General features: G+C 32.4%; 8 protein-coding genes, 1 non-coding gene and 1 pseudogene across 21 annotated transcripts; 7 read left to right on the plus strand and 3 right to left on the minus strand.

Moving 5' to 3' along the window:
* Positions 1 to 1,422: 1,422 nt before the first annotated feature.
* On the plus strand, positions 1,423 to 8,359 carry LOC110631766 (calcineurin B-like protein 10). Of its 3 annotated transcripts, XM_058145827.1 has the most exons (9): positions 1,430 to 1,714; positions 1,830 to 1,995; positions 2,092 to 2,174; positions 2,779 to 2,838; positions 7,045 to 7,153; positions 7,242 to 7,294; positions 7,421 to 7,501; positions 7,633 to 7,745; positions 7,877 to 8,359. In XM_058145827.1, exons 1-9 carry the CDS (start codon positions 1,691 to 1,693, stop codon positions 7,929 to 7,931), a joined length of 744 nt encoding a protein of 247 aa, XP_058001810.1. In that variant the 5' UTR covers positions 1,430 to 1,690; the 3' UTR covers positions 7,932 to 8,359. The 3 variants fall into 3 exon arrangements, 1 of the variants encoding a protein (XP_058001810.1); XR_009148295.1 differs by lacking the exon at positions 7,045 to 7,153 and having other exon boundaries at positions 1,423 to 1,714; positions 7,190 to 7,294; positions 7,421 to 7,745; XR_009148296.1 differs by lacking the exon at positions 2,779 to 2,838 and having other exon boundaries at positions 1,425 to 1,714; positions 7,421 to 7,745.
* A 1,386-nt stretch (positions 8,360 to 9,745) lies between these two features.
* Positions 9,746 to 11,397, plus strand: LOC131179303 (uncharacterized). 2 transcript variants are annotated; one of them, XM_058145831.1, is made up of 3 exons: positions 9,746 to 9,993; positions 10,551 to 10,628; positions 10,817 to 11,397. In XM_058145831.1, exons 2-3 carry the CDS (start codon positions 10,603 to 10,605, stop codon positions 11,325 to 11,327), a joined length of 537 nt encoding a protein of 178 aa, XP_058001814.1. In that variant the 5' UTR covers positions 9,746 to 9,993; positions 10,551 to 10,602; the 3' UTR covers positions 11,328 to 11,397. The 2 variants fall into 2 exon arrangements, with proteins under 2 accessions (XP_058001814.1, XP_058001815.1); XM_058145832.1 differs by having other exon boundaries at positions 10,558 to 10,628; positions 10,817 to 10,938.
* Positions 11,398 to 23,223: 11,826 nt separating this feature from the next.
* On the plus strand, positions 23,224 to 23,331 carry LOC131179635 (small nucleolar RNA R71). The gene has a single exon (XR_009148525.1). It is a non-coding gene; the product is annotated as a small nucleolar RNA R71 (small nucleolar RNA).
* A 9,581-nt stretch (positions 23,332 to 32,912) lies between these two features.
* LOC131179302 (calcineurin B-like protein 10) lies at positions 32,913 to 40,619 on the plus strand. Of its 4 annotated transcripts, none has more exons than XR_009148299.1 (9): positions 32,913 to 33,128; positions 33,240 to 33,405; positions 33,502 to 33,584; positions 35,791 to 35,850; positions 39,317 to 39,425; positions 39,514 to 39,566; positions 39,693 to 39,773; positions 39,871 to 40,010; positions 40,142 to 40,185. XR_009148299.1 is itself a non-coding variant. In XM_058145828.1 (9 exons), the coding sequence occupies exons 1-9, from the start codon at positions 33,105 to 33,107 to the stop codon at positions 40,194 to 40,196; spliced, it is 744 nt and encodes a 247-aa protein (XP_058001811.1). In that variant the 5' UTR covers positions 32,924 to 33,104; the 3' UTR covers positions 40,197 to 40,619. The 4 variants fall into 4 exon arrangements, 3 of the variants coding, with proteins under 3 accessions (XP_058001813.1, XP_058001812.1, XP_058001811.1); XM_058145828.1 differs by having other exon boundaries at positions 32,924 to 33,128; positions 39,898 to 40,010; positions 40,142 to 40,619; XM_058145830.1 differs by lacking the exon at positions 40,142 to 40,185 and having other exon boundaries at positions 39,871 to 40,046.
* A 2,355-nt stretch (positions 40,620 to 42,974) lies between these two features.
* On the plus strand, positions 42,975 to 45,285 carry LOC110631767 (uncharacterized; annotated as a pseudogene).
* A 6,962-nt stretch (positions 45,286 to 52,247) lies between these two features.
* On the plus strand, positions 52,248 to 67,325 carry LOC110631764 (calcineurin B-like protein 10). 3 transcript variants are annotated; one of them, XM_058145833.1, is made up of 8 exons: positions 52,251 to 52,526; positions 52,639 to 52,983; positions 62,498 to 62,557; positions 66,007 to 66,115; positions 66,204 to 66,256; positions 66,383 to 66,463; positions 66,598 to 66,710; positions 66,842 to 67,325. In XM_058145833.1, exons 1-8 carry the CDS (start codon positions 52,503 to 52,505, stop codon positions 66,894 to 66,896), a joined length of 840 nt encoding a protein of 279 aa, XP_058001816.1. In that variant the 5' UTR covers positions 52,251 to 52,502; the 3' UTR covers positions 66,897 to 67,325. The 3 variants fall into 3 exon arrangements, with proteins under 3 accessions (XP_058001817.1, XP_058001816.1, XP_058001818.1); XM_058145834.1 differs by lacking the exon at positions 62,498 to 62,557 and having other exon boundaries at positions 52,248 to 52,526; XM_058145835.1 differs by lacking the exon at positions 66,842 to 67,325 and having other exon boundaries at positions 66,571 to 66,711.
* Positions 67,326 to 68,642: 1,317 nt separating this feature from the next.
* LOC110631778 (uncharacterized) lies at positions 68,643 to 79,100 on the plus strand. 4 transcript variants are annotated; one of them, XR_009148301.1, is made up of 6 exons: positions 68,643 to 68,844; positions 69,402 to 70,175; positions 70,256 to 70,344; positions 70,518 to 70,605; positions 77,171 to 78,006; positions 78,630 to 79,100. XR_009148301.1 is itself a non-coding variant. In XM_058145838.1 (5 exons), exons 2-4 carry the CDS (start codon positions 70,309 to 70,311, stop codon positions 77,539 to 77,541), a joined length of 495 nt encoding a protein of 164 aa, XP_058001821.1. In that variant the 5' UTR covers positions 68,643 to 70,175; positions 70,256 to 70,308; the 3' UTR covers positions 77,542 to 78,006; positions 78,630 to 79,100. The 4 variants fall into 4 exon arrangements, 2 of the variants coding, with proteins under 2 accessions (XP_058001821.1, XP_058001820.1); XR_009148302.1 differs by having other exon boundaries at positions 69,409 to 70,175; XM_058145838.1 differs by having other exon boundaries at positions 68,643 to 70,175.
* LOC110631777 (protein REVERSION-TO-ETHYLENE SENSITIVITY1-like) lies at positions 71,265 to 95,671 on the minus strand. Its single transcript, XM_058145836.1, has 3 exons — positions 95,451 to 95,671; positions 93,790 to 94,165; positions 71,265 to 71,753 (listed from the first exon to the last, which is right to left on the minus strand). The coding sequence occupies exons 2-3, from the start codon at positions 94,096 to 94,098 to the stop codon at positions 71,331 to 71,333; spliced, it is 732 nt and encodes a 243-aa protein (XP_058001819.1). The 5' UTR covers positions 94,099 to 94,165; positions 95,451 to 95,671; the 3' UTR covers positions 71,265 to 71,330.
* A 9,661-nt stretch (positions 95,672 to 105,332) lies between these two features.
* Positions 105,333 to 113,957, minus strand: LOC110631760 (serine/threonine-protein kinase EDR1). The gene is made up of 14 exons (XM_021779708.2): positions 113,379 to 113,957; positions 111,179 to 111,622; positions 110,846 to 110,949; positions 109,888 to 110,303; positions 109,208 to 109,807; positions 108,192 to 108,232; positions 107,736 to 107,804; positions 107,471 to 107,571; positions 106,810 to 106,888; positions 106,616 to 106,714; positions 106,392 to 106,460; positions 106,242 to 106,291; positions 105,970 to 106,146; positions 105,333 to 105,897 (listed from the first exon to the last, which is right to left on the minus strand). The coding sequence occupies exons 1-14, from the start codon at positions 113,778 to 113,780 to the stop codon at positions 105,816 to 105,818; spliced, it is 2,733 nt and encodes a 910-aa protein (XP_021635400.2). The 5' UTR covers positions 113,781 to 113,957; the 3' UTR covers positions 105,333 to 105,815.
* A 14,233-nt stretch (positions 113,958 to 128,190) lies between these two features.
* On the minus strand, positions 128,191 to 135,815 carry LOC110631751 (glycine dehydrogenase (decarboxylating), mitochondrial). 2 transcript variants are annotated; one of them, XM_021779699.2, is made up of 15 exons: positions 133,986 to 135,815; positions 133,502 to 133,747; positions 133,345 to 133,422; positions 133,171 to 133,271; positions 132,898 to 133,093; positions 132,641 to 132,766; positions 131,885 to 132,070; positions 131,658 to 131,771; positions 130,477 to 130,629; positions 129,951 to 130,139; positions 129,558 to 129,635; positions 129,350 to 129,475; positions 129,150 to 129,248; positions 128,876 to 128,993; positions 128,191 to 128,480 (listed from the first exon to the last, which is right to left on the minus strand). In XM_021779699.2, exons 1-15 carry the CDS (start codon positions 135,264 to 135,266, stop codon positions 128,386 to 128,388), a joined length of 3,186 nt encoding a protein of 1,061 aa, XP_021635391.2. In that variant the 5' UTR covers positions 135,267 to 135,815; the 3' UTR covers positions 128,191 to 128,385. The 2 variants fall into 2 exon arrangements, with proteins under 2 accessions (XP_021635391.2, XP_058001822.1); XM_058145839.1 differs by having other exon boundaries at positions 128,191 to 128,993.
* Positions 135,816 to 144,179: the final 8,364 nt, after the last annotated feature.

Consider the following 144,179-nt stretch of genomic DNA (forward strand, 5'->3'; position numbering starts at 1 on the left):
TTGAAAAACTCAATTTGCCAGTTCCAGTATTTTCTGATGGCTAAGTTTCTAAGTTAGAATAATCTGACATAGTGTGCAAAAGTGCTAGGAAATTCAAGGGGTAACTTCAGCCACAAACTCTTTAAGGCAGTACTAATGGAATTCATGTCAAAGTGAAAAAAGGTATCAGCCATCTCATATAATAGATGAACAGAAGGCTAATCAGCCAAAAATAACAGTTCAATCTAATGGTTCTAATGACAGAACTATTGCTCCTACCCAAATTTTTAATAACACAGATCCAGTAACTTATTTGAGAGTTTATGCTACATCAATGATCATTGATAGTAATTTATAAAGTGAATGTACAAACTCCAAGTTTAAAAATCTATTGATAATGATTTTGAAATCATAGTCCTTATATAAAACTCCACATCAACATATCTTCACTTTCGAAATCACCGTGTCCAAAGTGAATAAAGTCTTTTTCTTTACATGAAATATCTTAGTTGTGTGTGAATTATTTTTTTTATTATAAAAAATAATTAAAAATATTATTTTAGTATCACATCAATGAAAATTGACAACATCAAATAAAATATTGTGATTTGCTAACAGATTATTAACATAAAGTATCGTTTTGTCACAAAATAAATATCAAACTCTAAAATAAAAATTTAGTGAAATTACAGATTATTTTTTATAATTTCCTCATTATCTTATGTTTCACGTCAGCAACTTTCTTTTCTACATTAGCACATTTAGATGAAGAGGAGATAGATAATCATCGTTTCTTAACGGTGCAAGACTTCAAGCATCACTTTGTCACAAAATAAATTACAAACTCTAAAATAAAAAATGAACGAAACTATATGATATTTTTCTTGTAATTTCCTCAAATAAAAATATGCTCTTACTTGGCCCGCAATAACTGATGAAACCTAGCTGTCCATCCGAAACAAGAGCCAAGCCTTATATTTGCTTACCAACTCATGCCCCTGGCTTGAAGCACGCGGCTTGATCCCTTCACTTTTTAATCCCCCTTTCTAATGCTCTGATTAAACCCACGACACCGGAGATTTAATGCAACATCATTCAAGGTCCAAGCTCTATCACATGCAGCACTAGCACTTGCCATTTCTTTTGATTTTCTCCTTATCTAACGAACTAACACATGCAAAAGCTTTTATTTCCATGATGTTACACGTGAAATTGAAGGCAAAAGCATAGTCTACAATTTAAAAGAACATGGGTGAAGAGAAAAAATTCCACAAGGGTTAAAGAAAAAAAAATATAATAATAAAGTAAGGAAATTTTATTTATTAAAATTATTAATAACTTATTAAGATTAATAAAAATTAATTAATAACATAAATCACAATAAAATTTAATAGAGTAATCCTAATTAATTGGTAGTGAGACACAATGAATAAAATTTCTCCATGAACGAGACATCACCTCGTATTATTATTATTTTTTCCCCCTCCTATCATTAATTCACTTGGCATAGATAGCTAAGAGCTATCGTCTTAGATTCCTCCTCCTCTTCACCTACAATTTTCCTAGTACTCGATCTTGCTACGTCAAATCCCCCAAGCTTCACGCAATCCCCCAAGCTTCACGCAACCTCAACTTCTTAAGCTTCTTTCACCTTGGCTTGCTTCTTAAACCCAACCCATTCGCCATTCATGAATGGTCAATTGCAGGCTGCATGGATTCCCCCAAAAATTCCTCTGTACATTCTCTCTCTCTCTCTCTCTTTTTTTTTTTTTAATTTTTTATTTATAGTGTTTTTGCCTTTATGCTTTATTGTTTATCGCATATTTTGTGGTGATTTTTGGACTGGGCAGAGCTCTTTGAATATTGGAGAGCGAATTTGCGCTGCGCTTTTGCCATTCGCAGCCATAATTGAGGTTTTGATTTTCGCTGTCACCAATTGCTTCGAGTTACGCCATCAGATTAAGAGAACTACTTACCGCTTGAGTGATATAGCTCGCCTTGCCAATGAATCTCCATGTAACTTTCTCTTTCTTAACATTTTTTTTTCTTTCCTTTTTTCTTTTGGTGTTGAAATGTTCAATTTTGTGGTGCTGTTAATGGATTCGTTTGCAGTTACCGTTAATGAAGTGGAGGCATTGTATGAGCTCTATAAGAAGTTGAGTTGTTCCATAATCGACGATGGGTTGATTCATAAGGTTTTTTTTTTTTTTTTTTTCCTTTTTTTCATTTTTAATTTAAAAATTGCACGTAATTTCAATTAATTGGGTATCCTTTATTTTAACTGGCTGCTCCAGTTTCAATGTTGTTTTGATTTATGCTGATCTGGGAAAGAAAGTTGATTTTGATCTGGATTAGGCAAATGACACAGAAAATCCTGAGACTCAATTATCTAAGCCAGCAATTTTTGCTAATTGTCAAACTAATTTGTGGTATTTGACTTTTCATTACATGCCTGTATTGGGCGGTAAAAAATGGTTATTTGATTGTTGGGTGAAGGGCTTGCTGCTTGTATCCATAACTTACCTATGAAATGTAGGTATAGTTAATGCACTAAAATTTCTTAACAAAAAGGAAATATTTTCTCAACTCGCCAGCTGAAGCACTATTGCTGTTGGTAAGTTAAAAAGCTGATTTGACGCTGCTATTTAAGAAAGCAACCCAGCACCTGTTATTGCAATTCTTAGTTGACAATTTGTGTATGCAAACTGTGATATTTGTTGCATGCTTCAAACTATTATTCTTGGTTTGTCCTGTGATTGTGACGGTTAAACTAATTTAATCTTGTTTACCACCTTGTAGGAAGAACTTCAATTAGCACTGTTTCAAACTTCTTATGGCGAGAATCTCTTCCTGGACAGGGTAATGAATGGACTTGTGTGTCATGTTCCCGAACAAATATTGCAAACCATCGCTTCAATTGATTTCTCGATGGGATCACAACATGATGGAAATGGCAGTCTATTGTACTAGCATTTGTTAAATTATGATTGTGTATGTTAGGATAGAAAACCTAACTGGCAGTTGCAGAAAAGAATTAGAGTAGAAAAGAAGAAAGAAAGGGAAGAGAAGAGAGAGAACAGAGGGAAGAGATGATGAATACAGGAGTTTTACAGCCCCTTTATACCCAATTTCCTGGCAGAACTCTAACTAATTTTCCCTCCATTCTCCAGCTGCTTTTTGTTGACTTTCTACCTCTACAACTAACTATATATGCCCTTTTCCCTATACTTTCTCCTGCCATACGTGGCACTACCTCCTCCATGAGAACATTCCTCTCCCCACTAATGTGTAAATTCTGGAAATTGAGCTTGAATAGAGGCTCCGTCGTCCCAGGCTGCATCTTCTAGTGGCAGATAAGTCCGCTGATTGAGATCTTGAGTAACCTTCTGGTTATTCCTGAGAATTGTTCTTGACTGCAACCTGAATATAGCTTCTGTTGTTCCAAGTTTCAGGTGTTTACTCTTTTTTCAGCTGAAAATACGAACTCTTAATTGACAAAGAGTTTTTTTTTTTTTTTTTTGAGAAGTTAATTGACAAAGAGTTACTTTTCTTCCTTTTTCTTCTCAAAATTTCCCATTCTTGTTCCTTAAAGATTACAATACCATTTGATTTCTTAACTTTCTTCCTTTTCCTCCTTGACATTTCCCATTCATCTTCCAAGAGAAGTTTTGTAGGGAAGGAAAGGACTTGGAAGTTGTTGCAAAATGTCTGAAAAGAGTTGGTGACTAGTGTGGAGAAAGTATAAGGCTTCCTGTTACAGCTAGTGAGCTGCTCTTGTTGCCTTGCAGTCTCAAAAGCATGAACAATGGCTGCTGGTCTCATCACCCTCACTGTTAGTCTAACATCATCCTTTAGACCCCCTATGAAATATGACTTGCTCAACTGAGGCTTTACTCTCTCCATCTGGATTTTAAAGTCCGCTAAATTGTCTTGGTACTCCTCTACCGTACCTTCTTGTCTCATTCTCATAAATTCTTCTAGAATAGCTTCTAGCCCTAAATCTCCTAATCTCTTACACAGGGATCCTCAAATTCTTCCCACACAATTGTCTTCTCTATTCTATTCCAGTTGTTAAACCAAGAATCTGTCCTATCAACCAAACACAAAGTTATAATTCCTACCATTTTCTCCTTAGGAACTCCACAAACTTCAAAGTACTTGGCACACTTCCCAATCCGCACCCTAGGATCACTTCCATCATATGTATTTAACTCAATTTTAGGGAGAACTTTATCAATGCTACCGATTCATTCACAGATCCAAAGCTCCCTTGCTCCTTATGTTGAGAAGGCAAGATCTCCACCAGTCTAGGCAAGATCCCCTTGTCATTTGCCCCATTTTCCTGCTGCAATCCAGAGGAAATTTCTTTTCCAAGATCCCCTTTAATCCCTAAAATAAGAGACTTAAATTCTACCATGGAATTTTCCATGGAGTTTATAGAATTCTTGTCTCTTGGACCTCTTTTTAAAACCCTTCCACATCTTTCCAGATTCCAATTTGCAGATTCTTGAAGTCAACCTTAAGCATCTACATCTCCTTCCTTGGGCTGCGAGTTTCCAGCTAGAAAGATCTTAGTTGTTCTTCCACTTTTGCCAATTTGACTGCCTTTTGGATCACCACCACTGAACTTGCCATGATTACAACCCAGGAGAACCAAATTGTAAAAGTAACCCACCCCCATACAAGCTCTGATACCAAATGTTAGGATAGTGTGAAATTTTCTAACCCAAAGAGTATTGGCGATTGTCGTCAAGATTTTGTTGAGCTTGGGGTTAGCTCCACCAAAATGGCTTAAGCCAATTTGGCTTAGCTCCCCCCTTGCTTATATTCTCTTTTAATTTCTTGTAGTTTTCTAACGTGGAACTCCTATAGATAAAAATGCTAACTGATAGTTGCAGAAAAGAATTAGAAGAGAAAAGAAGAGAAAGAACGGGTAGAGGTAAATGAGTAGGCCAATGCTAGAGTTTGTGAAGAGTGATATGTGCTTACTTGGAGTTGGACCCACCATTGCTAAAAGATTAGATCTAATTCATTAGTTTAGTTAGCTTTCACCCTTATAAGCCCATTGAATATGTTGTAACTTTTAGATGTGGGATTGTAAATCTTAACACTCTCCTTTTAAGTGGCAACTGGGACATTTTGGTTCACACTTGAAACTTGAAATTCTCTTCTTGAAACCTTAGACTTTAATGTAGCGTTAACATCTGAAAACTTTGAACTTGAAACTTGATTTTAATTTGAATCAATTTGCAGATTCTTGAAGTCAACCTTAAGCATCTACATCTCCTTCCTTGTGCTGCGAGTTTCCAGCTAGAAAGATCTTAGTTGTTCTTCCACTTTTGCCAATTTGACTGCCTTTTGGATCACCACTACTGAACTTGCCATGATTACAACCCAGGAGAACCAAATTGTAAAAGTAACCCACCCCCATACAAGCTCTGATACCAAATGTTAGGATAGTGTGAAATTTTCTAACCCGAAGAGTATTGGCGATTGTCGTCAAGATTTTGTTGAGCTTGGGGTTGGCTCCACCAAAATGGCTTAAGCCAATTTGGCTTAGCTCCCCCTTGCTTATATTCTCTTTTAATTTCTTGTAGTTTTCTAATGTGGAACTCCAATAGATAAAAATGCTAACTGATAGTTGCAGAAAAGAATTAGAAGAGAAAAGAAGAATAGAAAAGAGAGAGAACGGGTAGAGGTAAATGAGTAGGCCAATGCTAGAGTTTGTGAAGAATGAGATGTGCTTACTTGGGGTTGGACCAATCATTGCCAAAATATTAGATCTAATCGATTAGCTTAGTTAGCTTTCACCTTTATAAGCCCATTGAATATGTTGTAACTTTTAGATGTAGGATTGTAAATCTTAACACTCCCCTTTAAGTGGCAACTGGGACATTTTGGTTCACACTTGAAACTTGAAATTCTCTTCTTGAAACCTTGGACTTTAATGTAGCGTTAACATCTAGAAACTTTGAACTTGAAACTTGATTTTAATTTGAATTGAATTGGGTTTGACCTGCTCTGATACCATATTATTAAATTGATATTGAATTGAATGGACAGAGGTGAATGAGTGGGCTGAGGCTACAGTCTGTAAAGACTGAAATTGACTTACTTGAACTTGGATCAACCATTGCTAAAAATTTAAATCTAACCAATTAGTTTAGTTAGCCTTCACTCTTATAAACCCATTGAACCTTGTGACTTTTGGATGTGGGATTGGAACTCTTACAAAGAATTTAGAGAGAGAATAGAAGGATCATTGATTAAGATCTTAGAATGATGAATACAGGAGCTCTACAGCCCTTTAATACCCAATTTCCTGCCAGAACTATAGCTAATTTTCCCTCCACTCTCCAACTACCTTTTTCTACATCTACAACTAGCTATCTATTCCCTTTTTCCTATACTTTCTCCCACTATACGTGACAATGCAGTACAAGTCTTGGTTTCAAATTTTGTGAGAGAGAAATGAAGTGCACATTTGATTTTGATGGAGCTGTAGGACTATAACTGGCTAAATCCTATTCTGAAATTTAACAGAAATTTAAAGAGTGTGAGCCCATTAATGGAAACAATATTTGTTGCTTAGGAATTAATTAGATCACAATGGTTCAACTGTACCTTTTCTTAAATAAATTTTAGACCATTAGCAAACCACATTCGCCAAAAATTGCATGTAGCACATATTGGAGATAAAATGAGAGAGGGTCATTTAAGATGGTTTGGTCATATACAATGCAAAGAATTAAATACCCCAGTGCGGAAGTGTAATAAACTAGTAAGAGGAGTGAGAGGGGAAGGAGTGAGAAGGGGAAGAGAGAAGCCTAAGATGACTTGGAGGAAGTAGTATCAAAGGATTTACAAATTTTAGATATTAATGTGGGTCTGATATCTAACAGAGCTGAATGGCAAAAAAGAATCCATATAGCTAATCCCAACTAGTTGGGGACTAAGGCTTAGTTGTTTTTGTAGCAAACCATGTGGTGGGATTCCGAACATTAGATCACTGCTTTTTCCTATTATTGCTTCTAATTTGTTTGTTGTTTTTTCTTCTCTTTAAAGGTTTTTGATCTTTTTGATGAAAAGAAAAATGGTGTGATTGAGTTTGACGAATTTGTCCATGCCCTCAGTGTTTTCCATCCCTGTGCCCCTTTGGAAGAAAAAATAGATTGTAAGGGCTCACTGACAATCTTTTTGTTTTGTACAGCTAAAATTCAATTATGGTCATGTTTCATCTCTGTGCTTTTTATATTCTGCAGTTGCATTTAGGCTGTATGATTTGAGACAAACTGGATTTATTGAGCAAGAAGAAGTGAGTACACTATTCATTTTTGTTTATAAGCAATCGTTGCCAGAAACTAATCAGCAAAGCTAGTTTATGTTCTCAAAGTTTACAAATACCAAGGGTTTTAACTAGCTGGCCTTCTAATGGTTTCAGGTTAGGCAAATGGTGATTGCCATTCTGATGGAATCTGATGTTAATTTGCCGGAAGAACTTCTTGACGGTATCATAGAAAAGGCAAGAATTAGTAAAAGATTTCTTCTTCTTCTTCTTTTTATTTTATTTTATTTTTATTTTTATTTTTATTTATTTTACTTCTCCCATCTTCTTGGGCACTCAAGCTCATAATACCTTGAATCTTCATTAAGACATTTGTTGAAGTGGATGCTGATAAGGATGGTAAAATCAGTAAAGATGAATGGAAAGCTTTTGTGATAAAACATCCATCTCTACTGAAGAATATGACTCTTCCTTATTTGAAGTAAGTGACTTTGTAAATTCTTAATTTTATCCTACTTCCCTTCAATGCTGCCAATTTCACCCCTGAATTCATCTGCACCCTGTTCATTTACTTGAAATATAAAATCCACCGTTGACATAATTATCCTCCAGGGACATAACCACTGCATTTCCAAGTTTTATTTTTAACACTGAGGTTGAAGATTGAATCCGAAACTTTTCGTAGCATTTCCCAAACAAGGTGTTTGGAGGATTCAGTTGCACACAGAACTGCTTTGTGCAATAAATCATGTTGTTTTGCTTGAAACATGCATTCAACTGGGAGAGAGGGAAGTCATTGTCTTTGCAAAGCAAGACCATAGTGGTGGAAGCGGCAGCAGCAGCAGCAGCATGACAAAATCATTCTGATCAATCTCTGCCAATCATAGGCTATGGGATTTCATTTTTTATGGTCTAATCTAACGCCTGTGCTGTACAGTTTTTGGAATGAAACTGTTCAGTTATTACCCCAAATTTGGCATTTATTAATGTTAAATATGCCCTCCATTTGTCTTCCCCTCGTACTCAATGTTTTGTTTATAGTGGCGTATGTTTTGTGATGATATTTTAATCGAAACGCATCTAAATTTTTATTCACAGGTTTATCTAATGTCTCTTATTTAATTGAATATCTGTTGCCTAATGATTGCTTCATTCATTTACCCAAATGTCTCTTATTTAATTGAAAATTTGTTGACCAATGTTTAACAATACATGTGTATTACTTAAATTTTATTTTATATATATTAAAACTTCATAAATATTAATTTAATGAAGGAAAAATCGCCAAAAAAAAAACTCTAATTTTCGGTAATTTTTACAATATGTTTTTTTTAACAATTTCACCACAACCATTGGCACCCAATTTAATGATATTCTATCGTCAAAATCAATTGTTAAACTTAACATCAACACAACGTCATACTATAATATCTGATAACTACTAATCTTATCTCTAATTTAAAATTGATTATGCTCTTTTAGCTCATTCTTTCATGAACATGAACAAGTAGAAGAAGAATGTACTAAAGGAGCACAATTAATTTTGAGTTAGAAATTCTGTGTTTTTTTTTTTTTTTCAATTTAGGGATTATCATGATAACTTAGAAAAATGATTACTGGTTAATCATGCTTATTACACATGATAATGTGGTGTTACTGTTAAGTTTAATAATTGATTTTGAAGATACAGTGAAATTAAATCAGACCTTAAATATTATGGTAAAATTATTAAAAAAAAAAAAAAGATAGAGTAAAATTATAAAAATAGTGAAGGTTTAAATTTTTTTTTTGGCGATTTATCCTTTAATGAATAATAAACTTAGAATTACGTATCTCATCTCTCCTAAACTCAGAATCAGACCTTGAAAGTTGAAACTACAACGAATTAATAGCCAGTAAACTTTGTTCCTAAAGAATCTAAAGTAGAAAATGGCCAAAAAGTGTGATTTTCTGTATATGTTCTCTGGGGTTGTGCGTAACTTCATTTGGCAAACAAGCGCTAGAGTGGACAAGCCATTTCCCCCGATTAACATTTACATTTGCAAAAATAGGTTACAAGAATGTTATTCCCCACTTAGGTTTAGGCTCAGTTTGTTTCGTTGAAGATAGTTTATAAATAAAAAATAATTTTAATAGAAATATATTTTTTAAAACTATTTTTTATTATTTAATTATAATATTAAATTAATAATATATATTTACTGTCATACATCATTTTAATTTATTTTACAAAATAAATCTTAAGGAGTAAATCAATTCTCTTCGTTAATTAAGGTTTAAATATTCTAACATATGAATCTCACAATTTTTTAATACACCAAACTTCATGAACGTTTTCAATATCTAATTTTTTTCCTTTCAAAAAAAAAAAAAAAAAAAAAAAAAAAATATATATATATATATATATATATATATATATATATATATATATATATATATATATATATATATATTCACTCTCTTGGATGCACTGCACCTAAAAATGCCGTTAACAGGAAAGGCCCGCTGAAGAATTCCCATATAAATCCCTCCATTCTCTCTCTCGCTCTCTCCTCTTTCGCTTTGTGTGTAAAACCCAGAACCAGCAATGGTGCACAAGCCAAGCAGAGCTTTGGTGTTGTACGGCGATGGGTTGGCCCACTTCGTCTATTCATCTCATGCCTATATCCACTCTCTAGCATCCAAAGCTGCCTGCGGCTTCTTGAGCCTCCCCAGTGCCCCTCCTTCAGGTTTCACTCACTCTTATCCATCTTCATTGCTCCTCGTTTATTCCTTTAACTCATTCTTCAATTCACCAAAAGAATTTCCCCAATCTTATGATCTTTACATGTATATGTATATATTAGTATGGTAGGCGTAACGGGTACTAGCTTCACCATTTTAGGTGATGATTACTGCTCACAGCTGGGTAGAGTATTTTAATATGATATTGTTTGATTTTGAAGTCTTCTGTTCTTGAGTTGGGTTGCTTGTATTGTTGGTTAGTAAATTAAGCTTCTATGGATTTTTATTAATTTTCCAATTGTGTTGGTGAGATGAAATGCATGTTCAATTTCCATTACATTTTTTTGGTGTATATTTCGCATCATCCAACCTTTTCATTGGGTTCAATTATGAACATATGGGTTGCTGTACATAATCCAATGCTTTATTTATTATTCAAAAGCTGTGTTTATTCTGTTGAATTTGAACTAGTATCGTGGCTTGATGTAATTGATGCTTGCTCTGAATCTTTAAAGTTTGCTATCTCTCATGTTTCTGGTTATTTGGACTTAATTGGATTTAGATTGCAGAAAGCGAGGATGAGAGGATAGTCAGGGAGATTACAAATCTGCTGTATGCATATGAAGCTTGTCAAGACATGGTAGGATGTCTAAATATTTTTTGAAATAAGAGAGGGCCATTTGTTGATAACTTTTACTGATAGTTATCGTTCTTGATTTTGTTAAGAGTGTTGAGAAGAGTACATTGATACCAACTGTGTATCAGAGGTACTGGCTGTCTCAATTTTTTTTTTCTAGTCAATTAGCATACTTCATAATCTCACTTCAGGTTCATGGGAACGAAGGCTGCTATTATCACAAATAGTCCTTGCTTGAAACCTTTTGGCAGAAAACTTGGCTTCACTGTGTTGCAATTCAGTGATTTAAATGGAAATGATGGTTCACTTTCTGGAACATCAGTTGATTGTGTGACCTCTGAGTTACTGAAGTTGCTTGGATTTCAAGAGGGTGGGACTATGGAGACGAGTCAATTTGATTTTGTACTTGTGCACATTGGGGCTGGTGAAAGAGTGAATAGTGAGAGAGGCAGTGATGTTATAAGTGATGCAGAATATGTAAATGCTCTGGTAGGTGGTGTAATGAACACAGCACAACCTAGTTCAGAAATTAGTTCCCGCCTGCACTTGTCTCTTGTAATGAGCTATGGAAATGCCAGAGAGATCGGTACCAATTTATTAGTTCTGGCTTCTAAATGTGAAATGAACTCTGACCTTTCGATGCTTGCCCCTCGTCAAAGTTACACAATGAAAGGAGAAAAGCCACGGACTGATGTTAGGTAAGATAGATAACAAAAATATAGTGGATTATCATACTACTTTCCAATTTTTTTGGATACATCTAACTTGTGAACAACAGGCACCATTCTCCAATGCTAATTGCTTAGTGGCAGTATGCTGTGACCCGCATGGATGCGGCAGACATTTTCTTTTAAAGATTTTAAAGAGGTACAATTTTGATTATCAGATCTTATGGAAAGCTCTTCTGCATCAATTTAGACCTTTTGTCTTAGTTGAATGCTAATTAAACTCTGCGATCAAATGTCTCAGCATATTACTTACAGGGTTCCAGTGACTTTAGATTGTTGTAACCATTATGCTTTACTTTTCTTTTCTGCAGCACGGTGGAAAATGGCATGATACCAGCTGACAGATTTATGCATGAGGTCGCATTCAAGCTTTGGAAGGCCCCCAAATATGGAGCATAGGTACGGTTTCCTTTAAAGTTTAGTAATAAGGTATAATGTTGGCAATCCAACTTCTTAATGTAAGTAGGAAATGTTAACCAGAGAGGGGGATCTTGCTTGAATTTTATGAGCTTCTGTAATCCCTTTATGGCATCATTCTTTATTTTGGGCAAGTATCTATGCACTCCTGTACACCCAAAAGAGAAGGATCCAAGCAGCCAACTAATGCTAGTGGGCATTTTGCAGTTCTCATTTCAAAAGTCTGTTAGGGCTTCTGATGTTTCCGTGGAGTACAGAATATGCATATTTTGGTTTGAAACATGGCAAGTGTAAATCTTTTAAGCAAGCTAAATTGTGCCTGGCTTGGATTCTTTTGGAGGCAAGACTGAGCAATGAGAAGATTAGACCAGTTAAGTTCTGATAGCAACAAGCATAGCATCAAAAGAGTCCAGCAAAATCATTCTCCTAAAATCAAAGTGCTCGACCAAAGCAAATTGGCCAAACTAAGCAAGTAATAACAGATGGGTTAAAATTCTTAAATCTTAATTGCTGATCAAATTCTATAATCTCAGAATTCACACACCATTCAGAAAATGTGGAAGAGAAATATGTTGACATAGAATTTAAAAAAAAAATGGAAATTATAAAAAATTACCTTGTGGTTTTGCTCATTTTAATTTTAGGGCTGTGATTTATTTTGTAACAAAGTAATATCCTGAGGTTTTGTGCTATTAGCAAACCAAGTGAATTAGTTAACTTCCAGAAATAATCAGAATCTAAGGTCCTTCACTTTTGGAATATCATGAAAAAGTTTATGTATATTTTCTTTGAAAAACTCAATTTGCTAGTTCTAGTATTTTATGATAGCCAAGTCTCTAGTTTAGAAGAATCTGACACAATATGCAAAAGTGTTAGGAAGTACCGAGGCAACTTCAACCACAAAGTTTTCAATGCAATGCTAATGGAAGTCATGTCAAAGTGAAGAAAGGTATTAGCTAGGAAAAGGTGGCTAATCAGTTAATAGTACCAGTTTAATCTAGTCGCTCCAATGGTAGAATTATTGCTCTTATCTAAATTCTTAATAAAACTAATCCTGTAACACACTCAGAAATTTATGCTACATCAACGATCTTTGATAGTGATTTTAAAAGTGAAGGTGCAAACTCCAAGTTTAGAAATTTGTTGATAGTGATTCTAAAAGTCAGGATTTTTATGTAGAATTCTATATCAGCATAGCTTCATTTTGAAATCATCGTCTCCAAAAGTAAATAAGGTCTCTTTTTTATATGAAATATTTTGTCCGTGTGAATTAATTTTTTTTTTTATTATTAAAAATAATTAAAAATATTTTTTTATTGTCACATCTATGAAAATTGACAATATTAGACAATACTTTATTGTTTGCTATGACTTTGTCGTAAATTAAATTTCAAACCCTAAAATAAAAAATTAACAAAATAATATGATATTTTTTTTATGATTTTCTCATTATCTTATATTTTATATCAGCAACTTTATCTTCCATATTAATACCTTTAGATGGAGAGAATACAGTAAGTTGTCGTTTATTAATAGTACGAAACTTCAGGTACACTTTATCACTGAGTGAATCATAGAAGCGAAAATTAAATATAGGTGAAACTTTTTTTTTTTAATTTCTCCAAATAAAAATATGCTATTACAATTTTAGCCCATCAGTAACTGATGAAACCTCGCTGTCCATTCGAAACAAGGGCCAAGCCTTATATTTGCTTACCAACTCACGCCCCAGGCGTGGAGCACACTGCCTGATCCCTTCACTTTTTGATTCTCCTCTCTAATGCTCCGATTAAACCCACGACACCGGAGATTTAGTTGCAACATCATTCAAGTTCCAAGCTCTATCACATGCAGCACTAGCACTTATCATTTCTTTTGATTTTCTCCTTAGTCTCACACGCTAACACATGCAAAAACTTTTATTTCCACGATTTACACGTGTAATTGAAGACAAAAGCATAGTCTACAATTTAGAAGAACATGGGTAAAGAAAAAATTGCACAAGGGTTAAAGAAAAAAAAAATTAAAGTAAGGAAATTTTATTAAAATTATTAATAATTTATTAAAATTAATAAAAATTAATTAATAACATAAATCACTATAACATTTAATAGAGTACTCCTAATATTATTAAAATATTTTAAAAAATCTTATTAATATTTGATGTGATTTTCATCTATTAATCACAAGAGTTTTTTTTTTATTTTTGCATATTTACATTTTTTATTATTAATTAAAACTATTATTTTTTAAATGGCATGAAGTTTAAATTTTAATGGGTTTTTAAGCCTATTAAATAAAAGAGTTCAAATTTTAATGAATATAGAACTTAAAATCAAAGGCAGAATCAGAAAATTTTTGTTAAAGGACAATATATAAATAAAATTAATTTAAAAATAGTTGATTACATTCATTGTTCTTATTTCTTGAAAGGTTCAATGTTAATTCAAAAATTATATAATAATGTTTAAGTTAGAAAAAAAAAATTAGAGTGCCAATAATATAAAATTTATTGAATATATAATAAATAAATGATTCTAATATTTCAGGTTACTTATGTGATGATAAAACAATATAAATTATTTTAAGTAGCCAATAAAAAATAAAAGAAATAAAATTTTCAGTAATATATATATCAAGAAAAATTATTATTTAATCTCTATATTTTAATGAAATTAACTATTCGGTCCCTATATTTTAAAAAATATACTATTTAGTTAATGTAAAAACTTCTGTTAAATTATTTAGTCCCTTCGTCAAATTTTTCGTTAGTCAATATTAGTTAACCTATTATTTAGTCCATGTATTTTAGTGAAACTAATTAGTTAGTACCTATATTTTGAAAAAATACATTAATTAGTCAATGTAATTTGATTCTATTAACTATTTAGTTTCATAATTATTTTTTATGCCTAAACTACCCTAATTTTCTCATCCTTATTTCTTTCTTATAATTTCTTATTTCTCTCTCCATATTTTTTTTCCTCTATATCCACACATTTCTCCCCCTTATTCTCTCTTTATTTTCATCTGTCAATAAAAATAATGTAAGTTGTCTATATAAAAAAGTTAATTATATTTTTAAATTTTCTAAATAATTAAGAAAAATTATTTTTAAGTAGAGAACATATAAAAATGATCTCTAAAAAATTGGATTTTTTTTTTAAAAAAGATGTAAATTAAAATTTAGTCTCCACATACCAAAATTTCTATTTTTATCTAAGAATATATTTTTTAAAATATATGAACTAACTAATTAGTTTCAATAAAATAGAAGGATAAAATAGTAGTATTTTTCAAAATACAGGGATCAAACTAATTAGTTTCTTTAAAATAAAGAGACTAAATAGTATTATGAAAGTATGGGTAACGGAAAATTTGACGAATGGACTAAATAGTTTAACGAAAATTTTTATAGGGACTAAATAGTATATTTTTTAAAATATAAAAACCAAATAATTAGTTTTGTTAAAATACAATGACTAAATAGTAATTCTCCTAAATTTCAAAAGGGTTGGAGGGGCCATGCTATTTATTTATTTATTTATTTTTGATAGTGAAAAAAATGACATGATTGTCAAAAAGAATTTAGTATATATGAAAATCATTTTTGTAATATTATATTAATATTTTGTAATAATTATACCTTATGAAATAGAATAATTACTTTGTACAAAGTGATACCCTGGCATTTCATACCGTTAGCAGACGATAACTTTCTATCTTCAAACTATTACCATGTGATTTTGCTTATTTTCACTTTAAGGTTTATAGTTTATTTTGTGACAAAGTGGTACTATGAGATTTTGCACTGTTAGCAAATCAAGTGAATTATTTAACTATCAGAAACAACCGGAATTTGAGATCTTTCACTTTGGGAATATAATGGAAAAGTTTATGTATATTCTTTTTGAAAAACTCAATTTGTCAGTTCCAATATTTTATGATGGCTAAGTTTCTAAGTCAAAATAATCTAACATGGGGTGCAAAAGTGCTAGGAAATTCAAGGGGTAACTAATGTGTCCCAATCGCAAGTGCACGGGTCGTTCAAGTAGTACAGAAAAAGATATCATTCCCACGAGGAGTTGTGTTAATGATTGAATTTTTTATGTAAAATAAAGTATGTTAAAATTGTATTTTAATCAGATTTTATAAAAGAAATTTAGGAATTTGAAGCATAAGGTATGAAAATGCAAAACTAAATTCAAACAATGACTAATTTAATAATTCGCAAAATAAAGAAATTGATAATATTAATAATGAAAATTAATAAAATGAGATTAAACTAAACACTCAAAAGTAAAATTCCAAGCAATAATTGATAAAAGATGATTCTGGAGTTAAGGGTTCATATTTAAGTCATTTTGGGATTTTCCCTAGCTAGCCCAATCCACGAAATTTATGGGTTTAAAGGAGATTAATTCTAAAATCCTTTGAAAACTCTTTCGAGTGAGACAAAGAGTGCCTTAATTAACTTAATCCTACTTTCGTAGAGTTAAAATTAACTAAGATCCATTAGGTTCTTTAATCAATCTATTAAAACCCTCTTAACCCTTAGTCTATTTCTAGATCTAAGTCAATTAAGTCTAATTTCTTGATTAACTATCACTTGGTTTTCTCCTTTCGGTGCTTCAACCAAGGATTAAGAACATAACTTAATGGGGCCCTTCATTAAGCATGTGAATAAGTACACAAGAAATGGATTAAACCTCATAAATTTCATTAAATTGGGACTAACCCAGTTCAAATCCATAAAAAAAAACTAAAATATTACATCCCTTACTCCATAATCAAAGAAAACTACTCACAATCCATGTTTAACACAAGAAATTCTAAGTTAATATGGAAATAAATATTTAATCTAAGCTAAGAACTAAGAAACCCAATACAAGAAAGGTAGAAAATATGCAAGAAAGGAAAGAAAACTCGAAATCTGTCTGGAAATGGAGGGGGTGACGTTTTTGCTCCCCTTTTTGACTCTTCAGCTGCTGCTCCTTCTCTTTTGTTTTTCCTCCCCTTCTAAAATGGGATAAGGGCCTATTTATATCTTTTTTTTTTTCTGACAAGGAGCCCTAAAATGGTGTGTTTGAGGTGTGTTTTTATGAGGGAATCTTCTGCCAGCTCATTATGAAGACTTTATGGAACTGCATAAGTGGACTGCATAAGTTATGCAGTCCCTTATTCAGTTTTCGGCTGGTTCCTGGGCTTTCTGTGCGAAGCTGCATGAGCAGGGTGCAAGACTGCATAAGTTATGCAGTTTTCCGTGAGGTCGCATAGGCAAGGCACGAATCTGCATAAGTTATGTGGTAACTTATGCAGATTTCGGCAGGTTTGGGACCTTGTTTCTTCTCCTTGTGCAGAACTGCACAACTTATGCGGCAAGTTATGCGCAATTTGGCCAATACATACTTCAACTTTGAAACTTGTTTTTGACATCTTTGGCTGTAGAAATCACTCCTCAATGGTAAAATTTCTTTTTTAGTCCCTCAAAAACACCATTTTTCCTACAAAACAAAGTAAAATTACAAATTAATCCAAAATTGGCAATTATGAAAAACTATCTAAATAACTAATGAAATTAGCTAAAAGTGACTAATAATCAAATAAAATGGTTATGAAATTAAACCTAAATGACTATGCAAAATGTATATATCAAATACCCCCAAACTCAAGTTTTTACTTGTCCTCAAGCAAACTTTAAAATATAATGCAATTTTTAGGGGTGCCTTGTCCAAAGAGCTATGAAAATCACTTATTAAAGTAACTTAACATACCTTTAGCCATACCAACAATCCATATACCCATCCTTTAAGATGCAAAGAATCTAATGCTTATCCAAGCTTTCACCGCTTAGCCATCAAGTCAATTATCATCCAAAATTCCCAAACCAACCAATCAAAAGAGAGAGTCATGCTCAAAAAGAATTCTAGAACAATCAATAGCCAAAGTGTCTCTATATAGAATGATGGAATTGAATGAATGAATGGATAATTTCCAATCCCATAGGCAAATTCTCTACTCCTATCTCCACTAATGTAGCAAGTACTATCAAGAGATCAAAGGTCTTTTTAGGAATGTAATGGGGCTATGGGGTTTAAAATGAGGCTAAGAAGAAAAAGGATAAAAAGGATTCAAAGCATGAGAATATTTTCAATCTTGGAAACATAAGGTACACCCTTTTTTTTTTTTTCTTTTTCTTCTTTTTTTTTATATAAGGAGGAGAGAAATACACAATGAGAATTTTCAAGTGCTAGCATATTTTACAAAATACATAAAATGGAGGGACACTTTGATACTTTAAGCTTGCATCTTGTATTTTCTCTTGATGATTGTCCCTAAAAATGCCACCCCCAAACTCATTTCCTTTAATTACTTTGGGTGGATTTCTTTCAATTTGAATGACAATAATGAAAAGCATGTATACTAGTATTTTTACATCATGATAAACAATTCTTCTCCTTTTTATTATTTTTTTTCTCCTTTTTTTTTGTTTTGTTTTTTTTTTATAGTGTACCTAATATTATAAATAATTATTCTCATGAAAAGGGTTGGAGTGTTTGGTTCATTAGCTAGGTAGCAATAAGGATTTCAAGAAAAATTAGGAATATAAAGGCTCAAAGGGGTTTGCAAGGGTTAATTTTAATTAGAAAAAAAAAGCCAAAGGTTTAAAATGAAAAGGTTTAAATCAAAGAATGCCTAATCATCTCTCTTTTCAAGTACAAGCTGGTCTTTCGCCTCGAAAGGTTTAGAAAATTTATTCTAGGATTGGTGAGACATCACTTGACTACTTTTTATCCTATAGCTCTCTCTAAACACTCCCATCTCCAAATGACTAGTTGGGTGGCTTTTTGGCTAAGAAGATATAGGCAAGGGATAAACACTTCAAAACTTTGCACCTCTTAGGAAACTTTCAATCCACAAACCCAACTAAAGGTAAGTCAAATCACTCTCATAAGCAACTTTTCATTACTCAAGGGATTTGGCAAAAGATTTTATTTCATGATGCATGATTCCTAAAAATGAGCAATGCATTAACTAAATGGAGGAAATCTATTTGTGTGCAATGTGTACAATTTCTAAGTAATGTATAATGTGTGTGTAAATGTGTTATGTATATATATGTATGGATGTATATGTAAAATATTTACAATATATATGTAAATGGAATGGGATGAGATGTTTCTATACTCAATATGTGAAAAATATAGCAAAAATCAAAATAAAATCAAAATGCACACCCCCAAACTCAAAATTGGACATTATCCTCAATGTCTAAAGCAGTGCAGCATCAAAACTCAAAGCAAAGGGGAATAACCAGGAATAGTTAAATTTAAGAGCAAAAAGAAAGAGTTACCTGGTATAGAGCAGTGTTTTAGTATCTAAAATGTGAATTCAAGAGATGATGGTGATGCATAAGAAAGCTGCACAAGTTATGCAGAATAAATGCTGTACAAAACAGGTGCATAAGGAGAGTGCATAAGCTGTGCAATATGGCATGAGTTGCATAAGGGACTGCACAGGCTATGCAGAACATTTACAGAAGAAGTTTCACAGCCTGTGCAGTTTATTGAAAAGCTGCAGCATAATGATATATCAAGGAAAAATGTGCAAACACCAGCAGAGGTATGTAAATATATACAGTGTATAAGCAGGCTGCACAAGTTATGCAGCATACAAAATCTTGAAATGAGTTGCATAAATAACTGCACAAGTTGTGCAGTGGACTAAAAACTACAGCAGAATTATATAATAGAAAAAATGAAAAGAGTTGTGGGTCAAGAAGGAATGTACACTAGTATGCAAAATTGGAGCACACAATCGTAAAGCAACAGTGAAAAGCCAAAGCTACCATCCATTCAATTTGTTCAGCAAACTAAATCAAAGCAAGTTAAATTTGTTCCAGCAACTATAAAAATGTAAACACTGTATATAAAGGGAAACTACTAGAAGCTAAACAAGAATAGATCAAGAATCAATCTATTTTTATGGCTTTGCCCTTGTCTAAAGGGTCTGTTACTGAACTGAATGGGGGTGCTGCTGTTGAGGTGGTGGCTGGGATAGAGGTGATGGTGCACAAGTTATGCAGGTCCTTATGCAAGTTTCGGCAAAAATGAAATAACAGGAAGTTAAGCAATGCGAAACTACATAAGTTATGCACTAAGTTGTGCAGGTTTCGGTAGAAATAAGGGGTCTGAAAAATTGGTTATGCAAAAGTGCATAACTTATGCACTCCCTTATGCAGATTTTGGCAGAAAATGGAAGTGTGAAAAATTGGTCATGCAAAAGTGCATGACTTATGCACTACCTTATGCAAGTTTCGGCAGAAAATGGAATCCCAGAAAATGTGGTTATGCAAAAGTGCATAACTTATGCACTCCCTTATGCAGATTTCGGCAGAAATGAAAATGCAGGATTTGAAGTTATGCAAGAGTGCATAAGTTATGCACACACTTATGCAAGTTTCGGTAGAGATGAAAAATGGCAAAAATGTAGCAGTGCAGAATTGCATAAGTTATGCACATCCTTATGCAGATTTCAGCAGAGATGAAAATTGGCAAAAATTTGGTTATGCAAGATTGCATAAGTTATGCAAAGGCTTATACAGGTTTCAGCAGAGATGAAAAATGGCAAAAATTGTGGTCTGAAAGCTGCATAAATTATGCAGTTACTTATGCACATTTCAACAAGATTGAGATTACAATTGAAAATGATTTGCAAGTTTGAAAAATACAGTAGAATGAAGAAATATAATTCTATGAAGCATAAATCATGAGAAATTATCACAAAAAACACATCAATATATACAAAATCCATCATAATTATATCATACAAGCTTGTAGAAGTAAGTTCTGTATAAGAGGCATTTGTGAATTATGCCATTTCAACTCAAACTCTGCAAATTAACATTTAGCATATTAAAACTCAATAAAAATCTGCATAAAGTTGCATTTATCCACAATAGAAAATGGACTCTCCAAGTTATGCCAAGAAAATGCAGCATGTGCACATTGAATCACACAACCCACATAAGCTCAAAACTACAAAAATGACCCACTTACCATCATATTAACATGATAAGCACAAATACTTAAAAGTTACACACCCAACCTCAACAAAGAAACAAATGCCATGTGCTGCAGACCCCTCTTTGCTGAAAATTTCATTTCTCTGCATAAACAAAAAACCAGACCTGCACAGGTTATGCAATGAAAATAAACCAATCTTGGGAGAGTTAATGGGTGAAATATCATATTAAGAGTTACTCCCCAGCAGTGCAACAACCTTCATCCATTGAAATACATCTACAAAGGACAAGATTTAACAATGTCAAAAATTGAATTTGGGGAGATTTAAGATAAAAATAAAAGTAATGCAAATAAAAGTAAATCAACAAAAGCAAAATAAAAGAACTTGGGGTGCCTCCCAAGAGCGCTAATTTATGGTCCTTAGCTTGACCCTTTTCATGCTTCATGGTAGCTGGAATTGGAATTTATTGCCTCTATTGCCAATAGGTGCTTCAATGAATCTATACTTCATTTTCTTTCCATCACATGAGAAGATCCTTGTTGGTTTGTCTAAAAATCCAACCATTTCTTTCTTGACGACCTTTGGTGCATCTTTTTCTTTGAGAGATGGTTGCTTGACCTCACTTTTCTCCACTTGCTCAAGTTGAAAGATTGGTGCCATATGACAAGGTGGATTACTCTTCAAATATTGTGCAAATGCAGCCTCTTTTCGATTTTCATCATTGATAGTCCCTTCATGGGCAAGACAACTTTCAAGAGAAGCCTTTGGATAGCTCTTTTGCTAACTCATCATCTATATCAATTCTCAAACAAGAGTCTACATCTTCATGTTGCTTATTCTTGTCATTGCCAATATTGAAGACTAACTGATCCTCTCCGACTCTAAGAGTAAGCTTTTCACCTTTCATGTCAATCAAAGCACCAGCTGTAGCCAGGAAAGGCCTCCCCAAAATGATTGGCCTATAAGAATCCTCTTCCATGTCCAAAATGACAAAGTCAACTGGGATGTAAAATTTTCCAACCTTCAGTGGTATATTTTCCAAAATCCCTTCTGGATACTTAATTGATCTGTCTGCCAACTGAAGAGAAATGTGGGTTGGCTTAAGATCTCCCATGTTAAGCTTCTCATAGATGGAGAGGGTCATAAGGCTTACACTAGCCCCTAAATCACATAAAGCTTTTATAGAACATGATTCCCCAATGTGGCATGGAATTGAAAAACTCCCTGGATCCTTGAGCTTTAGAGGAAGTTTCCTTTGGAGGATAGCACTGCATTCCTCAGTTAAGGCTACAGTCTCATAATCTTCAAGTCTCCTCTTATTTGAGAGAATTTCTTTTAGAAACTTAGCATAAGAAGGCATTTGGGAAAGAGCATCGATAAAAGGCACATTTATATATAACTTCTTCAAAACCTCTAAGAACTTCTGAAATTGCTTATCAAGCTTGGCTTTTTGAAATCTTTGTGGAAAGGGAAGCTGTAGCTTGTAAGGCTCTGGAGGTATATATTTCTCTTCTTTCTCTCTAACCTCCTCTTTACCTTTTCTTGCACTCCTTTTTTCACTCTTTTGTTTTTCATCTCTCTCAACATCTTTCTCATTTTCTTTCTTCTCAACTTTTTCACTCTTCTCAGTATGCACTATTTTACCGCTCCTCAGTGTGATGGCATGACATTGCTCCCTTGGATTTTCTGTTTGACTAGGAAGTTTCCCCATAAATTTGGTACTTGATGAGCATGCTTATTGTGCAATTTGATTTTCCAGCATCCTATTGTGTGTTTGCATTTGTTCCAGCCTTGCTTTCATCTCTCTCATCTCTTCATCATGCTTAGTTTGGTTAGCAAGAATTTGTTGTAATAAAGCTTCTCTGGTAAAACTTTATTCTTGCTGTTTTGGTAGAGGTGCAGGATTTGCATTCTTTTGCTGAAAACTAGGTGGTGGTTGCCTAGGTTGTTGGTATTGATGCCCTTGTTGTTGTGGTGGAAAGTTCTGAGTTGAAGCTTGATTTTGCTGATTCCCCCATGAAAAATTGGGATGATTCCTCCAAGCATATGAAGGATAATCTACTCCACAGCTCATTGTTCATTCTGCATAAGCAACTTGTTGAGAACTTCCAGAGCATGATGATGAACTGACTAGCATACTTAAATCCTCCATTTTTTTAGCAAGGACATTAGTGAGTGCATCAAATTTGGCATTGATCATGTTGAATGGATCAAGCTCATACATTCCAGCAACTTGCCTTTTTTGAGTTGGAGTTGACCCTCTTGGACTACTCCATAGATGACTGTTCTTTGCTATTTTCTCTAACAACTCATAAGCTTCATCTTCATGCTTAATGATGAATTCCCCTCCAGTTTGAGCTTCAATGATTCCTCTGATAGCAGGAGTGACATTTGTGTAAAAATTCTAGTTTATCATTCATTTAGGAATGGCATGATGTGGACATTGTCTCTCCAACTCCTTCCATCTCATCCATGACTCATAAAGAGTCTCACCTTCTCTTAGTCTAAAAGCAATTATTTGATTCCTCAACTCTTGAGTTTTTCCAGGTGGAAAGTATTGGGCAAGAAATGCATCAGTGAGCTGCTTCCAATTTGTAATTGAGTTGTGAGGTAAAGAATCAAGCCAATCCAATGCTCTATCTTTCAAAGAGAATGGAAACAATTTTAGCCTTGCTGCATCATCAGACACTCCTGGTTGCTTTTGCATGTCACAGATCATAACAAACTTCTTAAGATGAGTATGAGGATTTTTCTGAAGGATGACCTTCGAATTGAGAATTCTGAATCATTTGTAATACTCCAAAATCCATCTTATAACTATTTGCATCAATTCTTGGTCTTGCTATACTCTCTCTTAAGTCATCAAAATGAGGAAATGCATGATCCATCATACTTCCCTTAGGCACATTAGCATTTACAACTTTTTCACCATGAGCTGAATTTTCATTGTTTCGATCATTTTCAGCATTATCACCATCGATTCCAACTCTTTCTTCAGCCATTTCTTGTTCAATTTCAGCTGCTCTCAATGCTTCTTTTCTTCTTCAAGTTTCTTTCTTGTTGGCTCTACAAAACTTCTCAATTTCAGGATTAAATAATAAGGATGTGTCACTTATGCTTCTTGCTCTTCTCATAAAAGATTAAGAGTACCTAAAAAAGAACAAATAAACACAAAATGAAAAAATAACAAAGATAAAACTATAAACAACTAAAATAATCAAGAATTCAATCTTAAACTAATAACTCCCCAGCAACGGCGCCAAAAACTTGATGTGTCCCAACCGCAAGTGCACGGGTCGTTCAAGTAGTATAGAAAAAGATATCGTTCCCACGAAGAGTTGTGTTAATGATTGAATTTTTGATGTAAAATAAAGTATGTTAAAATTGTATTTTAATCAGATTTTATAAAAGAAATTTAGGAATTTGAAGCATAAGGTATGAAAATGCAAAACTAAATTCAAACAATGACTAATTTAATAATTCGCAAAATAAAGAAATTGATAATATTAATAATGAAAATTAATAAATGAGATTAAACTAAACACTCAAAAGTAAAATTCCAAGCAATAATTGATAAAAGACGATTCTGGAGTTAAGGGTTCATATTTAAGTCATTTTGGGATTTTTCCTAGCTAGCCCAATCTACGAAATTTATGGGTTTAAAGGAGATTAATTCTAAAATCCTTTGAAAAATCTTTCGAGTGAGACAAAGAGTGTCTTAATTAACTTAATCCTTCTTTCGTGGAGTTAAAATTAACTAAGATCCATTAGGTTCTTTAATCAATCTATTAAAACCCTCTTAACCCTTAGTCTATTTCTAGATCTAAGTTAATTAAGTCCAATTTCTTGATTAACTATCACTTGGTTTTCTCCTTTCGGTGCTTCAACCAAGGATTAAGAACATAACTTAATGGGGCCCTTCATTAAGCATGTGAATAAGCACACAAGAAATGGATTAAACCTCATAAATTTTATTAAATTGGGACTAACCCAGTTCAAATCCACAAAAAAAAAACTAAAATATTATATCCCTTACTCCAGAATCAAAGAAAACTACTCACAATCCATGTTTAACACAAGAAATTCTAAGTTAATATGGAAATAAATCTTTAATCTAAGCTAAGAACTAAGAAACCTAATACAAGAAAGGTAGGAAATATGCAAGAAAGGAAAGAAAACTCGAAATATGTCTGGAAATGGAGGGGGTGACATTTTTGCTCCCCTTTTTGACTCTTCAGCTGCTACTCCTCTTTTGTTTTTCCTCCCCTTCTAAAATGGGATAAAGGCCTATTTATATCTTTTTTTTCTGACAAGGAGCCCTAAAATGGTGTGTTTGAGGTGTGTTTTTATGAGGGAATCTTCTGCCAGCTCATTATGAAGACTTTATGGAACTGCATAAGTGGACTACATAAGTTATGCAGTCCCTTATGCAGTTTTCGGCTGGTTCCTGGGCTCTCTGTGCAAAGCTGCATGAACAGGGTGCGAAGCTGCAGGCAGGTTTGGGACCTTGTTTCTTCTCCTTGTGCAGAACTGCACAACTTATGCGGCAAGTTATGCGCAATTTGGCCAATGCATACTTCAACTTTGAAACTTGTTTTTGACATCTTTGGCTGTAGAAATCACTCCTCAATGGCAAAATTTCTTTTTTAGTCCCTCAAAAACATCATTTTTCCTACAAAACAAAGTAAAATTACAAATTAATCCAAAATTGGCAATTATGAAAAACTATGTAAATAACTAATGAAATTAGCTAAAAGTGACTAATAATCAAATAAAATGGTTATGAAATTAAACCTAAATGATTATGCAAAATGTATGTATCAGTAACTTCAACCACAAGCTCTTTAAGGCAGTACTAATAGAATTCATGTCAAACTGAAGAAAAGTATCAGCCACCTCATATAATAGAGGAACAGAAGGCTAATCAGCAAAAAATATCAGTTCAATTTAATCGTTCTAATAGCAGAACTGTTGCTCCTACCCAAATTCTTAATAATACAAATCCAGTAACTTACTTGAGAGTTTATGCTACATCAGTGATCCTTGATAGTAATTTTGAAAGTGAAGGTACAAACTCTGTGTTTAAAAATCTATTGATAGTGATTTTGAAATCATGGTCTTTATATACAACTACATATCAACATACTTTCACTTTCGAAATCACTGTGTCCAAAGTGAATAAAGTCTTTTTCTTTACATGAAATATCTTAGTTGTGTGTAAATTATTTTTTCTTTTTTTATTATAAAAAATAATTAAAAATATTATTTTTGTATCACATCAGCGAAAATTGACAACATCAGATAAAATATTATGGTTTGCTAACAGATTATTAACACAAGGTACCGTTTTATCACAAAATAAATCTCAGACCCTAAAGTAAAAATTTAGTGAAATTACAGATTACTTTTTGTAATTTCCTCATTATCTTATATTTCACGTCAGCAACTTTCTTTTCCACATTAGCACATTTAGATGAAGAGGAGACAGATAATCGTCTTTCCTTGACGGTGTAAGACTTCAAGCATCACTTTGTCACAAAGTAAATTACAAACTCTAAAGTGAAAAATGAGTTAAACTATATGATATTTTTCTCGTAATTTCCTCAAATAAAAATATGCTCTTACTTGGCCCGCAATAACTGATGAAACCTCGCTGTCCATCCGAAACAAGAGCCAAGCCTTATATTTGCTTACCAACTCATGCCCCTGGCTTGAAGCACGCGGCTTGATCCCTTCACTTTTTAATCCCCCTTTCTAATGCTCTGATTAAACCCACGACACCGGAGATTTAATGCAACATCATTCAAGGTCCAAGCTCTATCACATGCAGCACTAGCACTTGCCATTTCTTTTGATTTTCTCCTTATCAAACATACTAACACATGCAAAAGCTTTTATTTCCATGATGTTACACGTGAAATTTAAGGCAAAAGATAGTCTACAATTTAAAAGAACATGGGTGAAGAGAAAAAATTCCACAAGGGTTAAACAAAAAAAAAATATAATAATAAAGTAAGGAAATTTTATTTATTAAAATTATTAATAACTTATTAAGATTAATAAAAATTAATTAATAACATAAATCACAATAAAATTTAATAGAGTAATCCTAATATCATTAAAATATTTTATAATATTTGATGTGATTTTCAACTATTTGATGTTGCCTGTAATTCTTGGATTGGTGAATGAATTCTAGAAAGCCTACAAATAGAAAGAGGTGAATGAATTGCGTACCTTGACAGGTGTTAAAGGTCTTATTTATAGGGCAAAAGTCAATGTCTTTCTGTAATACTCGAAATCTTATCAATTTACATCCAGTTATTCTTTTCTATATATTACGGAAACGCAACATACTATTCAGTGATATTCTTGATAGAAATAAAACATATTGCAATAGTATGTATTCAATTTCTAAAATTACCTTATTTATCTCAACCCAATCCAAATTCGACATATAATCTTTTCCAACTCATTTTGGGTCTTGTCCCAACTCCTTATATTTTATCTAAACTCCTTATGTTGGGTTACTTCTAGTGACGAATCTGGATCCAATTCAGACTTAAAGGATCCGAGCTTTTTAAGGATTAATTCAAATTTTGAGACGTGCTATATCATTATTAATCATAAAAGTTTTTTAATTTTACATATTTACATCTTCTATCATCAATTAAAATTATTATTATTTAAATAATATTAAGAGCTTAAGTTTTAATGGGTTTTTATACCTATTAAATAAAAGAGTTCAAATTTCAATAACAATTGGATTTAAGATAAGTTGGAATCAGAAAATTTTTCTTAAAGGGCAATGTTATAAATAAAATCAATTTAAAAATTGTTAATTACACATATTATTTTTATATTTTGAGATGTTAAATGTTATATATTTAAAAATTATATAATTATGTTAAAGCTAGAAAAAAAAATTAGAGTGTCAATACTATAAAATTTATTGAATATATAATAATAAATAAATGATGCTAACATTTTACGTCACCTATATGATGATAAATATCATCTATATAATGATAATTATGTCTATGAAAATTTTAGAGGTATTGGAGGGGCCATGGTATTTGTTTTTTTGATAGAGGACAAAAATACATGATTGTCAAAAAGAATTTGCCTATGTACTGAAATCATTTTCTATTTTTCTCATCATTTCTCCTATATATTTTCTATCTTTTCCTTCTTTTGTTCTCCTTTTTGGATGGCCACGGTGTGTGTTTTCATTGATGATAACTCATTCTCTTTTATTATTTTCTGCTAATTTTTGTTTATATCTTTTTTCATTTGAAGTGATCTCTAGGTATATCGCTTCTAATCTATTATTTATTGATATATTTTAAATGAATAAATCTTTAGATTTATTATTATTGATATATTTTAAGTGTATAAATATTCTATTAATAGTGTTTTATTGTTTTTTTCCGATTATTTCTCTTTATTTAGGGATTTTCATGTGAATTTGTTAGTAAATTATATTATTTTTAGATGGATACTTTATGTGGTACAAATCCTTCATTCAATAAGAAACCTAAATTTAAAAATTATCTAATAAAACTTATAAAAAAATAAAAAAATCAAAAAGGGAAATGTACAATCTGCTTATTAACTAATTTATATGCTTTATTAACACTATTAAATTTTTTATATTTTTTATATAAATTATTAACTTCATTTATACCAAAAAAAAATGTTGAGTTGTCCTCTATGTTCTATTCTCAATTAATAGAATATCATTCCTTTGTTCAATAATTTCCAAGATTTGTATTTTTTTTTTTGTATGGACTGAGCTTTCGGGTTCCCACATCGATTGTAGATGTGTATGTACGTGGATTCATAAGCATTGCCAAAACTCCTTTCAGTCAATAACTACTTGAGAGTGAGTATTAATACAGTAAATCTTATATTTTCATCGGGCCAATTCGTTATCATCCTTATAATTATATATGTTAATAAAAAAAATCAAATATATTAAGGATGATAAATTGATGGTAACTGTTAATATAGTGAACAGAAAATCAGATACAAACTATGGAAATTATATGACTATTTAAAAATACTTAAATATATACATATATATAGAGAGGTTCTACTGGACTCAATTAATTAATTAACCAATAGTAGAGGTATGAAAATTTCTTAGAAAACATTTTTTGGATTTATTAGTATTTGAAGTGCTTACAAAATAAATGAAAAAAAAAATATTTTTCAAATTAAAAAGAATTAAATCATTTTTAAGAAAAATAATTTTATTTTTTTTAAAGGAGTAAATCATGGTAGTCAAATAAAAAGTATATGATTATAGTAATATATAAATTTTTTTACAAATTTTTAATAAATAAAGTTTAAATTAATCAATAAATAACTATTTAAATAAATTAAAATATTACTCATTTATTAAAAAAATTAAATTTATGACCAAATAGTTGAAATATATATAACTAATAAATTGAGTTAGAGTGCATTAATATTATATGCGCTTTTAGAATAGTAATATTTGTATTTTTTTTAATTTAAAGTAAACAAAATAAAAAAAAATTTAAACACTACTGACTCACAATAATAATTTTTTTTAACGTTTATTTTGGAGAAATTAATTAATAAGAATATATTAAAAATAATTATATAATATTATAATATATTGCATATATTAATAAATTTTTGAAATTTGAGAGGGGCACGGCCCCTAGGCTCTAATAAGGCTCTGCATTTAATTTTTTTTTATTTTAATAATTTTATTAAAATATAAATATTTATACATATATAATATAATTATATATTATTAAATTTAATATTATAAAAATATTTTTATATTTTTAATAAAATAATTTTTGTGAAAAATATTTTTCATGTATAAATTATTTTTTCCGAAATAAATAGAGTATAATCTCAATTTATTTTTTATAAAATAATTTATTTATCAAAGAACATTTTCTAAAAAATAACTCTTTTTTATTATTTATTTGTAATATTAAAAATACAAGAAAATATTTTTTTTTTAACTACCTCATTATTGAATATGAAAAACAATATGTAAAAATGATAAGTTATGATGAACACCTTGATTTAGGTTTGATTTGCTGAATTTGAATGCCAAGGCTATGAGTTTTTTTTTTAATTAAAATTTATAAATAAATTTTAAATTTAAAAATATTAAATTACCATTTTATTTTTAAAATTATTTTTTTATATTATTTCTTATATAAATGATTAATTTTATTTATATAAAAAAGTAAATTATAACTTAGTCTTTGAAATTTAACAAAACCTATAATTTAGTTCCTGTATTTTCAAAATCAAGTACTTTAGTCTTTGATATTTAATAACACTTACAACTTAGTTATTACCGTTAGAATTTCAATTAGGTTACCACTAATTTTAGCAAAAATAATTAAAATATCCATAACTGTATTTTCAATCTGAAAATAATTTAGTTCATAATATTTTATTTTATTGGCTATTTAATTTATGAGATTTGGTTAAACCTATAAATGAATCTCTGTAGTTTTAAAACCAGGCAATTTAGTTATTTACGTTTTAATAAACCTATAAGTTAGTATCTAATATTAGAATTAAGATTAATTCTTTAGGAAAAATATCAAATTTAACTCTATTTTCAATCTAAAAATAATTTAATCCTTGAAATTTTATTTTAATAATAATTTATATTCATATTAATATATTTTTCTTTTTATATATATAATAATATAATATAATATATGAAAATATTATATATATATATATATCATTAAAATAATAATGATATAAATAGAATTTTATAAAATTATAAACGTTTATTTATAAATAATAATAATATTTAATAATTAATTTATAAAATATATGAATAATTTTATAATTAATTAAAAATTTTAAAGATCGTAAGGTAATTAATTTATATTTTAATAATTTAAATTTAAATTTTTTTAATTTAACAAGATGAACATTTTAAAAACATAGGAACTAAATTATTAATAAAATAAAATTTTAAGTATTAAATTATTAAAAAAATAAAATTTTAAAAATAAAATTATTTTTAATCTAAAAATAAAATAAAAATATTTTAATAATCTTTATTAAAATTAACAGCAACTTAACAGATTATTAATAATAGAAATTAAATCATAAATTTTATTAAATTTTAAAAATTAAATTATTAAATTTTAAAAATTAAATTATTTAATTTTAAAAATTAAATTATTTAATTTTAAAAATATAAAAATTAAATCATATATTTTGTTAAATTTTAAAATTTAGATTGTGAATTAAAAAAAATATTATGTGAATTTACATCTAACTTTCTTTTTTCAATTAATTGAATATTGAATAAAAGGTTCAATTGTCTCAAAAAATTAGCATTTTTCTTGGAATTCGTAAACATTCATTCCCTAGTGCCAGAATCAATAACAACATTTTGGTGGCTGTCTACCTTTCATCCGCTTTCAATGTCAGGTGTCATGTCCAGTGGAATCCACGCGCGAGCCGTATCAGTTTACATTTTTTTAATAAATATAAAAATATATGTTATCATTTTATTAATTTTTAAATAATATTTATTAAAATTTTAGTAAATTAGTATCTTATAATTATATATGTTAATTAAAAAAATTTAAAATTTTGAAAAAATTAAATATTTTAAGAAAAATATTAAATTTTTTTTAAAAAATAAGTTATTTTTTATATTTTAAATTTTAATAATTTTATTAAAATATAAAAACACTTATACATATATAATATATACATATATCATTAATTAAACATTATAATTAAACAATAAAAAATATTTTTATAAAAAATATTTTTTTAAAATATATTTTCGTATATAAATTATTTTTTATAAAATAAATAAAATGTGAGAATATATTAAAAAATTTTGATTTTCTTTTAATTTATAATACTATATAAATATGTAGATTGTACAAAAAATTTTTTACTACTTTAATATTAAATATGAAAATAAAATATTTAAAAATGATAAATTATGATCACCGCTTTAATTTAGGTTTGATATGTTGAATTTGAATCTATGTTACTGAGTTTGTGTTTTTTTTTAATTAAAATTATAAGTAATTTTAATTTTAAAATATTAAATTAATATTTTATTATTAAAATTAAAATTTTAATTTTTTTTATTAAATTTGAATTATTTGAATTTATTAGAGCTTAAATGTAAAATTTTGAATTTATTTAAAAAAATAAATAGATTTATTTAAACTTTTTCAAAAAATTAAAAAATTTATTTGAATTTGGCTTAAAGTTCAATTACACTCTTGTTTTTATTAAAAAAGTTTAACTTCTTATCTTAGGTTTCATTTATTTCACAAAAAATATTTTTTTGAAAAATATTTTTTATATTTTCTAGTATTTAGGACACTAAAAAAAATTGATCAACGGAAAAGAAAAATTAAGTCATTTTTAAAGAAAATGACTTTCATTTTTTAAAACAAGAAGTCATTTTTCATTTTCTGAACTTTTGTAATCTTATTAAAATATGAACACATTTATACATATATAAAATAAATATATATCATTAATTTAATATTATAACTGAATAATAAAAAATATTTTCATATATAAAAATTATTTTTCATGACATAAACGGAGCCTTATTTTTATTTTTTTTTTCAATTGAGTTTAGAAATTATAATTTAAGCTAAATTTAGCTTAAAAATTAAGAAAATCAAAAAGTTAAATTTCTTAATTTTTTAGGTTAAATAAAAAAATAAAAAAATTTAATCTTAAAATTAAAAAAATAAATTTTTTAATTTTTTATTTAAATCAATAAATTAAAAAATTTAACTCATAAATATTAATTTTTAAATTAAATTAAATTTAAATCAATTTAAATAAAAAATAAAAATAAATTAAATTAAACTTTTCCAATGATAATGGTTAAATTGTATATTTTGTCATTTAATTTTATTCCATCAAAAGTTTTGACATTGCCAACTATAAAAAATTAATTTTTCTTAAAATATAAAATATTACGAGCCAATAATTAATTGGTAGTGAGACACAATGAGTAAAATTTCTCCATGAACGAGACATCACCTCGTATTATTATTATTTTTTTTCCCACCTCCTATCATTAATTCACTTGAAATAGATAGCTAAGAGCTATCGTCTTAAATTCCTCCTCATCTTCACCTACAATTTCCCTAGTACTAGATCTTGCTACGTCAATCAACCAACTAACGCAATCCCCCATGCTTCACGCAACCTCACCTTCTTAAGCTTCTTTCACCTTGGCTTGCTTCTTAAACCCAACCCATTCGCCATTCATGAATGGTCAATTGCAGGCTGCATGGATTCCCCCAAAAATTCCTCTGTATATTCTCTCTCTCTCTCTCTCTTTTTTTTTATTTTTTTTTTTATAGTGTTTTTGCCTTTATGCTTTATTGTTTATCGCATATTTTGTGGTGATTTTTGGACTGGGCAGAGCTCTTTGAATATTGGAGAGCGAATTTGCGCTGCGCTTTTGCCATTCGCAGCCATAATTGAGGTTTTGATTTTCGCTGTCACCAATTGCTTCGAGTTACGCCATCAGATTAAGAGAACTACTTACCGCTTGAGTGATATAGCTCGCCTTGCCAATGAATCTCCATGTAACTTTCTCTTTCTTAACATTTTTTTTTCTTTCCTTTTTCCTTTCGGTGTTGAATTGTTCAATTTTGAGGTTCTGTTAATGGATTCGTTTGCAGTTACCGTTAATGAATTGGAGGCATTGTATGAGCTCTATAAGAAGTTGAGTTGTTCCATAATTGACGATGGGTTGATTCACAAGGTTTTTTTTTTTTCTTTTTTTCATTTTTAATTTAAAAATAGCAACACACATCATATTATAATATCTGATTAACTACCGACTCTATCTCTAATTTAATATTGATTATGCTCCTTTAGCTCATTCTTTCATGAACATGAATGAAGAATGAACTAAAGGAGCACAATTAATTTTGGATTAGAAATCCTGTGTTTTTTTTTTCCAATTTATGAATTATTATGGTAATTTAGGAATATGATTAGTAGTTAATCATGCTTATTACACATGATGACGTGGTGTTATTGTTAAGTTTAATAACTGATTTTGAAGATATAGTAAAATTAAATCAGACCCCAAATATTAAGGTAAAATTATTAAAAAAAGAAAAGAATGAATTTGAAAATAATTACTAAAAATGGGTGAATTATGTTGAGTTGGACGAGGTGAGTGCGGGACGCTAACTATAATAGTGTTTTTAAAGTCTGAATGCTATTCAAAATAGCGTCTGCATCAAAAATTTGAAAGGAGAGCTAGACACTATTCAAAATAGCGTCCAGCTTTCCTTGAAATAATAAAAAATTAATTAAAAAAAAGGTTAAAGGTTGTACGCTACTATAAGTAGCGGTCAACATTTTTTTTTTAATTTTAATAATTTTATTTTATATTTTGAATAAAATATAAATATTATTTTCATAAATAAAATTATAATATGTAATATTATATATTATAATATTTTTATTATAAATATTATTTTTTAATTTAAAATTAAATTTAATAAAATTAAAAATTAAAATTAAAAAATAAATAATTAAAAAAATTTAAGAAAAGTTGGACGCTACTATAATTAGCGTCCAACTTTTTTTAAAATTTTTAATTATTTTATTTTATATTTTAAATAAATTAAAAATATCATTTTAATAAATAAAAGTATAATAATTAATATTATATATTATAATATTTTTAATTATTTTATTTTATATTTTGTAATAAAATAAAAAAATAAAAAATATTAAAAAATTATAATAAAAATATAAAATAAAATAATTAAAAAAATTAGACTATAAGTTACGTCCAATTTTTTTTAAATATTTTTAATTATTTATTTTTTAAATTTTAATTTTTTATTTTTATTAAATTTTAATTTAATTTTAAATTAAAAAGATAATATTTATAATAAAAATATTATAATACATAATATTAAATATTATGATTTTATTTATTTAAATAATATTTTTAATTTATTTAAAATATAAAATAAAATAATTAAAAATATTATAATATATAATATTAATTATTATAATTTTATCTATTAAAATAATATTTTTAATTTATTTAAAATATAAAATAAAATAATTAAAAATTTAAAGAAAAGTTGAACGCTATTTATAGTAGCGTCCAACTTTTCTTAAATTTTTTTAATTATTTATTTTTTAATTTTAATTTTTTATTTTTGAAATTTTAATTTAATTTTAAATTAAAAAATAATATTTATAATAAAAATATTATAATATATAATATTACATATTATAATTTTATTTATTAAAATAATATTTATATTTTATTTAAAATATAAAATAAAATTATTAAAAATTAAAAAAAAAATGTTGGACGCTACTTATAGTAACGTCCAACTTTTAAACTTTTTTTTAATTAATTTTTTATTATTTCAAGAAAAGTTGGACACTATTTTGAATAGCGGACCGTTCTCCTTTCAAATTTTTTATGCGGACACTATTTTGAATAGCGTCCGGACCTTAAAAACGCTATTATAGTTAGCGTCTCGCACTCGCCTCGTCCAGCTCAGCATAATTCACTACTTTTTGGTAATTATTTTCAAACTCATCCTTTTTTTGTATTATTGTATTTTTTATTACACATTTTTTGTCAAAAGCCCGGTAAAAAATGGTTATTTGATTGTTGGGTGAAGGGCTTGCTGCTTGCATCCATAACTTACCTATGAAATGTAGGTATAGTTAATGCACTAAAATTTCTTAACAAAAAGGAAATATTTTCTCAACTGGCCAGCTGAAGCACTATTGCTGTTGGTAAGTTAAAAAGCTGATTTGACACTGCTATTTAAGAAAGCAACCCAGCACCTGTTATTGCAATTCTTAGTTGACAATTTGTGTATGCAAACTGTGATATTTGTTGCATGCTTCAAACTATTATTCTTGGTTTGTCCTGTGATTGTGACAGTTAAACTAATTTAATCTTTTTTACCACCTTGTAGGAAGAACTTCAATTAGCACTGTTTCAAACTTCTTATGGCAAGAATCTCTTCCTGGACAGGGTAATGAATGGACTTGTGTGTCATGTTCCCGAACAAATATTGCAAACCATCGCTTCAATTGATTTCTTGATGGGATCACAACATGATGGAAATGGCAGTCTGTTGTACTAGCATTTGCTAAATTATGATTGTGTATGTTAGGATAGAAGACCTAACTGGCAGTTGCAGAAAAGAATTAGAGTAGAAAAGAAGAAAGAAAGGGAAGAGAAGAGAGAGAACAGAGGGAATAGATGATGAATACAGGAGTTTTTACAGCCCCTTTATACCCAATTTCCTGGCAGAACTCTAACTAATTTTCCCTCCATTCTCCAGCTGCTTTTTGTTGACTTTCTACCTCTACAACTAGCTATATATGCCCTTTTCCCTGTACTTTCTCCTGCCATACGTGGCAATACCCCCTCCATGAGAACATTCCTCTCCCCAATAATGTATAAATTCTGGAAATTGAGCTTGAATAAAGGCTCCGTCCTCCCAGGCTGCATCTTCTAGTGGCATTATGTCCGCTGATTGAGATCTTGAGTAACCTTCTGGTTATTCCTGAGAATTGTTCTTGACTGCAACCTGAATATAGCTTCTGTCGTTCCAAGTTTCAGGTGTTTACTCTTTTTCAGCTGAAAATACGAACTCTTAATTGACAAAGAGTTTTTTTTTTTTTGAGAAGTTAATTGACAAAGAGTTACTTTTCTTCCTTTTTCTTCTCAAAATTTCCCATTCTTGTTCCTTATAGATTACAATACCATTTGATTTCTTAACTTTCTTCCTTTTCCTCCTTGACATTTCCCATTCATCTTCCAAGAGAAGTTTTGTAGGGAAGGAAAGGACTTGAAGTTGTTGCAAAATGTCTGAAAAGAGTTGGTGTCTAGTGTGGAGAAAGTATAAGGCTTCCTGTTACAGCTAGTGAGCTGCTCTTGTAGCCTTGCAGTCTCAAAAGCATGAACAATGGCTGCTGGTCTCATCACCCTCACTGTTAGTCTAACATCATCCTTTAGACCCCCTATGAAATATGACTTGCTCAAGTGAGGCTTTACTCTCTCCATCTGGATTTTAAAGTCCGCTAAATTGTCTTGATACTCCTCTACCGTACCTTCTTGTCTCATTCTCATAAATTCTTCTAGAATAGTTTCTAGCCCTAAATCTCCAAATCTCTTACACAAGGATCCTCAAATTCTTCCCACACAATGGTCTTCTCTATTCTATTCCAGTTGTTAAACCAAGAATCTGTCCTATCAACCAAATACAAACTTATAATTCCTACCATTTTCTCCTTAGGAACTCCACAAACTTCAAAGTACTTGGCACACTTCCTAATCGCACCCTAGGATCACTTCCATCATATGTATTTAACTCAATTTTAGGGAGAACTTTATCAATGCTACCGATTCATTCACAGATCCAAAGCTCCCTTGCTCCTTATGTTGAGAAGGCAAGATCTCCACCAGTCTAGGCAAGATCCCCTTGTCATTTGCCCTATTTTCCTGCGGCAATCCAGAGGAAATTTCTTTTCCAAGATCCCCTTTAATCCCTAAAATAAGAGACTTAAGTTCTACTATGGAATTTTCCATGGAGTTTATAGAATTCTTGTCTCTTGGACCTCTTTTTAAAACCCTTCCACATCTTTCCAGATTCCAATTTGCAGATTCTTGAAGTCAACCTTAAGCATCTACATCTCCTTCCTTGTGCTGCGAGTTTCCAGCTAGAAAGATCTTAGTTGTTCTTCCACTTTTGCCAATTTGACTGCCTTTTGGATCACCACCACTGAACTCGCCATGATTACAACCCAGGAGAACCAAATTGTAAAAGTAACCCACCCCTATACAAGCTCTGATACCAAATGTTAGGATAGTGTGAAATTTTCTAACCCGAAGAGTATTGGCGATTGTCGTCAAGATTTTGTTGAGCTTGGGGTTGGCTCCACCAAAACGGCTTAAGCCAATTTGGCTTGGCTCTCCCCCCCCCCCCCCCCCCTCTTCTTATATTCTCTTTTAATTTCTTGTAGTTTTCTAATGTGGAACTCCAATAGATAAAAATGCTAACGGATAGTTGCAGAAAAGAATTAGAAGAGAAAAGAAGAATTTAGAAGAGAAGAGGAGAGAGAGAACGGGTAGAGTAGGCCAATGCTAGAGTTTGTGAAGAGTGAGATGTGCTTACTTGGGGTTGGACCAACCATTGCTAAAAGATTAGATCTAATCGTTTAGCTTAGTTAGCTTTCACCCTTATAAGCCCATTGAACATGTTGTAACTTTTAGATGTGGGATTGGAAATCTTAACACTCCCCTTTAGGCGGCAACTGGGACATTTTGGTTCACACTTGAAACTTGAAATCCTCTTCTTGAAACCTTGGACTTTAATGTAGCGTTAACATCTGGAAACTTTGAACTTGAAACTTGATTTGAATTTGAATTGAACTGGGTTTGACTTGCTCTGATACCTTATTATTAAATTGATATTGAATTGAATGGATAGAGGTAAATGAGTGGGCTGAGGCTACAGTCTGTAAAGAGTGAAATTGACTTACTTGAACTTAGATCAACCATTTTCTAAAAAGTTAGATCTAACCAATTAGTTTAGTTATCCTTCACTCTTATAAACACATTGAACCTTGTGACTTTTGGATGTGGGATTGGAACTCTTACAAAGAATTTAGAGAGAGAATAGAAGGATCATTGATTAAGATCTTAGAATGATGAACACAAGAGCTCTACAGCCCTTTAATACCCAATTTCCTGCCAGAACTGTAACTAATTTTCCCTCCACTCTCCAGCTACCTTTTTCTACATCTACAACTAGCTATCTATTCCCTTTTTCCTATACTTTCTCCCACTATACATGACAATGCAGTACAAGTCTTGGTTTCAAATTTTGTGAGAGAGAAATGAAGTGCACATTTGATTTTGATGGAGCTGTAGGACTATAACTGGCTAAATCCTATTCTGAAATTTAACAGAAATTTAAAGAGTGTGAGCCCATTAATGGAAACAATATTTGTTGCTTAGGAATTAGTTAGATCACAATGGTTCAACTGTACCTTTTCTTAAATAAATTTTAGACCATTAGCAAACCACATTCGCCAAAAATTGAATGTAGCACATATTGGAGATAAAATGAGAGAGGGTCATTTAAGATGGTTTGGTCATATACAACGCAAAGAATTAAATACCCCAGTGCGGAAGTGTTATAAGCTAGTAAGAGGAGTGAGAGGGGAAGGAGTGAGAAGGGGAAGAGGGAAGCTTAAGATGACTTGGAGGAAGTAGTATCAAAAGATTTACATATTTTAGATATTAATGTGGGTCTGATATCTAACAGAGCTGAGTGGCAAAAAAGGATCCATATAGCTAATCCCAACTAGTTGGGGACTAAGGCTTAGTTGTTGTTGTAGCAAACCATGTGGTGGGATTCCGAACATTAGATCACTGCTTTTTCCTATTATTGCTTCTAATTACTTTGTTGTTTTTTCTTCTCTTTAAAGGTTTTTGATCTTTTTGATGAAAATAAAAATGGTGTGATTGAGTTTGACGAATTTGTCCATGCCCTCAGTGTTTTCCATCCCTGTGCCCCTTTGGAAGAAAAAATAGATTGTAAGGGTTCACTGACAATCTTTTTGTTTTGTACAGCTAAAATTCAATTATGGTCATGTTTCATCTCTGTGCTTTTTATATTCTGCAGTTGCATTTAGGCTGTATGATTTGAGACAAACTGGATTTATTGAGCAAGAAGAAGTGAGTACACTATTCATTTTTGTTTATAAGCAATCGTTGCCAGAAACTAATCAGCAAAGCTAGTTTATGTTCTCAAAGTTTACAAATACCAAGGGTTTTAACTAGCTGGCCTTCTAATGGTTTCAGGTTAGGCAAATGGTGATTGCCATTCTGATGGAATCTGATGTTAATTTGCCGGAAGAACTTCTTGACGATATCATAGAAAAGGCAAGAATTAGTAAAAAATTTCTTCTTCTTCTTCTTTTTCTTTTATTTTATTTTATTTTTATTTATTTTACTTCTCCCATCTTCTTGGGCACTCAAGCTCATAATACCTTGAATCTTCATTAAGACATTTGTTGAAGTGGATGCTGATAAGGATGGTAAAATCAGTAAAGATGAATGGAAAGCTTTTGTGATAAAACATCCATCTCTACTGAAGAATATGACTCTTCCTTATTTGAAGTAAGTGACTTTGTAAATTCTTAATTTTATCCTACTTCCCTTCAATGCTGCCAATTTCACCCCTGAATTCATCTGCACCCTGTTCATTTACTTGAAATATAAAATCCACCGTTGACATAATTATCCTCCAGGGACATAACCACTGCATTTCCAAGTTTTACTTTTAACACTGAGGTTGAAGATTGAATCCGAAACTTTTCGTAGCATTTCCCAAACAAGGTGTTTGGAGGATTCAGTTGCACACAGAACTGCTTTGTATAGTAAATCATGTTGTTTTGCTTGAAACATGCATTCAACCTGGAGAGAGGGAAGTCATTGCCTTTGCAAAGCAAGACCATAGTGGTGGAAGCGGCAGCAGCAGCATGACAAAATCATTCTGATCAATCTCTGCCAATCATAGGCTATGGGATTTCATTTTTTATGGTCTAATCTAACGCCTGTGCTGTACAGTTTTTTGGAATGAAACTGTTTAGTTATTACCCCAAATTTGGCATTTATTAATGTTAAATATGCCCTCCATTTGTCTTCCCCTCGTACTCAATGTTTTGTTTATAGTGGCGTATGTTTTGTGATGATATTTTAATCAAAACGCATCTAAATTTTTATTCACAGGTTTATCTAATGTCTGTTATTTAATTGAATATCTGTTGCCTAATGATTGCTTCATTCATTTACCCAAATGTCTCTTATTTAATTGAAAATTTGTTGACCAATGTTTAACAATACATGTGTATTACTTAAATTTTATTTTATATATATTAAAACTTCATAAATATTAATTTAATGAAGGGAAAATCGCCAAAAAAAAAACTCTAATTTTCGGTAATTTTTACAATATTTTTTTTGGCACCCAATTTAATGATATTCTATTGTCAAAATCAATTGTTACACAACGCCATATTATAATATCTAATTAACTACTAATCTTATCTCTAATTTAAAATTGATTATGCTCCTTTAGCTCATTCTTTCATAAACATGAACAAGCAGAAGAAGAATGAACTAAAGGAGCACAATTAATTTTGGATTAGAAATCTTGTGTTTTTTTTTTCCAATTTATGAATTATTATGGTAATTTAGGAATATGATTAGTAGTTAATCATGCTTATTACACATGATGACGTGGTGTTACTGTTAAATTTAATAACTGATTTTGAAGATATAGTAAAATTAAATTAGACCCCAAATATTAAGGTAAAATTATTAAAAAAAAATAGAGTAAAATTATAAAAATAGTGAAGGTTTAAATTTTTTTTTGGCGATTTATCCTTTAATGAATAATAAACTTAGAATTACGTATCTCATCTCTCCTAAACTCAGAATCAGACCTTGAAAGTTGAAACTACAACGAATTAATATAAAGTAGAAAATGGCCAAAAAGTGTGATTTTCTGTATATGTTCTCTGGGGTTGTGCGTAACTTCATTTGGCAAACAAACGCTAGAGTGGACAAGCCATTTCCCCCGATTAACATGTACACTTAGGGGTGGCCACGGTTCAGGAACCGCCGATTACGGTTCCTGAACCGCCGATTACGGTTTCTGAACCGTCGGTTTAAGTTTAATGAAATCATGAACCTAAACCAAACCGCTAGGGGATGGTTTGGAAGACGGTTCCTGAACCGCCGGTTCCGGTTTGAACTCCGGTTTAAAACGGTTTGAAGGGCGGTTCGAAAAAAAACTGTTCAAGACAGTTTGAAGGACGGTTTGAAAGTGGTTTAGGGATAGTTTAAAGGTAGTTTAGACAAAAAAAATTAGAGAAAAATTTTATTGATTTAAAATTTAAGTTATATTTGTAAAAATATTTTAATTTTTCGTAGAAATCTTTCAATCAAAATAAAATAAGAAAAAAAAAGAAAGAAAATAATTTATCTTTAAGAAAAATTTAATAAATAAAGACTTGAACCTGATTAAAAAACTAGAGATGAAATTAATTTTTTTTAAAGAAATTAGCAAGAAGTGTATGAACTTAATTTTGCCTAAATATCCCTTTAGGATTTAGAGGAATAAAAATTTCTAGTTCTATTACTTGTCTTTTTTAAAAAATTATATAATAATTGATAATGAAAAAGTATAAAAGAGAAAAAAAAATTAAAATAGAGGGTATTGGAAATTTTATTGAGGATTTAAAGTAATAACAAAGTAATTGAGATAGTATTAAAAATTTCAGTAAGTATATAATATAATAAAGTAGGAAATTGAGAGAGTATTGGAAATTAAAATGAGTGTATAAAATAATTATTTAGAGAATTTGAGAAAAAATTAAAAAAATATTAAGAATTGAAGAAAATGCAGAGAATAATTGTGTAGAGAATTAATGATATATATAAATGAATAAGGAGTGAGGTAACATATTTATTGAATTTTTTTGTATTTAAATCGCCGGTTTAATCCGGTTTGAAATCGTCAGTTCAATCCCGTTCGGAATCATCGGTTCACGGTTCTTAAAAAATATGAACCTGAACCAAACCGCAGAAGGACGGTTTCGGTCCGGTTCGAAGTTGGTTCCGATTTTAACCAGTTTTAGTCCGATTTTGACCAAACTAGTTTCGGTTCGGTTCCGATTCAAAACCGGACCGTGGCCACCCCTATGTACACTTGCAAAAATAGGTTACAAGAATGTTATTCCCCACTTAGGTTTAGGCTCAGTTTGTTTCGTTGAAGATAATTTATAAATAAAAAATAATTTTAATGGAAATATATTTTTTAAAAATTTTTTTTATTATTTAATTATAATATTAAATTAATAATATATATTTATATCATACATCATTTTAATTTATTTTACAAAATAAATCTTAAGGAGTAAATCAATTCTCTTCGTTAATTAAGGTTTAAATATTCTAACATATGAATCTCACAATTTTTTAATACACCAAACTTCATGAACGTTTTTAATATCTAATTTTTTTTCCTTTCAAATATATATATATATATTCACTCTCTTAGATGCACTGCACCTAAAAATGCCGTTAACAGGAAAGGCCCGCTGAAGAATTCCCATATAAATCCCCCCATTATCTCTCTCGCTCTCTCCTCTTTCGCTTTGTGTGTAAAACCCAGAACCAGCAATGGTGCACAAGCCAAGCAGAGCTTTGGTGTTGTACGGCGATGGGTTGGCCCACTTCGTCTATTCATCTCATGCCTATATCCACTCTCTCGCATCCAAAGCTGCCTGCGGCTTCTTGAGCCTCCCCAGTGCCCCTCCTTCAGGTTTCACTCACTCTTATCCATCTTCATTGCTCCTCGTTTATTCCTTTAACTCATTCTTCAATTCACCAAATGAATTTCCCCAATCTTATGATCTTTACATGTATATGTATATATTAGTATGGTAGGCGTAACGGGTACTAGCTTCACCATTTTAGGTGATGATTACTACTCACAGCCTGGTAGAGTATTTTAATATGATATTGTTTGATTTTGAAGTCTTCTGTTCTTGAATTGGGTTGCTTGTATTGTTGGTTAGTAAATTAAGCTTCTATGGATTTTTATTAATTTTCCAATTGTGTTGGTGAGATGAAATGCATGTTCAATTTCCATTACATTTTTTTGGTGTATATTTCGCAGCATCCAACCTTTTCATTGGGTTCAATTATGAACATATGGGTTGCTGTACATAATCCAATGCTTTATTTATTATTCAAAAGCTGTGTTTATTCTGTTGAATTTGAACTAGTTTCGTGGCTTGATGTAATTGATGCTTGCACTGAATCTTTAAAGTTTGCTTTCTCTCATGTTTCTGGTTATTTGGACTTAATTGGATTTAGATTGCAGAAAGCGAGGATGAGAGGATAGTCACGGAGATTACAAATCTGCTGTATGCATATGAAGCTTGTCAAGACATTGTAGGATGTCTAAATATTTTTTGAAATAAGACAGGGCCATTTGTTGATAACTTTTACTGATAGTTATTGTTCTTGATTTTGTTAAGAGTGTTGAGAAGAGTACATTGATACCAAACTGTGTATCAGAGATACCGGCTGTCTCAATTTTTTTTTCTAGTCAATTAGCATACTTCATAATCTCACTTCAGGTTCATGGGAACGAAGGCTGCTATTATCACAAATATTCCTTGCTTGAAGCCTTTTGGCAGAAAACTTGGCTTCACTGTGTTGCAATTCAGTGATTTAAATAGAAATGATGGTTCACTTTCTGGAACATCAGTTGATTGTGTGACCTCTGAGTTACTGAAGTCGCTTGGATTTCAAGAGGGTGGGACTATACAGACAAGTCAATTTGATTTTGTACTTGTGCACATTGGGGCTGGTGAAAGAGTGAATAGTGAGAGAGGCAGTGATGTTATAATTGATGCAGAATATGTAAATGCTCTGGTAGGTGGTGTAATGAACACAGCACAACCTAGTTCAGAAATTAGTTCCCGCCTGCACTTGTCTCTTGTAATGAGCTATGGAAATGCCAGAGAGATCGGTACCAATTTATTAGTTCTGGCTTCTAAATGTGAAATGAACTCTGACCTTTCGATGCTTGCCCCTTGTCAAAGTTACACAATGAAAGGAGAAAAGCCACAGACTGATGTTAGGTAAGATAGATAACAAAAATATAGTGGATTATTATACTACTTTCCAATTTTTTTGGATACATCTATCTTGTGAACAACAGGCACCATTGTCCAATGCTAATTGGTTAGTGGCAGTATGCTGTGACCCGCATGGATGCGGCAGACATTTTCTTTTAAAGATTTTAAAGAGGTACAATTTTGATTATCAGATCTTATGGAAAGCTCTTCTGCAATCAATTTAGACCTTTTGTCTTAGTTGAATGCTAATTAAACTCTGCGATCAAATGTCTCAGCATATTACTTACAGGGTTCCAGTGACTTTAGATTGTTGTACCCATTATGCTTTACTTTTCTTTTCTGCAGCACGGTGGAAATGGCATGATACCAGCTGACAGATTTATGCATGAGGTCGCATTCAAGCTTTGGAAGGCCCCCAAATATGGAGCATAGGTACGGTTTCCTTTAAAGTTTAGTAATAAGGTATAATGTTGGCAATCCAACTTCTTAATGTAAGTAGGAAATGTTAACCAGAGATAGGGATCTTGCTTGAATTTTATGAGCTTCTGTAATCCCTTTATGGTATCATTCTTTATTTTGGGCAAGTATCTATGCACTCATGTACACCCAAAAGAGAAGGATCCAAGCAGCCAACTAATGCTAGTGGGCATTTTGCAGTTCTCATTTCAAAAGTCTGTTAGGGCTTCTGATGTTTTGGTTTGAAACATGGCAAGTGTAAATCTTTTAAGCAAGCTAAATTGTGCCTGGCTTGGATTCTTTTGGAGGCAAGACTGAGCAATGAGAAGATTAGACCAGTTAAGTTCTGATAGCAACAAGCTTAGCATCAAAAGAGTCCAGCAAAATCATTCTCCTAAAATCAAAGTGCTCGACCAAAGCAAATTGGCCAAACTAAGCAAGTAATAACAGATGGGTTAAAATTCTTAAATCTTAATTGCTGATCAAATTCTAGAATCTCAGAATTCACACACCACTCAGAAAATGTGGAAGAGAAATATGTTGACATAGAATTAAAAAAAAATGGAAATTATAAAAAATTACCTTGTGGTTTTGCTCATTTTAATTTTAGGACTGTGATTTATTTTGTGACAAAGTAATATCCTGAGGTTTTACGCTATTAGCAAACCAAGTGAATTAGTTAACTTCCAGAAATAGTCAAAATCTAAGATCCTTCACTTTTAAAATACCATGAAAAAGTTTATGTATATTTTTTTTTGAAAAACTCAATTTGCTAATTCCAGTATTTTATGATAGCCAAGTCTCTAGTTTAGAAGAATCTGACACAATATGCAAAAGTGTTAGGAAGTACCGAGGCAACTTCAACCACAAAGTTTTCAAGGCAGTGCTAATGGAAGCCATGTCAAAGTGAAGAAAGGTATTAGCTAGGAAAAGGTGGCTAATCAGTTAAGAGTACCAATTTAATCTAGTCGCTCCAAAGGTAGAATTATTGCTCTTATCTAAATTCTTAATAAAACTAATTCTGTAACACACCCAGAAATTTATGCTACATCAACGATCTTTGATAGTGATTTTAAAAGTGAAGGTGCAAACTCCAAGTTTAAAAATTTGTTGATAGTGATTCGAAAAGTCAGAATTTTTATGTAGAATTCTACATCAGCATAGCTTCATTTTGAAATCATCGTCTTCAAAGTAAATAAGGTCTCTTTTTTATATGAAATATTTTTTTCGTGTGAATTAATTTTTTTTTTTATTATTAAAAATATTTTTTTATTGTCACATCTATGAAAATTGACAATATTAGACAAAATTTTATTATTTGCTATGACTTTGTCGCAAATTAAATTTCAAACCCTAAAATAAAAAATTAACAAAATAATATGATATTTTTTTTATGATTTTCTCATTATCTTATATTTCACATGAGCAACTTTATCTTTCATATTAATACTTTTAGATGGAGAGAATACAGTAAGTTGTCATTTATTAATAGTACGAAACTTCAAGTACACTTTATCACTGAGCGAATCATAGACGCCAAAGTTAAATACAGGTGAAACTTTTTTTTTTTAAATTTCTCCAAATAAAAATATGCTATTACAATTTTAGCCCATCGGTAACTGATGAAACCTCGCCGTCCATTCGAAACAAGGGCCAAGCCTTATATTTGCTAACCAACTCACGCCCCTGGCGTGAAGAACACTGCCTGATCCCTTCACTTTTTGATTCTCCTCTCTAACGCTCCGATTAAATCCACGACACCGGAGATTTAGTGCAACATCATTCAAGGTCCAAGCTCTATCACATGCAGCACTACCACTTATCATTTCTTTTGATTTTCTCCTTAGTCACATGCAAAAACTTTTATTTCCACGACGTTACACGTGTAATTGAAGACAAAAGCATAGTCTACAATTTAGAAGAACATGGGTGAAGAAAAAATTGCACAAGGGTTTAAGAAAAAATAATAATGAAGTAAGGAAATTTTATTTAAATTATTAATAATTTATTAAAATTAATAAAAATTAATTAATAACATAAATCACTATAACATTTAACAGAGTACTCCTAATATCATTAAAATATTTTACAAAATCTTATTAATATTTGATGTGATTTTCATCTATTAATCACAAGAGTTTTTTTTTTAATTTTTGCATATTTACATTTTTTATTATTAATTAAAATATTATTTTTTAAATGGCATGAAGTTTAAATTTTAATGGGTTTTTAAGCCTATTAAATAAAAGAGTTCAAATTTTAATGAATATAGAACTTAAAATCAAAGGCAGAATCAGAAAATTTTTGTTAATGGACAATATATAAATAAAATTAATTTAAAAATAGTTGATTACATTCATTGTTCTTATTTCTTGAAAGGTTCAATGTTAATTCAAAAATTATATAATAATGTTTAAGTTAGAAAAAAAAAATTAGAGTGCCAATAATATAAAATTTATTGAGTATATAATAAATAAATGATTCTAATATTTCAGGTTACTTATGTGATGATAAAATAATATAAATTATTTTAAGTAGCCAATAAAAAATAAAAGAAATAAAATTTTCAATAATATATATATCAAGAAAAAATTATTATTTAATCTCTATATTTTAATGAAATTAACTATTCGGTCCCTATATTTTAAAAAAATATACTATTTAGTCAATGTAAAAACTTTTGTTAAATTATTTAGTCCCTTCGTCAAATTTTTCGTTAGTCAATATTGGTTAACCTATTATTTAGTCCAAGTATTTTAGTGAAACTAATTAGTTAGTACCTATATTTTGAAAAAATACATTAATTAGTCATTATAATTTGACTCTATTAACTATTTAGTTTCATAATTATTTTTTATCCCTAAACTACTCTAATTTTCTCATCCTTATTTATTTCTTATAATTTCTTATTTCTCTCTCCATATTTCTTTCCTCTATATCAACACCTTTCTCCCCCTTATTCTCTCTTTATTTTCATCTGTCAATAAAAATAATGTAAGTTGTCTATAAAAAAAAGTTAATTATATTTTTAAATTTTCTAAATAATTAAGAAAAATTATTTTTAAGTAGAGAAAATATAAAAAATGATCTCTAAAAAATTGGAATTTTTTTTAAAAAAAGATGCAAATTAAGATTTAGTCTTCACATAGCAAAATTTCTATTTTTATCTAAGAATATATTTTTTAAAATATATGAATCAACTAATTAGTTTCAATAAAATAGAATGACAAAATAATAGTATTTTTCAAAATATAGGGATTAAACTAATTAGTTTCTTAAAATAGAGAGACTAAATAGTATTGTGAAAGTATGGGTAACGGAGAATTTAACGAAGGGACTAAATAGTTTAATGAAAATTTTTATAAGAACTAAATAGTATATTTTTTAAAATATAAAGACCAAATAATAAATTTCATTAAAATACAATGACTAAATAGTAATTTTTCTAAATTTCAAAAGGGTTGGAGGGGTTATGCTATTTATTTATTTATTTATTTTATAGAGGAAAAAGTGACATGATTGTCAAAAAGAATTTAGGATATATGAAAATCATTTTTGTAATATTATATTAATATTTTGTAATAATTATACCTTATGAAATAGAATAATTACTTTGTACAAAGTGATGCCCTGGAATTTCATACTGTTAACAGACGATAACTTTTTATCTTCTTTTCATTAAAAGGTGCTAATGTGGAATAAAAAAAAAGTGAAAATTATAAAAATTACCATGTGGTTTCGCTCATTTTCACTTTAAGGTTTATATTTTATTTTGTGACAAAGTGGTACTATAAGGTTTTGCACTATTAGTAAATCAAGTGAATTATTTAACTCTTGAAAATAACCGGAATTTGAGATCTTTCACTTTCAGAATAAAATGGAAAAGTTTATGTATACTCTTTGAAAAACTCAATTTGCCAGTTCTAGTATTTTCTGATGACTAAGTTTCTAAGTTAGAATAATCTGACATAGTGTGCAAAAGTGCTAGGAAATTTAAGGGGTAACTTCAGCCACAAACTCTTTAAGGCAGTACTAATGGAATTCATGTCAAAGTGAAGAAAAATATCAGTCACCTCATATAATAAAGGAACAGAAGGCTAATCAGCCAAAAATACCAGTTCAATCTAATGGTTCTAATGACAGAACTATTGCTCCTACCCAAATTTTTAATAACACAGATCCAATAACTCATTTGAGAGTTTATGCTACATCAATGATCCTTGATAGTAATTTCTAAAGTGAATGTGCAAACTCCAAGTTTAAAAATCTATTGATAATGATTTTGAAATCATAGTCCTTATATAAAACTCCACATCAACATATCTTCACTTTCGAAATCACCGTGTCTAAAGTGAATAAAGTCTTTTTCTTTACATGAAATATCTTAGTTGTGTGTGAATTATTTTTTTATTATAAAAAATAATTAAAAATATTATTTTAGTATCACATCAATGAAAATTGACAACATCAAATAAAATATTATGATTTGCTGACAAATTGATAATATTAATAATGAAAATTAATAAAATGAGATTAAACTAAACACTCAAAAGTAAAATTCCAAGTAATAATTGATAAAAGACGATTCTGGAGTTAAGGATTCATATTTAAGTCATTTAGGGATTTTCCCTAGCTAGCCCAATCCATGAAATTTATGGGTTTAAAGGAGATTAATTCTAAAATCCTTTGAAAACTCTTTCGAGTGAGACAAAAAGTGTCTTAATTAACTTAATCCTACTTTCGTGGAGTTAAAATTAACTAAGACCCATTAGGTTCTTTAATCAATCTATTAAAACCCTCTTAACCCTTAGTCTATTCTTAGATCTAAGTTAATTAAGTCCAATTTCTTGATTAACTATCACTTGGTTTTCTCTTTTCAGTGCTTCAACCAAGGATTAAGAACATAACTTAATAGGGCCCTTCATTAAGCATGTGAATAAGCACACAAGAAATGGATTAAACCTTATAAATTTCATTAAATTGGGACTAATCCAGTTCAAATCCACAAAAATAACTAAAATATTACATCTCTTACTCCAGAATCAAAGAAACTTACTCACAATCCATGTTTAACACAAAAAATTCTAAGTTAGTATGGAAATAAATCTTTAATCTAAGCTAAGAACTAAGAAACCCAATACAAGAAAGGTAGGAAATATGCAAGAAAGGAAAGAAAACTCCAAATCTGTCTGAAAATGGAGGGGGTGACGTTTTTGCTCCCCTTTTTGACTCTTCAGTTGCTGCTCCTTCTCTTTTGTTTTTCCTCCCCTTCTAAAATGGGATAAGGGCCTATTTATGTCTTTTTTTTTTTCTGACAAGGAGCCCTAAAATGGTGTGTTTGAGGTGTGTTTTTATGAGGTAATCTTCTGCCAGCTCATTATGAAGATTTTATGGAACTGCATAAGTGGATTGCATAAGTTATGCAGTCCCTTATACAGTTTTCGGCTGGTTCTTGGGTTCTCTGTGCGAAACTGCATGAGCAGGGTGCAAGACTGCATAAGTTATGCAGTTTTCCGTGAGGTCGCATAAGCAAGGCACGAATCTGGATAAGTTATGCGGTAACTTATGCAGATTTTGGCAGGTTTGGGACCTTGTTTCTTCTCCTTGTGCAGAACTGCACAACTTATGGGGCAAGTTATGCGCAATTTGGCCAATGCATACTTCAACTTTGAAACTTGTTTTTGACATCTTTGGCTGTAGAAATCACTCCTCAATGGCAAAATTTCTTTTTTAGTCCCTCAAAAACACCATTTTTCCTACAAAACAAAGTAAAATTATAAATTAATCTAAAATTGGCAATTATGAAAAACTATCTAAATAACTAATGAAATTAGCTAAAAGTGACTAATAATCAAATAAAATGGTTATGAAATTAAACTTAAATGACTATGCAAAATGTATGTATCAATAACTTCATCCACAAGCTCTTTAAGGCAGTACTAATAGAATTCATGTCAAAATGAAGAAAAGTATCAGCCACCTCATATAATAGAGGAACAAAAGGCTAATAAGCAAAAAATACCGGTTCAATCTAATCATTCTAATGGCAGAACTGTTGCTCCTACCCAAATTCTTAATAATACAAATCCAGTAACTTGAGAGTTTATGCTACATCAGTAATCCTTGATAGTAATTTCGAAAGTGAAGGTATAAACTCTGTGTTTAAAAATCTATTGATAGTGATTTTGAAATCATGGTCTTTATATAAAACTCCATATCAACATATTTTCACTTTCGAAATCACTGTGTCCAAAGTGAATAAAGTCTTTTTCTTTACATGAAATATCTTAGTTGTGTGTAAATTATTTTTTCTTTTTTTATTATAAAAAATAATTAAAAATATTATTTTAGTATCACATCAGCGAAAATTGACAACATCAGATAAAATATTGTGGTTTGCTAACAGATTATTAACACAAGGTACCGTTTTATCACAAAATAAATCTCAGACCCTAAAGTAAAAATTTAGTGAAATTACAGATTACTTTTTGTAATTTCCTCATTATCTTATATTTCATGTCAGCAACTTTCTTTTCCACATTAGCACATTTAGATGAAGAGGAGACAGATAATCGTCTTTCCTTGACGGTGTAAGACTTCAAGCATTACTTTGTCACAAAGTAAATTACAAACTCTAAAGTGAAAAATGAGTTAAACTATATGATATTTTTCTCGTAATTTCCTCAAATAAAAATATGCTCTTACTTGGCCCGCAATAACTGATGAAACCTCGCTGTCCATCCGAAACAAGAGCCAAGCCTTATATTTGCTTACCAACTCATGCCCCTGGCTTGAAGCACGCGGCTTGATCCCTTCACTTTTTAATCCCCCTCTCTAATGCTCTGATTAAACCCACGACACCGGAGATTTAATGCAACATCATTCAAGGTCTAAGCTCTATCACATGCAGCACTAGCACTTGCCATTTCTTTTGATTTTCTCCTTATCTAACATACTAACACATGCAAAAGCTTTTTTTTTCCATGATGTTACACGTGAAATTGAAGGCAAAAGCATAGTCTACAATTTAAAAGAACATGGGTGAAGAGAAAAAATTCCACAAGGGTTAAAGAAAAAAAAAAAAATAATAAAGTAAGGAAATTATATTTATTAAAATTATTAATAACTTATGAAGATTAATAAAAATTAATTAATAACATAAATCACAATAAAATTTAATAGAGTAATCCTAATTAATCGGTAGTGAGACACAATGAATAAAATTTCTCCATGAAGGAGACATCACCTCGTATTATTATTATATTTTTCCCCCTCCTATCATTAATTCACTTGGCATAGATGGCTAAGAGCTATCGTCTTAGATTCCTCCTCCTCTTCACCTACAATTTTCCTAGTACTCGATCTTGCTACGTCAAATCTACCAACTAACGCAATCCCCCAAGATTCACGCAACCTCACCTTCTTAAGCTACTTTCACCTTGGCTTGCTTCTTAAACCCAACCCATTCGCTATTCATGAATGGTCAATTGCAGGCTGCATGGATTCCCCCAAAAATTCCTCTGTATATTCTCTCTCTCTCTTTTTTTTTTTATTTTTATTTTTTATTTATAGTGTTTTTGCCTTTATGCTTTATTGTTTATCGCATATTTTGTGGTGATTTTTGGACTGGGCAGAGCTCTTTGAATATTGGAGAGCGAATTTGCGCTGCGCTTTTGCCATTCGCAGCCATAATTGAGGTTTTGATTTTCGCTGTCACCAATTGCTTCGAGTTACGCCATCAGATTAAGAGAACTACTAACCGCTTGAGTGATATAGCTCGCCTTGCCAATGAGTCTCCATGTAACTTTCTCTTTCTTAACATTTTTCTTTCTTTCCTTTTTTCTTTTGGTGTTGAAATGTTCAATTTTGTGGTGCTGTTAATGGATTCGTTTGCATTTACCGTTAATGAAGTGGAGGCATTGTATGAGCTCTATAAGAAGTTGAGTTGTTCCATAATCGACGATGGGTTGATTCATAAGGTTTTTTTTTTTTTTCATTTTAATTTAAAAATTGCAGGTAATTTCCATTAATTGGGTATCCTTTATTTTAACTGGCTGCTGCAGTTTCAATGTTGTTTTGATTTATGCTGATCTGGGAAAGAAAGTTGATTTTGATCTGGATTAGGCAAATGACACAGAAAATCCTAAGACTCAATTATCTAAGCCAGCAATTTTTGCTAATTGTCAAACTAATTTGTGGTATTTGACTTTTCATTACATGCCTGTATTGGGCGGTAAAAAATGGTTATTTGATTGTTGGGTGAAGGGCTTGCTGCTTGTATCCATAACTTACCTATGAAATGTAGGGGAATTGACCGTACAGGGTCAATTTAAAAAATAATAAACCGAAACGGGGTAGAATTTGGGAAAATTACGGGAAAGGGGTGAGAAGGCCAAAAAACGTTAATAAAAATAGCGTCCTAACACGTCCCAAAGAAAAACGCTATTTTGAATAGCGTCCTGACGTAAAAACGCTATTCAAAATAGCGTTTTTACGTCAGGACGCTATTCAAAATAGCGTCCTCACAACAGCGCCGCCCGAACCAAGCCGAAGGACGTGAGGACGCTATTCAAAATAGCGTCCCCACGACAGCGCCCAACCGAAGCTACCCGAAGCATGGAAAACGCTAATATGATTAGCGTCCAAGACTCTCCGCCGGCAAAACGCTAATCATATTAGCGTCCTCAACCATGAAACCATGAAAAACGTCCTCAACCATGAAAAACGCTAATCATATTAGCGTCCCGAGACTGATTTTGTAAATATATTAAATTTATAATATTTTGATCGATCATTTAATTATAATTATTTATTATATTTTATAAAATATATTGATTGATTTTGTTTAAAGTTTATTTTATATTTTAGTAGTAGTAATATTTATTTAATATTATATATTTATGAAATTAATTTAATTTATATATTCTAAATAGAATATAATTGTACGGTTTAAAAAATATTTATATTCATAAAATTAATTTTATATATTTGTAAAAAAAAATTTATTAATCATAAAAATATATCTTAATTTATAGATTAAAAAATATAAATGTATAATATTTGAATATATTTGATTGATAAATTTAAAATTATGTTAGTTATAAAAATTAAAAGTTATTAAAGTATAACTAATATTAATTTTTATTCTTATTATAATTATGGATAATATATTTTCTTCATAGCAATTAATAAATGTAATTACTTAATTAGTTTTAATTACTTTATTATTTTCAAATTAATTAAAAATATATATATAAAATGTTTACTAACATGTCATACGAGCAATTGACTTAAAGCAAGATATAAATTAAGACAAGTATTCATAATTATTATACAAATAAAAATAAATATTTAAATTAGTCATGTGCCACAACCAGGTCTTCGAATATGTCGTCTCGGTCGAAGAACTCGATGTTGTCCCCCTTCTTGCTGCTCTTCTGGATCACCTTGTGCATCTTGGGGTTGGCCAGGTTGCCCTTGTTGTTGTCCTGATGATTCCCCCCCTGCAGTATAATGCATAGCACCTTGTTCATGGTGTCCAAATAGACCTGCACCAGATGGAATATGGCCTAAGGCACCAGACTGATATAGTGCATAGTATTGATCTGAACCATATCCGCCAAATTGACTCGAAGCATATTGTGATGGCCCAATGCTAGATGGTCTGCCAAATGGAGCAAATAAGCTACTCATTGGTGTATGTGGCTGCTGACTCTCAGTGAAGTCAAATGTGCTTCTGCTTTGCACATGAGAATGATATGTCATCCATGGTGTTGATGGGCCAGGTATTGATGGGGTAGGCATCCAACCAGTATAATGTGGGGGGATAGTTTCTGAATATGGTTGGAATACTGTGGATGGACTAGGATGAGACGGTGCAGGAGCTAAGGGAATAGGACCAGGCGCTGATGCCATGCAGAAAGGGTGAAATACGACAGGTGGGGGCATAACATTATCAGGTGGAGAGGATTGACGCATTTGATGTTGACGACGTCGAGGAGGACGTGATTGACGTCGTGCTGGTCTACGTGAGGGGCCAGGTTGGTTGATGGGTTGGTCCTCTTCCAATTCATCATTAAAAGTTGCTGCTTGAGGTGCAGACTGAGGAGGTGGCATTTGGCAAAGCCTACTTTCTTGTTCCAGAGCAATCATCATTTTTCTTAATGTACGCTTAACTTCTGCCACGTTTTGTGTTGATGGATTTTGTAATTTTATCAAACAATCCTCAATTGCGTCCTCCTGTAAAAATAAAAAATATATACATAACGTTACATTTTATGTTAAAAAATACAAAATTATTATTATAAGTATTTAATAATGAAAAAAATACATGTTGTTAATCATTACCACACAACCAATAGCAGCTCCACTTATTGAGATCCAACGTCTACCCGGCTCGCGGTACCACTCCATATATTCAGAATGATGGTGGAGTGGTTGTCCCATTTGTTGCCCTTGAACAATATATTGTTCTCGCCTATTCCAACGATGAATATATGTTGCATGGTGGTGTGCCCAATTACTCTCACTGAGTCGGAGAGTAATATCGTGCAACTCATCTGTTTGCATCGGTGGTGCTGGAATAGGCTGGGCCAAACCAAACTGCCTCATGACTCTGTCAGGTTGGTGCCATTCAATAATATGAAAGCAAATTAATGGCACCACTGTCTTCCAACTGGGACGACCTTGGATACACATGTCTGGCAGCTCATCAAATAATTCCTCACTATATGGTTCCCAAGTGATCTGCAAGTGAATATTAGCAAAACATGAAGTGATTATAAAGGTACGGAAAAATATAACATATTATTTTAAGTCATATTATTACATCTTCAGGTCGCATCCGGTCAAGGTTGTACCGAATTTGTGGCAGTACATGAGTTGTTACTTCAGTGATTTGTCGAGCTCTACTCCACCTGTTAGTTGATAAGAAAATTAAAAATATAATACAATAAAAGGCAATTTATTCATTGCTTAATGGATAAAAATATAAATTTAATGACATACCTAGCACCTAGAGGTGCATCATGAGGAGCTGATGGATCCCTTATTGATGGAGAGATTATTTTAAATCTCTCCCAAGCCCAGATCTGCAAAATGAATAGTGGTCCTGAAATCTCCTTTGTTTCAGTAACAGCAACACGGCATAGCTCACGATAAAGGAAGGCTAAGCAAGCTCCACCCCAACTGTATGTCCCAGCTTCCCTCAAGTCTTCTAGAAGGGGTAGAAACATCAAGTTGACACGTGAGTTTGTCTTGTCGGGAAATATCGAACTAATGAGTCGTAATATGAATACTCTTGCATGCCATAATACGGTTAAATCATCAGCTTGATGTGGAATATCTCCAAACTCATCAACTAGCCACGATAATTTGAGTGTATGTCCTAGGATCATTTACGGGGTGGTCTAGCTCCCAATAATGTCTCACAAACTTCTTGATCGGCCGTGACATTCGATTCTGAGACCCATGTCTTGGCAAGCGGAAATAATGCTGACATCCTGAAGAGTGATTGTGCACTCACCAATTGGCATCATAAACGTATGGGTTTCCAGTCGCCATCGCTCAACAAAAGCACTGATCAGGTGCCAATCAAGAGAAAAAAAACCCTAGTCTAGCAAAACTAATAAATCCAGAATCACGAAGATGAGGAACAATTCGGTCATCAATGTCAGTATGTAATATTAGCCCCTGCCTCCTGCATGTAACCACTTCATGCTCAACTGTACCATTCCAAATCCCTTGAGCGGTGTTGTGGTGAGTCGAAGAAGCTCTTTATCTATTGGACCAGGCACAATGTAATCTCTTCTTTCTTGTTGTGTAGTCATACCTATTTAGTATTACAAAATATACATTTTCAATGGATCTTTTGATAGGTAAAACAATGCACATATGTTTTATATAAATACACGAATGGTAACAAAAACATATAATGAAGGAATTAAATTATATAAATAAACATAGTCAATACATTACTTAAAAGTACAATATTGTTGAGTACATCATCAAAACATATAAATATACATGAAAAACACATATAAATATTACAACTAATTAGGTCACCCTGACTATTTGATTCACAGGACATGATCTAATTAGCTCATCATAAAGGTCTTTGTCCAATGTGTAGTTGATTTTAGGTAACATGGGCTTCAACAGAGTATGTTTGTTACTATCACGAATTTTTATACCACTTGACCGACACATTGTCCGCGTAGCGACCCAACTAGCATATTCTTTTGCGAATCCCTTAATTAGCAGTAAATATGATGGGGTACGATTAGCTTCTAATTTTTGCCATACGCGGTCAAGTATACCCTTGTCGTGGATATCTGACTAAAAGTGACCTTAAAGCCAAATATCTAGGTTTATCATTAATAGCTCTCCTTCCCATATGATTTGTTGAATGAGCCCGTTGACCCTTATCATATGCTTAACAATGCAGAGTAGGTCATTCCCTGTAGTTGAGGGTGTTACTTCCATTGGTAGATTAATCAAATTCTTAATTAGTCTATGTACCCTTGCTCTTTGTTGTTGATTGACAATCCTTTTTGGAGTGCGCATTATACGAGCCATTATATTATCTACGACATAAACAAAATGGAGCACAAATAAATATATGAGAATCACATGATAATGCAAACATTATGGGAGATAATGTACTTGATAATAATACATGTTACATTTACACATAAAATTAAAATATAAAAATAAATACATTCCGCAACAATTTATAATAATGATACATATTAACATAATTAACTTATGTTGTTCCTTCGCATGTGACAATTTTTTTTTGTGTGTCCTTGTACATGACATAACGAACAATGATTTACACTCCAATCCATTTCATTCTTCTTCCTTGACGAAATTGGTCGTCCTTTAGACCTTTTCTGGGTTGGGTCGTAGAAGAAGCTGGATAATTATCATTGGCCAATCATCAGGATGTCCAAGAGCATGAAACTGCCACTCATAGCACTTAAGTGTTTGCTCCAATGTGTAATAATTTGAAACGTATTGCTCATAATTAATTGACATTGCTTGGCATGCGGCAATCACATGAGAACATGGAATGCATATTTCTTCAAACTTCTTGCATGTGCATTGCCTTTCATCAAGTTTGACCACATGCTTCATTTCAGATCTTCCCTTCCAAACTTCAAATTCACCACAATCGCGGTTAAAGATTCGGACATTATATGAGCTTGCTTCATTTAAATTGTCAAGTAATATTTGACGACATGCTGGTGTAAATTTGAAGCCCATTTGCAGTTGCTCACGGAGGGTCGTGCGGCGTGTGTCAAAATAATCAACACCTTTGGAAAAATATTTTTCTACCATTGCGATTATGGGTAAAGCACGGATCCCTTTGAGTATTCCATTAACAGACTCAACAGTATTAGTTGTCATGGAGCCATAACGTTTCCCTCCATCATGAGAACGTGTCCATTTTTCCAAAGGTATCTTTGTAGCCCATTCAAATGTATCAGGATGCTCATTCTTGATTGTGTTCATGGCCTCATAAAAATTTTTTTTTTCCAATTGTTGTGCTGTAAAAATAAAAAAGCCATGTTATTTGTTGGATACACATGTCAACTTTATATTTAGATTACAGTAACAATAAATAGTCAACTTAGAAAACTAACCTGCCTTTCTGAGAGCTTCTTTCATATTAGTATTCTTAAACTTTGTGTTGTAATTGCTGATGATATGTCTTAAGCAGTATTGATGATGCCCATCAGGAGGCTGCCACCAATCTTGATTCATTGCCTTTTTTATGGCAATATGTCTATCTGATATAACACATATTCCATTACGATCTGTCACAAACACCCTCAAACAAGACATAAACCAATCCCAGTTCCTTGTATTTTCACTGTCGACTATTGCCCACGCAATTGGGAAAATATGGTTATTACCATCAAGTGTTGTTGCACAAAATAAACATCCTTTGTACTTTCCATATAAAAAAGTTGAGTCTATGAATATAACCGGTCGACAGTTCTTGAATCCTTCTATTGTTTGTTTATATGCCCAAAACATTCTATCGAAAACCCGATAAGCAGGATCTAATCTATTATTAACAAAAAAAGGATCATCTTCAATCAAGAACATACTTTCAGGGTTCTGTTTGCACAAAGCAAGCATATATTGTCGCAACCTTCCGTAAGATTCGTCCCAATCACCAAAGATCTTAATAATTGCATCGTGCCTAGCCTTCCAGGTCTTTCGATAACTTGGCATATATCCAATCTTATCCTTTATTTGATTATGCGCTCCTATCTTCACATTGGGTAGTTCACGTACAATGGAGAGAATGAAATCAGATATAAATTTGCTATCCAATTGCTTATGATCTTGTGACAGTGATGGATTATCACATGTATGTTGTCCATTATATCGCGTAATGTTCCATATATCACTTCCTGTCCCTCGTGAGGCACGCACTCTCCACTTACAATTGCTCGTTGTGTCTTTGCACCTGATGGCATATGTTCTACTCTTTGTCTCCTCATTACAAAACTCATGGTGCCTATCCTCTCTAGATGAGAATATCATTCCTAATTCAAACTCTTTTAATGGATCCCACATTGAACTACACTGTGGTGTTGACCATGGATCAACCGTTAGCAATGAAAAATCTATTTCACTATAAGGCGGAGGAGGACAAGCGGCATTATTGGGTTTGCAACATGAGTATTATAGTAAAAAGGCAAATCTACTACTAACTCATTATGATTACCACTATCCTCATTCATGTCCCAGTCATCACTATCAATCCATTCTTCATCAGACTCCGCATCATCCTCATCATCATCAGGACAATAATCATTGCTAGCAGATTCAAAATCATCCGTACACTTCAGTGCTTCAGTGTAACAATTATTTGATGGGCCCGCTTCATCAACAACATTTGCAGATGGTCGAAAAATTTCAATATATAATTCAATCGATGACATACCTCCAATTTCATCAATGTAATTAAACATAATATTCACATCGTCATCGTTTGTCAAACCCATGCAATCCCATTTAAATGAGCCATTTTTTTCAATGGGTTGTCTGAATAAGATTTTCGATATAAATTCATGTCCACCTTTAAGATTAATTCCACGGACAATTTTCATTCCTAAAGTACCAAAATCCATACGTTTACCAATAGTAATGACGGTTGATGAACCCCCATAATATTCATAGCCTTCATCATTCATAATGATTTCTCCATCCCAATATAAAGTAGCAAAACTTGGAATTGACATTTCTGATAAAATAAAAATCGTAACAACTATCAGCATAAACGGTGCAGTTGACAATATGTTTTACATTGTACATTACTAATTTTTCTATTTTTTAATTTTAATTAATAAAATAAATTAATATTTTATTTCTACTAATTATATTTTAATTAAATATGCAATGATTTGACATATTTTTATGTTACTCTTGTTTTAATTTTTAATCATATTTTAATAATATTAATTTTTTAAATAATTACATATTAATTGTTATATTGAGTTTAGCCAATTTATTTTTCTTATATTTTATTTCATACATAATATATAAATCATATAATTTTATAATTTATTTTTATTAATTACATTTTAATTAAAATGCTACTTATTAATTACATTGTAATTTTTTATATTACTAATTTTTCATTTTTTAATAATATTTTATATAAATTTATATTTTATTTTTATTACATCCTTTTCTATAATATATTATGAACACAATTTTCTATTAATAAAGAAATTATTTTCAACAACATTTTACATTACTAATTTTTCTATTCTTTTAATTTTAATTAATAAATTAAATTAATATTTTATTTCTAATAATTACATTTTAATTAAAATGCTACTTATTTTTTTTGGCAATTTTTTATATTACTAATTTCTCATTTTTATTAATATTTTATATAAATTTATATTTTATTTTTATTACATCATTTTCTATAATATATTATGAACTCAATTTTCTATTAATTTTTCCCTTTCTTCTATAGCTTTTACTAATTTTTAAAAACTTAAACTATTATTTTATTTTATACTAATATTCTCTGTTCAACTTATTAAACTATTATATTATGAGATACAAAAATTATATGACTTAATATAAAATTTATTTTGTAACATAATTTACATTTATAATTTTTATTTTCTCTTTCCTAACATTTTCTTACTACTACAAATTTATATTATTTTTTCTTTACCTTCTTTACTATTATACACTAAAAATATAATTTTTTGTATTATTTTTCCCAATAACTAATACTCATTTTATCAGTATTATGCTATTACTATATATATATCAACTTGCTCACAAACATACCAACATGCATGCATAAAAAAAATATATATATATATTATTTTCAGCATAATAATTACATTAACACTCAAGCATTGTATATATTGCATGTTAAAACTTGTAACGAAAATTTATTTCTTAAAGAATATTACATTTTTTTCACAATAATATACATTATTATCACCTAAGCATTTCATATATTATATGTTCAAAATTATTAAACAGTCAAAATACATACCTTAATATAATTTTTTTTCAAATTTCTGAAAAATCTTTCCTTGTGATCTACCACTGCCTGCACCTTACTCTTCTCCTTCTTGCTCCACCCGAGCTGCTCCACCAAAATGAGACACTGGAGGAGGGAATGAAGGAGCGAGGGAGACGATGGACGAGGAATGAACGAGAGCGAGGGGCTTGAGGGCGAAATGAAATCAGTAAATGAGAGCGCAGGGAGAGAGAGGCGAGGTAGAAATGGTGATCAGCATGCACACGGGACGCTAAAAAAAATAGCGTCCCACCTTCACCAAAATTCTGAACCCAGTTGGGCGGGCGAGGATCAGCATGGGACGCTAATAAAAATAGCGTCCCGCGTGCAGGAATATTCCCTGCGCAGATTGGACTTGTGGCAGGCCAGGCTTGGGTGGGAGGGGACTGCAGCAGGCTCGGGAGGACACGGGACGCTAATTATATTAGCGTCCGGAGCAGATGGGACGGCGTCTTTGCAGCTCATTCCGGACGCTAATATGATTAGCGTCCAAGCTTCAGCTCCATTCCGGGTGCCATTCATAATAGCGTCCCTTGTTCAGACGCTACTGTAGCCACTGCAACCCGCCCCCTCTTGGTAATTTTTGTTGGTGTTAGCCTATTCTGGTATTTTTCCATTATGAGTTGCCTTAGTACGGTCATTTGCCCTGAAATGTAGGTATAGTTAATGCACTAAAATTTCTTAACAAAAATGAAATATTTTCTCAACTGGCCAGCTGAAGCACTATTGCTGTTGTTAAGTTAAAAGGCTGATTTGACACTGCTATTTAAGAAAGCAACCCAGCACCTATTATTGCAATTCTTAGTTGACAATTTGTGTATGCAAACTGTGATATTTGTTGCATGCTTCAAACTATTATTCTTGGTTTGTCCTGTGATTGTGACAGTTAAACTAATTTAATCTTGTTTACCACCTTGTAGGAAGAACTTCAATTAGCACTGTTTCAAACTTCTTGTGGCGAGAATCTCTTCCTGGACAGGGTAATGAATGGACTTGTGTGTCATGTTCCCGAACAAATATTGCAAACCATCGCTTCAATTGATTTCTTGATGGGATCACAACATGATGGAAATGGCAGTCTATTGTACTAGCATCTGTTAAATTATGATTGTGTATGTTAGGATATAAAACCTAACTGGCAGTTGCAGAAAAGAATTAGAGTAGAAAAGAAGAAAGAAAGGGAAGAGAAGAGAGAGAACAGAGGGAATAGATGATGAATACAGGAGTTTTACAGCCCCTTTATACCCAATTTCCTGGCAGAACTCTAACTAATTTTCCCTCCATTCTCCAGCTGCTTTTTGTTGACTTTCTACCTCTACAACTAGCTATATATGCCCTTTTCCCTATACTTTCTCCTGCCATACGTGGCAATACCTCCTCCATGAGAACATTTCTCTCCCCAATAATGTGTAAATTCTGGAAATTGAGCTTGAATAAAGGCTCCGTCCTCCCAGGCTGCATCTTCTAGTGGCAGATAAGTCCGCTGATTGAGATCTTGAGTAACCTTCTGGTTATTCCTGAGAATTGTTCTTGACTGCAACCTGAATATAGCTTCTGTCGTTCCAAGTTTCAGGTGTTTACTCTTTTTTCAGCTGAAAATACGAACTCTTAATTGACAAAGAGTTTTTTTTTTTGAGAAGTTAATTGACAAAGAGTTACTTTTCTTCCTTTTTCTTCTCAAAATTTCCCATTCTTGTTCCTTAAAGATTACAATATCACTTGATTTCTTAACTTTCTTCCTTTTCCTCCTTGACATTTCCCATTCATCTTCCAAGAGAAGTTTTGTAGGGAAGGAAAGGACTTGAAGTTGTTGCAAAATGTCTGAAAAGAGTTGGTGACTAGTGTGGAGAAAGTATAAGGCTTCCTGTTACAGCTAGTGAGCTGCTCTTGTTGCCTTGCAGTCTCAAAAGCATGAACAATGGCTGCTGGTCTCATCACCCTCACTGTTAGTCTAACATCATCCTTTAGACCCCCTATGGAATATGACTTGCTCAACTGAGGCTTTACTCTCTCCATCTGGATTTTAAAGTCCGCTAAATTGTCTCGATACTCCTCTACCGTACCTTCTTGTCTCATTCTCATAAATTCTTCGAGAATAGCTTCTAGCCCTAAATCTCCAAATCTCTTACACAGGGATCCTCAAATTCTTCCCACACAATGGTCTTCTCTATTCTATTCCAGTTGTTAAACCAAGAATCTGTCCTATCAACCAAATACAAACTTATAATTCCTACCATTTTCTCCTTAGGAACTCCACAAACTTCAAAGTACTTGGCACACTTCCCAATCCGCACCCTAGGATCACTTCCATCATATGTATTTAACTCAATTTTAGGGAGAACTTTATCAATGCTACCGATTCATTCACAGCTCCAAAGCTCCCTTGCTCCTTATGTTGAGAAGGCAAGATCTCCACCAGTCTAGGCAAGATCCCCTTGTCATTTGCCCATTTTCCTGCTGCAATCCAGAGGAAATTTCTTTTCCAAGATCCCCTTTAATCCCTAAAATAAGAGACTTAAGTTCTACCATGGAATTTTCCATGGAGTTTATAGAATTCTTGTCTCTTGGACCTCTTTTTAAAACCCTTCCACATCTTTCCAGATTCCAATTTGCAGATTCTTGAAGTCAACCTTAAGCATCTACATCTCCTTCCTTGTGCTGCGAGTTTCCAGCTAGAAAGATCTTAGTTGTTCTTCCACTTTTGCCAATTTGACTGCCTTTTGGATCACCACCACTGAACTTGCCATGATTACAACCCAGGACAACCAAATTGTAAAAGTAACCCACCCCCATACAAGCTCTGATACCAAATGTTAGGATAGTGTGAAATTTTCTAACCCGAAGAGTATTGGCGATTGTCGTCAAGATTTTGTTGAGCTTGGGGTTGGCTCCACCAAAATGGCTTAAGCCAATTTGGCTTAGCTCCCCCCTTGCTTATATTCTCTTTTAATTTCTTGTAGTTTTCTAATGTGGAACTCCAAATAGATAAAAATGCTAACTTATAGTTGCAGAAAAGAATTAGAAGAGAAAAGAAGAATAGAGAAGAGAGAGAACGGGTAGAGGTAAATGAGTAGGCCAATGCTAGAGTTTGTGAAGAGTGAGATGTGCTTACTTGGGGTTGGACCAACCATTACTAAAAGATTAGATCTAATCAATTAGCTAAGTTAGCTTTCACCCTTATAAGCCCGTTGAATATGTTGTAACTTTTAGATGTGGGATTGTAAATCTTAACACTCCCCTTTAAGTGGCAACCGGGACATTTTGGTTCACACTTGAAACTTGAAATTCTCTTCTTGAAACCTTGGACTTTAATGTAGCGTTAACATCTAGAAACTTTGAACTTGAAACTTGATTTTAATTTGAATTGAACTGGGTTTGACCTGCTCTGATACCATATTATTAAATTGATATTGAATTGAATGGACATAGATGAATGAGTGGGTTGAGGCTACAGTTTGTAAAGATTGAAATTGACTTACTTAAACTTGGATCAACCATTGTTAAAATGTTGGATCTAATCAATTAGTTTAGTTAGCCTTCACTCTTATAAACCCATTGAACCTTGTGACTTTTGGGTGTGGGATTGGAACTCTTACAAAGAATTTAGAGAGAGAATAGAAGGATCATTGATTAAGATCTTAGAATGATGAATACAGGAGCTCTACTGCCCTTTAATACCCAATTTCCTGCCAGAACTGTAACTAATTTTCCTTCCGCTCTCCAGCTACCTTTTTCTACATCTACAACTAGCTATGTATTCCCTTTTTCCTATACTTTCTCCCACTATACGTGACAATGTAGTACAAGTCTTGGTTTCAAATTTTGTGAGAGAGAAATGAAGTGCACATTTGATTTTGATGGAGCTGTAGGACTATAACTGGCTAAATTCTATTCTGAAATTTAACAGAAATTTGAAGAGTGTGAGCCCATTAATGGAAACAATATTTGTTGCTTAGGAATTAATTAGATCACAATGGTTCAACTGTACCTTTTCTTAAATAAATTTTAGACTATTAGCAAACCACATTCGCCAAAAATTGCATGTAGCACATATTGGAGATAAAATGAGAGAGGGTCATTTAAGGTGGTTTAGTCATATACAACGCAAAGAATTAAATACCCCAGTGCGGAAGTGTAATAAACTAGTAAGAGGAGTGAGAGGGGAAGGTGTGAGAAGGGGAAGAGAGAAGCCTAAGATGACTTGGAGGAAGTAGTATCAAAGGATTTACAAATTTTAGATATTAATGTGGGTCTGATATCTAACAGAGCTGAATGGCAAAAAAGAATCCATATAGCTAATCCCAACTAGTTGGGGACTAAGGCTTAGTTGTTTTTGTAGCAAACCATGTGGTGGGATTCCGAACATTAGATCACTGCTTTTTCCTATTATTGCTTCTAATTACTTTGTTGTTTTTTCTTCTCTTTAAAGGTTTTTGATCTTTTTGATGAAAAGAAAAATGGTGTGATTGAGTTTGACGAATTTGTCCATGCCCTCAGTGTTTTCCATCCCTGTGCCCCTTTGGAAGAAAAAATAGATTGTAAGGGCTCACTGACAATCTTTTTGTTTTGTACAGCTAAAATTCAATTATGGTCATGTTTCATCTCTGTGCTTTTTATATTCTGCAGTTGCATTTAGGCTGTATGATTTGAGACAAACTGGATTTATTGAGCAAGAAGAAGTGAGTACACTATTCATTTTTGTTTATAAGCAATCGTTGCCAGAAACTAATCAGCAAAGCTAGTTTATGTTCTCAAAGTTTACAAATACCAAGGGTTTTAACTAGCTGGCCTTCTAATGGTTTCAGGTTAGGCAAATGGTGATTGCCATTCTGATGGAATCTGATGTTAATTTGCCGGAAGAACTTCTTGACGATATCATAGAAAAGGCAAGAATTAGTAAAAAATTTCTTCTTCTTCTTCTTCTTTTTATTTTATTTTATTTTTATTTTTATTTTTATTTATTTTACTTCTCCCATCTTCTTGGGCACTCAAGCTCATAATACCTTGAATCTTCATTAAGACATTTGTTGAAGTGGATGCTGATAAGGATGGTAAAATCAGTAAAGATGAATGGAAAGCTTTTGTGATAAAACATCCATCTGTACTGAAGAATATGAGTCTTCCTTATTTGAAGTAAGTGACTTTGTAAATTCTTAATTTTATCCTACTTCCCTTCAATGCTGCCAATTTCACCCCTGAATTCATCTGCACCCTGTTCATTTACTTGAAATATAAAATCCACCGTTGACATTATTATCCTCCAGGGACATAACCACTGCATTTCCAAGTTTTATTTTTAACACTGAGGTTGAAGATTGAATCCGAAACTTTTCGTAGCATTTCCCAAACAAGGTGTTTGGAGGATTCAGTTGCACACAGAACTGCTTTGCGCAATAAATCATGTTGTTTTGCTTGAAACATGCATTCAACTGGGAGAGAGGGAAGTCATTGTCTTTGCAAAGCAAGACCATAGTGGTGGAAGCAGCAGCAGCAGCAGCAGCATGACAAAATCATTCTGATCAATCTCTGCCAATCATAGGCTATGGGATTTCATTTTTTATGGTCTAATCTAACGCCTGTGCTGTACAGTTTTTTGGAATGAAACTGTTTAGTTATTACCCCAAATTTGGCATTTATTAATGTTAAATATGCCCTCCATTTGTCTTCCCCTCGTACTCAATGTTTTGTTTATAGTGGCGTATGTTTTGTGATGATATTTTAATCAAAACGCATCTAAATTTTTATTCACAGGTTTATCTAATGTCTGTTATTTAATTGAATATCTGTTGCCTAATGATTGCTTCATTCATTTACCCAAATGTCTCTTATTTAATTGAAAATTTGTTGACCAATGTTTAACAATACATGTGTACTACTTAAATTTTAATTTATATATATTAAAACTTCATAAATACTAATTTAATGAAGGGAAAATCGCCAAAAAAAAAAAACTCTTAACTTTTGGTCATTTTTATAATATTTTTTTTTTTAACAATTTCACCACAATCTTTAGCACCCAATTTAATGATATTCTATCGTCAAAATTAATTGTTAAACTTAATAGCAACACAACATCATATTATAATATCTGATTAACTACTGACTCTATCTCTAATTTAAAATTAATTCTGTTCCTTTAGCTCATTCTTTCGTGAACATGAACAAGCAGAAGAAGAATGAACTAAAGGAGCACAATTAATTTTGGGTTAGAAGTCCTTTGTTTTTTTTTTTTTCAATTTAGGAATTATTATGGTAACTTAGGAATATGATTAGTGGTTAATTATGCTTATTACACATGATGACGTGGTATTACTGTTAAGTTTAATAACTGATTTTGAAGGTATAGTAGAATTAAATCAGACCCGAATATTAAGAGAAAATTATTAAAAAAAAAAGATAGAGTAAAATTATAAAAATAGTGAAGGTTTAATTTTTTTTTTTTTGGCGATTTATCCTTTAATGAATAATAAACTTAGAATTACGTATCTCATCTCTCCTAAACTCAGAATCAGACCTTGAAAGTTGAAACTACAACGAATTAATAGCCAGTAAACTTTGTTCCTTAAGAATCTAAAGTAGAAAATGGCCAAAAAGTGTGATTTTCTGTATATGTTCTCTGGGGTTGTGCGTAACTTCATTTGGCAAACAAACGCTAGAGTGGACAAGCCATTTCCCCCCGATTAACATGTACACTTGCAAAAATAGGTTACAAGAATGTTATTCCCCACTAGGTTTAGGCTCAGTTTGTTCCGTTGAAATTAATTTATAAATAAAAAATAATTTTAATAAAAATATATTTTTAAGAAATATTTTTTATTATTTAATTATAATATTAAATTAATAACATATATTTATGTTATATATCATTTTAATTTATTTTGCAGAGTAAATCTTAAGGAGTAAATCAATTCTCTTCGTTAATTAAGGTTTAAATATTCTAACATATGTATCTCACAATTTTTTAATACACCAAACTTCATGAACGTTTTTAATATCTAATTTTTTTCCTTTCAATATATATATATATATATATATATATATATATATATATATATTCACTCTCTCCCCCCATTCTCTCTCTCGCTCTCTCCTCTTTCGCTTTGTGTGTAAAACCCAGAACCAGCAATGGTGCACAAGCCAAGCAGAGCTTTGGTGTTGTACGGCGATGGGTTGGCCTACTTCGTCCATTCATCTCATGCCCATATCCACTCTCTCGCATCCAAAGCTGCCTGCGGCTTCTTGAGCCTCCCCAGTGCCCCGCCCTCAGGTTTCACTCACTCTCATCCATCTTCATTGCTCCTCGTTTATTCCTTTAACTCATTCTTCAATTCACCAAATGAATTTCCCCAATCTTATGATCTTTACATGTATATGTATATATTAGTATGGTAGGCGTAATGGGTACTAGCTTCACCATTTTAGGTGATGATTACTACTCACAGCTTGGTAGAGTATTTTAATATGATATTGTTTGATTTTGAAGTCTTCTGTTCTTGAATTGGGTTGCTTGTATTGTTGGTTAGTAAATTAAGCTTCTATGGATTTTTATTAATTTTCCAATTGTGTTGGTGAGATGAAATGCATGTTCAATTTCCATTACATTTTTTTGGTGTATAATTCGCATCATCCAACCTTTTCATTGGGTTCAATTATGAACATATGGGTTGCTGTACATAATCCAATGCTTTATTTATTATTCAAAAGCTCTGTGTATTCTGTTGAATTTGAACTAGTATCGTGGCTTGATGTAATTGATGCTTGCACTGAAACTTTAAAGTTTGCTTTCTTTCATGTTTCTGGTTATTTGGACTTAATTGGATTTAGATTGCAGAAAGCGAGGATGAGAGGATAGTCAGGGAGATTACAAATCTGCTGTATGCATATGAAGCTTGTCAAGACATGGTAGGATGTCTAAATATTTTTTGAAATAAGACAGGGCCATTTGTTGATAACTTTTACTGATAGTTATTGTTCTTGATTTTGTTAAGAGTGTTGAGAAGAGTACATTGATACCAACTGTGTATCAGAGGTACTGGCTGTCTCAATTTTTTTTTTTCTAGTCAATTAGCATACTTCATAATCTCACTTCAGGTTCATGGGAACGAAGGCTGCTATTATCACAAATAGTCCTTGCTTGAAACCTTTTGGCAGAAAACTTGGCTTCACTGTGTTGCAATTCAGTGATTTAAATGGAAATGATAGTTCACTTTCTGGAACATCAGTTGATTGTGTGACCTCTGAGTTACTGAAGTTGCTTGGATTTCAAGAGGGTGGGACTATAGAGACGAGTCAATTTGATTTTGTACTTGTGCACATTGGGGCTGGTGAAAGAGTGAATAGTGAGAGAGGCAGTGATGTTATAAGTGATGCAGAATATGTAAATGCTTTGGTAGGTGGTGTAATGAACACAGCACAACCTAGTTCAGAAATTAGTTCCCGCCTGCACTTGTCTCTTGTAATGAGCTATGGAAATGTCAGAGAGATCGGTACCAATTTATTAGTTCTGGCTTCTAAATGTGAAATGAACTCTGACCTTTCGATGCTTGCCCCTTGTCAAAGTTACACAATGAAAGGAGAAAAGCCACGGACTGGTGTTAGGTAAGATAGATAACAAAAATATAGTGGATTATCATACTACTTTCCAATTTTTTTGGATACATCTAACTTGTGAACAACAGGCACCATTCTCCAATGCTAATTGCTCAGTGGCAGTATGCTGTGACCCGCATGGATGCGGCAGACATTTTCTTTTATAGATTTTAAAGAGGTACAATTTTGATTATCAGATATTATGGAAAGCTCTTCTCTAATAAATTTAGACCTTTTGTCTTAGTTGAATGCTAATTAAACTCTGCGATCAAATGTCTCAGCATATTACTTACAGGGTTCCAGTGACTTTAGATTGTTGTACCCATTATGCTTTACTTTTCTTTTCTGCAGCACGGTGGAAATGGCATGATACCAGCTGACAGATTTATGCATGAGGTCGCATTCAAGGTTTGGAAGGACCCCCGAATATGGAGCATAGGTACGGTTTCCTTTAAAGTTTAGTAATAAGTTATAATGTTGGCAATCCAACTTCTTAATGTAAGTAGGAAATGTTAACCAGAGATAGGGATCTTGCTTGAATTTTATGAGCTTCTGTAACCCCTTTATGGTATCATTCTTTATTTTGGGACACCCAAAAGAGAAGGATCCAAGCAGCCAACTAATGCTAGTGGGCATTTTGCAGTTCTCATTTCAAAAGTCTATTAGGGTTTTTAAGCAAGCTAAATAGTTCCTGGCTTGGATTCTTTTGGAAGCAAGACTGAGCAATGAGAAGATTAGACCAGTTAAGTTCTGATAGCAACAAGCTTAGCATCAAAAGAGTCCAGCAAAATCTTTCTCCTAAAATCAAAGTGCTCGACCAAAGCAAATTGGCCAAACTAAGCAAGTAATAACACAGATGGGTTAAAATTCTTAAATCTTAATTGCTGATCAAATTCTAGAATCTCAGAATTCACACACCATTCAGAAAATTCAGAAAAATAATGCTTCAAATCCATAGTAAACAACTGCTCAGTTTCATTTCTAAAACAACTCTATAATCAGTTCAGTTTCATGATGCTGGGTAAAGATTATCCCCCAGCATCAAACATCTGTTTCATGATCCTATCACTATGTATTAGGTATTACGGACGCTTCCAAAATGAGCGAGACTCTATGTTGATTTAACTTCTAGAAAACAAACCTATGACATTAGTTTCAAAAGTTCTAGAACTCTAACAGGTTTTTCGAGCAGTAAGTACCCCTGAGGAACCACCCAATGAGGAGAAAGGAGAATGAAAACAGACCAATTAGAAAGGGCCAGCCAACCAAAACAACACCCAGGCAGATCACCACCGTGAAAGGAAGGAAAGATCGGATTACTGACTTCCAGTCGATCCAATGTCCCTTGAACAGTATCAGAGCAGCCACGTTTATCATGTTCCAACCCATTGATCCACGATAACAGAGTCGATTCAGGCAGTTGGCAACCAATGAATGAGAGTTGCATGTGAAGAGGTTGTAGGTTCTATGCTCAAAGTGACGCATGCTTGAATGTAAAGCATCATCCCATGTGACTGCAGTCCCATACTTGGTGTGCATATAGCCATGCTTGCATGTGTGGCCAGCAAGGTTTGGAGGAAGGCAACACTGGATTAACAACTCGAATACCATAACAAGATTGTCAATAGAACAACATAAGCATCACTTTCGTGAAGCAACGATAAAAGTAACATACTAAACAAATTCAAGATTTCAATTGAATTGACATCTTGTTTTGGAAACGAGGTGGCTTTCTAACATCAATATATGTCTAAGAAGAAAACAAAAATAGCTGCACTAAGTGTATCTAATTCATCTTTTTAGATTATTGTACAAGCCTATATACTATGTACTTTGCATTACAACATGCTATAAGCATGATGTAATGAGTATGTGCATGTGCATTGAGTATGTGCATTGAGGCTGTAGGAAACCCGATGATGAAAAATTATATGACTGTAAGATGTAATTGGAGGCATGGAGCTGAATTATTAATTCCGTGGCATGATCTTGAAAAAAAAAATAATAATATTTTTTTTGGAAGCGAATTTAATTAAATTTAAATAAAATTTTGTTTCGTTTAAATTTAATATGGGTAATTTTTAAATGTATCTAATTAAGTTTAATTGGGCTCTATGGACCTAAGAAAGCCTAGTCAGGAATTTTAAATAAGACCTATTTAATTTATTTTTTAAAAATTAAAATAAAAAAATATATTTTTCTCTATCCCTCTCCTATAAAACTCTTTCTCCCCCTTTGGCCCCACTCTCTTTCTCACTCCTTATTGGTATCATTCCCTTTCCTTCTCTTCCTATTGGTTGGAATACCTCATCCATATTCTAGTCTCACCAAAATCCCTCAATCTCAGTTATTTAAGTTATATGAACCTCATCACACTAGGACTTCAAATCCTACCACACCTCTTCCTTACTCCCTATTGGTGCCTTCCCCTTCCCCTCTCTTCCTATTGGTTGAAACACCTCATCCATATCTCAGTCTCACCCAAATTCTGCAATCTTAGTTGTTTAAGTTATCTGAACTTTATCACCCTATAACTCCAAGCCTTATCACACTCTCTCCCAAAATCTTATAAATACCCCACTGACAAAAAATTTAAAAAAAAAAAGGAAAAAAAAAAAAAGAGGAAAAAAGAGAAAAAAAAAGGTGGAGGAGAAGACAAAAAAAAAATTAAAGAGAGGAATAGCCAAAATTCTCTCAGTTCTTTTTTTTCTAGCGACATTTCTTAAAAGTTAGTTCTTTTATTTTCTTTTCAAGATCTATGCCATGTAATGTTTAATTCTATGTTTCTTGTTTTTAATTTATTTTATATGTTCATATAGATCATGTAATCATGTTTAATTTGAGGGGATACACAACTCTGCACATGTTTAGTTTCTGTCTCTCATATTTTTATTATTTTTCGTTATTTTCTGAATCTGTAAAAAATTTGTAAAAATTATATTCATATTCTACACGAAATTCTATTAATTTTAGGATCAAGAATCACTAAAAAAGCTTTAATATTTTGTAAGTTATGGCTGTTTGAAGTTAGGATTACTGTAAAATTCGATTTGCAAGATACCCGACTTGTGTAGCCCATATCTCCCTTGTTTCTTAATATTTTTGTGTAAATCTAGTGTCTAAAATTAATTTCAGAATCTTATGAATATTTTCCAATTGATTTTGCATTCATATTTGTCGTGATTAATGAGTTATGAATTTTACAAAAAAAAAATAGTATGATTCTGTCACTTAGAAAAGTTATGATTTATGTAGACCATTCGGTTAGGATTTTGTTTGATTTATAAATTTTATGATCTTGTATGATATGTAAGCTATCTTCTATATTTTTTTTTATGATTTTTAGACATTTCTAATTATTTTTAAAAAATCAGATTTCTTGCTACCGTTAATCTGTCAGAATTTTGAAATTGTATATTTATGCATGTTCTTATATCTTTTTGGGTTTTAATTGATATTTGATCTATTTTTTTGTATTCTTTTAATTCAAGAAGTGTTATGAAGTGTTTGGATCATGTTAGAAGACTTAGACCATTAAGTAGTTGTAACTAATTAGGAATCTTAACCCTTTAGGAGACTAGAGTTAGAATTCAATGTAAATTATTATTAATATTTTCTTTATTTTTTTTATTTTCTTTAGTTTTTTTATTTTTTATTACAAACAAAATTGGTAAGTAGTCCTACGGTAAGTATCAAAGAGAGCATTTGCGTGGAGCTTATGTGGAGCTAAATGGGAGTAAGCCAGGGATATCATTGCCATACTAGAAGAGAAGACCCTTTTTTAAGGGTAGCTTGCCCCAATAGCAATTGCATTTACCAACAGATAAGTAGCTCTAAACTTCTTGAATAACCATTGGCATAAAATTATAGTAATAATAGAATTTTTATTTGGTAAATTAAGATTAACTTTGTTTTTAATTTAATTGACTTTTGCATGTAATTAATTTAAATAAATATTTTATAAATTAAAATTAATCTTGTTTGTAAATTAAACTAACATTGGCATGTAAAATAAATTTAATTTAATACTTGTTAATTGTAAAATAAATTTGCATGATAGAAATCTTTATTAGGTTGTGATTGTTTGGGCCTTATGTAATATTAGAATAAATTATACATGTACATAATTAACTTAGTTCAATTATCCTTAGGGTAACTTGGTGAAAATTAATTAATTAGGTTAAATAGAACGTAGGGTTATTTGAAATTGAATTTGTTTGTAAATTAAATTCTCAATAATAAATTAATTTTAGTTATCTGGTAAATATCATTTAAATAATTAGCAACCCCATAGATAGGAATTACTTGTGCATGAAAATTATGTGTAAATAACAACCCTTTTGTGAATTACTTGCGTGTGTATGATTAGAATTGCACTTTTTAGGATAAAGTAAGGAATAATAAATAAGACTTCTAGAAACATTAGTAGAGGACTGGCACTCGAATCAACTAGGTTAGACTAGGCGTAAGGGGTGTCTAACACCTTCCCCTTACGTACCTACTATCCCGAACTTAGACATTGGGCTATGGTAATGACGGTTGTGAAAACTCTGCAAGGAGTAAGTTGCCATCCATGACCCTCGGAAGAAACACTGAATATGTCCTGGTTATTACCCGGGTGGCAACTCCGGTCTATCTATGCCTTCGTGGCATAAATCCTTAGTACCGTGGTAGTGTTATGAGAAGACGGTACTTACCAGTGGTTTGATTCTATTAGGATTATATGAAGTGCATGTCTAGGAAATGCTGTTTAAGGAGGTGATACTTAAGTGAGACCATTGTGACTCCACCATCTTTCCTGGGCATTACTTGGTGCATTTTACATAATTCTAATGTATGATATTTCACCTCACGCCCTCCTCCCTACAATTTGGTGACTCCACTGGGGATTAAATGGATAGTTACTCCAACATGTTTCTATTAGTCTAATATTATTCCATTGTTAAACTTTTTACATTGCACTACACTATCACACGGATCACCCTTACCCTTTTTAGCCCCGCTAGTATTTGCCAAGGAGACCATAGCTCCACTCGAGCTATAACGAATTGGTGAATGCTAGCACCCCATGCCCGTACCTTCGAGTATATAAAAGAGCCACAGCTCCGGCTGTTGTGCTTAATGGACAAGCTCTCGTATGGGTGACTCTTTTCCTACCAGATAAAGCCCATGAGCCATAGATTTCAGCCCTAGGTATGTTGACCCCGTGTAGCTCAAAATGGACATTGATTTTGATGATAACAAAACTCAAAGAGAATCTATCTAACCCAACTTTAAAGTGATGTGTAGATTCTTTGTCTTATGTATAAAGAACCCTTAAAGTTGCATCTAAGGAGAAAGGATACTCAAAGGCATTTCAAGACAAATCCAAAATGAGAAAAGAACAAGATTATAAAAGCCAAGACTCAAAGAAAAGGTATGAAAGTCATAGAGTTAGAGATTGAATCTTAGGTCTTATGTGAAAAGAATAGATGAGAATTAGTCAAATGGAGCTCAAAAATGAAATTTTATTTTCTGATTACTTTTTCTCATCATGACCTTGGACACTAATATTGGAACATTTTTTTTTAAGGTCTAAATCATTTTATTTAATATTGCAAGTTGAGACATGCAGCTGTTGACTTAGTTTGCTAACTAGTTTGCTAAATTTTTAGTTTACTAATGTGTTTGCTAAAAACATTAGTTTACTAACCAGTTTACTAACTGTTGCCAAAATTTCTTTAGTTTGCTAAATGATCAGAGCTGCTCAACTTCGCACAAAAGGACAAAATAACGGTCATTTTGTCTTGAGCAGTGTGTACAACGTTCCAAAAAGGTTTCAAACAGTCTAAAATGATTTGGGACTATAAATATACCTTATTTACTTCATTTACACTTGATGAAAGCTTACATTTGAACTCTAACTTTGATTTTTCATTTATTGCTTTCATTCAAGAGTTTTAAAGTCTTTGAGCTACCATTGGCAAATTAACTCATCTCTTCTTTATAGTTTGATTTGTATTGAGTAAGAGTGAGTGTTAATACATTAAATTGCATTTAAGAGAGGTTGTACAAGCACCTATTGAAGCTTGAGAGAGTAAGTGCTTGAGATAGCACTTGTGAAGGTTTCAAGCTACCTTGGTAAAAGCTTGGTGTTGAAAAGTTGTAAAGGGCTTTTGGTCTCTTACCTTCAAAAGAGCAAATAGTGGAGAGAAGACTCAAAGAGGGTTCTTCGAGAGAGTGGATGTAGGCTAGTTAAGCCGAACCACTATAAAAATCATTGTGTTTGATCTCTCTAACCTTGACCTCCTTACTTTTGTGCAATTTAAATTTTTCCTTTTATACATGATATTGAATGTTGGTTGAATAGATTGAATTGATAAACTTGAGGACATATTGAGTGAGTTGAGAAATTAGTTGTATATTGTATGATGCATGTTTTGTTAGATATTGCTATAAATAGTGATTAAGGCTTGAATTGCAACTTAGGAACACATTGTTGAAACACATATTACTTTCATTATATGTAGAGAAGCACCTAGTTGAACAAAGCCACAATTTTTTATTAGGCTATAAGCAAGGGCCGAAAAATTGTTAAAGTCCAATTCACCCCCCTCTTGGACTATTTTAGGACAACAAATTGGTATCAAAGCTTGTCTCTCTTGCTTAGGGTGTTACAACCTTAGAGTGATCCATAATAGCTGGTTCATCTAGCAATACTGCCGGTATACCCGCACCACTAGCTGAAGGCTACTCAATCACTAGATCACCACTCTTCAATGGCACTAATTATTCATTTTGGAAAGTAAGAATGAGAAATTTTATACAATCTGTAGATATTGATGCATGGAGAATTATTAAAAATTGCCTATATGTTCCTCAAAAGAATGAACCAGGAACTACAAAAGTTCCAAAACATGAAGATGAATATGATGACAATGATTGGAAGAAAATTTCTATAAATGCTAAAACTATTAATATTTTGCATTGCTCACTTGACCTTAATGAATACAATTGTGTTTCAGGATGTCAATCTGCTAAGGAAATTTGGGATAAGCTTGAACTCACTTATGAAGGAACTGATGTCGTCAAAGAGTCCAAAGCAAACCTTCTTATTCGAGATTATGAGCTATTTGAAATGAAGGCAGGAGAATCAATTGTGGATATGAGTACAAGGTTTGCCGATCTTGTAAATCTTCTCAAAGCACTTGGTAAAAAATTTGAGGAAGCTGAACTTGTGAAGAAAATTCTTAGATCACTTTCAAAATCTTGGGAAGCAAAAACAACAGTTATCCAAGATACCAAGGATCTTAAAACATTCACCTATGATGAACTCATTGGATCTCTCATTGCACATGAGATGGTATATAAGAAAGATGAAGTTGAAAATGAGTAAAAGAAGAAAAAAAGCATTGCTCTCAAGTCAAACAAGGATGAAGATAAGAAGAAAGGAGTTGCATTCAAAGTTGACTCAAGTGACAACTCAAGTGCTTCAAGTGATGATGATGATGAAATGGCTATGCTTGCAAGAAAATTCAAAAGAGCTTTCAAGAAGGGAGGAAGCAAATACAAGAAATTCTTGAAAATGTATACTCCCTAGGATAAACATTTCAGAGATTCAAAAGAAGAAGTTGTATGTTATGAGTGTCACAAACCTGGACATATCAAGCTCAAATGTCCATTACTCAAAAAGAAGAAAGGAAAAGAAGATAGAAGCAAGAAAGCTATGATAGTAGTTTGGAGTAACAGTGAAGAATCTTCAAATGATGAATCAAGTGACAAGGAGACTGCTCTTCTTTGTATGATGGCACTTGAAGAGAAAGTTGAGAGTTCACAAAAGGAAGAAGAAAGTGACAATGAGGTAAACTCTTATGAATCTCCTAATGTAGAAGAACTTGAGCTTGCATTTGCTAAAGTATATGATGAGTATAGAAATTACAAGAGAAAGTGCCTTAAAATGAATTTAGAAATTGAATCATTGAGATCACAAAATATTGCCATGTCCAATGTGTATAAAGAAAATGAATTTTACAAAGGACAAATTGCTTTGTTTAAAGAACTAGATTTAGAGTTGAAAATCTCAAAAGAAACTTGTGAAATGCTCATTGAGAAAAATAAAGTTCTTGAAGCTAAAGTAGAATCCTTAACAAATGATTTGGCTAAATTTACAAAAGGAAAAGAAACTCTAGATGTACTTCTTGGAAACCAAAGAATTTCAAATGAAAAGTATGGAATTGGTTTTGATGGTTTCATGAACTATGACAAATATAAGAATCATTTCATTAAAGCATCTACATCTTCCTTGCCTAATGTTACATGTTATTATTGCAACAAAAGAGGTCATATGATTAGTTCTTGTGCATTTAGGAAAGGTCGTCTTAAGGTAAAGAAGGAATGGGTACCAAAGGGAACCTTACCTAAGGTCACTAACCCCTAAGGACCCAAAGTTGCTTGGGTACCTAAAGTTCAATGATTAAATTTCAGGTATGTTTCAAAGGGATGAAGGAAAGTGAAAAATGGTATATAGATAGTGGTTGTTCAAAGCACATGACTGGTGAAAAGGACAAGTTTTCAAAAATCACAATGAAAAATGGAGGATATGTAAAATTTGGAGATAAAGGAAAAGGAAAAATAATTGGAAATGGCACAATTAGAACCAAACCTTGTATTGAAGATGTGTCGCTTGTTGGAGGATTGAAATACAACTTGCTAAGTGTAAGCCAACTTTGTGATAAAGGTTTTGAGGTAAAGTTCACTTCTTCTCTATGTACAATCAATAACTTAGATAATGACACATTGTTCATTGCCAATAGATCCAATAATGTTTACTTGCTTGACATGAATAATTTTGAAATAAATCATGGTACATGTCTAGTATCTTTTGATAATTCTAGTTATTTGTGGCATAGAAGACTAGGTCATGCAAGCATGCATACACTCTCAAAATTGTCTAAGAAAGAACTTGTTAATGGTCTTCCCAAGATTAATGTGCACTAGGAAAGCATACTAGAGCATCTTTTAAATCTAAAAATATTGTGTCTACTACTAGGCCATTAGAATTGCTTCATCTTGATTTATTTGGACCCGTAACTCTTACTAGTCTTGGTGGGAAGTCATATGCTTTAGTTATTGTTGATGACTATTCAAGATATACATGGGCATTTTTCCTTGCTCACAAATATGAAACTTTTGAAAAATTCACCTCTTTTAGTAAAATGGTTCAAAATGAAAAAGGCTTTTGCATCTCATCTATAAGAAGTGACCATGGAACTGAATTTGAAAATCATTTATTTGAGAAATATTGTGATAAATATGGAATCAACCATAATTTTTCAGCTCCTAGAACACCACAACAAAATGAGGTAGTAGAAAGGAAAAATAGGACTTTGCAAGAAATGACTAGAACTATGTTGAGTGAAAATAATTTGCCAAAGTACTTTTGGGCTGAAGCTGTTAATACATCTTGCTATGTGTTGAATAGAGTTTTAATTAGACCAATTTTGAAAAAGACCCCTATGAGCTTTGGAAAGGAAGAAAACCAAATATCTCATATTTCAAAGCATTTGGTTGTAAGTGCTATATTTTAAATAACAAGAAAGATAACTTAAAGAAATTTGATGCTAAATCCGATGAATGAATCTTTCTTGGGTATTCAACAAAGAGTAAAGCCTATAGAGTGTTCAATAGAAGAACTTTAGTTATTGAGGAAACTATTCATGTTTTGTTTGATGAGACTAACCCTTCTATTAGAAGGAAAAATGTTTGTGATGATAACAATGAGCAGGTATTTGGAAAAGAAAATATAATATCAAGTCAAGAAACAAAACAAATTGATGACAAAGATGAAGAAACTCAAGGAGAAACCACAATAAATGTCCATAATGCCAATGAAGATCAAATAAATGAAGAAATGCCAAATTTGGAAGAATTACAAGTAAATGAGCCCCAACATGAAGATTTACCTAAAGAATGGAGATTCCATAGAAATCATCCTCAAGAAGACATTATTGATGATCCATCTCAGAGGATGATGACTAGAGCTCAATTGAGAAGATATTTTGGTAATGTTACCTTTGTTTCACAAATTGAACCTAAATGTTTTGAAGATGCTTAAAATGATGAAAGTTGGATTCTTGCCATGCAAGAAGAACTAAATCAATTTGAGAGAAATAAAGTTTGGAATTTAGTGCCTAAACCAAAAGATCATTCAATTATTGGTACTAAATGGGTTTTTAGAAACAAAATGGATGAAAAAAACAATGTTGTTAGAAATAAAGTTAGACTAGTGGCTCAAGGCTACAACCAAGAGGAAGGGATTGATTTTGATGAAACCTTTGCTCCGGTTGCTAGAATTGAAGCTATTAGAATGTTGTGTGCCTTTGCATGTTACAAGGATTTTATGCTTTATCAAATGGATGTCAAGAGTGCATTTTTAAATGGTTATATTGATGAGGAAGTGTATGTTGCATAACCTCCAGGCTTTGAAAATCATGAGCATCCAAATCATGTTTATAAACTTACTAAAGCTTTATATGGTTTAAAACAAGCTCCTAGAGCATGGTATGAAAGGCTTAATAAACTCCTTTTACAAAATGATTTTCAGAGAGGCAAAGTGGACACAACACTTTTTGTTAAGAAGCATCATGATGATATGCTCATTGTGCAAATTTATGTTGATGATATAATTTTTGGTGCTACTAATGAATCTCTTTGCAAGAAATTTTCTAAGATTATGCAGAATGAATTTGAAATGAGCATGATGGGTGAGCTCACATTCTTCCTTGGACTTCAAATTAAGCAAATGAAAGATGGCATCTTCATAAATCAATCAAAGTACATCAAGGATATGCTAAAGAAATTTAAGATGGAAGATTTGAAGAGCATGGGCACTCCTATGAGTTCAACAATTAAATTGAACAATGATGAAAAAGGTAAAGAAGTAGATACCAAGCTTTATAGAGGTATGATTGGCTCTCTTTTGTACCTTACTGCATCTAGGCCAGACATACACTTTAGTGTTTGCTTGTGTCCAAGATTTCAATCATGTCCAAAAGAATCCCATCTAAGTGCAGTTAAAAGGATCTTTAGATATCTCATTGGCACATACTCAATTGGTTTATGGTATCCAAAATGTGAATCATTTAATCTTGTTGGTTATAGTGATTCCGATTTTGCTGGAAGTAGACTGGATAGAAAAAGTACTTCAGGTACTTGTCAATTTCTTAGTCTTGCACTAGTTTCTTGGTGCAGTAAGAAACAAACTTCAGTAGCTTTATCTACAGCTGAGGCAGAATATATAGCTGCTGGTAGTTGTGTTGCTCAAATTTTATGGATGAAACAACAATTGGAAGATTTTGGTTTAAAATATAATCTTGTTCCAATTAGGTGTGACAATACAAGTGCCATAAACTTGATCAAAAATCCAATCCAACGTTCATGAACGAAACATATTGAGATCAGATATCATTTTATTAGAGATCATGTTCAAAATGGAAATATCAAAATAGAGTTTGTTGCCTCTGAAAATCAACTTGCTGACATTTTTACAAAACCACTTAATGAAAAAACCCTTTTGTAAAATTAGAAGGGAAATTGGTATGTGTGAACCACTTGCTTGAAATTTAATTCATAATAATTTCATTTTATCCAATGTGTGAGTGATCTGCTGTGATATAAGTTTGCTGAGAAATTTCTAAAGAACATTAGCTAACTTGTTTGTGTACTCGAGAAATTAATTTACTAAGTTGTATGCTAATGTTACGTGACTAAAATTAGTTTGCTATATCATGTACTGTTCAAATTTCAAACCAAAAGGTGATTGTGCTTGAAATTCTCTGCGTGTCCAACAATGCATTTATCTTTTCACATTTGATATCACAGTCTTAGTGCTGTGTCAGACATGTAGAAATATATATTTGTGCATATAAAGATAGATAGACTTAGTTGAAATAAAAAAAAAAAGGAAAGAAAACAGGTTCAGATAAAGTACATTGGAATAGAAAAGCGCGGGACTCAAGAGAACTTAAATCCTCTGCCACACGAAACCGTCACCCTCTGTCTCCTCTGCATTGGTTCATGACAATACACCTCCAAAACAAACCCATTCTCTCTTTCCGGCCAAACAAACCCAAACATCAGACCTCACGTCTCTCTTTTCCTCTTCCACTCTTCACTTACCGAAAAGCCATTGTCAGATTTCATTTTTTTTTTTTGTGTAAATGGCTCGCGCTAAACGCAAGTCCCCTGTTGTTGCTGCTGCTTCGTCGTCCTCATCAGCCTTCGACGATATCCCTATCGCCGCATTGCGAAAGAAATTGAAAGGGAAGAAAAACTTACCTGAATCGAAATCAGCTAGTGCGTCTTCCGACCCATCCAAGGCTGTTGAACCCACTATATCGACACCAGAAAAGAAAAGGAAGTGAAAAATGGGAGAGATTAATACCCAATGCAAAACGGGCGCTGTTAAATCTTCGGGTTCAGTGGACAAGGCGCTGCTAGATTGTAAATTTGTCAAATGGGAGTACTTTGGACAGGTAAATTTTCAATTCAAAGAACTTTTTGAGTTTCAAGGATTGATGGATGTTTGTGAATGTACAAATGAGTATTACCCTAGGCTTGTTCAAGATTTTTATAGGACTTTAAGAACAGTTGATGATGAGGACAAATTTGAGATTGTTTTGAATGATAGTGTATATGTTGTTTCTGTTGAGATGATTGCTATGGCTTTGAACTTGCCTAATGATGGAAATAAAATTTCCACACATAAGGATGTTGTTAGGGTGCCAGGCTTTAATTTGGTTGAGTTTGAAAATGAAGTCTTCCCTGCCAACACTGCCATAAATGAAAAGTCCAGTAGCATAAAAGATTTTTAACATATTAAAATCATTCACAGTATGGTGAACTACATTTTCTGTCCTAAGTCTGGCAGCTATGGTTATTTGAGTCACCTGGACATGTGTATCATGTGGCACATTGTTAACAAAGTAAGGATGAATTTGGCTTATTTGATTTTCAAGAACATGTGCAAAGCTTATGGGATTGGAAAACTGCCTTATGCACATCTCTTGACTGCTGTGTTTAAAGAGCTGAATATAAATATCTCTAAAGAAAGTTCTAGGACTGATTTGATTGTGCTTAGAGAAATTCACTCTGACACTGATAGAAGAAAGAAAATGTTTGAAAAAGGTGGTTCTTCCTTAACTAAGGTTGGTTCCGATTCTACAAATGAATTTATGAGTGAGCTTCAAGGGCTAAAAGCTGCTGTTAATGATCAATTTAGTTCAACCCATCAGTCCATTGAACTTTTGAGAAAATTTGTGGATGTGGTAGACTACAAAGTGAGTTACCTGCTTACTCAAAATGAGGAATTAAAAAGGCTAATTGTGGATCTTCAGCAGGCCAAGGAAACTGGTTTCCCAATTAAGGTTGAGGCTGCTACTCAAGTCTCTGATCATAGTACTGGTAAGGGTGAAAGTAATAAGGTTGGTGAGTCTCCAGCTGCTATTGCACATGAAAGTGACCAAGTAGTTGAATCTGAGCTTGCACCTGCAGTAGAGGCCCCTGTTGACCATGCTAGTGAACAGGTCATTGAACCTAAAGTTGGTGCTGCAACTGGTGTACCTACTGCGCATGATAGTGATAAGGTTGTAGAACCTGAAGGTTAGCTACCTGTTGAACCTCCAAGTGCATCCCCTGTTGAACCTGCTACTGTCCCTATGCAGCAATAGGAAGCCTCTCTAAAAGATCACCAAGCAAGTGCTCCATCTCAACTATTTGCAGCTGCTGCCCCTGCAGCCAAGAAAGGTAGAAAAGGAACTAAGTCGACCGTGTCAAATCCATATCAGTCACTAGCTGCTGCTCTTCAACCACCATCTGATGAAGATGAGCCACAGAAGGATGATCAATTGGCTGACCAAGAATCTCAGCCCTCTGTTGCTAAACCCACCAGAAAGAAGTTGGTGCCTTCTAAATCCACTCGCAAGAGCAAAAGACTAAAATGATTCCCATCTAATCTGGATTTTTAGTTTCCTATCTGCATTTTTAGTTTACTAGTCTGTTTGCTACTATTGGTTTTTAGTTTGCTACTGTTCACCTTATTGCGTTTAAATTTGGGCTAACATAATTCTTTTTGGGTTATTTTCTCCTGTTTCCTTTTTTATTGATGACAAAAAGGGGGAGAATAGGATGGATATGGATATATGGATAGGATGGATATGGATATGGATATGTGTTTATACTTGTGTTGATGGATATGGATATGTGAATATGTGTTTATAGGATGGATATGAATGTGTTGATACTTGTGTTGATGGATATGTGTTTATACCTGTGTTTATACTTGTGACAAATGGAAATTCTTTTTGAGAATATTGTGAACATGTTTTATAGCATAAACTCAGGGGGAGTTTTTGTACAGCGAATAAATTTCTTGGAAATTATGTGCATATATTTAGGGGGAGCATTTTCACATACTCACATAAACCTTCACACACTTTTATTTTTTATTGTTGAATCAATTGAGTTTTGTCATTATAAAAAAGGGGGAGATTGTTGACCCCGTGTAGCTCAAAATGGGCATTGATTTTGATGATAACAAAACTCAAAGAGAATCTATCTAACCCAACTTTAAAGTGATGTATAGATTCTTTGTCTTATGTATAAAGAACCCTTGAAGTTGCATCTAAGGAGAAATGATACTCAAAGGCATTTCAAAATAAATCCAAAATGAGAAAAGAACAAGATTATAAAAGCCAAGACTCAAAGAAAAGGTATGAAAGTCATAGAGTTAGAGATTGAGTCTTAGGTCTTATGTGAAAAGAATAAATAAGAATTTAGTCAAATGGAGCTCAAAAATGAAATTTTATTTTCTGATTACTTTTTCTCATCATGACCTTGGCCACTACTATTGGAACATTTTTTTTTTAAGGTCTAAATCATTTTATTTAATATTGCAAGTTGAGACATGCAGCTGTTGACTTAGTTTGCTAACTAGTTTGCTAAAATTTTTAGTTTGCTAATGTGTTTGCTAAAAACATTAGTTTACTAACCAGTTTACTAACTGTTGCCAAAATTTCTTTAGTTTGCTAAATGATCAGAGCTGCTCAACTTTGCACAAAAGGACAAAATAACGGCCATTTTGTCTTAAGCAGTGTGTACAACATTCCAAAAAGGTTTCAAACGGTCTAAAATGATTTGGGACTATAAATACACCTTCTTTATTTCATTTACACTTGATGAAAGCTTACATTTGAACTCCAACTTTGATTTTTCATTTATTGCTTTCATTCAAGAGCTTTAAAGTCTTTGAGCTACCATTGGCAAATCAACTCATCTCTTCTTTATAATTTGATTTGTATTGAGTAAGAGTGAGTGTTAATACATTAAATTGCATTTAAGAGAGGTTGTAAAAGCACCTATTGAAGCTTGAGAGAGTAAGTGCTTGAGATAGCACTTGTGAAGGTTTCAAGCTACCTTGGTAAAAGCTTAGTGTTGAAAAGTTGTAAAGGGCTTTTGGTCTCTTGCCTTCAAAAGAGCAAATAGTGGAGAGAAGACTTAAATAGGGTTCTTTGAGAGAGTGGATGTAGGCTAGTTAAGCCGAATCACTATAAAAATCATTGTGTTTGATCTCTCTAACCTTGACCTCCTTACTTTTGTGCAATTTAAATTTTTCCTTTTATACATGACATTGAATGTTGATTGAATAGATTGAATTGATAAACTTGAGGACATATTGAGTGAGTTGAGAAATTAGTTGTATATTGTATGATGCATGTTTTGTTAGATATTGCTATAAATAGTAATTGAGGCTTGAATTGCAACTTAGGAACACGTTGTTGAAACACATATTACTTTCATTATATGTAGAGAAGCACCTAGTTGAACAAAGCCACAATTTTTCATTAGGCTACAAGCAAGGGCCGAAAATTTGTCCAATTCACCCCCCTCTTGGACTATTTTGGGACAACAAGGTACCTCGTAGATTTTTGTTGTGTTGGATTTATAACCTTACTGTTCAAACCATAAGTTATAGTGGTAGTTGAGATGAACCTAGGCCTATGCATAAACCCAATGTGTGTATAGGCCCAAGTCCATTTCAAAACCCGTGTTGAGTAAGAGGATGCTTACTTATGGTTAAACTTTAAGGATACAAATCATTTGTTTGTGAGGGAAGGATCATCCTGGATCACTCTCTGTTGGTGTGTCTAGTTTACCGTAGCCTGAGATATAATTTTTTCTTACCTTGCGCGTGAGAGTTAAAGGTATAAGGGGGCGAAGATTCAGTTCTGGAGATTTTTTTTTTCGGTTTTGATTCAATCTTTGGTCCGATTTTAGTTCAATTTATATGGTCTGGTTTTGGTTCAGTTTTGGTTCTGTTGGTACGGTTCGGTTTTGGTTTTATAAAAGTAAAGGCAAAAAAAAAAAAGAAAAAAAAAAAGAAAAAAAATGGTCCATTCATGCATTTCATTCATGTACATAGCATGCTTAGGTTAACCCTTAAATCATGTTTTTTTGAGCAAACATAGCCTCAAAACACACCAAAGAGACTTCCAATCAGATCACTTGGGTTAGGGAAAGGGAAGAAACTAGTAAGGATTTCACCTGCACTACTTAAGATGGAAGAAATTATGGCCGTGCTTGATGAAATATTGAATGCCATGATGTTTGAGCTAGAAGAGAAAATTGTGGTCGACTTTAGAAAGAGGCCCCGAGGTAGGCCAATTAAGTGGCATTAAAGTTATTAAGGTTCAAATTGTGTCTCACACTCCAAGGAGATTTTTTCCAATTCAACCAACCTTTATTTGAAGTTTTGGAGTATCTCAAAGTTCAAGACCTCCTATAGCTCTTAGCACCCAAACCACTACCAAATCCACTCCCACCTAGCTATGATATCAACTAATGTTGCCGGTTCTACTAAGCCCACAATCATGACACCGACTGAAGCTTTCAACTTAAGCATGATATCTAAGACCTAATTGATGCCAAAAGGATAATTGACCCAGAAAATCAACCCAAAAGCCCCATGCCTAACCAAAATTTTCACCTACAGCAGGTCTCTACATGATCTCCATCACCCCAAATAACCCTAACAGAATTATTGACTTTAACCAACCCATCCAAAAGCCCAATGAACTTATTCAACCCATCCAAAAGCCCAGTGAACCTCTCCAACCCATCTAAAAGCCCAATGAACCTCAATCTATAATGGTTGTTGACTTTTGTAATAATTCTAGCTACGATGAGGGTCCTTTAGATGTTTGGACTAATTTTGATTAGGAGGTAGTTGCATTACAACTAGATGGTTTAGTTCCACTAGTGTCTGATTTTCAAGTTGTTGGGATCTATAAAAACTAGATGGATATAAAAGTGGCTACTATGAAGAAAGGGATGAAGTTTTTTCTTAGCACAGGCCTTGGAGAAAGTATAGATGGTCTGGTGACTTTTCTTGAGATGAAGGGGCAGATCACGAGTCATGGTTTGGGCTATGAGCCAACAGAAGAGGAAGAAGAGCCAAAGCCTTGACATGTGATTAGGGGTTATCACATGTGAAAGAATTAGAGCAGAAAATCAGCACCATTGATCTAAAGACTGCATGGAAGCCAAGAACCTAAAGTTACACTCCTAAGTTTGAGTTTGTCTTTTGTAATGCTCACAGTAGTGATACTGATATTTCCATTTTTAATGTACTTGATGAAGATTTCGAGGCAAAAATTACTAATATGACTAGTCCTTTTGCTTACTTGTTTGATGTTTATTCTAATAGGCATATGCATGGCATTCATAATCATTTAGAATCAGTTTCTATTAATGCATCAAAATCGATCTCTACTAATTTGGGTACACCAAATAATCCTAAAGACATTAAGTTAGCTGAAGATTTAACCCAACAAGAAAGAGATAAATTTATAGCCTTGTTAACAAAGTATCAAGAAGCACATGCCTCCAGCTTAAAATTAGATGGTCGATTCCCAAGCCAAGCTAGTCTCCCCATAGGAAAAGAATGATCAAAAGGTGACTTAGCTAGTTATCCCAATAAGGAGTAAAATTTCATAATGTGAATGATTAATAGTAACAAATGTGGACCTAGAGGGAGAACGAAAATTATATGAAGACATAAGGAGGTCTCTGAAAGTGAGAGAATACTCGCAATAAGCCTATAAAAGAGATAGAGCAACAATTCATATATTAGCCACTCAACTTACTTTAGCTGGGGGGCAATTCTACAAACTCTTATGTGTGATAGAAAAATAGGCTGAGTAAATAATAAAAAAAGTACATGCAGAAATTTGTGGTCTCCATATGAATGAAAAGGTTCTAGTTGGAAAAAAAAAATATTCGAAACATGTAAGGATTGGCTTGAAAAACTTCTTTATGTTTTTTAAGGTTATCGTAGTACTACAAGGACATCCACGAGGGCAACCCCATTCTCTTCAGTGTATGGGACAAAAGCAATGCTATCCATTAAGTAAGAGGTCAGATCCTTAAGAGTGATGCTAGAAGCTAAGATCCTAAAAAATGAGTGGGCTTAGAAGAGATATGAAGAACTAGCTTTGATTGATGAAAAGAGAATGTGAGCCTTGTATCATATGCAGGCTTATTAGTGGAAGATAGCTAAGGCCTTTAATAAAAAGGTGAAGCCAAGAAAGATAAAAAAGAGAGACATGGTTTTGAAATAAGCTTGGCCCGTCCCTTTTGATTTAAGAGGAAAGTTTAACCCAAGTTAGGATGGTCCATACATAGTCAAAAAGAGCTTGCCAAAGTAAGAATATCAAACTTGGATGGGAATGAATTTCAAGAATTAGTCAATTTAGACAAGCTCAAATGGTACTTTGTGTAAGATATGCCTACTAGGCTGAAAACCTACAAAAGGCGATCTTAGTAAAAGTAAGGATCAAAGAAAAAAAAAAGAAAAGAAAAAAAAATACTAGATTGAAAGCCTACAAAAGGTGATCTAGGCAAAAAGAGATATGAGAGAAGATCTGGATGGAAAACCTAAAAAGGTCATTCGGCATGTTATAAAACTTATTTTTAATTTTGGAAGGTTAAAAATTTAACAAAACTAAATGTAAAAAGGAGTAATGGTGTACCTGAATAAATAAAGAAGTTTTTATTGCATTAACCAGAAATAGGTTTTATTTAATTATGATTGTGAATGTTTGTGTCTTGAGGGATACATTAAAAGATTAAGTAATTGAACTGCATTGTTTTGATTTAACCTATTGTCTTGTGAGCATGATAGAATAGGTGCTTGATATGAATATCCTGATGATTGTCTAATTTCAAAAAAAAAAAGAGAGAAAAAGAATAAGAAAAAGAAAAGAAAAAAAGAGAGCTTGCTAAGTGGAAAACCTGAAAGGGCCGCTTAGGCAAAAGTTAAAGCAAGCCCACTGAAATAAAAACTTGAAAGAGCATTTCAGGCAAAAGTTAGGGCACAAAGAATTGAGTTCATGGAAGAGAAAGGAGTCAAGGCAGAAAAAAGTTTTGAAATAGCTATAGAATAATGAAGCATGGGGGAGAGAAGAAAAAAGAAAAATTAGAGAGAAATTGTATTGTGACCTTAAGAAAATCTTTTTTTTAGTGAACAGTTGTTCTCAAAAATTTTGAGGTTATAAGAAAGTTTTTACAAAAAAAGGTCCCCCAGAGGACTAAGTTTTTTTTAGAATCTCTAGCAAAATCAGCTTACCCATGATAGGAAGTAGCATACAAGAAGCACAAAAATCACAAAAAGAGTTATGAAACCTAGTCATCCCAATTTTTTCAAATCATGAATTAGATATTTTTTGGCAAGTCCTTAGACGTTCTTTAGGGCGCACGATATAGTTGTGTAAGGCATAGAAGAACATGCATCAACATGTCACACCTGTAAGTGTGTAAGGCGTAGAATAACATGCATCACCACAGTTTCAAGTGTCGAACTACGAGGGGGTCTGATTCTTCCTCAGGATAGCGAGGGGGATACGTAGGTAGTTTAGGACTGCAGTCCTAAATACGAACCCACAATATTTCATGACAGATGTTTTTTGGTAAGTCCTTAGACATTGTTTAGGGCATGTGGCATAGTTGTGTAAGGCGTAAAAGAACATGCATCAACATGTCACCTGTAGGTGTGTAAGGCGTAAAAGAACATGCATCACCACAGTTTCAAGTGTCCAACTACGAGTGGGTCTGATTCTTCCTCAGGATAGCGAGGGGGGATACGTAGGTAGTTTAGGACTGCGATCCTAAATACGAATCCACAACATTTCAAATCACACAGTTGCAATTGTCATGAGACCGTAGCTAGTCTCATGACAGAAAGTGTATCGACAGAGCAAGATGCACTCAATTTTCATATGACACAATTATCACTGTTATAAGACCGTAGCTAGTCTCATAACATAGAGTATGTCGACGGAGCAAGATATACTTAATCCTCATAGCCAATGTTTCATAGTTATTAGAAATCTGAGTTTCACTATGACGAAACTTGAGCAATGCTATCACATCGATTTCAACTTTCGCTAAAGTGGGGGGCAAATTGTAGACCCTTATTTTGTGATGAATATGTGCATTGAGGCTGTGGAAAGCTCGATGATGAAAAATTATATGACTGTAAGATGTAATTGAAGACATTGAGCTACATTATTAATTCCGTGGCATGATCTTGAAAAAAAAATAATAATATGTTTTTTTGAGAAGCGAATTTAATTAAATTTAAATAAATTTTTGTTTTATTTAAATTTAATATGGATAATTTTTAAATGTACCTAATTAAGTTTAATTGGGCCCCATGGGTCTAAGAAAGCCTAGTTAGGAATTTTAAATAAGACTTATTTAATTTATTTTTTGAAAATTAAAATAAGAAAATATCTTTTTCTCTATCCCTCTCCTATACAAACTCTCTCTCCCCCCTTTGGCCCCACTCTCTTTCTCACTCCCTATTGGTGCTACCCTCTTTTCCTCTCTTTCTATTGGTTGGAACACCTCTCTCATATTCTAGTCTCACCCAAATCCCTCAATCCCAGTTGTTCAAGTTATATGAACCTTATCACACTAGGACTTCAAACCCTACCACACATTTTCCTCACTCCCTATTGGTGCCTTCCCCTTTCCCTCTTTTCCTATCGGTTGAAACACCTCATCCATATCTCAGTCTCACCCAAATTTTGCAATCCTAGTTGTTTAAGTTATCTGAACTTTATTACCCTAGGACTCGAAACCCTATTACACCTCTCTCCCAAAATCCTATAAATATCCCACTGACAAAAAAATAAAAATAAAAAAGAAAAAAAAAAGGGAAAAAGAGAGAAAAAAAAGGTGGAGGAAAAGACAAAAAAAAAATAAAGAGAGGAATAGCCAAAATTCTCCCAGTTCTTCTTTTTTTTCTAGCGATATTTCTTAAAAGTTAGTTCTTTTATTTTCTTTTCAAGATCTATGCCATGTAATGTTTAATTCTATGTTCCTTGTTTTTAATTTATTTTATATGTTTATATAGATCATGTAATCATATTTAATTTGAGGGAATATACAACTCTGCACATGTTTAGTTTCTGTCTCTCATATTTTAATTATTTTTCGTTATTTTCTGAATCTGTAAAAAATTTGTAAAAATTATATTCATATTTACACGAAATTCTATTAATTTTAGGCTCAAGAATCACTAAAAAAGCTTTAATATTTTGTAAGTTATGGCTGTTTGAATTTACGGTTCCTATAAAATTCGATTTGCAGGATACCCGACTTGTGGAGCCCATATATCTCTTGTTTCTTAATATTTTTGTGTAAATCTAATGTCTAAAATTAATTTCAGAATCTTATGAATGTTTTCCAATTGGTTTTGTATTCATATTTGTTGTGGTTAACGAGTTATGAATTTTACAAAAAAAGTTAGTATGATTCTGTCACTTAGAAAAGTTACGATTCATGTAGACCATTCGGCTAGGGTTTTGTTTGATTTATAAATTTTATGATATGTATGATATGTAGGCTGTCTTCTGTAATTTTTTTTTATGATTTTTAGACATGTCTAACTATTTTTAAAAAATTGAATTTCTTGCTACCGTTAATCTACCAGAATTTTGAAATTGTATATTAATGCATGTTCTTATATTTTCTTGGGTTTTAATTGATATTTGATCTATTTTTCTGGGTTCTTTTAATTCAAGTCGTGTTATGAAGTGTTTGGATCATGTTAGAAGACTTAGACCATTAGGTAGTTGTAACTAATTAGGAATCTTAACCCTTTAGGAGACTAGAGTTATAATCTAATGTAAATTGTTATTAATATTTTCTTTATTTCTTTTATTTTTTATTACAAACAAAATTGGTAAGTAGCCCTAAGGTAAGTGTCAAAGAGGACATTTGCGTGGAACTTATGTGGAATTAAACGGGAGTAAGCTAGAGATATCATTGCCATACTAGAAGAGAAAACCCTTTTTTAAGGGTAGTTTGCCACAATGACAACTGCATTTACCAACAGGTAAGTAGCTCTAAACTTCTCGAATAACTATTGGCATAAAATTATAGTAATAATAAAATTTTTATTTGGTAAATTAAAATTAACTTTGTTTTTAATTTAACTAACTTTTGCATGTAATTAATTTAAATAAATGCTTTGTAAATTAAAATTAACCTTGTTTGTAAATTAAACTAACATTGGCATGTAAAATAAATGTAATTTAATACTTGATAATTATAAAATAAATTTGCATGATAGAAATCTTTATTAGATTGTGATTGTTTGAGCCTTATGTAATATTAAAATAAATTACACATGTACATAATTAACTTAGTTCAATTATCCTTAGGGTAACTTGGTGAAAATTAATTAATTAGGTTAAATAGAAACGTATGGTTATTTGAAATTGAATTTGTTTGTAAATTAAATTCTTAATAATAAATTAATTTTAATTATCTGATAAATATCATTTAAATAATTAGCAACCTCATAGATAGGACTTACTTGTGCATAAAAATTATGTGTAAACAACTCTTTTGTGAATTACTTGCGTGTGTAGGATTAGAATTGCATTTTTTAAAATAAAGTTTAATAAAGAAATAATAAACAAGACTTCTAAAAACATTAGTAGAGGACTGGCACTCGAATCAACGAGGTTAAACCAGGCGTAAGGGGTGCCTAACACCTTCTCCTTACATATCCACTATTCCGAACCTAGACATTGGGCTATGGTAATGACGGTTATGGAAACTCTGCAAGGAGTAAGTTGCCATCTATGACTCTCGGAAGAAACACTGAATATGTCCCGATTATTACCCGGGTAACGACTCCTGTCTATCTATGCCTTCGTGGCATCAATCCTTAGTACCGTGGTAGTGTCATGAGAAAACAATACTTATCAGTAGTTTGATTCTATTAGAATTGTATGAAGTGCATATTTAGGAAATGCTGTCTAAGGAGGTGGTACTTAAGTGAGATCATTGTGACTCCAACATCTTTCCTGAGCATTACCTAGTGCATTTTATATAATTATAATGGATGATATTTCACCTCACGCCCTCCTCCCTACACATGAATATTGACTCTATTTGTGCATGAAAATATCCATCCCTATAATAACAGCAGGAGACAGAGTACATGCTTATCCGTGCCCAAGAGAGAGAGAGATAAAACAATTGGGTGACTCAAGAAGCATTAAAGTATCTATACCTGATTTCTATCAAGTTGAAGACATCTAGCCACTGGACCAAAGGCAAAATCATCAATATTAACAAAACCAGATCCAGCAAAGTATAATATAGTTCCATCCTCCCTACAAATGCCAACTTGTCCAATGAATGGTGCCAACCATGAGACAACTGGGAGTGGAGTCCAAACTAGACAGCATGGAAACTTGGCATTATTTGGATCAATTTCATCTAGTGGCCACAATTCATGACGAAATCCTGATATAGAACTCATATGCTCAATGTCTGAATCTCCTTTTACATCCATTATGGAAAATGTTCCGTGTGGCATATGGATTCAGCACCTTTCTATGAGGAAACATAAAATATGTCAAACTACTCCCTCAAACATAATGGACCTGTTACAATACAATCAAGTGGATCAATAATCATACCCCCAAGATGACACAAAAGATTAAACAGAGTAAAAACACATTATATCTTTTGATTTCATCTTCAGTCCTATGATCAATTCCATTCCTCTTGATCAGTGGTCAACTTTTTCTTTTTTCCTTCTGAGGAGAGAGAGAAAGAGAAGAGGGGGGGCGGGGAAGGGGGGGATGGGGGGGTGTGGGTGGGTTGTTGTGTTTCTCAAAAGTGTCCCCTAGCACAAGCATGGCACATCATCATACAAATGAATACTAAAGTTTACATTTTTAACTCATTTTCTAAAACTGACCATTACTTGCACCCATTTTAAGAACTCAAGCATTGTGCTTATTTTGTCAGTTCCTTTCAAGTTCAGAATATGGGTTCATGATATGTATATTGTCAGTTTCTTTATTGATATCTTATGTACTCAGAAAACTAAATTGGTAACAACTAACTACCTAATTGTCATAAAGGTTTTAACTTCAAATCTTGGTACTTCCCTTTGCGTAAAATCATTGTGAATATCTAGGACGATCCGCTTGAAAGATGTCTATGTAAGCAAAGATCTATTCTTCTTCTTGAAACAATTTTGTGAAGGAAGAAAAGAGGAGAAGGATTTGAACTCAAGACCTCCTATTTAAGGAGATGTCCATTGATAGCAACAAACTTATCAATGAAAAAAATAAAGAACAAATACACGACATCAACAGTGATTGCCAGCAATATTCATTATCTGGTGGTTGTCTAGCACAGTCAACATGGCTTCTGTTTTGAATCCCAAATCAAAAAAATTTGTATTTCAACAAACCCATTTAATTTTGTACCCATTTGTATAATGCATTAATCACAAGAGAAAAATTATAGCTTTGATAAGTTATTTATACAAAGAATGTAAATCTTGCCAGCTTACAAATTTATTGAAGAAAAAAAAAAAAGCCTATGCGAAAATAGAGCTTCTCAAATACACCAAGGAAGGTGGGATTCTTATGCTATTCTATAGATGATCTTCAGAAGCTTTAGCGCATAAATTAGTAAATCTAAAAGCTTGATGTATCCAACAAAGAAAACTTTACTAAACTCGCTAATTATCTACCAAATGCTCCATCCAACAAAAGGGTCTTCAAATTTCATTTGTAAAACTTACTTGACAAGTTTCAAGGCAACCAAACAGATCCCAGAAGACTTTCCCACTCAAAAGAAAAAAAATCAGAATCCTCAAGTAATGCACATGCAAAATTAACAAGCAAAAAAGAAATGATAAGTTATACTGACCAGTTAAAAGAGGCGGCGAAGAGGCAAAATGAATGGGCTTGTATAAAATCAGTAAGAAACTTTAAAGAAAGTCCTGAGGGTGAGAAAGAATATGAAACGTTTCTTTTCTTCTGATAGTTGTTGAGTTTAGACTATTTCTTCCTATGGAGGCGTTACCGAAGACAGCTTGAATGGAGTGGAGAGATTTAAAAAATATAATAATAATAATAATAATAATAATAATAATAATAATAATAATAATAATAATTCGTGTATTTAAAAAAAAAAAAAGAAACGAATAAAGGAAGGAGATGACAGAGAAGGGAGAGATGCATGAACCATTTCTTATTTTCGTTTTCGTGGAGTAATTATTAGGTGTACTCGGTGCATATATACTTTATAATCATGTGAGATCTACTCTCTATGTAATAGAAAGGACATATTTTCTATGAGCCTCCTCCCTCGTGGGCTTCTCGTGGGCTCCCTTCCTTCCTATGCCTTTTTTATTTTTTGGGTTAGGCAAATATCTCGTTTTAGGTTAAAAAGAAGCTACACATCTCTCTCCACACACACACACATATATATATATTAGAAAGATATTTTTAAAAAAATAACATATATTACTTTTTTATTATATGTTATTTTTAAAAAAATTTAATTTTTTATATTCATTATTATTTAATTTTTTTTAATTATCATTATTCTTTACATATAAATAACTCTCTTTCACTTTTCATAATAATAATAATAATAATAATAAAATTTACTGATAACCATTAATTTATAATTCACATTTAAAATATATATATAATATGTAGATTTTTTATTGTTGTTGTCACATATATATTTTTAAATCTTTTATATTTATGTTAAGTGACAATCTTAAATTCTTAAATTGCATTTATCGATGGTAATTTTTCTTTTAAAGAAAAATCAAGTCCTATCCCATGTTTACTTCAAAGAAAAATTAAAATAATTTAGTTAAATATTTTTACATATTTACTGTAATTAAATTTAATATATAATTATTAATAATTTGTCAATCCATGACATTTAATTTTAAAATTCAACGAATATTATCATAACTCTCTAATTATTATATTTAATTTTTTTTAAAATATTTATTCTAAATTATAACTAAACATCAAGGAATATTTAAATTTTTATGAGAAATTAATAATTTATTTTTTAAAAAAAATGTTTAAATATTAAAGGTAATATATCCATTAATTTTTAAATTTTTTTAATTAATATTAAATTTTTCTATATTTTCTAAATATTTATAATTTATAATTACTAAATACAATTATAATCTATTATCATGTGTCTTAATTTTTAATTTGAAAACGCCAGTAAAATAAGATCTATGTTTTTTTTTAAATAAAATAAAAACTGTTTAGTGAAATATTTTTAAACAAATTATATTTACTATCAAGATGTTTAATATTTCAATAAATCATAAAAAAATAAAGAATTATTATTATTATTACAAATAAAAAATAATTTATGGCTATTAAAAAAACTTATAACCATTAAAATTACTAATTTGAGAGCAATTATTAACTTATTTTGCTAACGTTTTAAAGTTTTAATATTCTAAATAATAAAATTCTTTCAATTAAAGAATAACGTTTTTTTTAATTAATAATAATTTAATGGTTTAATTAAATGTGATCTGAATTTTTTCTCTCTTTACTTATAAATAATTGATACTTTTTGTCATTTCACACACACTAAACCTTTTTCTTTTTACCAAGTATCCTATTTTTATCTAATTACTCTTAAATACTTTTTTAATTTGCTCTATTATTTATATTACTTTTTTCAAAAGTTATTGATCTCGATTCACAAATATTATTATTTTTAATTCTTATTTTACTTTTCTCGCTCTATTAAGCACAAAAAAATTAAAATAAATTAATTTTAAAAAAAAGTTAAACTAATGCAAATTATGAATTAAATTAAAATAATTAAATAAAAATTACTATTATATTATAATTAATTAATTAATATAAAGTCCATCCACATTCTCCTCTATATAAAGTTACTCAAATACATAATCTATACTCTTTCATATAGCTAATGCAATTTTTTTCTAAAAAGTTAAAAGCTACATTTTAGGTCTTCACTATAAGGGTTAGAAGTCATTTTTTTCCATTGCTTTTTTATTTACTTTTTTGTATTGGATTGTAACACGCCTAATTTTTAAATTTATTATTTTTGGGTAAATATTGATATTTTATTTTATTTGAATTTTAGGAAATTATTTGAAATTTTTCGGATTTTAGAAATCGAGTTCGATTTTCCGAAAATATAAAACTTTGATGATTTTTAAAAATTAATTTAAAGACCAGGTGACAAATCTAAAAATATATTTAGAGTCTACGCATTTTTCTGAGTTTTCTGGAATTTTTTCGAAATTTTTGGACCTCATTTTCGGTCCCAAGGCAAAGTAAAAATTTAAAATTTTGTATTCTGAATCGAACTGATAGAATCGAACTGGACCGGATCGGACCGGTCGAATCGGACCGGCTTCTTCCTTTTTCTTCCTCCCCGCGCGCGTCCCGACCCCTCTCTCTTTCTCTCCCGTTTTCTCTCTCCTCCCTCCTCCCCTTGCCGCCCTGCCGCCTCCCACCACCCAGCCACGGCCTCTCCCACCACCTCCCCTGCCGTGTGCGGAACATCGGCAAAGCGCGCAGGCGATGAGACGCGCAAGCGCACCGCTTCGTCTTCCCGGTCGAAATCCGGCCGATCCGGCCACCAATGGAACCGGGTCTTGTGTCTAAATCTATCTACTCGTCGAGAGCTTTCCATAGACACCAAGAACACCGAAATTTATCGAGCGGATTGTCCAATTTTTGCCTAGGAAATTTTAACCCATTTTGACTTTTAGGTTAGATTTCTCGCAAACCGTGAACCCCACGAGAAAACTGAGAGTACCAGAGCGCTCCACTCGTCGAGAGCTTCGCGGCGATATAAATTTCAAATTTTTCCGACACCGTTTTTCAGTGGGTCCCACGAAACTTCGTAGTGTTTTTCCGAGCATTAAATGAGCTTAGAAAATTTCGTAAAATTTATGTACTAACCCCCGTATTGTGGGCTTCGTGTAGGTATCTTCAATTCACGGAAATTCGACAGTTGTCTGGGTTTGTGAATTTTCGACCAGACAGACCGATTACCGGAAAGGTCTCCAAATTGGATCGAGGTTTTGGCTACCCCACCATTGTCAGACGTCCCGAGCGCGTCCCGGAAGTCGGGATCGGCATAGGTAAACCCAAACCTTATTTTTTCGTAATTTTCTAGTGCTTAAATGAGATTAAAAATCCGTAAAATATTCGTGGTAGCTCAAAAAATTATGATTCTTTTTGTATTAGCCTAGTAATATTGCTAAGGACCGCGGGGCAAAGTTTTAGAATTTTTAGAGTTCATTTGGGTAGTTTTTGCAAAAAGAGTCAATTATAAGGACTAAATTGAAATTTTATATATTGTGATGGATGACTGTTTGGATGGGCCCAGGAGGGGCTGTGTGATGTGATTGAGTTATGGATATATGGATTGTGAATATAAAATCGCGTTTTGAGCCCTTTTGCAGGTTGGGTAGGTCCTAGGTATAGGGGAGACTCTGCCGGATTTTCGGCACGACTTATGATATATTTGGTCTTTTCTTAAGTTTGTATTGAGTCAAATTTATTAAATGATTGTAATAAAATTGTCAGATGAGCTGGGACAACTTTCTTCCTCCGCCCAACCGCCACAGTGACCGCTGTCAAATCTGTGAGTAAAATATTAATTTTAATTGTAATTTTACTATTATTATATGTTCAAGCATGCTCATGCATCACTTATATGTATGTATCTATGTAGTTAAACTCTAAGCACGTTTTATGTTGCATTCATAACTGTTAAAGTACCATGGATGTTGTTGTGGTAATTTGGAGCAGTGTGCGTGCGTTGGCGTGCGTGTGATGTGGTGTTGACTATGGATAGGACGGGTAGACACGGCTTGAGATCTTCGCTGGGACCCGGTCCTTCAGGGTAGACACGGCTTGAGTTCTTCGCTGGGATCTCGATTTGATTTATTAAGCGAAAGTTCGGCTTGAGTTCTTCGCTGGCACAGGTTGGATTTAAGAGAGCTGTATAGGGGATCAGCTCCCATATATTATGATTGATATTAATGGGTGTGTAAGTGCTCCAAATTACCTTTTTGATGTTGTGATGTGAAATTATTGTTGATGTTGCATTTCACTCTACAGGGTGCATTAGTTTTAGATAGTTATAGAGATTATAGTTAAAATTGATATTTTAAGTCGAACGCTCACTCATGTTCAATATTTTTTCCAAGCCACAGGAGGATATTTTTGAGGTTAACCTGCTTTTCTCCCTCGCAGGTCATCTATTCATGTTTGTGTAATTTTATAAACTTCTAGAATTTTCGCATGTGTTAGAAGTATTTATTGAATTGGGTTTGTAATATAAATTGTTATTTTGGACCTGTAAACTTATTATTTTAAGCATGTTGATGGGCTGGATGAGGGAGCTGAGCTCCCATTTATTTTATATTGTTACGAGTATGTGGAGGGTGAGCTGAGCTCCCCAATTGATATATATTGTGTTTACAGGTCGGGTGAGTCAAAAACTCCCCGTTGAAAGGTCCATTTTATGGCTGGACTCTGTCCGGTTGAATTCTTGAAATTGGGCCCAAATGGGCTTTAGAGTTGGGTTAAGGAATATTTAAGCTTACTATGGACCTCGGGGGCTTTAGGCTGGCCCAGGTCCTAGTGCCGGTCCGGCCCATAGGTTGGGTCGTGACATAGATTATTTTTTTATTTTAGTTAAATAACTATATTCTTATACATAAAAATAAAATTACATTGAAAATTTGACTATAAATAAGAATAATTTGAAATATTAGTTGAAGCCAAATAAAAAAAAATGTATACAATAATTTGATAAATAAATCAAATTTTAAAATAGTCTAAGTTTCTAATCTTATCATACTCAATTTATTTAACTGATAGTATCATTAAATTTAAATTTTATTTTTACAAATAAAATAATTTTATTATATTTTAAACAAAGTAATTACATAAATTATTATTGATTTATGTATAAAAAGAATTAAAAATATATTTTTAAATAATCTTGTCATAAATAATTATATATTACTATAGTGTATAACACAGGTATTTCACTAGTTATTTAGAAATTATAGTGAGACTTGTATATTATTCACTCAAGATAAACTCTAATAATAATCAATGAGATGTAAATTTAAAATAGGGTGTCCCTAAGCCATTCTTCATAGGTTCTATGTCACTTTAACCATTTGCTTATTATTATTATTATTATTATTATTATTATTATTATTATAAATAAATTTTTTTATTATGAATTTAAAACAATATATATATATATATTTAAATTTATAATAAATTAAATTTAAATAAATTTGTTATTATTTATTTTTAATTAAAATTTAAATTTACAAACTGACAATGTTAAGAAAATTGTGAAATTAATATTTTTCTAACAAACTTTTAAAATATTAATCTCAACATTTAAAACTCCATATCTCATAACATTATTAATTCATTGCTTGGTTGGTAGGTGGACTAAGAGGTTACAGCCCATAACCTCCCAAAATTCTCCCTGTTTATTTTTTATTTTTTATTTTTTATTTTTTATTTTCTAGCAGTGCAAACCATTCATTTATTGAAAGACAGGAGTATAACATTAAGATTATAGGCCCACAACCCTCTTAGTCAAAGCCCTAGCCACTCTATAAAACACTCTATCGAAGCTAAGTCTAGACAAATAGAGGCCAAAAGGCCTAACTATCAGATAACCTAGCGCAAGGTCCATTTCCAAGAGACCTGTCTTCTCCGCCTTGTAACCCATTTACATTGTCGCCTCAGACAAGATCACCGACTAGCAAAGAAATCAAAGATCTTTCATTTATGTACAATTGTCGGGATTGCAACCACGGCTAAATTGCATGCAGCCTCTCAACATCGAGAACTGAGAGCTCAGAGACCCGAAGTAGAGTATCTAGGCAAGTAGTAGCTTCGCCCAAGGGAGGAAAAAACCAAAGAGATGCCGGACAAACTGGGAACAGGCGTGGCAGAGCTCCGGCATCTCAGTCTAATCTAGTCACGTGTCCTTTGATGTGCCAACCGACGAGCCAAGCTAAGGAAGAGCTACCATCTCAGATCTTTAAAAGATCTCTCACAAAGCTAGCACAAGATCTGATTTGCATCTAATCAACACAACGCAACAAAATCCTCATTCAAGAAGGGGAACTAAATTCCACATGAGGAGACTAAAATAAAACATGGGAAAACAGAAGGAAACAACTGAAATCCTGAAGTAAAAGCTGTAAGATTTTAACGTACTTTAAAGTGATTGCTGGGCTAAAACCAAACCCGTAATTATGGCCTGATTAATCGGTATTTACGTTAATAAAAATAAATTTTAATTATATATGAATTATTTAATAAACATATTAAATTAAGTCTTAAAGATGTAAATAAATTGATCATCTCTCTTTTTCTTTATAAAGTTATATACTTTTACATGATATTATAGTAATATCAAGAAAGGGCTTTCATCACTAAGATTTACATGTAGATTAAGAAGATTTAAAAGGGAGAAATTAATTTATTCAATAAAAAAGTCTCAATTATTATTATTGTTTAAAGAATTTAATTTATTTAAAATTATTATTTTAATAATAATTAAATTTTATATTTATTATTCATGATTTATTATAATATATGGAGAAATTTTTAGAAAGAGAGAGGAAATGGTCGATGATCAAGCAGCCAGATGTCCTCCACAAAAGCTAAAGCTGAGTTTAAAGTTAACTTTAGAGAGTAGGGAGAGGCTTGGTTTTAGAGACAATCACGTAGTCTTTTTCTTTTTTTAGTTTACAAACTGGTTTTGCAGGCCTTCATAACTTAAAAAAAAAAAAAAAATTTATGAAGCATACCCTCAATTAAAGGCTATTGATTTAATAATCTTAAAGAATTTCTTTCTTATCATTCTTCAATTCAACTTGTTTTCTTTTTATTTTTTTCTAAAATGCTAATTCACAAAAAATTATAATTATTTATAATTCTATATATACGTATAAATAAATGAAACGACCTAATATATATATATTTCATTTTTAATTAAAAATTCTTATAATGGATTATAAAACTAAGAAATTTTTACATATTCAGATTAAAGAAGGTGGCAATAAAATGACGACCATACTCCTAAAACCCTAAGATTATCCACCAAGTAATGGGTAGATTATTTATCATTCAATTCTTTTTAAAATGGGTAAAAATTTTAGAGACGATTTTAATATTATTAAGTTAAAATTTATTAATTTATAATTTAATTAATTTTAATTAAAGTAGAATTTGAAAAAGAGGAGGGTTATCTTTTTATTATGTAATTTAAGAGCTTTTAATAATAATAAAAAAATTTAATATCATTTAATTCAGTAATTAGAGACATTATTTATTTGACAAAAAAATTTAATTTAATTCAGTGATTAAATGTATATTATTTATTTGACAGATTTAATTTTGAGTCTTTATTATTTTAATTTTTTATTAAAAAATAATAATAAATTTTTTTTTCTTATGAAAAATAATTTAAGAGCATATAATAATAAAGATAGAAGGAAAATATGAAGTTGTAAAATTTATGATCTCTATTATATAACTATCAACTTGCATGAATAATATGTAGTAATTGAATATGTCATTCACATTTAAATCACATGGGATTAATTTTAGTATGTTTTTGGTTAAATTAAAGTCATGTTCTTTATTATTATTTATAACGTAAAGAATTATTATTTTGATGCAAGAAAAAGATAAGCATAAAAAATACAAAGAACATGATTTCCTTTATTTTTACTCAAAAAATCCAGAAATTCAAGAAACCTATCAGAAACCTACGGCCATCAGAGTTGGCACTAATCGGGAAGGTGTCTCTAATCGGTGGCGGTGTGAATTGAACCAAGGGACGGTGAGGGGGTGGCTGAAATCTACAAGTTCGAAGAGATTTTTCTCCATAGTTCGAGAGTCAATGCGGTTCTCTTTTGCTCCAAACGACATCGATCATATCTTTCTTTTGCTGCACTCAGTTCGCCGAAGGGAGGAAAGGGTCGTGAATGCAACACTAGGCGGTCTTCACTAGAGAAGATGCAGAACGTGGAAGAGAGAGGTCAGGGTAGCTGGGAAGAGAGACTAATTCTTAAGTTTCAAAGGGTTTTTCTTTTTGAAATAGAAATTGTTTGATTTAATAATTTATTACTGAAAATTAGAGAAAATAATATTTCATTTTTTTAAAAAATTAAACCTATTTAAATTTAATTAAAAAAACTCATTTTGAACTTATTTGATGTTGACTGGAAATATAAGGATTTATTTTTATTTCTTTTTATTTTTTTCTTCTATCAAATCAGTAAAATTTAAGGAAAAAAACAACAATAATAATAGAAGAATCATAAAGGAGAGAAGAAACAAAAATTCCTAATAAAGAAAATAGGATATAAAAGAAATTAACCCAAATAAATGGATCTATCATTCATATTCTATGCACACTAATACTAGATTATTAAACAAGTCACAAAAATCCAAACAAAAGACACTGTTGTTACATTTTTTATTAGACCACGGAAAATAAGGGATTTAGGGTCCACCAGAATTACTGTTAAGTATCACAAAAGAAACAGGGCAGATAGTCAGGAGGGTATAGACCTGGCCATGTGCTGGTCCCTATTTCAGGTGGAATTGTTGGTTCAGTTGCCCTCTAAATTTCAGTTTCAAGTAGTTTAAGGATGGTTTTAGTGCGAGTTTAATTCAACTCTACGCATTGAACGTTATTTATTTAATTTTTAATGTAAATAATTAAAGAAACCTAAATATAAACTTAATATAAACTAAAAAAAAAAATCGTTTACAAATCAGCAGATTCCAGACTTGGTTCAAGGAGGGGACCAATTCCGGTGCCGATGATTCAAGGTTTGGAATTGTTGACTCGAGCCAATCCCAGTCCAGGTTAAACCGGCCAAGTCAACAAGGGCATATAAATAAATGATTTTGTTATTTCCATTTACATTTTTTTTTATGACTACCAGTGGTGAATACAAAGTTGCTTAAATCTAACAAACTTCAAATATATAAAGCCATAATTAATAAGAGGGAATCTTAGTTCCTCTCTTACCTCTTATTCTACTTCATCTAAAGTTTTTTCTTGACTGAAATTCTGTCCTAACAAATACCATTAACACATTTATAAGTTTGAATGATACTTTGAACAATCAGAATTCCCCGCCTTAACATAGCCAATAATTTAACAGAGGATGCAGTTATGGCTGCCAAAATTGATTACCAAAACAAGATGTTTGCCAATGTAGGAAGGGAGTGAATCCAGACACCCGGAATTTATAGATTTTGTTTCTATATTTGATGTTTGAGGTTCCAAACCGGCAGTACCGGGCTGGGAATTGAAACAGAGGAATATAATAATGTTTTTATGATGATGTAGTAGTGTGATGGAGGTTTGGCAAAAGAAGAGGAAGTTTAGGGATAAAGTGAAGGTGGTTTTGCTGATAAGTGTCCAAAATTGTAATGCTCACTTTGATAAGTTTGCTCAATATCTTATTCTGGAATTATCGATTGTTGTCTTACAATTTATTTTGCTTCACTTAATGACTTTTAATTCCTGATTTGTGGCCAATAAATTCCTACCAACTAACTGGATAGAGGTCAGAATCTTTTGAAACGTAAAGAAACATTTCAATTCTGGCAATTACAATTCACATTGAAATCAGAGTTAAATCTTTTCAAATTTCAGAACAAACCCTCATTCTGTAAGAAAAAGAAAAAGAATTGTTAGATATATATAAACAATTCATAAGAATTTCTTCTTCACCTGTTTTTCCTTTTTTTTTTTTTTTTTCCCACATGAACCATAGAGATCCAATGTTTACAATTCCGGAGTTGGGTTTGCTAACCCAACCAAGACCTCCACAAAGAAAGAAAGAAATAAAGGAAAATAAATTTAAAGATTATTTTCTTTTTTTGCTTTCTTTTTCTTTTTTCCCATTTTAGGATTTTCTTACATGCAAGTTTAATGACAATAACTATTTGTCCTGCTAAAAACAATTTTCCAATGGCATCCTCCTCTGCATTAATGCAATCTAATTAGGAGAATCCCCATGCTGTGTCCAACCAACAGGCTTGTGCTGCGTCCCCACTTTGAATGAACCAACACTTCTTCGTCAAAAAAAAAAAAAAAAAAGGGCTGCACCAGCTCTTTTGAGCCCAGAAACAACTTAAAACTTCAGTAGTAACCAGCCAATTCTGTTGTTTGATTCATATGCTATGTTCTTTCAACACGTAACTTTTGAATGTGACGCAGACGGGATATAAGTTGTGAAAATGAGGGTCGTAAGTGTGGCTCCCTGCAAACACAATGAAATGTTCGTTATCATAACCAAAACTGCAGAAAAAATTTTTAGGAGTCCAGAACTCACCTTTGCCAACAATCGTGTATTATCTGGGCAATGGCTGGATCAACATCCTCTGGAATCTCAAGCCGCTTATTTTGGAATCCCACAGCTCCCACAACCTGCATCGGATTCAAGCCTTTCCATGGGATTTGACAGGTGGCCAACTCCCATAATATCACACCAAAACTATACACATCACATCTGAATGGAAACCAATCCAATTGATTAAAACACATGCTTAGAGAAAATTTTACAATAAAGTGCCACCTACATTCTGTGTAAGTTCATTCACTTACTTTTCGTTTGCTAGTTCGTTCCTTAGGACTTCAGGTGCCATCCATTCAGGCTACATTGCAAATTCAAACTTCCAGCTTGTTATTTGGTTGAAGAAAAACACTAAAGAATTATGAGAGAAAAACTATTCAATACATTTGACAAAATCTTACTGTTCCAGCAGTAGACTTTGAAGACAGAAAAGTATGGTGCTTCATGCGTGACATTCCAAAATCACAGACCTGCAGATAGAATTACACATCATGTTAAAAAAATATTAATTATTTCTCAATTTTTTTAATTATTTCTTCCAGCAAAGATAAAGCAGTTGATCTGATTCCATTCATACAAAGAGCTTCAGGGAATGAATTGTGACGCAGAGTTTAGTTTCATCAACCTTAACAATCCAGTTTTTGTCAACGAGGAGATTGGGGGACTTTAAGTCTCGATGCACAATGGGAGGATGGCTTGTGTGCAAGTAATTCATTCCCTTGGCCTACAAGAAACCATTTTACTAAACAAAAAGTGGGGAAAAGAGAATAAACAGAACCAAAGTAAACAAGAAGAAAAAATAGATAATCCAACTAATACCACATCAAGAGCCATTCGCATTCGCCGCTTTTCATCAAGTTGAGGATTGGGACGATGCAGGAACCTATACAAACTCCCCCTGCACACCAATAAGAACAAAATGAGAATAAGAACAAAATAATAATCAAAATAACAATAATTGACTCAGAAGCAACTAGTTCTCATTGAAAAAGTTCTTGGCAGAAACTAGGACAACAATGAAACTCTGAAAAATCCCAGACAACAATCTTTAATCTAAAGTCCCTTTGAAGTAGTATATATATGTCTAAAGAATAAGACTGCACTCTTATACATGCAAAGCTTGGATTATCATGAATCATATTCGACTATTAACAATGATTAAACAAAATATCAGTGACAAATAAACATGCAAGCATCTTAGGACAACGAAGCTAAAATTCACTATGTTTATAACAAAAACCTTCAGTGAGAGAGAGAGAGAGAGAGAGAGAGAGAGAGAGAGAGAGAGAGAGCATTTCTTCAGAAAAATTTTGGGTACTCAAGTGAACATTTACTTTTAAATCACATTGTTAATTCAGTTTTAAATGGACCATTATGAACACTCAAAATATTTGACAGAAGGAGCTTTAACAAAGAAGAAAACATGACAGATCAAAAAGGAGATTGGATGGAGAGAGGAGATAGGGGGCAGGGGGGAAACCTGGGCAGGAACTCTGTCAGTATTGACAGGTGTGGTGGGCGAGTAACGGCGCCCATGAACAAAACAACATTAGGATGTCTTAATCTTAACATGATTTCAGCCTGCATAAAGCAATCAGTAATCAGTGTAAGTTAGTTTGGATATTGCTAATAATAATAATAATAATAATAATAATAATAATAATAATAATAATAACTCAATTATATGGGAAAATTTGTCATATAAAATTCAGTATATGATGTAGAAGTTAATAACTGGTACGTACTTCACATTTGAACTGAACCAATGCATCTCCAGATAAATCTTGGTCCAAAAATTTCTTCACAGCAACTTCCTGTAATGCAGAAACAATTATATGTCGTCAAGATAAAACAACATGCTTTTAAAATAAAATAGTTAAACCAATACAAGTCATCATAACCTATAAATTCTAGCAGTAAACCCCCTGCTGTTACTAATGAAAAGACAAATAATTCCATGTGAAATTTATTGCACAAGATTTCTCCTAAGGTGTTATAGACTTGTAAACAGATCACTATCATTGCATCAATGCATAAAATATCAAAGGTGACAATTTCAAAACCATCCTATATAAAAACATGGCCATATTACCAAAATTCCTATACATATTATTATATCATCATTGTAACTAAGAAAAGCATGATCGATTATACTAAGATATGATTTAATAACCACTGTTGTGTTAAAGGATAAAACTTACAGTGCCATTCCAATCTCCATGGTACACCTCGCCATATGAACCTGCATGACAAGATGTCAAATGAGACTGTTACTAAACAAGCATATAGCAATATGAAATGCATCACATGTCTAACACTTCATGCATCTATAAAAATCAAATCAGAACTCAAATTATTATAAAAAGGTGAGACATGCCCTTACTCTATTGCCTAGATTACCAAATCTTCAGAACTAAGGATTCAATACCATCCAAAGACATAATACTTAATAGCTTAAGCCTACTGGGGTGATATGAGAGATGAAATGGAAGCTCAAAAAAATGGAGTCCCCTATTGGGAAATCCATGTACAGAGAAGCAGGTTTGACTTTCTTCAATGCCATTTTTTCACCTTAGTTCTTCTTGTCCAGTCTTGTTTGGTGAATTGCCAACCCACTATCAAATGTTTTACTGTTGCAAAACCAAAACAGGAAGGCACAACAATCTCTCCTAGAGGAAAAACTCAATTTAAGACAAATAACATTTAGTTTTCTCCCTCTTAGCGAATTAAAATCCTTCAAATATTGTTACCATGTGGTACACTAATGAGTTGTATTCTCAGTCTTAGACATATTGGGTAGTGCTTCAGATATAAAGACAAGCAGAATGAACTGAATTTCAAATCATACTCAAACAAATTTTTTCTTCTCTTCTAAAATTCTAAGACTAGCCAAGATGGGCCATGAGATTGGTGGTGTTAATGCTTGCATACCTGCTGCCCGATAAAATTTCCATCAATTCCAACAGTCATTTATCTAAATTATCCTTTTAGAAATAGGAAATGGTAAAAGTCTTTACACTTTACTCATCATTCAGCTTTCAATTGCAAAACTACCATAAAATTAACAAATATTTTAAAGAAAGCTAAACAAAAAGTTTGAAGATGAAAAGAACTCCCAATCCTAATGTCAAACCCAAAAATGATATTTCAGCATGGATTGTCAACAATTTTCTTTTATTATACAGTTGAATAACTTCATTAAAAATTGAATTCTCACCAATACCAATACGTTCACCAATTTGAAGATCCTCCCATGGGATTTCCCATTCAGCAACCTCACCCAGCACTGGTTGAATTCTCTCACTGTAACCATTACACGAAATATGTAGACCACTGTCGAATGTTTCAACCAACTTCACACTCTGTTTATCATCACAGACTAAGACATTTTCAGGTTGTAATTGGCAAGAGTTCACCGCTGAGGACAAGAATGATTCATGTATTTGATTTCCAAGCATTCCTGGTTGATTATCAGAAACAGTTTCTACTCTGATAGCACCAATCTGCAATTGTCCACTGGTTCTATCATCAACTATAAAACCCTCACTTTTAGTATCAGAGGGAAAAGACACTTCAGACTTGAGAAAATTCATTTCCGTTTCTCTTTGTTGTTTAGCTGGCCCTTCAGCAGGCCATCCTTGCTTAGTATCACATCTAAGATTGTTCAACGGATCCTTTGTAGTTAAAGGTATGAGACACTGTGCATGTCTTGACAAGAGCTTATCAGAATAACAATGGAGTTGATCATCTAGATGTGCATTTTCTAGATGGACTTGTTCTAACACCTTCTGTTCACTGAAATCTTGCTGATTCATATCTGAAAACGAATCTGAAGGAGGTGATGCACCGCTCTCTAACAAAACAGCATGTAATTTATGTGCAAATTCAGGATTTTACCTGCGGTGATAACATACTTCGAGACATTTTCTACTTTGGTGTTTTCTGCTGCTGATGGCCTTCTGGTCCCGGATGAGTTTTCATGTGATTTGTAAGATGATGGAAAAAGCTTTCCAAACTCTTGTCCAAACGTCTCAGCTTGGTTTTCTTCAACCGGGCCTATGTTTGGTTCATTTGTCTTACTGCCTACAAATAATGCCTCCTCTGTCCTTGAGCTGCCAACAAGGGGAACCCTATCTAGATTAGGTGCAACTGCTAGATCCCTGGGTCCTTCACCAAGCAACAATGAACCTGTGGGAATGCCAGTAAGATCAGCAAAGCCCCTTACATCAAATCCAGTGCTTGGGAGATGGCTGCTGGGCACCTCAGCAGGAATTAGTGTTCCAGGAGCACCCATAAGATCAATAATGTATTCACTGCATCATGTCACCGCACCGAGCATATCATCACCAAGAATATTCTCATAAAATTTTTTGGAAAAAAAAAAAAAGAAGTAAAACCATGGCAAACCCATGCTTTGAAATTACATGTCCTCATGTAGCAAGGGAAACACAGATCCAATTATTCAAGAACAGTGTCAGTGACAAATGAAAAAACAAAATAACTGCTGCAAATGGCATAATAATAATAAATAAATAAATAAATAAGATGAATTGGCATTTGCAACTAGGATGATAATTTGCACCAACCAAAAAGTCTACAAAAGTAATGTCCAACATTCGCCAAATTACTTTTGAAATCTTTCAGAGAAAGTTCAACCCAGACAATATGGAAATATTAGTAGAGATACCATACAGAATCCGGCTATCATTGCAATATATCAATAGGACATCATATAAATTTGTAAGCATATGTATAACACACATGATATACACCAATTCAAAATATATAATTCATTTTGCAGTGCTATTTGACCAGAATGATACCAAATTAAAAGCAAAAAATAAAATCATGTTACCTTTCATTATTAATCTTAATCAAATTTACGGCTCCATCATCAGTGCCAGAATAGTAGCTCCCCTTAACCAGCATACATGGAAGATTAATTTTATCAGCCAGCACCTAACAACAGAATATTGCAATAATTAATTTGAGTAGAACTTTTTTCAAAAGGACTCAAAGCAACTGTACAAGAACAAATGAAAGACATTTATTGCAAATTCCAAAAAGACATCAAGAAATGATTTAAAAGTTCAAGAAACCAGGATTCCCCATTTAAGTCAAAAGAGTGCATGTTTATTAATCAGCCAGTTTCACTAACTACCATGAGTTAAAAAAGAAATTTAACAACCTTAAAAAGCAAGGCCCTATGGCGTGAAAGTCCTACATCAAGACATCCGAGGGGAAGAATGACAGAGTTCAGAGCACTCCGTAACTCACAACATCTCCTGGTCCACCTTGTTGACATCTCATCAGCATCACCAACTGGACCACCCATTCTATCAACAACAAGATCAGCAAGTTTCTGAACCAAGCCACTCAAAAGCAAGCTATCAGAGACTTGGCACTGCAGGGACATGATATAAGCTTTTCTCTCAAGTTCTCGAAGTTCAGGGTCAACAAAGCGGTTTACAAATACCACTTCATAATCAACATTATCTAAAATTGTTATTGCTTGCAGATCCACTAATAATGGCATCTTCCCTTGAACTTGAATCACTGAATTTGAAGTAATGCCACATACATCATAAAAGCCATCCGTCACTTTATCATTATAATTTACAACATTATAGCTCTGCATGAAACATGTGCAAAAAATTAGAGGGAAATTCCTGTCTGCAGCCAACAGTAAATATAATTGGACAGGAAATTAAAATTATGATCCATTTTACAACATCCACTAACGAGTAACAGGAAAATTAATGAAACTCAAAGTTCAAGTACTAGATTTTTACAATTCATCTCCCGGAAAAATGAAAAACCTCTATTCATTATTTTTGAGTGGTTGGATAAAAATTTACTACATAATGAGAGCGTGCATGCATCTAAAAGTCCAACCTACTAACTGACTTTAAAAGAAGAGTAAATAGATAGAAAATGTATACTTTCCCTTGTATTAGAACTTAATCTCAAGCTGTGGTAAGAAACTCAACATTCCATTCCCTTTCAGAGGAAGTGAATGCTACATTGGAGCCTTTTGTTAGGAAAAAATACAAAAGATTTCTTTACATAAGTTTAACAGCCACAATATGAAGGAAGTGAGGAGATTGCATAAGTTTTTCTGCAAGCATCAATGGAATTACTCTAGCTGTGTCAAATGCTTGATTACCACAGAAAACTACTCTGAAACAAAGTCCAACCAGAGCGTACTAGTAAACAATACAAAAATAAAAGGAATATGTTCTTAAGACTTGCAAAGACTACCCAATTCCCTCAAATGTTTTGTTGTTAATTTCTTTCAATGAGTTCTACAACACAACTATTCAAATTAGGGGACGTTTAGTACGAGGTCAACAAAAGGTATTACGTTGTAACTTTTAACCCTTGTTAATATTGTTTAGATGCTATAAGAGAATAGGTTAAGTTTTAACCTTCTTAACATTTAATTATGTTAACCTTGGAGGGCTTAGGTTAACAAAACTTAATAAATGGAGCATCACCATACTTTCATTTAAGTTTTTTATTAACCTCCTACCAACACCACTAATTGTTACATCATTAATTATTTTTTTACCTCCTTAATAATTACTCCTTTAAAATTTACAAAAGTAACACTTAATCTTTAATTTTTTAACCCCGTACCAAACACCCTCTTAGCTGTAATCAAACTCTACTCAACTAAAGAACTAATCACCTCACTGGAACCCAAACATTTTAAATTCTAGGCCACTAGAAGTCAAGAACACAAAACTAAACCAGGAATTAATTAATTTTCATTTCTCTTCAAAACCAAAAGGTCCAAAACAATGAGGAAAATATTTTCAAGTAAAAGGAAACCTTCACAGATAGATGGAGCCACTTCAGGAAAACAGGCATCAATGAACTCACAAAGAGCTCCATGCAATTGCATAAAGAATCGAGGCTCAAAAAGCATATTATTATACTTCAGTAGTAAGTGGAGAAGATTGTTCTTCTGGAATTAACTTTAACAATCAAGCCAAGCGTAAACAGCTTCATGATTGGACACCAAGGCACAGTAGAAAAGAAGATATAACCTGACGCTCTGGAAAGCGATAAAGAACTTATAATGCGAATAAGAAAACCCACTAAAAAAGGATAATATTTGCTCTAGAAAACCCAAAGTAATTGACCAGGAATCCCAAGCGAACCTAAAATGACAAACCGATTAAAAATTCAGAATCAAACATACTACAATCGCCAACTCCGGGAAACTGATCCAGAATGGGAAATGGAAATTAAAATCGTATCTGTGTAAGATCCAGAAGTCAAAAATCTAACTCACAAACTCCAATCCATTGAAATAAAAAACCTAAAATGAGGCAAGGTTACATATGGATAAACGTATATACATATGGCCAGTCAACACATACCCAATAGCGAAGCGAGAGAGACTCGACGGGAGAATCGGTAACGGTGAGCGGAGCCACAGGGCATCCTAGGCTAATCCGCTTGGCAGCATCGATCTGAGCGGAGTCGGGATCCTCACGCGTATTCGGATCCGAGGCGCTTATTGCCAGAGCCAATTGAACCTGAAACTCCTCTTCCAATAAATTAAAATCCACACAAGTCCGGTCCCCCGCTGCCATCCGATCCCCTCCGGCAGATTCAACAGCCGTAATTCTACCAGTTGGAGACGACGAAGATGAAGACAAAGGGTTTGCCGTGGCGGTGGGGCTTGGGTTGGCTACAGGTCGGGTCTCAGCCAATCGCTGGTGGTCATCGATGGCACCGCCGATATGGAGCTTTCTGAGTAGATGTTTCATCTTAGACATGGATCATTAAACAAGAAGTGGAAAAATCTGTTCCCCTTTTGTACTATCTTGTCTATTGTTTCTTTCTATGTAAAGATTCGGTTAACCTTACGCACCCTTCTTCGTCAAGCCACCACCGCTAGAGAAACTTAAAATTAACCGCTCACCCATCCATTCCCTCCAATACTCACTCCTTCTGTGTACTCCATTTTTATATTCACAAATCGAGGACCTCATCACCATTGTGATTCTCTGCGTCTACCCATATTGTCCTGTTTTGCAATTAATTGATCTTCACCGTCCAATCTTTTGCCAATCATATTCCTTTAATCCGGTGATTGTGATTTTTTCTTTTAAAAAAAAAATGCAATGAATAGCTTTAATTGTTGCGCTCTTTGTTCCATATGACAAGTTAATTCCCTTTTTCATTTATTCTAAATTATAGATTATTTTCTTTTTCAAAATTTCAACAATAATTTAATGATATAATATTTAATTTTTAATAAAATAATATAAATAAATGATATAGGATAAGAGTATATAGGATAAGAGTATGGCCTCCAATTTAACAGTATCTAGAAATCGAAACCAAATCAAAATTTATAACTTTCTATCAGTTTAATTTTTTTATTTTTAAAATAATTTTATATAATTATTTTCATAAAAAATACACATAAATGCTTATTTAAGTTTTGAAGTATGTTAATACATAATATATAATTTAATTATTTTTAAATTATATAATATTTAATTATAAAATATATATAAAATTTTATATTAAATTTGCATATCGATTTAATTTCGGTTCAGTTATCAATAAACAACTAGAATCAAAATAAAGTACTGTCACGATCCAACTTATGAGCCGGACCGACACTAGAACTTGAGCTAACCTAAAGCCCCCAAGGCCCGTAGTAAGCTTTACTATTCCTTAACCAAATCCTAAGGCCCATATTGAGCCCAATTTCAAGAAATCAACCGGACAAAGTCTGGCCATAACATGGACCATCCAACGAAGAGTTTTTTATTCACCCGATATGTAAGCACAATATATATAATAATTTAGAGAGCTCAGCTCATACTCCATATACTCATAAGAATAATATTTTAAATGGGAGCTCAGCTTCCTCATTCAACCCAATAATCATCCATGCATAGTCATATATCATACTTACAATTCCAGTTAATACATATATAACAAATCCAAATGAATATATCACTAATAATAATAATATATGCGGAGTTCTAAAACATAATAAAAGAACAAAATACAATTAAATGTCGATAGTAGCCCTGCGAAGAAGAGAGCAGATTAAACTCAATAAAGGACCTCCTGTATACTGGAAAAATAGATAAACAGGAGTGAGCGTTAGACTTAGACAGTAAAATACCGATTTTAAATACAATTTTTATAGCTATCTAAAACTAATGCATTATAAAGAGTGGAATACAACACTTTCATAATTTTCATACAAATCACATCATAAATAACAAAAAGGTAATTTGGCACACTCACACACCCATATAATATTCAAACAGCATATATATAGAAGCTGATTCCCAATACAGCTCTCTCAATCCAACATCTGCCAGTGACTACATCTCAAGCCGAACTTTCTCTTAATTGACCAAATACGGGGGTCAACGAGATCATCTCGAGCCGTGCTTACCCCGACTTATCTGTAAAAGAATCGGATCCCAGTGAGTCAAGCTCTAATCGCGTCTACCCGTCCTATCCATATCCAATATCACACGCCACACGCGCGCCAACACACGTACATTGCTCCAAATTATCATAAAACAACATCAATAACATTTCATAAAATAAAGATGTAATATAAAATATGCCTAGCATTTAACTACATAAATATATATTTATAAGTGATGCATAGCTTTGCCTGAACATATAATAATATTGAAATTATAATTAAAATCAATATTTTACTCACAGACATAAACCGAGGTAAATGTGGTGGCTGGACGGAGGAAGAAGGCTGTCTCAGTTCACCTGACAATTACATTACATTTATTTAATATAATTGACTCAATATAAGCTTAAAAAGAGCCAAAGACACCCTAAGTTCTGCCGAAAATCCAGCAGAATCCCCCCTATAACTAAAATCTAACCAACCTGCAAAAGAGCTCAAAAATATACTTCTATATTCATAAGTCACACAACTATATCTCAATCACATCACATGGCTCCTCTTGGGCCTATCCAAACAGTCAACAACCACAAATTTTGGAAAATTACAATTAGTCCCTATAACTTACACTTTTTGCAAAAACTACTCAAATGAGCTCTAAAAATTCTAAAATTTTGCCCCGCAGTTCTTAGCAATATTACTAAGCTAATACAAAAGGAATTATAATTTTCTAACTACCCACGTATATTTTATGAATTTTTAATCTAACCCGAAACTAAATAATTAAGGGAACCTAGGGCTCGGGCTTACCTATGCTAATTCTGATACTGGAAACGTATCCAAGATATCTGAAAAATGGTGAGGTAGTCTATAATCTTGACCCGGTTCTGAAGTAGGTTTGGCCGCCTGTCTGTCCGGTTTGAAAATGCAGACCTGATCAACAGTCGAATTCCTGTGAATTGAATGTACCTATGTGAAGCCTATAATACTGGGGTTAGTATATAATTTTTATGGAATTTATTAAGCTTATTTAATACTCGAAAAAATATTACGAAATTTCGTGGGATCTACAAAAAAAAGGTGTCGAAAAATTTTGAAATTGGTATTGCCTCGAAGCTCTCGTCGAGGGGAGCACTCCGGTATTCTCGGATTTTTTGTGAGGTTCACGGTTTGCGAGAAATCTAGTCCAAAAGTTAAAATGGGCAAAAACTTCCTGGACAAAAATTGAACAAACCGCTTGATAAATTTTTATGTTCTTAGTGTCTATGGAAAGATCTTGAGGTGTAGATTAATTTTGGAACAAGATCCGATCCAATGATAGCCGGATTGGCTAAATTTTGACCGGAAAAATGAGAAGTTGCGTGGTTCGTTGAAGGAGCTTCGGGCGCGCTTTTCTAGCCACTGAAGCAATTGGAGGCGGTGGGGGAGGTCTCTGGAGGTGCTCTGGTGAGTTGGGGAGGGAGAGGTGGCGGTTAGCAAGCGAAGGGAGGAGGGAGGAGGGAGGAGGGAGGAGAGAAAAATCGCGAGGGGAAGCGGAGGGTGTTGAGCGCGACGTGGGAGGGGAGGAAAAAGGAGAGGGCCAGTCCGATCCGATCTAGTTCGATTCTGCCAATCCGATTCGAAATACCCAAAATTAAATTTTTTATTCTGCCTTGTGACAAAAAATAAGACCCAAAAATTTCGAAAAAATTTCAGAAAATTCAAAAAAATTTATAGAGTCTAAGTATATTTTTAATTTTGCCACGTGATCTTTAAATTAATTTGTAAAAATTAATAAAGTTTATTGATTTTGAAAAATCAAACCCGATTTCTAAAATTCAAAAAATTTCAAATAATTTTTCAAAATTTTATTAAAATAAAATATTAATATTTATCCATAAAATAAGTAATTTAAAAATTAGGAGTGTTACAAGCACTAAAACAAATTTAGTTTTGTATGATTCTTGTCAATTTAGTATGATTTTTCAGTTCGGTTTAAACCCAAGAATCATGCACAACCCTCAAATGATATATCAAAAAAAATAAAATTTATTATTTTAACTATATATCAATTATATTTTCTTATACTCCCACCCAAAAAGAAATGAAATCATTTTCATACTCATAAGATTTTAAACTTTATTTTTTAATTAAAATCAAATGTATATTAATTTTAATTATAATAATAGAAATTTTTTTAAAAGAATTTAAAAATGAAGTTTTTCCTCCATTCATAGTCCAAGCTGGTTGAGTGTGATAATGAAAACGTTGTTAAATTCATTCAAGGAGTTGAATTCCTTGATAGTTCTAAAATTTAATTATAATTTAAAAATAGCTTTATTTTTATTATTTCTCTTTATAATAAAAATCATATTTTCTAAATATAAAATAATATATTTTATAATCAAAATTATATTATAATTTTTTATATTTGAAATTGAATAATTATCTTAAAAATATTTATTTATAACAATAAAAAATTAATTATATTATAAAATATATGAATAATACGTATTAAAAATTTTAAAAGTAAAATAGATTTTTAAATATATTTTATAATAATTTCTTTTTAATGATGAGAGTTATAAATAATTTTTGCAAAAAATTATTTTTTATTATTGATAAATAAATGTATTTTTTATATTTTCTATTTTTTTATAAAAATAAAATTAAAATTTTTATTTAAAATAAAAAAATTATTTTTTAATCATTAGATTTCTTAAATGGTTAAGAGAGGACTCGTGGTCTCCTGATGGTCTCGGTGAGGTTTCAAGATCTTTCTTAAAGTCTCTCATCGTCATTACTCCATCTTTCTATTATTGTTTTTTAATTTCGCATTTATTTAGTATATTTTTCTTTTTTTAATTTTACACTTTCCTTTCAACTTAAAAAATAAAGTTTTTCTGAAGTTGATTTTAACTCTATAATTTTTTTTCTTTAATTTAGAATCCCATCGTATCAAATGTTTCCATAAATTGATCCAATGCAATAAAAAAAAAAATTTGCTAAGTTCTATTTAATATTTAATATTTTGACTATATTTAAAATACTATCTCTCTTATTTATATTATTTCTTTTATTTATATTATTTAATAGTATAAATATTTTTACTGATAGAATAAATGTTTAAGATAGTATTTAATATTTTTATTATAATAAAAATAGATGATATTACTATTTTATATTTAATAATTAATTAATTTAATAATTATTTTTATTAAATATTTATATTTTAAAACCACCATATAAATAGTCAATCACTAACAGCTAATTAATATCTAACAGCTAACAGTTTGTAAAATATCTAACAGCTAATAGAATAACTATCAGTTAAAACAGTTAATGGAAGACTTTTAATTAATTAAATAATTAATTAGGAAGAGTGTTGTAGTTAATTATACACTAACAAATGCAAAGTTATTTAAAAGTATACATAAAAAATTAACTATAATTTATCAAGTCAATATTGAAAATGTCTCAACAAAGCATAATAAATTATATAGGTAAAAGACTTATTTAGGCCCTTGAAGTGATACTAAATAATTATATAAGTACTTAAAGTATTTTAGAGTCTAATTAAGTCCTTCAACTTTTAAAAAAGATTAAAAAGTCTTTTAAATTTTTAAAAATAAACTAAATAAGCATTTGGGCAAATAACTCTTTAACTTTTAAAAATAAATAAAAAAATACTAAATTATAATTTATCTCTAATATAAATTTAATCAATACTATGCACGAGTTGAATAAATGATATATTTATCTTTTCACTTAAACTAATGGTAATATTGAATGAAAAGATCTCTGATTTTAACGAAAGTGTAAGTAAAAAAACTAAATCATTCAATTTTGAAAATGTATAAACTAAATTGTAATATCAGTCAAAACTCAAAAATCAAAATTAAGGGTAATTTTATCATTTTACCTTAGATTAATGAAATATTACCTTAATTGCACTGAGCGACTTGAAATAGATAAGCCGGGAGCCCTTATAACACATATAATGAACTCATGCTATGCCTCTTCCCTCTCCATAGGTACTCTCTGGCTGTGCCCTTTTATTCATTATACATGTGATAACAGGATCGTCGCACCTTAATGTCAAAATAAAGATATTTCTGATACACAGGATCCTCTTAAAGAGGCAAGTGTAGAGCATACGTATCTCTGATTATAAGAGTATGATACACGTTCAAAGGTTTTCGGAGAGAAGGAGAAGAGTTTAGAAAGCTATAGAAGAGAACTTCAGAGAATATTATTAAAAGGGAACTGAGTCTGATTACAACTGAAGAGAGCAACTCCTTATATAGGCGAGGAGGCTCTTAACATTACAGGCAACCGATTAGAAACTGGCTATCGACACTCCTAACATAAAGGAAAGCAAAATAAAGACAGACACATTATTACATTATTGACTGACAAACTTTAACTTTTATCATGGAGTGGTGGACAGATTGAGGGTGTCAAAGTCGGAGTCATCAGAGTCGATTCCAAAAAAGTCCTTTGGCCGCTGTCTGTGTACAGGAGATGGTGGGTTAACGCTTTGAATGGCATCTCGTGACTCTGTGTCCATTGGATCCTGGGAATCTTGCCACATGGGATGGGTCCAGTCAATAGGCTCATCAGTGAGAGACTGGATGGGTCCAAGTGATGTACAATTCACATGGGGAGGTACCAGACAATAATAGCTGTTGATTTCACAAAGATATTCAGCTAGTTGTTTTCTCAAGGATCCCATGGCCTCCTTGTCAATAATTGATCCCACGTAAGTCCTCCACTCGTATTTAGTATTCTGGGTCCAGAGGAGTCCATCGGGCCTTCTAGAGAAAGGCCTGTGAAAAATGAACATGGTTATGATGTTGGGCTGAGTAGCGATGGGCCTGTCTTCTATTCCATGGGTGTCTATGATACACTTCATACTGTAGTGCTATGCTGAAATGGGCTTGAACCATTCCAGAAATCTGGACAGGAGAGTTCTGTTGGTGTTGTTCATAACATATTGATACAGGGCCATGAGTGGGAATTCTATCCCTGTAGAATAGAGAGTAACCATGCATCAGAGGAGCCATAGTTCTTCCAGGATGAGTTCTGTCAGGGTGGATACTGAAACAGGTGAGGAAAGGGTTGTCAGGGATAAAGACAGTCGAGGAGGGGAGTAATCCCCTTAGGGTGTTTCTTGCACTCAGGTAGTGAAACAGATGATCCCTTGCGAACTTAGCCATTTTTGTGATAGGCTGGTTTGGTGAGCATCCGGGAGGGAAACTGTCTGGAGAAGGAACCAAGAAATTGTGCATTGGAGAAGGAGTATGTGGAGAGGATGAAGATGATGCCATGAGGATCAAGGGGAGTGTAGAGGAAGATTGGATCAGGTGGAGGGTTCTTGGTCTGGATAGGAGGTCAGGAATCAAGTTGTGTTTTCCTTTGATATGCTGGACTGTGAATTTATACTTGGTTTTTGAAGAGACTTGTTTTTGAAGTCCTTAAGCCTCAGTAATTGTGGTTCAGGAAGAGACTTGTTTTTGAAGTCTAGAACCTTTGGGAAGGATGAGCTTTCCATGACCACAGTGAAATGGTGGCCAATCAAATGAAATTTGAATTTCTTTATTCCATTTTTGACAGCTAATATCTCTTTGTAGACTGAATGATAATGTTTCTGAGGCTCTGGGAACTCTCCACTAGCATGTTTGCAGATATGCTTTTCTCCTTGAATCTCTTCGATGAGGACTGCACCCCAGTGGGTGTCACTAGCATCAGTCTGAAGGATGCGGTGTCCAATGCTGGGAATCTTTAGTGGTGGCGGGTTTAAAGCCACTTCTTTTAATTTTTTGACTGCAGATGTCTGTTCTTCCCTCCATGGTGGGGCATCTTTTTTAAGCATCTTTGACAGCTAACAGGTGTGGGTGGCCACATGCGGGATAAACTTCCCGATGTAATTGATAATACCAAGGAACTGTTGTATTTGTTTTTTTGTTAAGTTCTTATCAGGAAATTTCAGTAATTCTTCTGTAATGTGAGGTCCCGGTTGGTATTTTTCATCCTTGAATTTCATTCCAAGGAAGTCGATGTCAGTTTGGGCCAGTGAGCTCTTCTTTTCTGATAGCATAATTCTATAGGAATCCACCAATTGTTGAAATGTGGAGAGGAGTGTCATATGGGCCGTAACATCTTTAGAGAAGAGAATGATATCGTCTATATAAATAAGAGCACTATGTAGTATGGGCTCGAATATCCTTATCATGGCCTTTTGGAAAACTGATGGGGCCGTCTTAAGGTCGAATAGAAGGACTGTCCATTGGTATTGGGCCTTAGGAATACAGAAGGCAGTCTTGGGCCTATCAGAGGGGTTAATACCCAATTGCCAAAAACCAGCTTTAAGGTCAAACTTGGAGAAGATATGGGCTTTGTGCAGTTGAGTGAACAAGGCTTCAGGCTTTGGTAATGGGAACTTGTTATCTTGGAGGAAATGATTCAGAGGCTTGTAATCTATGACAAGTCTTTTCTTCCCTCTTAATCGTTTCGATCTTTTTTCAACATAAAAGGCCTGGCAGGCCCATTGGGAGGAAGTGGATTCTATGAAGCCTTGTTGGAGAAGCTGTCTGCACTCTTCTTGGGCCAGAGCCAAGTCTGTAGAATTCATTCCCGGGTGTGATGCATTTGTCGGATTGATATCTTCATTGAGTTTGAATGGAAGACTGACAAAGAATTCCGGGTTTTTCCATAGGGGGTGGTGATGGTGAAAATGTGCATGGGAATCAGCACAGGACCTTAGGAGGAGCTCCTTGTGCTCTTGGAATTCAGCTGAGGCATCAGCCAGAGAATATAACCTTGGGACAGAAGTAAACGGCTGAAAATTCCTCTTATATTTCAATCCTGTGGGGAGGATCTTCAAATGCTTCGCCTGCTGATACAAATCAAAGCCTATCAGCAGATCCTTGTCAGGAAGATCCGACCCGATGACCCTAGTCCAGAGGATACAAGTGGGGAAGAACTGGATTCTAGACTAAATGGCTTAACAAAGAAAGGTTAAAGGAAAGGAGGAGTGAAGGGGAAGCAGGAAGGAGAAAAGGGAAAAGGGATGATAGCACAATGAAAAATAAGAAAATAATTTTAATTTAATTAAGGATAATTATCTGAGATCAATAGAATATTATCTTTAATTGGATAGAGAGACCTGTAAAAAACAAATATCAAAGACTAAAATATTTAATTTTCAAAACAGAGACTAAACAGTAATTAATAGTAAAATTTAGATACTGAATAGTTAATTTTTCAAGAGGAAATAAAAAGGCAGAAACTCTTAAATTCCAAGAGACACAGAGCGAGATTTTAAGTTGATGTCATGTACATACTGCATAGGGTATCATACACATTTTTTTTTTCAAGCAAAAGAAGGGGCAAATTATATAGATAATATCTTAAATTAAAAGTATATAATAATAAAGTATCTAAATTTTAATTTGTAATATAAAATCTCATGATCTTTAATTTAAGTAATATAAAATTTCTTGTGACATTCAATAATCAGTTTCTAAGTTATTTATATTATATTTTCAGTTGATATATGCAAAATAGACTGTCAGAATTGTTGATAGAAAGAAAATAATTAAATTTTTTTTTCTTGACAAGTGTCAAATTAATAGACATGTCAATAAAAATAACCTAAAAATCCAGGGATTTTATATTGTTTAAATTAAAAATAAAGGGTTTTATGTTATAAATTGAAATTTAAGCACTTATTGCTACATTTCGTAAGTTAAGGCACTATCTATATAATTTACCTAAAAAAATAAAAAAATAAAAGTATATGGCCTTACATAAGTTTTTGATTTTCAATTGACCACTGAAAGTTTATTTTAATCCATGATTTTTAAATGAAAAGTCTAGTAGTATCCTAATTCTTAAAAATGTATTATCTCATATCTCAACTTTTAAAAAATAGAATTAGGTGACTCTTGTGATCTTGATTAGCATTAAAATGGAAGAAGAAATTGAATTAAATGAGGTATTATTAGACTTTCTTTTTAAAGTTAGGACTTAATTTATATATTTAATATTCTTAAATTTATTAAACTCCATTTATTTCACGAAAATAGTTTATGTAAAATAATTTAAAAAAAATATTTTTCATAAAAATATTTTTTTATTATTTGATTATAATGTTCAATTAATAGTATATGTTTATATCATACATTTATTAGTGTTATCATATTTTAATAAGATTATCAAAATTTAAAAAATAAAAAATAATTTCTCTTTTGAAAAAAAAAAGTCATTTTCTTAAAAAATAACTTAATTTTTTTAATTAAAAAATATTTTCTATTAATATTTTTTTAGTGTCTAAAATACTAAAAAATATGAAAAATATGTTTTAAAAAAATATTTTCATGAAATAAACACAACCTAAATTATAGAATTTCTAAATTATAAAAGTTCAAATATGAGATTGGACATTTTTAAAATTAAGGTCCTACTAAACCTTTTTAATAATGATAAAGCATTTGATTGACCTTACCCCTTTCGCATTTCTTTCTATAGCTCACTAGCTCTAACTCTAAGCCACGTTTGGAAAACAGTTTTAGCCACCACCGTTTCCTTCTTTAGTTTTCTTTTTCCCCTTTCAAATTTTTATCAAAATTTAAGTAACTAATTTATAAATGAGACAAAAATATCTATCTCCGTAGGAGGATATTGATTGAATTTGTTATTTTTTCCAAAAAATAATTTGTTTTTATTTCACAATTCTTTTTTGAGAAAAAAAAATGATCCTTTTGAATAATTGAATAGAAGTGAAGATTTGGATTACATAAGAAGCAAATACAGTAATAAGGGCATGTGTGAGTTGATTGTTGAATATAACTTTTAACTGATGGTTGATAACTATTTTGATAGCTTATAATTGATAATTAATTGTAATTAATGTAAAATAAGTGCTTGGTAAAATTATGTCTAATCGTTATTATTGATATATAAATGACTAATAAGGATGCATATAATATTTTATTATTCAAATAAATATATAATTATTAATTTATTATATAATATATACTCAACTCAATTCAACTAAGCCTTTATCCCAAGAATTTGGGATCGGCTATATGAATTTTCTTTTTCCATTTTAAATGATTTTGGGTAAATGGGCAATGCTTTCAGATCATGTTGTACTACTCTCCTCCAAGTCAGTTCAGGTCTACTCCTTTTTTTTTCTTTCTACCCTCTAACCTAATGTGTTCTAATTGTCTAACTGGAGCCTCCGTATGTCTACACTTCACATGACCAAACCACCTTAATCTCCCTTCTCTCAACTTATTCTTAATTGGCACCACTCCTACATCTTTTATAATACTCTCATTACGGACTTTATCTAGTCTAGTATGACCACTTATCCACATTGACATTCTCATTTTCATAACTCTTATCTTAGAAACATACGACTTCTTCAGTGCCCAACACTCACTATCATATAACATGATCGATCGTATGGTTGTACGATAAAATTTTCCTTTCAACTTATTGGGAATTTTGTGATCACATAAAACTCTCATGGCACTTCTCCACTTCAACCATCCGGCTTTAATCCTATGACTAACATCCTCCTCACATCCTCCATCTACTTGAAGGATTGAGCCGAGATATTTAAAGTGATTACTTTGGGGTAGTACCACTTCATTTAAACTAACTCCTTCCCTATCACCAGTTCGGCCTTCACTGAACTTGCAATGCATAGATTCTGTCTTCGTTCTACTTAACTTAAAACCCTTTGACTCTAGAGTACTTCTACAAAGCTTTAACTTTCTATTGACTCCTTATCGCGTCTGTCTATAATTATATATAAAAAAAATAAAAAATATTATTGTTTTTAAGTACATATAAGAAGTAACATTATAATTATTATTCATAATATTTTATATTTATTATAATTATAAGAAATTTGTTGATATAAAATTAATTTAAAAAATAAAAATTTTGTAATTAATAAAATTTAAAAGGATAATATAATCTAAATAAAAAATTAAAAGCAAATCACTTACTATTTGATGAGAAATATCTTTAAAAATAGAATTATACAAATGACAACTGATAAATGATTTATCAGCTATTTGCTATAATTTGAATAGACTTACCAAACACATTAATTGTTTGGGTTTGCATCAGCTGAATCAAAAAAGTTAATCCAAACACCCACTATCAGTCTTAGACTATGTTTGGTTGGGATAAATAAGCTAGGGAACTTCAAGTTTTCAGAAAATGTAAAAAAATTATTTTATTTAGTTGGAAGTAATTGTCCACTACTAGGAAAGTAAAAGATTATTTTTTTTTCTTTACTTTTTAAGAAATAAGTTACTTATCCTAAATTAAGTAACTTACTTTGTGAAAAATATAATTTCTAGAAAGTGGTTCATTTAAACCAAATAAGACGCAAGAAGCAATTGCCCAAAAGGAGGAAAATGGACATCAACGGAGTGGATAAGATATAAAACCAGCTATAAAACCAGGCAAAAATTTTCATTACTTGATTCATTGGATAAAACTATCTTTCTACTTTTCACATTAATTAACCTTTTGGGTCACATGATGATAGATTGAATCTAACAGGCTAAATGGCTTTGGAGAATGGAAAAGGTGGAAGCGATCACAAGGAAAATATTGAAGGAAGAGCATAAAAAATGCAGTAAAAAAGAAACATGCATGCACAGAAGAAAAAGTTAGGAATTGGGTGTTAAGAATCTTGCAGTGAAATTGACTGTTTCATGTTGGTCACCAGAGCTGGCTATGAATTGGGCCAACTGCACTTTTGACTCCCCCAGTTTTTCTACTATTTTCCAAGCTTCTCAAGGAAAATGTGGGTTTTCTTTCTTGGCTTTTAGATGGCTTTTTGCATAGGAAAAACTCAAATTTTGAATGATGTCAACACAATTATTTTTCTATTCACTGAGTAATGATTCCAGTACTATTGAGTCAATATTTATACTAATGTAATGTGCTATCAATTTCTATATAATACATATCAAATTTAGTCCTTCGAACTTGATGTTGTTCTGAGATCTTTGTGGCTGTTAGGTTGAACATGTCTGATCCTGTTTTATTGGCATCCGGTTGACTTCTGTTTGGATTAGGAGTGTGTTCATTAAAGAATACTAATTAAAGTAGAGTTTGGATTTCCAAATAAGATGAGATGTGCACTTCCAACTGGTAAAATCATTGTATGTTTAGGAGATGCATCATTTGATCATTCATTGTGGGAATATAATGGCATCCGAGCCTTATAATTTGGTGTTTAAATCACGTCTCTGTCTGAGACATACTCTGAAAATCGTACTATAAGATAGTTTGAATTAGAATCATCAATCACCTAATTAATCTGTTTAAATATTAGGATTATCGAAAGACACTATATAAGATTTAGTTAAAGACATATCTTTTATTCAAACAATTAATTGAGATTTTCTATATACAATTAAGGGTAACATGTTTCATATTTCCTTAAAACTAAATCAAGCTCTTTGATCATAATCTCACACCAACCTTATATAGTCCTATAAAATTTTTTTTTTTTTTTTGTCGATATGACATGTGGGACGACTGTCTCCTTATTCATTTATTATTCGTCTCTTACCTTAAACTAGAAAACATTATCTGGTTTCTCCATTAATATTCAGAAGCTGACCTGAACATTCAAGCGATATTAGCCTATGGCCCAATGAGTTCCCTTGGTTGAATTGTTGTACAGATGTGCAAGTGACACATAACCAATGGCCAATAACGATAACAAACGAGTGAATCTTATCTACACTCAAGTATATACATCAAATCAATCAATATACACTAATAATTTTATGTAAAATCATGGTAGGGTGTACTTGAAATAATACTTCACTAATTTTCTATGGGTTCATAGAAGAAAAGAAAGGAAAGTAGTATGTCTTCCTTTAACTTCTTTTTTTAGGGTATTAGGCCCTTTCTGTTTGTCGTAGTAGGTGGTCTTCCTTTGCCCCTCTGGACAGGGGAAGGTGTCTTTTCTTCTTACCTGATTGTGCGTTTCCTATCCACTTCAGGTGAGTTTGTAGATATTGTTTTAGCTTTGGAGTGCAGCCGGCAGAAACAGGAAGAGGGGTTTAATGTGAGTATTGTTTATGTTTTTAGATCCTTCCTTGTGCTAAATCTGTTGATCAGGTTGGCTTTCAGAGAAAGGGTCCTTTTGTATGTCGTGCTTCAGTAAGTCCTTTGATCTCCCACTAGCGTTTACTAAGAAGATTGAGTTGGTTTGCTGCAGTTTCTCACCGGATTTCCTTTTCCCTTCTCTGTTTAGGGTTTCTGTCATAGTGGGCTAGGCTTTTCTGAGATAGAGATGGGCCCCTGTAGCTATTTTCCCTGATTGTTTGGCATGAATGTGTCGCATGTAATTGGGCGACTAGCCTTCTCTAAGTAATGAAATACACATCGATCGAGGAAAAAAAAATAGAGAGAATGAAAGAGGAAGTAGGGTTCCCTCCCACTGCCCCAAGAACGGAAGACAATTTCCATGAAACAACCTTTTCTAGTTGCAGGGATTGAAGGTAGACAATCAATAAAATATGACAGGATAATAAAAACAATAAGCTTGCATGACCAATATGCACAACACATTGTTCCAAATTCCCACATAGCAACTTGTCTATGTGGGTTGCCTGCAAGTTCTAGAAGAAATTTTATTATGATTTTTTTTACAAGGTTTTTAAATGCTAAATGCTTTTGCCTTTTGATCAGACATGACATATACATAATTGCAAGCGAGCTGACAGCGGAGGGGGAGAGATGAATAGCAACGATAATTACAGAAGTTAATTGTTGCAATTAGCAACAATTGTTATTAAATACAGCAGATTATTAGTACATTGATAAATGAATGGTTCCAGCAGCAATGAGCATATGCATATGGAAAACTTACATACAAACAAGTAAAAGTGATGATTCTTTGACTTTCTGTTCATAAGGCAGCCTCACAAGGAGGAACACATATATGCAGATTAAGCAGTAGCTGCTGCCTGTTCTTCCACATACTGTGATGCTGGAAGAAGGGTGCAGATAAGGTTGCGGTCACCATACACATTGTCCACGCGTCCTGCAATAACAGTTCCCAGATGGAGTCATCAGTAAAACTGAAGAGCTATCAACATGTACACATGTATATTGAACTGACACGGTACTTCCAATTCCATGCTATAGACAAATTATTCACTAATCACAAAAATTATTGAAATTGCAATCTCTAAATATGGAAGATGGATAACCAAGTGCATTCAGATGATTATATCACTATGTCATTGTTGATCTAAATTCTACATGACTAGAACTTGAAGAAATGACCACCAGTCTGATATAGCTTTATTTTCTCTGAAAGGAAGAAACTAGACTGGTCCTTGAAACAGAAAGCAAAAACGATGGCAATCCTAAAAGATTTAACAAGGCAATTAACTTTCAAGAAAGACAAATAAAAAATAAAATCAAAACACAAACCTGTAATGGGCCAGAACTTCGCAACCCGGAGCCAAGACGCAGGGAAGGCTGCATATTCCCGAGAATATGGTTTTGACCATGCATCTGCCATTAGCAAAGATGGTGGATGAGGAGCTCCCTGCATTTCCACGTTTTAGATGATCACTCCAGGGCTTAATGTATTAAAAATAATTACTTAAACCAAAATGCATAATTACTATGCCAGTACAACATTTAAAGGCATTAGTAAATCTTATTGTAAAAGTTTTACTGAAAAAATAACAAGACATTTGACCTTTAGGACGTTGTGGTGGATATCAGCTTTTCCTTTCTCAATCTGTGCAATTTCCTCCCTAATGGAGATGAGAGCATCACAGAATCTGTCCAACTCAGCCTGAAAAAGAAGTTGAATTTGATTGAAACTACATGAGAAGGGAGAAGTGGGGTGGGGGATATAAAAAGAGAGGAAATCCTCTGCAGCTTTTAGCCTTTTACCTTGCTTTCACTTTCAGTGGGTTCAATCATAAGGGTGCCTGGAACAGGCCATGACATTGTTGGTGCATGAAATCCATAGTCCATGAGACGTTTGGCAACATCCTCTGGCTCGATCCCAGCAGTATTCTGCAAGAAGAATGTCTTGCAATTACCCGTGACGATTAAAAAAATGGGAATGATTAAAACAAATATGTAATATATGAACTACCTTAAAGCCTCTCAAGTCCACAATGAATTCATGGGCAACTGTTCCATTTACACCACGGAAAAGAACGGGGTAGTAATTCTGATAAGCAAAAAAATAACAGAAAATAAAGAAAAAGGACAATAAATAATTGCCTAGTTATTAACTTCAACAGTGAATTCAGAAGTCACGACCCCAAGTTCTACTGAAGAGAATATAGCCAACAGGCATTTCAGACACATCATAAAATATTGTAGTAATGTTGAGCATGATTTTAGCCATTTCACTACTGAAGCTTGTTATACAAAGGGGTTGAAAGACTCCATGAACTTTTCTTGAAGCTCCGAATGCACCAATTGTTCACAGAACTGATTGATTATTAATTACAGAAGAAAAGACAGTCAAGGGAAAATTAACCTCCAAACGCTTTGCCATGTAGTTTGCGTTCAAGATGGCAATCTTCGAAGCTTCCATCAATCCTTTAGAACCCATCATTGCTATATAAGTATAAGATATCGGCAAGATAAGTGCAGAGCCCCATGGTGCTGCTGCAATGGTTCCCAATGGCTGAGTTTTATCGGCGGCTGGTATGCCACCCGTAGATACCTTCAATTCAACGAAAAAGAAAATAAAAAGCTGAATGACAAAGACAGAAAGATATTGATGTAGCAAACAATAGAAACAAGGAAACATGAGTAATGATTACTATAGTCATTTCAATAATACGAATTAATAAGAAGGTACAATCTGCTCCAGCTTTTCATGTATGATTTATTGCTATTATCAAATGGATTATGAAATTCAATATAGAATAGGAAATCCTAACAAGAGCAGTCCCATAAAATTTATTAAGCAATTGTCTAGTCAAGAAACATAACACATATATAGAATCTAAATTAGAAAATGCATCTGATAAGTTATTCACAGTAATAAGAATATGTACCACAGGATGTGAAGGTAGAAATGGTGCCAAGTGTTTCTTCACACCAATAGGACCCATGCCAGGGCCACCACCTCCATGTGGAATGCAAAATGTTTTATGGAGATTGAGATGGCAAACATCAGCTCCAATAAAACCAGGACTTGTCAGACCCACCTGAAAGAACCAAAACTTAAAATTAAGACAATATGTTCACCTGACATAATAAACAATAATGTTTATGCCACAATAATCCAGAGATGTCTGCAACAAGTAAAATTCGGATGACCTGTCGACTATTCAATTAAATCCATGAACTCTTCCAAATAAGAAGATGAGCATCAGCCAAAAGAGAAAACTAGGACCACCACACTTTTTTTTTTCTTGTTTCAAATGCAGTTTATGCAGCAATTAATGCAATGGAAAATTTATTAATTTGAATTTAACAAGAAAATCCTGATCTAATTTGCATAGAGATTCATAACTTTGCCAAGTGCATCCCTTCAAGGATTACACAGACTAAATATGCAGTTTTAGAATTGCTTGATAACTTCTTTACCTAGCAATCACATTAAACAAAAAAAGCAAGTGAATCAAGCCATGTACATTATTCCAAAGGATATACGTTCATGAAGTAACAGCACCAAATTGTTATGGATCAAGATGAGAAGATGGGCTCAGCCGGAAAGGTTACAAACCCAGGGTTTATTTTTGAAGAAAGATGAAGGGAGCAGCAGCATCTGGAAATGATGAGGCTGGAGGGAATGAGAATGGAGGAGCCTATTCTTTTGGAGAGGATTATGGAGAAGAAGCCACCTGGAGATTCTTCTAATGGATAGAAAAATTGAATATCTATAAATAGAGAAAGAAAGAGGAGAAAAGGTGTGAAGAATTCTGTTATTAATTTTGGCATTATCGCTTGGGGCTAGAGAGCTACATTCTCTGGTTATTTGGAAGTTTCTTATCTTGTTCTTGTTTTACGCATTCCAGTAAAGTAATGAGAAGGAATGTTTGGGAGTTTGTAATTTGAGAATTTTCTCTGTATTACTTCCGGTTCTTAGAAATTAATACAATTATACTTGTAATTGTTCTTTTAAATTCTTATTTGTGTTCCTTACTCTATCACATATCCAATTGGAAAGATATGGGAAAAGGACTAACAAATCTAATAGTAAATTAAAGAAAGATAATATGAGAAAACAGACCTGTGCATTCATGTTAGCCCCATCCATATATACTTGACCTCCATTGTCGTGAATTATCTTACATATCTCATCAATACCTTCTTCATAAACTCCATGAGTGGAAGGATATGTAACCTAAATTTAAATCAGAATAAGTCAACTGGCACCACATGAAAAGTTCCCAACAGAGCCCACTGATGTCTTCATCAATATAAAATTAAATCATCAATTAAACAAAATATCCATACCATAAGTGCTGATAGGTTGTCCTTATTGGCTTCAGCAGCCTTCCGAAGCTCTTCAATGTTAATGTTTCCCTTTGCATCAGTTCCAACAGCAACAATCTTCATTCCACACATGGCAGCACTAGCAGGATTTGTCCCATGTGCTGAAACAGGTATAATGCACACATTGCGATGATGATCCCCTCTTGACTGCAATTTCATTCAGCAAGAATTAGCATAATTTATTCATTAAAAAAATGATAGACAACATTAGAAAAATGCTACAAAAAGGATTGGCATTAGGTGGACTTTCTAGACATGAACAAGAAAAAAAAAAAAAGTAACAAAATCTACAGTGAACAGAGAAACCAGCAAGTGTTCCATAATTCAGTTTAATTATACATTTGAGGAACAGAGTGCATCATCAGATAGTTTGCAGACTCCAGTGACTGAATCACTTAAACAATGGAGTTATACCTATATTGACGGAATACTTTCCATAAATAAAAGAGTCAGAGGAAACTAGAAAGGTTTGACTTCAGATACTATGAATTAATTTCAGAGAATTTCCCCCTTTTTTCTGATGATAACATTTTAAATGAATAGAATGAAGCCTCAAAGATTGTAATCAACATGCTTGATTTTGGGCTCGGCATAATACGAGTTTCAACTTAGAAAACATCAAAATTTTCTCATTAGGACACCACTAAAAAAATTTATGGCTACAGCCCATATCCTACAGGGACTTAGCAAACTGTTTACAGGTTGATATCACTATACCTTATGATATGCACGAATAACCATCAGCCCAGTATACTCTCCAGCAGCACCAGCATTTGGTTGCAATGAGAATGAGTCAAATCCAGTAATGGTACACAATAATTCGCCCAGGTCATTGAACATTTCCTTAGAGAATATAATCATTCAGAAAAAGTCAATTTGTTTGTTCATTCACAAGAAGCACCACATATGGTCATATGAAAGATAGCTAAAACACATCTCAATTTTCTGTTTAAATAACATCTGTAAGAACCCACCTGATAACCCTCAGCCTGTTCAGTAGGAGCAAAAGGGTGAATGTCAGTAAAGTTAGGCCATGTTACTGGCATCATTTCAGATGTTGCATTCAGTTTCATTGTACAAGATCCCAGTGGAATCATGCTGTGGCACAGAGATAGATCCTTCGACTGTAACCTATGGATATACCTGAGCAGCTCATGCTCTGTATGGTACCTAATAAAAACAAATAAAATTTAGAGTGGCTTCCAGATAATAAGCTTCTTGTTCAAATTTTCAGGACTAGGGTGTACGTGTTAAAGATTGTGTGGGTCAGGAATGGGCTATCCCTTTTTAGTTCACCAGGGATTGCATTCTGAACTTCTGATGCCAGAGATGCAGCAGTGAATGGGACCTGACATTTTTGATATTCATAATCTTGATTACATGGAGCCATCAAAGCATTAGAAATATTTAGTACTACTTACAGGCTTGCCACTGGCAAAAACTTTGAAAAGTTTATCAACATCCTCCAGGGTGGTTGTTTCATCAAAGGAAACAGTGATCTGAAAAGCAAATCATATTCTGATAATCCTGTGACATTGACTTGTAGTCAAGTAATACAACAGATAGAATTAAACTTACAGTATTTGCGTCTACGACTCGCAAGTTTATCTCACTTTTGTATGCAGCATCAGTTACTGCATGTGCATTAACACCCTTAACTTTTACAGTGTCAAAGAAGGGAAGGCCCTGGACTTCCACTGTTCCCAGTTTCTTCAGTCCAAGAGCAAAGGCTCCAGCAAGACCATGAACCCTTTGTGCGATGGCTTTAAGGCCTTCAGGTCCATGATAGACAGCATACATAGCAGCCATGTTTGCAAGCAAGGCCTAAATAGAAGAAGATAATATTCCTTTCAACTAAAGCAAGGTCAACTTACTACAATGCTTAGGATAGGGACTGCTCTATTGATAAAGGAAAAATACAAGTGAATGTTTTCCTGACACAAATATGATTTAAGTCTGTCTCACAGCTTTTGTTGAAAAAAAAATGGCATTTAAAGTGGTTTTCACAAGCAGTCTAAACATGACTAACAAAATGCTAATAATAGGAACAATAATGTCTTACTTGAGCAGTGCAGATGTTACTGGTAGCCTTGTCCCTGCGAATATGCTGCTCCCTGGTTTGCATCGCCATACGCAGAGCAGGCTTCCCAGAAGAATCAACACTAACGCCAATAATTCTTCCAGGCATCAACCTTTTGTACTCTTGTGAGGTAGCCAAAAATGCTGCATGAGGACCTCCATATCCCATTGGAACACCAAACCTCTGAGCTGATCCAACAACAATATCAGCCCCCAATTCACCAGGAGGCTTCAACACTGTTAGTGCCAACAAATCCGTTGCCATAACGACCTTAACCCCATTAGCATGAGCGTTCTTAATAAAGTTCTCATAATCATAAATTTCACCCTCAGTACCCGGATACTGAACCAAAACCCCACAAACATCACCGCTTTTGTAATTGATATCCTTAAGATCCATAGTAACTACCATAAGGTCAAAACCTTCAGCTCTAGTCTTACAGATATCAATAGTTTGTGGGTGACAGTTGCTTGCAACAATAAAAGTCCTTTTCTTCCCTTTTAGGATACTATTACACATAGCCATGGCCTCAGCAGCAGCAGTCCCTTCATCAAGCAATGAAGCATTTGACATGGGCAATCCAGTGAGATCCGCAATCATGGTTTGATAATTAAGCAAGGACTCCAACCTCCCCTGAGATATCTCAGCTTGGTAAGGCGTGTACTGTGTGTACCAAGCCGGATTCTCCATTATATTTCTCAAAATAACCGGTGGAACATGTGTGTTATAATACCCCATCCCTATATATGACTTAAAAACCTTGTTCTTTGATGCCAATTTTTTCATGTGTTCAATCATTTGACTCTCAGTTAGCCCCTCATCATACTTTGAGAACTTCATTGAATCAATTCTAATAGATTTAGGCACAGTTGCATCTATCAACGAATCAAGATTATCAAACCCACATAACTCAGCCATTTTGGATTGCTCCTCTGGGGTGGCAGAGTTATGGCGGCGAGGGAAAGTATCACTGGGTTTCAAAGACTCAACAGATATGGATCGAACTTGTGACCCAACACCATAATAACCAGCAAAAACATTATGGAATACAATATTTTTACCTCCTAGCAACATCCCTGATCTGGGATTTCTAGAAGCAAAAGATGACAACAATGTGACATACCTCGAAGGACTGTACAAAACAGGAGAAGAAGAGTTTAACAGAGTTGCAGACTCATTGCGGCCCTGGTGGTTGCATTGCTTGGATTCATTCACCAGCCGCTTCAGGATTGCCCTGTTAGCCAGGCGCCTTGCACGTTCCATGAGTGTGATGTACACAGAAAAAAGAAGTGCTCTTTTTCCCTTTTCTCCTTCCTTCTGGGTTAAACCAGAAGGGAGAGGTTGGTGAAGCAAAGGAGTTTGAAGAATGAGATTATCTGTGCTCTGTGGAATAAATGGAGAAGTGGGTTGGTGACAATATAGTGAATTTTTGTCTCTGTATGAATAATATATGCTGGTTGTATATATTATATAATATGTAAAAAATAATAAAAAAAAATAATAAGAAAACTATGGCTTCAAGATCTGGTGGTGGTGGGTGGTGAGTGACTGGGTACCTATGAAGAAAAGGACAGATTTTTTTTTTTCTCAGAGTATCACAAAAATAAAACTATACCAAATCTCCAAAAACAAAAAATGAATGGAAGAAATTGAATGAAAACAGATTGATTATCAATGGATCAAAATGGTTCCCATTTTTCATTCATAATAAAAAAAAATTTCTTGAATAGTGTTATCAGAGATTCTTGGGTGGCAGAATCTCTTTCACACCCAGCCTATCCCGACGTCCCATCCCACTACAATAGCAGTCTAGGGTTAGGGTTTCTGGACTAATCGGAGGCACTTAAAACCTTTTGATTTAATTTTACCATAAATTTTAAAATTCATTTAAATGAATTTCATGTTTTATAATTATCCAACATAAAATATAAGATTTAATTAATTTTATACATAACTTTAAAATTGAAATTCATTTATTTTCATTTCTAAAACTCCCACCGATAATACAATTATAAAATTATAATTTTCTATAAAATTTTAAAAAAATCTTATATTTAATAAATTTATAATAATTAATAAATATATAAATCAATAATACTATAATAGTAAATATAAATTATAACAAATAATAAATTTGTAGTATGTTTTCGATTATTCAATTTTATGTTTTCGATTATTCAATTTTTTTATTTTATAATATATTTTTAATTATCGAATTAAATTAAATTAGGTTAAAATTTTTATAATTAAAATAAATTATTTTTAATTTTTAATATCTTCAAACAGGCAGTGGACCTGAGAAATTTATTTTATTTTTTATTTAATTTTTTATTTTGTGGGACCCAGGGGGGAGTTGGGTGGAGGGCATAAATGGGAAATTATCTGATCAACCTTAGAAAAATGTCTGGTTGCAGTTGATCGTTGTGACAAAAATTAGAAATGCGTTGAAAAAACAGTTCTTGTGGTAGGTATGGTTTGAGTTATCCTCGTAAAATCAAGACCGTAGGATTAATGGAATGATGCTCAGTTGACGGTGGAGATGAAGCTAAAGTAGGAAAGGTGGAATTTAGAGTAAAGATACGAATCTCTACTAGTTGGGATGAGAATCTGTCGGGAAGGCTATCGTTTGGAAGTAATCGAAACGGAATCTGCTTCATTAAATTTGAGACTCAAACAAATTAGTAATTCAAAGGTGGAAATCGAATTGGAATCATTTTGGAGAAAGCCTATCGGTCTCTTTTTTCTTGAATTTTAAATCGATCTGAATTAGAGTCAACTATTCAATTTGGTGATCCAATATAATTTGAATCTGTTGTTTAAAAAATTAAAAAAAAAAAAATTAAAACTATAATTGAGAACACCCCAAATTGAAATTGCAACTATCTTATCGAAATTGTTCTCAAATTCAAAACTAGAATCACTAAAACAAAAATCATAAAAATTTGACTTTTTGAGATTTGATTAAGTCTTTTCTCTCTCTACAAATTAAAATTATTGTTCAACATTAGGTTTGGTTAGTGTGCTTACTGTATTATTGTCAATTTCCAAGCTCTAAATCGATGTTGTAATTCTGAAGATATGCTTTATTGATTTTATTCTACTTTATTTTATATATATATATATATATATATATATATATATATATATATGTTTCTTTTTTTTTTTATTTGGTTTCATATCAATAATAGTCAAATTTACTTTCTTTTCAAAGTAAATTTGTATTGGTTGTCTTAATTTTTGAAAATTTATACTTTCGAAAGTGAAGCAACTTGGTTTGGCAAGTAACTTACTCTAAACTAGTCTATTATGTTTTCCATTCCTCTTTATGCAATGCAGTCCATGAAGCTTCATATTCATATTTGTATAGAAGTCGAGTAAACTTCTAGAATTTTTATTTAGGGTTTATCAAAAGGGAAGGGGAAGATTGCTTTGGTTCCATGGGAATAGATCCAGCAGCCAAAATGAATTGGGAGGTCTCGATTATAGGGACTTGAACCTGCTCAACCAAGTATTTTTTTTTAATGAAAATTGATTGGGGGTTGATATTTGAGCCTTATTCTTTATAGGCTTAGGTATTGTGCTCTAAGTATAGAGTGGAGTTACAATCAAATTGCTATGTTTTTTTGAAAGGTGTCTTGAGTATTTGGCCTTATGTCTTGAAAGGTATTAGTTGATCTCCTAGTGATGGATTCAGAATATAGTTTTGGAGAGATTGTTAGGGGCTGGGGGAATCAACTCCCTAAGAGGTGACGGTGCAAAGGGTATTGGAGTTTATACTCAATGATATAGTTAACTTATTATAGTCCCAAAATAATCCAAGTTGGGGGGGGGGGGGGGGGTTGTTGTGGGCGGGGTGGGGGTGGGGTTGAATTGGACTTTGCAATTTTTTGGCCCTTACTTGAAGCCTAATAAAAAATTGTGGCTAATTTCAAATAAGTGTTCCTAAATGTAATAAAAGGTACCGAGCAACTCAAATGTATATCACAAATATTATCAACTTAAGTTCTAACTTAACCAAAGTAAGGCAACCTAATATACCATATTAAAGTTCACAACTTATGTGTTGGACAATTTCTAAGGCAACCTAAACAAGTATAGTTCAAATATGCTCAAAATATCTCTCAACGTAATATCAAGCTATCTCAACTTAATAACAATCTCAATATGCTCAATAAACTCAATCTATATCACTCATGCCAAAATTTTCAACTCAATAAAGTAAATTGCATAAAGTAAAGAGTATAGGGTTTGAGAGAAATAATGCAAGAAATATTTATAGTTGTTCAACTTAATTAGCCTACATTCACTCTCTCAAATTTCCTCTTTGGGTCTTCACTCCCTTATATGCTTTTTTCAATTGGCAAGAGATAAAGCCTTCTACATCTATGAGTCTTCTAAGGTGCTTGTAAACCTCTATAAGTGTTATCCTAAACCCTTCACTCACTTCAAGCTTCATAAGGTGCTTGAACAACCCTCATTAATGACATTAAAAATTGTTTTTCACTCAATCTCACATAATACAAGTGCAAACTATAAAAATGAGAGAAAGTTGATATATTAGTGTAGCTCAAATATGATTTAAAGCACTTGAATGGACTAATAAATGATTTCTAAAGAGTGTAGATCAATCTCAAGTCTTCATTAAGTGTAGTTTGAAAGCATTTCAAATTGTTGGTGTAACACCCCTCACCCGACTACAGTGTAGCCGAGCAAGGAGTGCTACATTCGGTACCGGAGTACCCTATCTTATCTTACTTTATTCTTTTAATAATTTGTTCTCGTTATATTTTAATATCAATTATTTTTCTAAGGAGAAACCAGCGGAGTTTCCCCTGTTTCTATTACCATTTGGCGTATTTCACTATTCACCTACTTGAAATTTAACAATATTTTACATTAAAAATCTCATCCATTATTCTCATAATCATCTCACATTCAAATCTTGCAATTCATTCCATGTTCAATTCATATATCAAAATTTTCAAATGTCCATTAATTACACAATGTACAAACTAATTATATAAATTCACAAATTTCATGATATACAAATTAATTACAATTTTATAGTTTACATTACAACATAAGAAATATTTATACTATACAAAATACATAAAATGACTAATGTGAGCCCTATCTACATGCATTGCTGAGGAGGTGATAACTTGAACACTTCTGATACTTCTACAGATCAGAACTCAAAAATCCCTGTTTAATATTCGCTAGGCTTTACCTTTAGTACCTGCACGAGGAAACAAATCCATTGCGCTAATGCTTAGTGGTGCAATAATATAACAAGAAAATAATATACAAATAAAGAAAGACTGAAGTATAATTCTAAAGTATAATTTAGATCCTCGGTATCAATTAAATTTGGTATGATATTTCTAATATCAACTATCTTATATTCTATTTTGTCCCTCTTTGGAAGTGCTGAGTTTATACAGTAATAATATTCGATATACAGATTAATTCTAGGAGTATTGTATTTTCGGTTCCTACAATTCTTAAAATTTCATTTATACTACTTGATTCAGTTATGTTTCCATAACACTTTCTAATGTTTTAATTACTAATATTCTTAAATAATTTCAATAATTTACACTGCCCAGGTAACTTATGACAGGCTGACTAAACTGGATAACGGGTCGTTGGCACTGGACATGGCGGTGCCTCGGGCCGTCATACCATGGGACTCAGAATGTCAACCACGTATGCAGTCAGTATGGCTAAAAAGCCATGATAACATATAATCGAGCATAAAAGCCATGAGTGTGGGCATAAAGCCATGAGTGCAGGCATAAAGCCATGAATATAGGCATAAAGCCTTATGCGGTATTGCTAAAACAATACCCTATTGGCATGTTAATCTATTTAATCTGACATACATGTCTAGGCAATACAATGGCACATAATATCATTAAATGTTAATATATTGTGTTTTATGACTTCATTATTTCATGACAAATTCCATAATTTATACATTCATTTGATCATTCATATGATCACAATTCTCATCAATTATCCTTATGTCCCATTGTACTCAAAGTATATTTCCTTTCTCCTATAATGAGAATTACTATCTCATTCGTACATTAATATAATTCATTTATATAGTTCACTATTTATCAATCTCACCATCTATTTATCACTTACAATTTCTTATCTAATTTATTACATCAATTTACATGTACCTAAATTCAAGCAAATTTCATTTATATGTACCTAGATTCAAGCAAATTTCATTTGTATTCATAAAAGAAACCTAAGTCTCAAATATTATTTGCACATCCTTTATACCTTTAATATTTCATTTATAGTCATTTATAAATCACATTTCAAATTAAATTAATAATATCCCCTAAGTTCTATTTGTGATAAGAATACAAACCTCATCTACACATTTATATAATTTAAACATTTTTTAAATCATTTAAGTGGGGTACCTTTCAATCCATTAATTTTGGTTGGTACTATTCACTTGGCCATTCCTACACAAAAATTGACTTTTTAATTCATAATAGATTTGTTAAGCCTAAGTTTACCAATATACCATATTTTGCATTTTATTTTTGTTGGCATTGATTTTCAATACCATTTCAAAGATTATTTTATGTTATTCAAAAATTTCAGATTTCATACCTTAAGTTTACTGTTCCATTGGTCATTGTTACAGTGGAAATTTGATAAAATTCTCTTCATCAAAGTTATTCCTTTATGTGTCTTCTTTAATTTTCTTTTTGAATCACTCCATTTGGAGTTTTGTAGCTTAAGTTATGGCCAATTTCTCATAACTGGCCGGATTGGTCTTTACCCAGATTTTCTGGGCAAATTTAGTTCTGCCAGATTTGGTGTCCTAACTTGGACTAGCAATTTGAATTGGTTAGGTTCAGAATTTGAGTTTGGGTTCTTCATGAAAGTTATTCTGAATTGTTTAATATTTCCATTGATATAAAATTCAGGTCATTTGGATATTTCTACATTGAGTTATGGCCAAATGAACAAACACTGTTCATTTGGTCATTTTCTAGGGACAACTTATGTGTTACCCGGATTGAGGCAATTTTTAGGGTATTCTAAGTTTGTTTTCTGGGTAAGGTTTCTTCATAAAAAATGTGGCTTAAGGTCTTAAATTTCATCTTCAATTGTCCTCACACCAATTAGAGTTGTCTAGCTCTACTTATGTTCATTTAAATACACTGGACTCATAGGTCTAGAATTCTCTGCATATGAACAACACTCCTAATACCACCTTCACACACTACTACCATCCGCAATTCACATTCCATGTACTTCAATTTGTCCATAATTGGTCTCAAAATCAACAATTTATCAACATATCATTAAATTCCTAATTTTTATATTAAACCCTAGCTCCAATTCAAGATTTACACAACACATATCACATTAGGCATACTAATCAATTTCTAATTGATTTCTACACATCAAACACCATTTTTAAACCATTCAAATCCATCAAAAACCATCAAACTACCACTTCCATAAAGCTGGCAAAAAATCCAACCCTTCATTCATGCATCATTTATATCATTTTTCATGAAATTTACCTTCATTCAACTTAGTTTTAACTTTTAAAGAAGAAAGAAAGCTAGAGTTAGGCACTAACCTCTTTGGTGATTTTCTAAGCTTGTTCACACCTCACTTTCTTTCACTTTCTCTTCTTCTAATTGCTGCCCAAGTCTTGCTCTAGTGGTGATAACCAACTTTAGTGAAGATTGAATGAAGTTTTATGGTGTGAAATTTGGGTTAGGAAGAGAGAGAAATGGAAAAAAAAGCTCTAAAAAAGCTCTAATAGAGTTTAGGGAAGAGGCTGCCGAAAATGGTAAGATGATGAGTAGAAAATATGTCTCAATTTTAACTCATTTTTTCCTTTTTAATTACTTTAAGAGTGGTTGTTAAGTTTTGATTGGTGGAGGGCATCATAATGACATAATGGTGATGTCAAAATCCCAATTTTAACTCATTTTCTTTCATTTTCTTTTCTACTCATTTTCAATTCATTTTTTAACAATATTTATTTATATTTCATATCATATAATTTATTTACTCAATTGGACAAGTTGGTCAAAAATCATCTCTAAAGACAAAATGATCAAAATGCCCTTCGTTTTGCTTAACAGACTAAAATTGTCTGTACAGATCTAAAAATTTTCTAAGCATTTTCTTGGCATTCTAATGCCATCGAAACCTCAATGATTCTTCTCTGGAGTCCCTAAAATTATTTCATGAATTTTTTCTTGGGTTTAGGTCTTCTAGTTGTGAAGACAGTAAGTTCCCATCAAGGTCACCCATCGCTAGGCACCCGGCTCATTTAACTTGGTTGTATTTTATTTCAATAATTTTTTCTTAATTTTTCTCATTATTATTTGAGTTATTTGTGACTCCTCACTCTAGTCTAAATATAGTTCCAGACATTCTGGCTCTCCGGACAGCCATTGGTTACCGGAACAGTCGAATGCACGAACTAGCTAAAGTGAGGGTGTCACAGTTGGAGGAGTCATCAGAAATTAGAGATGCATTTTTCCAAAAACTAGCCGTTATTTTGTCCTTTTCTACAACTCTAGGCAATTAGTAAACTGATGAAAATTTTGTGTACCAATAGTAAACATATTAATAAACTAGACTGAAATTAACAAATTGGTTAGTAAACTAATCAAGTTAGCAAACTAACTTGCAAAATGGGACATTAGTAGCAAACTTATTAACACTCTAAGTCTGACGTACTTTGAAAAATTGAACTAGATTTCAAAAAGAAAATTTAATCTTTTAAGCCTTTCAAAATCATAGTAAAAACATGCCCTAAAATTTTAGATTTCAAAAACTAAGGGATTAAAGGTTGAATTCAAAAGCACAACTCCCTTTAACCTTTTTACAATCATCCTATTGACTCAAACACCTAACTATACACCTTTAATGAGTCTTCATACATCCTGGACAAGTAATTTTCTTATCTTCTTCTCACTTTGATTCATCTTGTGTTACCCTTAATAAATATTCATCTTTAATTACAGCTTAACACATCTACTTCCTTATTACACAACATTGAAATATGGTTAGTTGATTCCATTTGAGTTTTGCTATCATCAAAATCAATGCTTATTTTGAGCTTTTGGGGCCAGCACTTATAAATCAATGAAATAGGTTTATGGAGATGGGATAAGTTTGCTAGTTTCCTTTATAATTGCACATTATTGAGTTGTTGGTGTAATAGCTCCTCCTTGCCCTAAAGGTGTCATTGATTCTCTATATAGGAGTTTCTCTTCTAATGGTAAGTTTACCATTAAGTCCACTTACATGCCTTTAATTAATGGAGGCAAGAATTCTCATATCTACAACTAGAAGTTAATTTGGTGTTGGAGAGGCCCTTAAAGACTTTGAACTTTCTTATGCTAATATTGTTGACCAATGATGAGCATTGTAGAAGGCATTTGTCTATGTCTAGTGCTTGTGAGTTATGCAAGCATAGGACATGCAAAAATTGCATGCTTTAAGGGACTGTAGCTTTGCTTCTTCTATATGGAGAAAGTTAGTGGTAAGAGATAGGTTGAGCTAGTTCTTTGATTTATAGAGCATAATTTAGGAATGGCTGGCCGAAAATCACCCAATGGATGAGGAGCTAATGGAGAAATTAGTTAGTCTCTCCTTTTTAGTGTAACTTGTTGGAGGATTTGACTAAAGAGAAATTAAGTTCTTTTTTCTCAAACTTTGGATGATGTTGAGGGTATTATTTATAGAGTTAAGGTGATGGTTTCTGAGATTATTATAGTTAAATGTTTAATGGCTCTTTCTAGGTTGAGTATGATGAAGGAGGCTTGATGGATTCATTGGTCAACCCTCTTTTAGGCTGGACTAAGCTAAATAGAGATGGTGCAATTAAAGGTCCTGATAACTTAGCTTATAGAAGTGGGTTGTTAAAGTGGAGATGCATGACAATGGATTAAGGGATTGTGGCTAATTGCGCGAAGTGCACTACACCATTTTTGCAAAGTTATGGGTAGTGTACATGGGTTTGAAAAAAACTAGGAACTTAGGCGTTAAAGCTTATAATGGAATGTGATAATTTGCATGTGGTTAATATATTGAATAGCAAGACTAAGGTTCTTAGAGGTCAACAATCATTGTAAATTTGATCAAACCTTTCTTGGTTTAGATTGGGAC

This window comes from Hevea brasiliensis, chromosome 4 (genome assembly GCF_030052815.1).
Source record: "Hevea brasiliensis isolate MT/VB/25A 57/8 chromosome 4, ASM3005281v1, whole genome shotgun sequence".
Taxonomy (NCBI): Eukaryota; Viridiplantae; Streptophyta; class Magnoliopsida; order Malpighiales; family Euphorbiaceae; genus Hevea; species Hevea brasiliensis.

Coding starts and splice junctions, on each gene's coding strand:
- LOC131179302 (XM_058145828.1), top strand. CDS start 33,105: ATGGATTCCCCCAAAAATTCCTCT. Junction 39,426..39,513: donor TTTGGAAGAAAAAATAGATT/GTAAGGGTTCAC, acceptor TATATTCTGCAG/TTGCATTTAGGCTGTATGAT. Junction 39,774..39,897: donor TTGACGATATCATAGAAAAG/GCAAGAATTAGT, acceptor ATCTTCATTAAG/ACATTTGTTGAAGTGGATGC.
- LOC110631764 (XM_058145833.1), top strand. CDS start 52,503: ATGGATTCCCCCAAAAATTCCTCT. Junction 52,984..62,497: donor ACGATGGGTTGATTCATAAG/GTTTTTTTTTTT, acceptor ACCACCTTGTAG/GAAGAACTTCAATTAGCACT. Junction 66,464..66,597: donor TTGACGATATCATAGAAAAG/GCAAGAATTAGT, acceptor ATCTTCATTAAG/ACATTTGTTGAAGTGGATGC.
- LOC110631778 (XM_058145837.1), top strand. CDS start 69,454: ATGCATATGAAGCTTGTCAAGACATG. Junction 69,480..69,668: donor ATGAAGCTTGTCAAGACATG/GTAGGATGTCTA, acceptor ATCTCACTTCAG/GTTCATGGGAACGAAGGCTG. Junction 70,176..70,255: donor AAGCCACGGACTGGTGTTAG/GTAAGATAGATA, acceptor TGTGAACAACAG/GCACCATTCTCCAATGCTAA.
- LOC110631766 (XM_058145827.1), top strand. CDS start 1,691: ATGGATTCCCCCAAAAATTCCTCT. Junction 2,839..7,044: donor AGAATCTCTTCCTGGACAGG/GTAATGAATGGA, acceptor TTCTCTTTAAAG/GTTTTTGATCTTTTTGATGA. Junction 7,295..7,420: donor GATTTATTGAGCAAGAAGAA/GTGAGTACACTA, acceptor TAATGGTTTCAG/GTTAGGCAAATGGTGATTGC.
- LOC110631760 (XM_021779708.2), bottom strand. CDS start 113,780: ATGTCTAAGATGAAACATCTACTCAGAAAGCTCCATATCGGCGGTGCC. Junction 107,805..108,191: donor ATGGAGATTGGAATGGCACT/GTAAGTTTTATC, acceptor TCTGCATTACAG/GAAGTTGCTGTGAAGAAATT. Junction 106,292..106,391: donor CAAAGTCTACTGCTGGAACA/GTAAGATTTTGT, acceptor TTTGCAATGTAG/CCTGAATGGATGGCACCTGA.
- LOC110631777 (XM_058145836.1), bottom strand. CDS start 94,098: ATGCCACACGGAACATTTTCCATAATGGATGTAAAAGGAGATTCAGAC. Junction 71,754..93,789: donor TTCAACTTGATAGAAATCAG/GTATAGATACTT, acceptor TTGTTAATCCAG/TGTTGCCTTCCTCCAAACCT.
- LOC110631751 (XM_058145839.1), bottom strand. CDS start 135,266: ATGGAACGTGCAAGGCGCCTGGCTAACAGGGCAATCCTGAAGCGGCTG. Junction 130,140..130,476: donor TTCTACCTTCACATCCTGTG/GTACATATTCTT, acceptor GTTGAATTGAAG/GTATCTACGGGTGGCATACC. Junction 128,994..129,149: donor TCCACCACAACGTCCTAAAG/GTCAAATGTCTT, acceptor GTGGAAATGCAG/GGAGCTCCTCATCCACCATC.
- LOC131179303 (XM_058145831.1), top strand. CDS start 10,603: ATGCATATGAAGCTTGTCAAGACATG. Junction 10,629..10,816: donor ATGAAGCTTGTCAAGACATG/GTAGGATGTCTA, acceptor ATCTCACTTCAG/GTTCATGGGAACGAAGGCTG.